The sequence below is a fragment of the Crotalus tigris genome, unplaced genomic scaffold (genome assembly GCF_016545835.1).
Source record: "Crotalus tigris isolate CLP2741 ecotype Arizona unplaced genomic scaffold, ASM1654583v1 scf7180000018073.2002930, whole genome shotgun sequence".
Lineage (NCBI taxonomy): Eukaryota > Metazoa > Chordata > Lepidosauria > Squamata > Viperidae > Crotalus > Crotalus tigris.
Genome location: NW_024096808.1, coordinates 1,557,095 through 1,701,273, shown reverse-complemented (window position 1 = coordinate 1,701,273; position 144,179 = coordinate 1,557,095). Strand labels below are relative to the sequence as shown.

The 144,179-nt window shown below is 37.3% G+C and overlaps 2 protein-coding genes across 2 annotated transcripts; both read right to left on the bottom strand.

Moving 5' to 3' along the window:
• Positions 1–39,249: 39,249 nt before the first annotated feature.
• CPE (carboxypeptidase E) lies at positions 39,250–101,262 on the bottom strand. Its single transcript, XM_039347444.1, has 9 exons — positions 100,617–101,262; positions 64,896–65,092; positions 62,919–63,086; positions 55,577–55,694; positions 54,561–54,743; positions 51,547–51,686; positions 44,671–44,770; positions 43,468–43,586; positions 39,250–41,123 (listed from the first exon to the last, which is right to left on the bottom strand). Exons 1-9 carry the CDS (start codon positions 100,933–100,935, stop codon positions 41,025–41,027), a joined length of 1,443 nt encoding a protein of 480 aa, XP_039203378.1. The 5' UTR covers positions 100,936–101,262; the 3' UTR covers positions 39,250–41,024.
• A 9,465-nt stretch (positions 101,263–110,727) lies between these two features.
• On the bottom strand, positions 110,728–129,890 carry LOC120309830 (methylsterol monooxygenase 1-like). Its single transcript, XM_039347446.1, has 6 exons — positions 129,773–129,890; positions 128,179–128,486; positions 122,950–123,098; positions 122,271–122,397; positions 116,732–116,886; positions 110,728–111,501 (listed from the first exon to the last, which is right to left on the bottom strand). Exons 2-6 carry the CDS (start codon positions 128,431–128,433, stop codon positions 111,294–111,296), a joined length of 894 nt encoding a protein of 297 aa, XP_039203380.1. The 5' UTR covers positions 128,434–128,486; positions 129,773–129,890; the 3' UTR covers positions 110,728–111,293.
• Positions 129,891–144,179: the final 14,289 nt, after the last annotated feature.

Genomic DNA, 144,179 nt, shown 5'->3' with positions numbered 1-144,179 from the left:
TTTTTTCTTCAACCATCTGATGTACTTGTAGCATTCCACGCCCACCTATTTGCCTTGGTAGATAAAGTCTGTCAATGTCACTGCGTGGATGAAGGGCATGCAGTGACATTGACAGACTTTATCTACCAAGGCAAATAGGTGGGTGTGGAATGCTACAAGTACATCAGATGGTTGAAGAAGAAATAATAATAATAATAATAATAATAATAATAATAATAATAATAGTCAAAAACAATTGACTTACTGAATAATATTGTCCACTAAAAACAAAGAATCAATAAATAATTTATTTTCAAACAGGACAGCAATTTATAAAAATATAAACTAGAACTGCAGTGAAAGTTCTTTTAAGCCTCAAAATAATTTTTATAATGTAAGTTTCAATAAGGTAATGATAATGAAACTCATACTAAAATAGAAATTGAATGTGGAAGTGGAATTGGATTCAGTATGAATTATCTGAATGGGGATTGTTATAAAAGGGTCATCAGCACATTTTCAAGGATATTCTTCAACAGCAGAGAAATATTAGATGATTGTTCATCTACATACACATGATATGTATGTTAAATAATCCTTGACAAAGTATTTAATAATTACTTTTGCTCAGGGCTTTTTTTCTCATAGAACACCCAGAACAGAGTTCCGGCAGCTTTTTTGGATAGAACCTTGTAGGGTAGGCAAAGTGGGTTGTATGAAGTGTGTAAGTTCTGGCACTTTTTTTTTTTTTACAAAAAAAGCACTGCTCCTGATCTGTAAAGAATAAAAATTACCATATACAGTACTTTGAAATAAGATGTTCACCACTTGCTTCCTGAGGTAACCATTTCAACAAGGAAAAACTTTGATACTAATAAAGAACATTGTAAATATTAGTAAAAGACAAACGTCTTACCAGAAAAGAAGAGATAAAGCACTGTAGAAAACATCAAAGAACATTTTGCATTTCCAGGATTAAATAGTTTTGTAGAATATGTTTCAAAGCAATATTCCCATGCTTTCTGGTTTTGAAACTGGCCATTGTAAGCCAATTGGAACTAATTGCCTAACCTTGAAGATGGGGAAGGCTAATTTAGATTTTTGTAGATCCATCTCAGTAGATTGCCAGCATGAGACAATATTTATTTGAGCTCTAATATTTTAAAACTCAGATTATAATTTATTTTACTCTATAAAATCTCATTCCTGTGCCAGTACAGTACAATTACATTTTTAGTAAAATGGACGTATTGCTTCCAGCCCTGTACTACATTTAATAATTATGTACTTTATCTCTCTGGTTTTTCTCAGCATGCCATCAACAAGTTGTGTAAGTTAAATTCCACTGCACATAATAAATAACTTTATGCCTATGACCTGCCAAAATCTTTTTGCTTAGCCCTTTGAGTAAAGCTCTGACATAATCATTAAGAATGATTAACTTTTTTCTAAGATGCAAAATGGGAATTAAAACATTTTCAGATATAAAGTTGAAACTGGCTTTTCATTAAATCAGTTTTTAATTCATTGGTAAAGTGGTTTTTTGGATGTTACATACATTTTTTATTTATTTTGTATGGTTGCCTATATTAACATTCATACACAGCTAAGAGAAACTCAAGAGTGCCTTTTAATATTTTATGTGTTTTTGGAAGAAGGCAGAATATGCATAATGTGTATGAAAAGTTATGTACATTGCTAACATATGGTTGATTATAGTTCTATATAATAAATTGGAAGACTTTATCAGTTACATTGGTTTGGCCGTCCACAATATTCCCGTTCTCATGTGGCCCCTTGGGAAAATTAATTGCCCAGCCCTGCCATGGTTCCTCACATTCAGCTAACTCCCCACAGTTATCCTTCTCCTATACTTTTTTTCTTTTTACATTCTTTTTTTCTTTGTTTCATCATTTATTCCTATATTCTGCTTCTAACACTTATGGCTAGATTAAGAAGAGGGTATAAATTAATTTCTTTTCTTGCTACCAATCTTATATTTCTTATAATATCTCTTCAATGTAGTATATATTTTATTCTATTTCTCACACCTCTTGTTCTCAGTTTACATTTAAGGTGACTCTGATTTGAAGAATGTGCTCTGCTTGGAGTTCTCAGATTCTTAGAATTCTCAAGTACGAGTTCTGAATCTTTGTCGTAGTTAAAAGTGATGAAATCCAATCCTTTCTGCCAAAACTTTGGTGTAAAAATATTAACTCGTATTTTCTTGAGTATTTTTCCTCTGGAGTTTTAATATTTTAGTAATCATTGCCCCTTCTAAAGCTGTGTCTTTTAAGGTCTTCATAAAAGTTCATAGCATAACTAATAGTCAAAAGAGTTTAATTGCAAATTAAAAGCTACTATGCAATAGAAAAAATATTGTTTTGTGGCTAAAAGCCACACTCTGTAACAGTGTTTCTCAACCATTGTTACGGGTATCTCTGCTAGTAGGACGCAACTTCTATTCCCAAAACAACATGAGGTAAATCAAAAGTACAGCCAACTTCCAATCATGTGTGCTGAGATCAGAATGCTTTTAGAATGACTGCAAATGCAGCAGCTGAGTACTGTTCTGTACTTCCCATGTGACATTCCCATGTGACTTTCCATGTGACCTAAAACAATGGGTGGAAACCAACCAAAGAGAGAAGCAACCTAGAACTAAGGAGAAATTTCCTAATGGTGAGAGCAATCAACCAATGGAATAGCTTGTCTTTCAGAAATTGTGGGTGCTTCATCACTGGAGGCTTTCAAAAAGAGACGGTCTGAAATGGTATAAAGTCTTCTGTTAGAGCAGGGTGTTTGACTAGAAGACCTCTGAGGTCCCTTCAACTCTATTATTCTATGTTCTTCTAAGAGAGCAATCTGTTCCCTTTTTTTTAATCATCCCTTTTCAATCCCAATACAACTTTTGATTTTAAGTGACATCTTATCTTAGAGAATCCACTGGAGTAATTGCTTCTTCTTTCCTCAGCACCAGAAATGGAAGATGGGCATCATGACTCCTTCAGTCTCCTCCTCTGGATCCAGCATCTTCTCTTTCCTTTTCTTCTAGGAATAGGAAGCGCAGGGTCCCTTACAGTCTCCAATCTCCCTAAAGCTACAGTAACCATCCTCCTTGGATGCCTCTTATATCCTTTGCAAGCCTAATGTTGATAATTTCCAGGGAATTTTCTCATTCAGGCAATATTTGCCATTTCTTGCGCTGTACTTCTGCTTACAAACATATTGCATGCATAATACTAATCAACTAATGTTACCACTGGATAACCTTTAGGGTTAATGTAATCTTTGTTTTACCCACCCAAGTGCTACAGTTACTATGTGAAAACATAACACTATTTTTATATTCACTTCTTTTTTTACTGCCATTCTCCTGAAACTTAGAGCAAGCTGGAGTTTTGCTTTGTCTTTCTTTTCTTTTTTTAATTTTTCTGATAATTCTTTTCCTTTCTCTAGGTTTGAGCAGCTAATAAATATAGCAGATCCAATAAAGCAAATTCAAAATCATGCTTTCATTATACACATGTAATTTTCTTTCCAGAACATATTTCTTACGAAAACCTCAACCTTCAACTAAATTAATGGCCAATCTAATAAACTTGCTGTTTGTCTTCTACAAAAGTGTACATAAGCAGATCAAGCAGCTCTTGTTATAAGGCTCAAAAAGAATAACACCTCCAGATTTGCTTACCTTTCAGAATGCTAGGAACTAAAAATAGCTGAAGTCTTAACCTTCTCAATGTCACAATCTGTATTTTAATTGTAAGCATTTTATTTTTGGCTTTCTGCTGAAACTTGATGTTTCATGGATACCAGGATCACTAACAAGCTTATAGTCATGAAATGTTCTCTCTGTGCATGTGCCCTTTATGATTTGTCATAAAAGTTCATTTAAAATAACTACCAGAAGATTCTATCAAGCATCTACACTTAATCATCCATATGCTGAATGGGTTCCCCCTACACTGGGCTTGCAGAATGCTGATTGAGAAACACCCTAAGAAAGCAACGGAGATGCAGCCAGAATTTTTGCCAGTTGGGAAAAATTAAGAAAAACTTCTATTAGATTTTTTACAACTTGTAACATTTAGTACAGTTACTTCATAAAAGAAAACTCATCTCTTTATTATAGACAATAAAACTTTGGAATATTTTTTTCTCTCAAATCTGAGCAATTACAAAGCGTGGTCCATCCCAAATAACGTGTGTCCTTTGAAACGTCAACACCCCTCCCTCCCACCCGAGATTAGATTAACCCTGAATTTCTTATGCCAATGGACATAAAGGTTGGACTATGTGGCAGAGCCCATGAGTTGGTTGTGATGGTTTACCTTGACTACCAATTTGTATTTATTGTGATATTATTGCTATTTTACGTTTTTAACTGTTGTTTACCATCCAGAGCCCCAAGGCTGAGATGGATGTTATAAACTAAAATAAATAAATTAAATAGCCTTTGTTCAGAGGCATCCGTAGCTGAGGGAAATAATTCAAGACAGCGGATGTGGTTGTGTGATTGAAGACTGTTTCCCCTTTTTACAGGCCTCGCCTGTGTCTCCACAGGCAAAAAAGTAGCGTGTCACTTGGGATCACAGGATCACATCCATTAGCTTGACTTTTATTTACTCTCTCCTGTGGATACTTCACCTTCATTATAAATATAGTATTTATTATCCATAACATGTTTTGCCAATATGCCATCTATTCATATGTATTATTATTTATTCATTTCATTCATTAGATTGGAGGCCATCCAACTCCATGATGTCTCTGGAAACTTTACTATTTAAAACAGAAAAACAATAAAGAATCTAAAATGTGTGGACAATATCCCCATAAAAAAAGAACACCAACAGGGCTCCACAGCCCCCCTACACCAATACCTGGGAGAACAGCCAGGTTTTTAAAGACTTCCAGAACATTTTTAGGGTGGGATTCACAGACATTTCTGGCGGATATCATTCCGGGCTATGAGTTAGGTCTTGGCTAAACCACCCACCAAAACCTCAGGGAAATCCCTAAACTCCCTCAGGGTCCATAAATTTCCAATATCTGATTTATACAAGTACAGTACTGTGTAAAAATGCTGTAAATTAAAATACTTTCCAAAATAGAAGTGTTAATAGATTATTTTATCAATGGAAAGTAAATGAACAGAAAAGAAACCCAAATCAAATCAATACTTGGTGTGACCACCCGTTGCCTTCAAAACAGCATCAATTTTTCCAGGTACAATTTGCACTCAGTTTTTGAAAGAACTTGGCAAGGCTCCTTCAAGGTTGTTCCAACATCTTGGAGAACTGACCATAGATTTTCTATGGATGTAGGCTGCCTCAAATCTTTCTGTTCCTTTATGTAATTCCAAACAGACCTGTTGATGTTGAAATCAGAGCTCTGTGGGGGCCAAACCATCACTTCCAAGACTTCTTGTTCTTCTTTACCCAGAAGATAGTTCTGAATGGCATCTGCTGTATGTTTGGGGTCATTGGCCTGCTACAGAATAAATTTGGGGCCAGTCACATACCTCCCTGATGGTATGGCATTATGGATAAGTTTCTGCTTGTACTTCTCAGCATTGAGGACACCATCAATCCTGATCAAATTTCCAACTCCATTTGCAGAAAAGCAGCCCCAAACTTGAAAGGAACTTCCACCTTGCTTCACTGCTGCCTGCAAACACCCATTATTGTATTGTTCTCCAGCCTTTCAGTGAACAAACTGCCTTCTGCTGCAGCCAAATACTTCAGATTTTGACTCATCAGGCCAGAACACCTGCTTTCATTTTTCTGCACCCAAGTTCCTATGCTTTCTGCAAAGTTGAATCGCTTAGCCTTGTTTCCATGTTGAGGTCCAGCTTTTGGGCTGTAATTCTTCTATGAAGACTACTTCTGGCCAGACTTCTCCAGACAGTAGATGGGTATACCTGACTCCCTCTGGTTTCTGCCTGTTTTATGCTGATGGCACTGCTAGACTTCTTCCAATGTCAAAGGGAAGTAAGCATGATGTGTCTTTCATCTGCTGCATTAAGTTTCCTTGGCCAACAATTGCATCAGCAGTTCTCAACATTGCCCATTTCTTTGTGCTTCTTCAAAAGAACTTGAACAGGACAACTGTTCAAGCGACTGCGGTTGTGCGAAGAGATTTGTCTCTTCACTGGCTGATTTTCCTTCACTGGTAGACCCGGAAGGGGGTTGAAAGTCGCCTTGGAAGGGTGACACCAATGAGGAGGCTTTCTGGTGACTTTCTGGTGACTCTCCCATGGCCCCAGCTGACTCCTTAGGGCTGGTGGAGCAAAGATCGTCCTGCAAGATGGCCAATCATTTAGCTGCACCAGCTGAAGTCACAAGAACATCTAAGTGTTTTTTTTTTATTATTATTAAAAGTTTTATAAATTTTACAAAAAAGAAAAAAGAGTACAAAACAAGAGACAACATATACAAAAAAAATAAAACTAAACAATACATATATATAAAAAAAAAAAACCCCACCCCTCCCCCCCCCCAAAAAAAACCCCTCCCTTCCCCCCCCCTGAGCTTCCCAGAGCAGAATATAGGCTTAAGAAGTAAAAATAAAAATTAAATTAAGAACTTTATATTTATATATATGAAAAGATTATCTATAATATATATGAAAATAAAACTTATGAAAAAACTATATAATATTTTTGTATACCCAATCTAAATTGTATAAATTTTATCCATTTATCCCAAACAGCAAGAAACTTCTCTTGCGTTTGTTGCTTTAAGAAAGCCGAAATCTTTGCCATTTCCGCCAGATAAGCTACTTTAAGAAACCATTCCTGCAATGTAGGCAAAGATTCCTTCTTCCAATATTGTCCTACTAACAGCCTAGCGGCTGTAATCAAATTTAACATCAAAACAACCTCCTTTGTATCACAATCTGTAACAATACCTAACAAAAATAATTGCGGAGTAAATTTTACCCTCCTTCTAAAAATTCTCTGGATATTCCACCATATTTTTGATCCAAAATGCTTTTATCTCTCTGCATGACCACCAAATATGATAATAAGAAGCCTCCTTATAACCACATCTCCAACATTTGGGTTGCACGTCAGGGTACATATAAGACATTTTTTGTGGATCAAGGTGCCATCTATAAAACATTTTATAAAAATTCTCCCTTAAGTTCTGTGCTTGTGTAAATTTGACATTTCTCACCCAAATATTTTCCCAGGTGTCCAATGAGACTGGCTCACCAAAATTCTGCGCCCATCTTATCATACAATCTTTAATTAGTTCCGTTTCTGAATCCAATTCAACTAAAACCGCATAAATTCTCTTAATGTGGGTTTGTCTTGAATCCTTTACTTGCTTGATAAGATTTTCATCTTCTCTAAGAAAACCCACCTTACAATCCATCTTCCATCTGTCTAGTAATTGCCTATATTGGAACCAAGAATAAATAAAGTTTTCTTGTGCTAACTCTTCCCGTAATTTTAATTGCCAGTTTTGTCCATCCCATTTAAGTAACTGTCTGTAAGACACCATATCCATTTTAACCCCTCTTTTTATTGCTTCTATCGCATGCCAAGGTATAGCCCATAATGGTACTTTGAAATCACTTTTATAATATTTTCTCCAAATCCTAAGTAAAGAAATTCTTAAGATATGAGATTTAAAAGCCCAATCCATTTTTTTATTGAATATTAAATAGGCATGCCACCCATAAAGTAAATCCCATCCCTCTAGATAAAGTATCTCAGAATTTGTCAAATTTACCCAATCACTGATTAGTGTTAAAACCACCGCGTCATAATATAATTTCAAATTTGGTACCTTAAGTCCACCCCTCTCACGGAAGTCTTGCATAATTTTAAACTTAACCCTTGGCTTTTTCCCTGCCCAGATAAATTTATTAAGACCCTTCTGCCACTCATTTAAATTAATCTCATTTTTCAAAATTGGTAACATTTGAAACAGAAAAAGAAACTTGGGTAAAATATTCATTTTTATCACTGCAATTCTTCCCATGAGGGATAATTGCAACTTTTCCCAGTTCTTCAAGTCCTTCTGTACCCTGACCCACAACCTTTCATAATTATTTTTAAATAATTTTACATTAGAAACAGACAACATCACCCCCAAATATTTTACCTTATTAACAATCTCAAAACCCGTCAGGTTAGTCAAAATCTGCTTCTCCTGACTAGACATATTTTTAGATAAAATTTTGGTCTTATTTACATTAATCTTAAAACCCGAGACCAAGCCATAATGATGAATCAACTGTAATAAGTTTACTACAGAATAATCAGGTTGCGACAAAGTAACAACCAAGTCATCCGCAAAAGCTCTTAACTTATATTCTTTTTTATTAACATATATTCCTTTAATTTCCTGAGACTCTCGAATTTTGATCAATAATATTTCCAATGTTAAAACAAACAACAATGGCGATAAAGGACACCCCTGTCTAGTACCTTTCTCTATTGTGAAAACCTCCGAAAGACCTCCATTAACAATAAGTTGTGCTGTTTGTTTTTGATATATTACCTTAAGGGCTTGTAATATGTTTTCACCAAAATTCATTTCTTCCATTACTCTTAGCATAAAATGCCAATTCAATTGGTCAAATGCTTTTTCAGCATCTAAAAATATGAGCCCTGCAGGAACTTGGTTGTTCTTATCTAAGTATTCTAATAGATTAATAATTTGTCTAACATTGTTTTTCATATACCTTCCTGTTATAAACCCTGATTGATCTTTATGCACAAGATGATGCACCACCCTCATAAGCCTATTTACCAAAATTTTTACAAATATCTTATAATCCACGTTTAAAAGAGATATAGGCCTATAATTTTTTGGTAAAGTAAGATCTTGATCCTCCTTTGGAATCAATGATATAAAGGCACTACGCCATGAAGGAGGAATCTCTAAACCCTGTAAGATACCATTAAAAAGATCATTTAATGGTTGGATCATCTCCTCCATTAAAGCTTTATAATAAACAGCTGTTAACCCATCCGTACCCGGTGCTTTCCCTAATTTCAATTGTTGAATTGCTGAGGCAATTTCCTCCTTAGTAATTAAACCATTAATTTCATATTTCTGATCCTCAGTCAGTTTAGGAAAACTTGCCTCAGCTAAATATTTATTTATATCTAACAATTGTACATTAGTAGATTTATATAAGTTTTGATAATAATCCAAAAAAGATTTTTTAATTAATTCCTTCTGAGAAACTAGTTTACCCTTGTAATTTATTTTCTCTATTGTTCTCTGTCTCTGTTTCTTTCTTAATTGATAAGCCAACCATCTCCCCGGCTTATTAGCATTACAAAATGTATTTTGTTTCATAAATAATAAGTTGGTTGCAGCTTGATCTGCTATCAACATATTAAATTGTGACCTTAAAACTTTACAGATTCTTTAGTACTTTCATCAGAAGGATTTAGAATCAAAGCCCTTTCTTTTAATTTAATTTCATCTTCAAGTTCTCTACGTTTCTGAATCTGATTTCGCTTATAAAAATTATTCATTTTTATCAAAACACCGCGCATAAATGCTTTACCTGCATCCCATACCATTGACATTGAAGTCCCCTTGTACATATTCAAAGCAAAATAGTCCTTTAAACACTCCTTTAATTTTTGAACATTCTTCTCTTGTCTAAACAAATTTTCATTAACTCTCCAGGATCTTCTTTCCTCTTTCTCTTGAATCAGCTCCATCCAAACTGGACTATGATCCGTCAGTGATCTAGGAAAAATCTTAACATTCTTTACTTTATTATACAAGTCCGTGGTAATCAAGAAAAAGTCAATTCTTGAAAAAGATTGGTGTCTATCAGAAAAAAAAGTAAAGTCTCTCTCCTCTTGGTTACGTTCCCGCCAATAATCCCTTAATTCCCAGTCTTCTTTCATATCAAAAAAGGCTTTAGGTAGCCTTGCTTGTTTAAGAAAAGGAGAGGAACCTTTCTTGTCCCTTTGTGTATCTAAGACACCATTCCAATCACCCATTAATACCACTGATCTATAATCAAGCAATGTTATTTTTTGATGTAACTGCTTATAAAATTGTTCCTGTTGTTGATTTGGAGCGTAAAGTCCAACTATAAGTATTTTCTTACCATAAATACCAAGTTCAATCATCACATATCTCCCCTGGGGATCTGATTCTACCAGACAAGCTGGTAGGTTTTGTTTAACATATATAACAACTCCCCCTTTCTTCCCAGGAGCAGAAGATATAAAATGAGATCCCAAACGAGCATTAACTAAATATTTCTGATCTTTAAGTAAAATATGAGTTTCCTGTAAGCAAATAACATCATTAGTATGTTGCTTCAAATAATAAAAGATTTTTTTGCGTTTCTGAGGAGAATTCAATCCATTAACATTCCAGGTCAAAAACTTTGCCATCTCCCTTGGCACGCAGCCTGGAGAAGACACCATCAAACTCTGAAAGAGCTGCGTGTGTTGCATAACTCTTGGGTCTTGCTCCTCCCACCGGCGGTGATGCACTTCCAGGAGAACTCTCTTTAGGCTCTTTTTTACGTTGCTCCTTCTCTTTACGCTTATAGGCTGCACGGGTCATCCTCTGCTCTTTAACCTCCGTCTGGCGTTGCTTTACAGCTTCTATCATCCCAGCGGAAACCAAATCTAATGCCTCAGATTGCTGCTCAACTTCCTTGCCACTCAGAGATTTCCGACCAGATGAGGTTGAGCCTGCACCCAGGACCGAAGTATAAAAGGGAGCTTCCGGTGTGAGGCGACGGCGATGGCGGCTAGCTTTTAGCCGTCCAGCTGGGGAAGTGTCAGAGCCGCGGAGCGCAGCGTGCATCAGCTGGCCCGCGGCTCGGAAATCCCTTCCCGGGCAAAGGGAAGGGACAGAGAGTGCAGGGATAGAGGTAGAACCCCTGAACCCCCTCTGGATTTGTTTCTAGAGGGGGTGAAAGGAGTGTTCCCTCGGAGCTCCTGCTGATCTCCGCCTCCCAGCTGTTTTTGCTTCCTAGGAAGCAAAAGAAACCGCCGCTTCTATCTCCGTGTTTATAGCATTCTGGTGAGTAATTTTTAAACGGACGGAGCAGTTTAAAGGATTTTTTGTTATAATTTAGGTGTTTATTTTTTTTACTTTTTGATTTTTACTATTATTCCTCCTTTTTTTGTTATATTAGTGAAAGGATTTAAGATGGCGCTCTGAAAGTGTCGGAGTTTTTTTTTCCTTTCTCTTTTGTTTTACTTTCCCTTTTTAAGGACTGGTTTTTGCTTTTACTTTTGCTTTTGGCTTAGAATTTTTTCTTTTGAATTGTTTGCTCTTTTATTTTTTATTCTTTGGATTTACTCTGGACTTTCAAGGACTATAGTTTGTCTCTTTTTAAAAAAATTTTTCTTTTTTTTTCCCTCCTCCCTTCCTGGCTGGAGGGGAAAGGGAAGTGACAATTGTGCTTTTTAAAATGGCTTCAAAGAGGCAGCAGCCTTCCTCAATACCCAAGGTTATTTCTTCTCCTATAACTTCCACTGCACAGCTACAACAACAATCTAAACATGTACCACCGGCTCAGCCACCACCCTCCCCTCCTCTATCTGGACTTTCAGCACAAGAGGTTAGAGGCATAATGGGAGAGATTGTAGTTCAAATGAGAGAGGAAATGAATCAATTTGTCTCACAGATTAAATCAGAAATTAAATCTGATCTCAAAGAAGAGATAACGGGGATAAAGACTAAATTGCAAGAAAACAATAATGAATTACGACAAGATATACTGGCAGCTGTTTCAGGTTTGGCTACTGTGGTGGTTAAGCTCGATGCAAGGCTTGAGGAAGTGGAAGACAAAGTTGACTCTTTGGATGATAAAATTCAAGATGTGGAAAGGAAGGTGGACTCCTCACAAGAAGATATTTTGATGTTTCAGTACAGACAAATGGAGTATGCCTTGAGGATCAGAGGCCTCAAGGAAGATGTGAATCAAGATCTGGTGGAGGTGGTCCTTACTGATCTGGCGCTGGCCTTGGATATGGATAAAGGAGAATTACAGAGAGAAGTGGAAAAAATTTATAGGCTCAACTCCTGGATTGCTAAGCAGAAGAACTTGCCTAGAGATGTGGTGATTTATTTTACAAAGAAGTCCCTGCGGAATGAGATTATACAAGCTTTTTACAATAAAAGATTTCAGATTGCTGCCCAAGATGTCATCATTCTAAAGGAAATCCCATCCAAAATTTTAAGAAGCAGGAAAGACTTTGCTTTTTTAACCAATGAGCTTAAAGCTAGATCGATGCCATTTAGATGGGAAATTCCGATGGGTATTGTTTTGAGCCATGCTGGGACACGCTACAGATTGAACACAGTTGACACAGCTAGAGACTTTTAAGAACATCTAAGTGTTAAGAACCACCGTGGATGATCTGGGTGTGATCCTTCCTTTTCCTCTCTTCATCCTATTTTTCTCTTTGCCTGTAAAAAGCCCTCTTGGAATTATTTCCCTGCCCTAAGAGAGCGGCGTTTGTCTGCCTGGGAAGAAAAGCGCTGAATAAAAGGACAGAATAATTAACTTTAATGCCTATATTCTATTTCTAACTGGGGCCCTGAAAAAACCCTTTTATAGAGCCTTTTTTATATATGAAAAAAAGGAAAATTCATTTTATTGATGTTTGGGAGAGAGTCTGTAACCCACTGAGGACATCTTGTGGTGAAATTTAATACTGAAATTGCCTGCATCTGTTTGAAGATGAAGTTAGTCTGACCTTCAAACTATTGTAAAAGGAAAAATATTAAGAAGTTTGCAGCTGTAAAAAACTGTGAGGGTGGACATTGGTTAACCCTGATTGAATATAGCCTCCACTAAAAGATAAAAGGACTGCTTCTAACTATTATTGAAATGGAGAAACCCTATTTACAACTAAACTGTAAACTTATATTGGAAAAAATCCATGAAGCCACTGAGCAAGTATGCGCTTAACTAAAAGAGACTACTACAGAAATAAGAGTCTAAAATAGAGGATTGACCCAAATGACATCACAAGGAATAAAGGGAGATCTATTTGCTGAAATAGAGTCTCTGTTATAGAAACCGGCTTGGCACAAAAAGAAAGCCAGAATAAGACTGAAAAAAGAGACTTAAAACTATATGTAATAGTAGTAGTAGTAGTAGTAGTAGTAGTAGTAGTAGTAGTAGTAGTAGTAAAGTTGGAAGGCACCTTGGAGGTCATCTAGTCCAACCCCCCACTCAGGCAGGAAACTCTATATCATTTCAGACAAATGGCTATCCAGTCTCTTCTTGAAAACTTCCAGTGTTGGAGCATTTACTGCTTCTGGAGGCAGGTTGTTCCACTGATTAATTGTTCTCACTGTCAGGAAGTTTCTCCTTAGTTCTAGGTTGCTTCTCTCCTTGATTAGTTTCCACCCGTTGCTTCTTGTCCTGCCTTCCGGTGCTTTGGAAAATAGCTTGATTCCCTCTTCTTTATGGCAGCCCCTGCGATATTGGAATACTGCTATCATGTCCCTCCTTGTCCTTCTCTTCGTTAAACTAGACATACCCAATTCTAGCAACCGTTCCTTATATGTTTTAGCTTCCAGTCCCCTAATCATCTTTGTTGCTCTTCTCTGTACTCTTTCTAGAGTCTCAACATCTTTTTTACATTGTGGTGACCAAAACTGGATGCAGTATTCCAAGTGTGGCCTTACCAAGGCATTGTAGAGTGGTATTAATTGGTCAAAAAGGTTTTGTAGAGACATGGATTGATTTAAGGTTTAAGATTTAGAATTAGAAGCGAGAGGAAAATTTGTGATTGGTAGAATATATATCTGAAATAGAATAAGAATGGACTTTCTGAAATAAGATGTTTATTTTATCTATGAAAACTATTTTGTAATGGAACAAGAACAAGAAAATGGAAAAGGTTTAGAGATTTGGACTGATTTAACAATTAATTGATTTAAATTCTACCCAATGGACTGAAAGGATTTTGTGTTTTGTTTTGTTTTGTTATAGAAATAGATTGACTGAGAGACTATATATACATAGAGTAGAGTAATGTTTTTATCTTAACTAGGATAATTATTATGTAGTGGAAGAAGAAATAAGAGAGATTTGTGATAAAATTAATGATTTATTAGATTAAGAATTAGAATATATCTGGAAATATTTGAATGTTATTGCTAGAATATTATGTGTATTTTAGAAGGGGTACCCGAAGTGCTAATAATATGTTTATTTAAGATTAAATTGGATTATGGTAGTTAATAATGATAATAATAGTAAAGTTGGAAGGGATCTTGGAGGCCATCTAGTCCAACCCCCTGCTTAGGCAGGAAACCCTATACCATCTCAGACAAATGGCTGTCCAGTTGTAAATTAGTAAAGCTTAAAAACAGGATTTGGATTTATATAAATGTAATCTAGAAATGGACCATTTTAAATATGTTATACTATTTGAGGGAAACAGAGAGGGAATGTCTAATGTATTAATTTGAGTTATATATATATATATATATATATGACTTTGTTTTTTGATGATTGATTACCCCATCACCACGGTGTTTCTAGAGCACCTCGTTGTAAAAGTTAAAAAAACCAATAAAACTTGTTTTAATGAAAAAAAAAAGAACTTGAACAGCATATCTTGAAACCCCAGTCTGCTTTGAAATCTTTACCTGGGAGAGACATTGCTGATGCAGTACAACTACCTTTATCTTGTTCCTGTGCTCAGTTTTGCCATGGTGTGTGACATGAAACTATCTTCCATAACTTCACCTTTATTGGCAGAGATTGGGTGTTCCTCACCCAGTTTTAAGCCTCCTACACAGCTGTTTTTGTTTCAGTTAATGACTGTGTTTCAACCTACATATGAAACAGATGATCATTAGCACCTGCTTATATAACTGGTTAATCATACATCTGACTCTAATCCTACAAAATCCCTGAGTTTGTGCACGTGTACAAGGGTAAGAACTGATGCTGTTTTGAAGGTAAAAGGGTGCTCACACCAGATATGGATTTGATTTCGATTTCTCTTCTGTTCATTTATTTTCCATTTTGTCAACTGATAAAAATAAACTATTAACACTTTTATTTCTGAAAGCATTCTTAATGTACAGCATTTTTGCTAGCACTTTTGCACAGTACTATATATGAAGAATTTCCAAACTTCACTTATTCAATTTATATAACTGCCCATATGACTATAGGTGTCTCACAAAGTTAAAACACAAACAATACAAAAATAACCATAATAATAATAATAAACATATTAAAACAGTAAAGGCTACTTAAAAAGATAAAAACAACTTACTGCTACGTCACCCTGTTAATCTTTATAAAGTACCAGGAAATGTACATTAATATACTTTTTATATAGTTCAATATATAATGTGACCTCAAAGTCTGCATGTAAGAAGTAGATAACTACTCCTGTGTATCATTATCAGATTCACTCTAAGATATCTTGAAGGAGGGCCACACAGCAGTTTCTGGAGCAAATATTTAACATCTCCAGATCTTTCATCTGCCCCATAATTCATTCTGCTGAATTTGGTGGCAAAAATACAGATTTTTAGTGGCACACATTTTTTTCCTCTCTCTCCTCTCGCTCTTTTTCTCCCACATCCACTTGCACACAAGCACACAATTTAAAGTAATGTGTCCAAAGGGTGCGGTAAATTGTGCTTCTGTCAGATTCGATACACCCATTTTTATCTTAACTTCTCTCTCTCTCTCTTGCACCACAGAAATCAAGGGTTTTTGTCCCATTCATTCTAGGAATATAAACTGGCCAAGTCCTTCATAGCAAAAAAGAAAAAGAAAATGAAAACATGGACCTAACCACAAAAACATTGCCTACTGCAGGACTCCAGCTCAGAGTTAAAATAGACAAAACATACATTACTTGTTTTCCTACTCTGTTTTTGTATGGTATTTACTTCAATCTAAACATGTGATACTACATCTGGAGCCAGAATTCTAATCCATTCAGTTAGCTGTTGCTTTTAGAAACTTTCATGAAAGAAATTGTGTTTCTGAGCCTGTCTGTTTACAAACTAGAGCTCTTTCATACTTCTTAAAGTAAGATAAAAGTTTTTCAAAGAGGAAATTCTGAATTATCAGTTATTTGGTTTGATGATATCCTAAAGAAATACTATGCTTCCATGTCAGAAGCACTGAAGTGTTTCTGCGGTGAAAAGATTTGCTATGACATTACCATTGCCCAGAGAATACCCAGTTGGGGGCTCCTTTCATGTCCCTGTCAAGTTGCCCATTGAAGTGGTACCCATTTATCTACTTGCACCTGCTTGCTTTCAAACTGCTGGGTCAGGAGGAGCTGGAGCATGTGACCAGAGCTCACCCCACCCTGGGTCTTGAACATGAAGCTGACAATCATCAGCATCAGCATTCTAACTTTGTAAGCTACCGTGCTCCTGTTTCTAAAGAAATTAGGAATGGTAAGAAAGTACATAATACCAACTTCTGTTCTATGGCCTGTTTTCAGAAAGAAAGAAAATTGTCTATTAAAATGGAAGGGGTCAGTTTCACTGGGGTGCCAAGGTTCATTTTATGACAGTAAAAGGACAGAAGCTCCCAAGTCAGGGTCATTTCCTGATGGTATCATGAAAAGGTATATAAAAATTTGGATGGATTATATTCAGAATAAATATGAGACTAAAAAGTATTATCTATCTTATGAGTAAATTTTAGATTATTATTAATAGTTTAAAATGGTAGAATTTATATTAGTTTTAGTTTTATGGTTTAATTATATTATTATTTTCGTATTTAATTTGTTAATATTTATTTTGAAAAGGAGTTAAAGTATGTTATGGATTTTGTTGTTTGTATAGTTGGGTAATGTTAGTTAGATTATGATTGTTTATTTGTAACCCTGCAATCAGCTCTGGGAAGTGGGGGAGGAGTGGAGGGGTGGGAGGGATTTGGGATATATATTGTATAAAATCTTTAAAACTTTTAATAAAAAAAAAGAAAAGGTATACAAAAATTTTAGTGCAGCAGTACAGAACTGAGTAGTTAATTCCTTGTTCTGGGAAGTTTTTCCAAATTTCCAGCTAGCTCACTATTTGATATTCCCTGGAGGAATCCCACCAAAGTACTGGACTAGCAAATCTCAGCTGGAAAAATCCATACAGCCAATAGATAGCATTTGTACATTTCTTTCCTGCTATCTAGTAATCATCTGGATTTTTGCAACCAAGAACTGATAGCCCTACCTAGATAGGCTCAATTCTGTTAGCTTTGAAGCCTAGGCATGGTTAGCCACTGTCTAAGGTCCCATGACAGTAAGCAAATTTAAAGAAAGAAAAGGCCACATGAAACAGATGCAAAATATGACCTTGCTGACATAATATTTGGGTGAAAAGAACATGCATTGCGCACAATTTTAGATAAGAGTCACGAGGGACAGAGGAATGATGGGTGAGGCTTCTTTAGCATCTGGTAACTGAAACAAATTGGCCTGAATTCCATTCTAAAACAAAGATATGTTTTTATAGTTCAACCTCCCAAAGCACATTTATATTCAAAGGATTACAATTCCACAGGAGCAAAAATATTTTTGCTTTTATTCAGAATTTCATATTAGTTGTTTTCTTGAACATATTGCTAAGAGCACTCTTGTGGGTTTTTTTCTGCAGTCTGCCCCAAATGCTTCTTTGAAATAGAAGGAATCTTTCTTAAACTGAAATAGTCCATGTTAGGGAGCATGTAAATGAAGGAGCTGAATTCCAAAATCTACCAGAGGTAAAATGAAATGCCATGCATTTCTTCTTAAGAAGCATTTATTTTTACTCCAGCCAATTGTCTGAACTAGTACCTATAGTTTTCTTCTTCTTTTTCAGAAATAGCTGAGAGAGGTCACTAAACTGGCTTCATGCCTAAAGCAGAACTAAAATTCATGGTCTTCTGGTTTTTAGCCTGATGCCTTAACCGTTACAACCGAACTAACTCTCAACAAGCGATCAACATTTGTAAAAATTATACTTATTTAAAGGACATAAACCCTGAATTTAAGATGATCTCTATCCTAGGTTAGCGATATTTTCCACTTTTGGTAAGATTACTTTGGATCCAAGTAATATTTTGAGTTGTCCTTTGATTCAGATTTCTGAGTAAGCCATAACTTAAATTTATGACTCCTAGTTGACAATTTCACACAACTACTGCCTTTCCTGTAAAAGTTTGCCCCAAAATCAATTCTGATAGGTCTATAATTCCACATTTTCTAGGAGAAGTGGGGAAAAATCAACAAAGGAAAACTGATTTTTTTCATCAAGTTTATGGTAGTTTTCAGTCACACAACTCTTCATCTAGTTCACAGTGGGAGACACAGAGAAAATGTACAATAGAGAAGAGATCAAAACAACTATACCTGATAAATATGCTATAAATCAGTTTCATAATTAATTCAAAACCATAACAAATACTTCAAATCCGTAACTATAAAAAGAGAGAAAAGATAAAGTTGGATCTTATTTTGCAGTTTAACATTCCAAACATTTATAAATAAAAAATGTGTTCTATAAATTTATCATTGCTTGAGTTATGTAAGCAGATTTGTAAGGATTCTGGCTTAATCAGAAACAAGTGAGGTGCTCACTCAATCATTCCAGCTTTGCTTCCCCCCCCCCCAATAGAATTAGAAAAACATGTTTTTCCTTTCATGGCTCGTTTACCGTGATATCTGAACCCAGATCCAACTGTCCAGAGTTGTGGACAAATGGTCCAACTAGAATCTGTCATCTATACTCTTGTATATATTGCATTGTGTAGGTAAACTTTTGGGTTAAAAAAAGACATGCTATTGTATCCTTCATCTGTGGGTACAGAGATAGCTCTGCAGTCACAGTCTGGAAATTAATGCATAGCAATATTGGGGCACATGGCAAAAGCTGCTTGCCAGCTTAGGATAAAGGAATACTGTGAGAACTTAAATAATGTTAAATGAATTCAGACTAGTGTCATATCCAAAAATGCCAAAATTTATTGATCTGTTGAGCAAAGATATTAAGTCCAGATATAATTGACTGAATGAATATTCTCAGCTATCCTAAATTAAACCTCATGTTTAATTCATACAAATATTCAAATTAATATTAAAAAGTAATTTCAAATCAAGGACCAAGCTTTGCTGAGGAAACTACAAGTGTCACAGGCAGACTTCAAGGAAGGAAATAGACCTTTCCTCTAGTGTTTTCCAAAGCTAGAACAAATCCATAAAAAAGAAATGAATTAAATACACTTGCCTGCATTCTTATACTGTACAAACAAAGCTGAAATGTAAACCGATGACCTTGGAGATTTCCATGCAGAAGCCAGAAAAGAGGAAGGAATGAGAAGCTAAAATAAGCAGATGGGCTGATGAAATGGAAATAATAACCATTGAAACAATTTTTTTTCATGATAAAGATACTGAAACATTCAGTTGAAGACAAAATGTATTAGAACAACATCCGGATTATTAAGATAAACCAAGCAACCATTTAGTATTCAAAATGAGATCACACAATACATTAAACCTTAAAATACAAATTAACAAAATATATCTGCTGTATTTACCTAGCATGTTATTTCTAAATAAATATACTTTGTTATCCCAAAGTTGCTTTTTCAAAAGTCAACTGGACTCTGTTTTTCCTTGAAGACCTTTCACTTCTCATCCAAGAAGCTTTTTCAGTACTTTGTTATATTTTAATGTAATGAAATGACCTGATTCATACAATATGCTTATGACTGGGTTCCACAGCAGACTGAAGTACAAATATCATATTAAAGTACCACATTTAGCCTAATTGTGTGTTCAGTGACCCCAGTTCCGGTGTGTTAATGGCAATGATAAATGTTTATTTAACTTCAAATTAAATTAAATTTAAAGCTTTAATCCATCTGTCCCAAACTAACACCTACATATAGTAAAAAAATTAACTGAATGTCTATGTGTACTTATCACTTCAGAACAGTACATAAATATAGGGAACTCCACCAGTGCAAACTGGAGATTGAATGTGATTACTATGACAATAAAAGGGATAATTTGTTCTTTGCATTCATATAAAGATAACCATGCCAAACCTGACCTTCCCAGCGTGCTCTCAGAGAGAAATAGACAGATGCAGTGGAAAGGAATCATAAATAAGTAAGTAAGTAAATAAATAAATATATTTATATATATACATACATACATACATTCTAAGGCTCAGAGGCATTACAGTGAAGAGTGCAGCAAAGAGAACACAAATACTTTGTGTGGTATCCTTTGTGCGAACAGAATGTTCCCCAAGACAGCACAAGCCAATCAAATAATTTTTAGTGTTGGCTGCAAAGTTGTAATCAGGATTGTAAGACAAGATACTATAAAGACTTTCACTAAATCAATCACCAAGATTCTTCTAGCCATGAATCTTAACCATGACCTAGCTCTACTTGTTTCAACTTACAAAGACCTGCATTACTTCACACCAGGAGGTTTGCAGTAGGGTGACAATTTTTCATGCTAGCTATACATATATACATACATTGAGTAATACAATATATGTTACTCTTTGGTAAATATATGGTAAAAGCTATATAAAAGCTTGCAATGTATGGATGTGAAAGTTGGACCATAAGAAAGGCTGAGTGCCAAAGAATTGAGGCCTTTGAACTATGGTGCTGGAGAAGACTCCTGCGAGTCTCTTAGACTGCAAGGCAATCAAACTGGTCAGTCCTAGAAAAGATCAACTCCAACTGCTCTTTAAAAGAACAGATCCTGAAGTTGAAACTCAAATACTCTGGCCACCTAATGAGAAGGAAGGACTCACTGGAGAAGGGCCTAATGCTGGGAAAGATTGAGGGCAATAGAAGAAGGGGATGACATGAGGTGGCTGGATGGAGTCACTGAAGCAGTAGGTGTGAGCTTAAATGGACTCCAGAAGATGGTAGAGGACAGGAAGATCTGGAGGAACATTGTCCATGGGGTCACGATGGGTCGGACACGACTTCGCAATTAACAACAACAACAATGGTAAAAGCATATAACTGATGGAATCATTCAAATTTCAGATGGAGGATGTTCTGTTCACAATCCATGGCATTATTCTTTATGTCATTTCATCCCTTTAATCAATTTTCCCATACCCAGCACTTAGAAATCCTATTCATGTTAATAGCTGTAACAATGCTCTTCACAGCTGCTTAAATCCTAAAATCCCTTGGCAACTAGCCAACTTGCATTCAAAGAACTCCCAGGATTCTCTGCAGGGACTATCCAATCTGCAGTACCAGAAATATTATAACTAAACAGCTGGAACAAGTGAGATGGAAGAAGACTTACAAGGCTTGGAAAATGCAACCCAGATGGTGACAACCAGTGACATTGCCGCAATCCCAACCACATCGCTGACAGTACCGGCTTTGCACCAGCAGCCCTCATGAGAAGTGGATAGAAAGTAAATGAGTGGAAGAAATAGGTCAATAGTATAAAACTTAGCAATAGAAACAGATTTCTGGAAAAAATCGAGCAGTAATAAGAATGTAGAAAATAATAAAGGAATGGAATAAGAAGCTACAACAAACAATTGAAGTGACAGAAGATAAAGTCCTGAGAAAATCTTGGGATAAAAGCTAGAAACTTGGAGATAAGGACTCATATTCACTTTTGTTTATTTAGAATATCACTGTATATTTCCATAGAGTACCATTATTTTAATTAAAAAAAAACTTTGAGGAAATAAATGGCTGTCTTCTTTGAGTTTTTCGCCATCCCTGGATCTATGACGCTTATCCTGGACATTAAGAAAATGTTGGAAGACAATGAGTAGGATTTTTGTCTGAAAATGAGATTTCCAATCCCTGTCTCTAGAAAATAGAATACCATTTGTGTCTCATCTCTCAAGTAGTTTCACCTAGGCAGATACATTCCTAATCTGCAAGTAATCCCAATTTCCAAGCATGCCAATATTAATGGCTTCATATGGATATCTCACAGTACTGGAATATAAACTGTCCTCAGCTGATTTATCTCCTCATTGCTGTCACCTTTTTCTATGTGAAAATATAGCAGTATGGCAGAAGGTAGGTTTTTCATTCAAAACACAGAGGAGAGAAACATTGGGAGTAACTGTATACTACTCCCAAAGAGAGGCATAGGGTGGAGATTTATCTCCTTCCTAAAGATTTTTGAGTAGCCAGAGTATTTGACTGCTTGTGATGTGCTATCAGCGGATCATAGCTACCATCATGAAAATAGAAGGGACATGTTTTGCCTTAGACATGCAGCTTTCTCTATGTGTAATCAGTACAACTATACTTATTTTTGTTGTTTATAGGCACAAGTTGCTGACAATAAATTATTAAGACTGGGTCACAGAACAGGCAGTGTACTTCAGGCTTCCTTCAGCCTAAGAGACAAAATGTGTGTGTATGTGTGTACCTTTTGTCTCTTTGTTTTAAAAAACTGGTGCTGGTTGCACTAGTTTAAAAGGTTCCACTGGCTAAAAAGCATTTCAGTGTAGGGTACAAAGTGCCTGGGAGAAATATTAAGCATCCATCATCCTGTATGGTGCTTCTTCTTGTGCTAATATTAAAAAAACAGATAAGAAGAATACCTTGCCACCATGCAATTATTGAAGAATGGAGTTCCATGTGTTGACTTTGTCCTGAGCATTCTCATGCCTGTCACCCAATTCTTCCAATTCATCAGTATTGAATGGGGAGATCTGCAAAAATCTTTTTTTTAATTTACTCAAACAAAAGTAGAATGAAACCACCACCTTGTTGTATCAGAATAATTGATCATCCCCATGATTTCAATGAAATATCTATTGAAATCTATTGCAGATGTCTCACTGAACATTGATAAGCTAGAGATGTATAGAGCTAGCATGCATAAGGATGCTACGTGCATAGCCAGCAGATGTGTCTCCATTCCACTTTGTTCTTATTAATACAAAGCCTGAAGAAGGCTATAATGATGAAGACTACAATCCATTGCCATTATTAAGTGGATTTCTTAATTGAAATTCTTCAGTTAAGTCTTCAAAAATGTGCCTAACTCCATGGCAAAATAAAATGCTGCAAAGTACACATATTATAGCATAGTCATTTTTTTCTATTTTTTGTAGAGAGAAAAAAGGTTATGTGTGCAGCTGCCCCAAGTGTTGAAAGGGGCATTTCCTCTAAGCACTCTTGTAACACAGCCAAGGGACACTAACTCAGGAAGGAAGCCAGAACATTGTAGATAGAAGCTGAAACTGACTCCTTTATCATCCTGGAGATTGCAGTTTGCACTCTTTTTCTGCTCTCCTTTAAGGGATCAACAGAGAAATACTTACGAACCAAAAGTTGGAGTATAAGTCCACTATAAAATGCATGCTAGCAAAGAAAATGAAAGGCTAGAATTTCTTAACTGTTTTTAGTGAGAAAAAAAAAAACATTAGCCTTCTTGTACTAGAATGATTTGTATGTAAATTGAAAGAATTAGTCAGTGTGGACGTTCGATATAAATTATCTTTGCAAATGGATTATTATTTTACTATTAATATTATTCAATTATTTAATATTTAATATTCAGGAGGATGTACAGGATGACTTTTCCTTCAGAGGTAAAAAAACAGATTTTGCTGTGTGTGTGTGTGTGTGTGTGTGTGTAGAACTTGTTTTTGAATATGTAAGAACCAGTTTTCACTTCTCAGGATATTTGAACTATATTACCATATCAACTATATGTAATTTAGATAAAGATTGTCCCTGTTGTGGTCACAATTTTGGAAAATAGACATTTCTAAGTTGATTAAAAGCTGTTTAATAGATTTCTCACTCTGATTCTGGGATAGTTATTGCCCTATTTGGTTTTGGTGAACAATGATTTCTCCAGTTCTTAAAATTAATCAACAAATCTGTGAAAAGCTCCATACATTTTAGAATGCTATAATATAGTCCCATTTCCATTATTCTTAGCAAGCCTACACATTCTGGTAATTAGGTTTGTGGTAAAAGTGAAGAAAAACTAGTTGAACTAGTTGATAGAGATTAAACAAAGCAAGAGGCAAAGAGCTGATACTTTTCTCCTCTCCTTTTATTAAACAGAGCCTTCCTCACTTAATGCCTCATATAATATAATATGAACTCTGTGTGTTTCTTACCTACTCCCCTCCCACTATTAATAACCAATGATGTAAAATAAAAGGCAAACGCCAGTGAAAATGATTGTCATCCACCAGAATTGGAAGGAGCTCTGAGTAGTTTGCCCTTGAATAGAATTATGCATTAACTCAGCTTTTTACACAGTGCCTTCCTTCCCAAGGAGAATGTCTAAAACATAAAAAAACAACCACAAAGGAATAGAGTAAAACAGGATTCATCTGATTTTTAAAAAATAAAAGATACATGTAAACTTAGGAACTATGATGCCCTGAAGCTGCAGGTTGAGGTTCAACCTTCCAGCACTATTCATACTGCATCATACAGATCCCATCATAGTGCAGGATAAAAAAAGGAAGATATTTAATAGCAGCAGTTCCAGTTTGACACAAGTCAATAGGGAAATAGTTAAATCTGTATAAAAGAACATAGAATAAACAATAAAACAAGTAAATGGATGCAAAATCCACATACTATTGAAACTCTACTGTTATACCCTCCAGTTAGCCCAAATACTTCATTATGCCTGAAGAACCTCAAATCCACTAAATTAAAGAAAGTGTAAAAAATCTGGGATCCATTATTCCTGTGGAAATAAAATTTCCACAATGTTCAGACCAGGTTTTTCACAAAAATTATTATGACTGTAGCATCCCTGCAGTCATGCGACCATAATTTCTGATGCTCCTTGCCAGCTTCTCACAAGTAAAATCAATGGGGAAGTTTCTCCTGCTCCCAGTATATTATACCACATCAATTTTTGAACCCAGGTACTGTAGGAGATGACCAGACTGGGCCTGAGAGTGGGGTCAAATGCATCATCAGTCAGCAATCCCTACGCTCCCAAAAGAGACTTGAAGTTCATTGACTCTTACCTGCCGTCAATTTGCCTTGAACATTAATAGGTCAGATTCTTTAAAAATACAGAGCTATTGTGTCTATTATTTTGTGGAGAAAGAATTTGTTCCTCTATATTAAGTTCTTAAGTTAGAAAAAGCAAACAGCACTCATCTGAAAATATAAGGAAAAGGAACAAAAGTTCCATTTAAATGAAACTGGAGATATTTGTAAGCAATTCTAAATTGATTGGAGACAGTTTAAACAGAAGATTGCTGGGTCTGATCCTGAAGCAGTTATTATTTTACAAAAGCTTGATCAACAAACACCTCTTCATCTGTTGAAACTTTCATGCAGTTTCAGTATAATCTAGTTCAGCTGTCTCCAACTCGGCATCTCTAGCTATACTGTTGATTAGACATCAATATGGTGTTAATATGTGAAATTGCTTGGATATGATGTTGATCTATAATACAGTTCCCTTGTAATAAGAATTTCACAGATAATGACTTCAAGTTAACACACACATTCCTATTGTACTGTGTAAACTCGTTTTGTGAACCAGAAGACAAAGCCTTGCTTTATGCAACGGTACTCTTCCATATCATCTATCTTTCCAATTCTTTATTTTAAATGTTTCTGCCATCATTGTTGTTTCAATGTCCATGAAAGTTACAATTAAGATTACAATATCATAGCCAGTTTTTAGATACATGAGTACTTAATAAAACTCTGTAAGCCTGTTCTTCTAGTTCTTAAGACTATATAACCTAGAGCCTCTATGTATAAAAACCAGCAAGATCTTCTTATAAATGAACATGCTATGTGAAAGTCTTCAATTTTGTAAAATAGGATATGCTGTTTTAGTTCTGATTTAGTAGTACTCAAGGAAGAGGTACTTCCATGTGCAATAACTCAGTTGAGTGTTCATTCGACTTTTAATATTTATACATACAGCATTGGTTGAAAAACAGACAGTTATTCACTTTAAATTGTAACTGTGCTTCCTAAAACATAAGAAATACACTAAAATGATTAAATGAACTTCAGTTTTCAAGACAATATGTTTGATCTCACATCCGCTTCCGGATCACGGCAGGCTCAGCCACATGAAGAGCTGTTGCTCTTCGTTGGCTGTTTTCTCTCCACCGGTAGACTCTTATGCAGGTCTTAAATCGCCCTGGAGAGGCGACCACCGTCAAGGAGGCTTTTGCTCAGCTGATGTGGAGCAGCGGCTCCCCCTACAGTTCGAGCTAACTCCATAGGGCCGATGGAGAAGAAGATCAGTCAGTAAAATGGCCGATCACTTCACTGTGCCAGCTGAAGTCAGAAAATCATCTAAGCATAAAGAACCACCGTGGTGAATCTGGGTGAGACCTTTCCTCCCTCTCTCCATCCTGACTATTTGCTTGAACTATTTTTCCTGAAAAGAGCTTGCTTTTTGGATGACTTCCCTGTTCTAAGAAAGCGGTGTCTGTCTGTTTGGGGGGAAAAATACTTTAAACAAAACTACAGAATAGTACTTATTATATTTTGAACCTTTTGGATATTGGGCATCCCTGGGAAGATTTGTAATATAGAGCATTATTTTACTTACTATACTGAAGATATTTGCTTTTTTCTGTCTCTTTCTTTGTCATTCTTAATAAGATAAAGGGTTTTAACGTGCAAAGAAAAAACTTTCTATAGCTTACTGAGGACATTTTGTGGCGAAAATATTTACTGCAATTCTAATGTCTTTGCTTTGGTGTTTGAAGATGGTTTTGACCTTCGGGAATTAACAAGAAGAAAATATAAAGGCTTGGAAACAGCTGTGGGTTGTGTTTATGATTTAAAAATTGTGGAGGCGGATGTATATGGACTCTTAATAAATATAGTTTCCACAAAAAGATTAAAAGACTCTTTTACTATGGAAATAGAAGACTTTTACCCATAGCTTGACTATGAGCTGATATTGGAAAAAATACTGGAAATGACAGAGGAGATGAAGTTATGGAGAAAAACTAAAGATTATTTTGCAGAACCACAAGCTGAGCCTCGGACTTTAAAAGATCAACCTATAGGCCAAGAAGAAGCCTATATGCAATAGTATACACAATCTGAGATGGAAGAAGAATTTACTGATCAATTGAATTCTGGACTGGATTATGAGCTGATATTGGAAAAAATATTGGAAATGACAGAGGAGATGAAGTCATGGAGAAAAACTAAACCATCTTCTAGAATCACAAGCTGAGCCCCAAATTTTAAAAGACCAATCTACAGGCCAAGAAGAAGCTTATATGCAACAGTGTACACAATTTGAGATGGAAGAATTCACAGATCAATTGAACTTTAGAAAAATTCTGGACTCAAAATCCCAGATTGAGATCTTAAATGACTACTCTATAAATCAACTAACCACTACAGAGGATATTTCACAAGTCTATGTACAAATGGTGGAGAACCTTGAAGATCAAAAATGACTATAAGTGAAGTACTCCTGTTGCTAAAATTAACAGGAATTGACAGCCAGATGTGATCGATTGAAAGTTATGACAACCTTGATAATCAAGCTGAAATTATAATATGGAATAAAAAGAACTATATTGCTTACATGATACTGGAAGAAGGGGAAGAGAATTTTGACCAAATCGATTTGTTGATAAACACTAGTACTCAAATACTGAGATTTGATGACATAGATGCGACATTATGGAAACCAGCTTGGTATAGAAAAAAAGCCAGAGTTAGATTTAAAAATGTGATTTAAAATCTTAATTATTGGGTCAAAAAGGCTTTAGAGATTTGTACTGATTTGACAATCTAATTGAGTAAATGAAAGCAGTAAGATAATAATTGGTGTAATAATATGTTTGTCTTAGATACGATAGTTAATTTGGTTGAAAGTTAAATTTTACTTAACAGGTCAAAATGATTCTTTTTTTGTTTTTTTACTCTCTTTATATAGAAAACTATCTTGTAATAGCAGAAGAATTAGAGAAATCTATGATAAGAGAAGAAAGGGTATTAATTAATGATGTATTAAATTAAGAGATGTAATATATGTGAAAATATTAGAATGTTATTCTTGGAATATTATGTGTGTTGTAGAAGGGATACCCAAAATTTTATTAATATATTTGTTTAAGATTAATTGGAATATCTTAACTGAAATTAGTGGAGCTTAAAAGCAGGAGTGATTTATGTAGATGTAATAGTAGGGATGATTCTGTGGATTGATTGAATTTTAAGAAGAAATAGATTAAACTAAATGTGTTATATCATGTGAGGGAAATAGAGGGGGGAATTTTTAAGGTATTAATTTTAGTTATATATGTATGACTTGTTTTGCTATGATTGATTACCCTTTCACCATAGTGTTTTCCTGAGCACTTTGATGTTAAAATTAAAAAAAAAAACAATAAAATGTGTATATAAAAAAAGACAATATGTTTGATCTAAGCAGAGAGAAATTCAGAATTGAGCAATGGCTTTTCAAAGTTCTGTAACTGAATGGACTATTAAAATTGGTCAATAAACTTTAGTGAGGTAGTATTAAAGATAACTCCATAATAGCTGGAGAGTCACTTAGGACTTTACAGGACAGATTAAACCACATACATATCTAATCCCTCAAAGACAATGGACAAATTCATGAATATTCATTTCTATGGACTTTAGAGAAAGTCTGCAATTTAATCATGCTAGACCAGGGGTAGGCAATTCCTGGGAGTTGAAGTCCACGAGTCATAAAAGAGTCAAAGTTGCCTACCCCTGTGCTAGACCCTGAGATGATCTAACCATCAGGTGATTCTTGAGAATGAATGCTGACTTGGATTTGTAATACTGTGCTATTGCTGAATAGTTGGCTATGTCATACTGTTTGTTCACTGTCCTCTGGCAGAAATGGATGGGTTTCATGTGGCTAGAATGTGGACTGTGAATGTGATCATTTGGAATGGCAATATAGTAATGGAAATTAGTATGAGTCACAGTTGATGCTTTAAAACTTGGTTCATTCTTATCATTCAGATCCAGATGACAAAATAGGAAAGCTATAGGGAAATGAAAGAATGCTGAGAAATATTCTAGAAGGTTATATTTGTTTACTTATGTTTTAGGTGCTGGCATGGTACCCTGATATGATGGACTGACAATCAAATTGTCCTTTTTCCAAACACTCGTTGTCAAAGTAAAACATTTGTAGATTGCAGGGACAGAATACATGCAGATGGGTATATTGTGCACATAATTGTGTAGAAAGCACAATCTACTGTATACTCAAGGAGAGATTACCATGAGCCTAAGATTATTATTATTTTGTATTTTCTTCAGACTCATCTTCAACCTATCCCAGGTTTCTTGTAGATGTCTGGTTCTGCCTATATATACCAATATGGCTTGCAAAATACATACATTGCTTACATTGCTACTGCAATTTCATTAATGCTTTCTTGGGTGGAGGCTGGGGATAGTTTTATTGGATGCATCAGAGAAGTATCATTGAGGTACCAGGTTTTTGTTTTACTGTCCCTGTTTTAGTTTCTTTGTTTTTATTGTTGTTGTGAGCCATCCAAAGTTGTATTTCTTAAGATAAACAGCCATATAAATCTAAATAAATACCCTACATTCTCCCAGAACTTTCTGCTAATGTATATCATAGCATAGGCATCATTCATTATCAGGTAGATATATTCTGCCATGTCTAACGATTGTGGAAACTCACACCCTGATCACTATGTTGTTGGACCACCGTAATGAACTGCATGCCTTTGGAGATTATCAGAAAGATGCAATTGGTCCAGAAAGTGGCAGCTAAACTGCTGGCAAGTCAAACCTGCCCTTGCAGGTTACACTTATTTTGAAGTTACTCTGCTGGTTACCAGCAAACTTCCAGATCCAAATTTAAAGTCCTAGTCAGTACCTGTAAGAATGAAATGGCCCAACACTGATTATAGCCGGCACATCATTTCCAGAATCAAGAACACCTTGTGGGAATCTACTGAAAGTCCCTCCTCCCCATGAAATTCACATGGCCTAGAGATGATGAAAGGCCTTTTCCGTCATAGACCTCATGTTATGGAATACCCGTGTATCACTATCCCACTGGCATTTCATAAAGCATGCTGGTTAACCCCATCTTTTATCTCAAATCATTATTAATACATAACATATATAGCCCATTTAAGGCTAGAGTTGAACTTGGACAATAATATCATTTTATCTCTTTAAAAATCAGGGTGGGTATTAATAATCATGTACTAATTTCTTGCACTAATAACCATAGATGGAAATGTGCATAGTATCTAATTAAGGGCCCCATTTATGAATTTAAGCGCTATTCTTAAGTTCCTAAGGCTGAGAACTGGCTTGTCCTCACTTACTGCAACTTAATGGAGGTTGGTTTATTTTTTCTTCAATTAAGCATCATCTGCCAATGGGAAAATAGGCCACTAATCACTTTCTGTAATGTGATATTGGGGGAAATTCTGTTGACTTAATGCTTAAAACAGAGGGGTTAGCTGCTTGTCAACTAATAGGTGCCTGACTAATATATGACGAACTAAAGTAGGAAGCATATAGTGAAATGGGATCATTCCTTGCCATCCCTTTACCTATCAGTTGGCTATCTCTGGGCACAGGTATGGTGCCTTTTTGAAAATGTTTAAAGCCAGGCTCAGAAATAGCCAATCATCATGAAACACGTTAATCAAGTGCCATGTGGAAAGAAGCTTCTGCAACAATCAGGTATTAAAAGTTCCCTGCAATCCAAGTCAAAATGGCCATGGAGGACCATGCCAATGACCAGAAAAGAGGGCTATGCTTGTGACAGTCTGACATCATACAAAATAACTTTTATTCTCTCATTGACAACAATTTCCAGCAACTCCCTCTTTAGCAGCTGGCCTAGCATAATTCAGATGCATTATAATGACAACTTGCAGAATTCCTTGTCAGCAAATGTCACCTGCACAAGTATCAAGTCTAAAGCACATAAAAATGGCAGGTTCAGATAGGGAGGAATACAAGAATGAAGGCCAATTATATCAAAATTGCTTGTGTGCCCTGTCCTAATAGGAAGGCTCCAAAGTTTATTACACATTTAATCCTCAGTTTCCATAAAAACTAAAAAAAACCTGGATTCCATTAACCTCTACGTACATTCACTGAGGATGCTGGCAAGTGAATGTAACCTTGTATATTAAAAATAGTTTGAAATCATACTAGAAAGCAGTTGCTATACTGGATACATGGAAGTATATTGCCCCTTAGTGGTCAGTGAGCATAACAGAACCTACAGGAGGAGAGGTGATTTGTTATATTACGTTAATCTTAAAAAGTGCTGCCACATTCTTTCTGATTTATAATGCAACCTAACACTCCAGTGAGAAAATCTAGACATCTGAGATAAATGCCTGGGATACCTGAATATCTAAATACTCTTGCTTTGGGTTGAGCCTGAAGCTTGTTTCCTGTAAATAGCAGCTGAAGTAGTAAAACCATTCCCAGATAATTCCATTTTAGAGAAAGTTAAAATGGTCCTTTTCTCTCTGACATCTCATTTTAGACAACTGTTTTTAAATATTGTGAGGGTTGGTCAAAGGGTAGTGTTATGCTTAGATTGTTTTAAATCAGTGGTTTTCAACCTGTGGGTCGGGACCCCATTTGGGGTCGAACGACCATTTCATGGGGGTCGCCAAACAAGGCTGTCCACCATTTTTTCCCCCTTTTCTTTGGCCACGCCCCTAGCACCCAGTGATGTATAAGTGGTTGGGGGTCACCACAACATGGGGAACTGTATTAGGGGGTCGCGGCATTAGAAAGGTTGAGAACCACTGTTTTAAATTATGGACTTAATGACTATGGCTAAGGAACTTTCTTGTGTGTATATATATGTGTGTGTGTGTGTGTGTGTGTGTGTATGTTGTTCATAGTATCTTTAGGGATGTGTCATGTATGTGTTTCACTTTCAGAGCGGGCAACTAAATTTCATTTTTGATGTGTGCCGTTGTGCCCACAGTAAAAAAAATGACAATAAAGGTTATCTTATCTCTTATCTTGTATGGTGATATGTATTTCATGGTTTTCAGACGGTAAACCTGCCCTTGGAGCCTTTTCACTTTCTTGCTAGTAGGAACTCTGCCCCCAGATTTCTGAAGATAATCCTGTCCAGAGAAGAAACCTACTTATTTAAGGGAAAGAAAAACAATAAGAGACAAAAGTCTAATGCCTAAAGCACTAAAAGGCATAAGGGAAGCTAAGGTGATAAGTAACCTTAGGACTGTCTCAACATTTTCTTTCTTTCTGTCTTTTTCAACAATTTATTACAATTAAACACACATTATAAACATTAGTTGAGTTTAAATTAATTATTTGAAATGTAGCTCAATTCCCCAAAGACTCATAATAAACAGGAGGGTAAATGTTTTTTTATGTTGAAGAATGGTTACTAGACAATGAAGAATATCCTACATATATAAACAGTACATGTAGAATAATCCTGTAGCCTAAATATTGGCACTTTCTACAAATGAAATGAAAGGTCACAAGCAGACTAATCTGGAATGTGTTGCCTTTTGTTGGTTTTGTTGGTTGAAAGGGCGAAATTATCATTTTTCATTATCAGATGTAATGCCATGGTTATTCTTTTCTTCTCTTGGTTTAAATAGGAAGAAAAAGAAACTGTTCCAGACTTTTTTGACTATCTGATTCTGAGGCAATTATATTTTTAAAAAATATTATCTTTTTTATTTCTTAGTTTTCTTGTATTGATATAATTACAGAAATAATGTGACTATAACATTATTCTAGCTTTATTTACAAAATTGATATGCCAACATTTCTTATATGGTGAAGAAAGCTTGTTTTTCTTTTTAAAAATTTATTCAAGGAGTTGACCTCCTTATCTAGGCCATATTTGGCTCTATCTCAACTAGAGCTTTCCAGAACTATTACCTTCATTGTTATACTGCTTCAGCATGATTACCATATCCAAATTTAATGTTTACAGATAGTCTCCAGCTGACCTCATGCTACTAATTACATACTAGGGCTTACAAAGCCTTTGACAGGCAGATTACATAAGCCCAGGAGGAACACATATAAAACATAATGTTTTGAATAATTAAAGCAATTGCATCATTCACAAAATTCATAAGACTAGTTTGGAATCTGCTCCTGGTTGGGCTGAGCTTATCAAATCATCTGTATTAATATTCCTGATCATGTGCTAGCCCAAACAAGAATGGTTTTCCTTCACTTTTCTCTAGTCTTGGTTTTTAGTTCTACAACTACAGCATCTCACTGCTAGCAATTTGTTTACCTCATCTATTATGATAGGTTAGAGCATGGGTGTCCAATCTTTTAGCTTACTTGGGCCATACTGAGTAAAGAGGAATTTTCTTGGGCTGCATATAAAATATATAATATAATTAAAGGAGCCATAGTTGCCCAATGGTTAGAATGCAGCATTGCTGGCAAACTCTGTCCAGAATCTGCAGTTTGATCCTGACAAGGCTGAAATTCAATTCAGCCTTCCATCTTTCTGATGTTGGTAAAATGAGGACCCAGATTGTTGGGGGCAATATGCTGACATTGTAAGCCATCCAGAGAGTGTGGTAAAGCACTATGGGGCGATATATGTCAAAGTGCTATTGCTATTACTAAAGTATATAAATCACATAATGTTAAAATTGTATGACTTTGTGGGGCTGCATTGCTGACTATCCAGGGCCGCATGCAGCCCATGGCCATGGGTTGGACACACCTGGCTTAGAGCAACTTCACATTTCAAGCCAAATTGAAATTAATGTAAAGTAATGAATTAATGTAATTCATCCTATTTTTCATCTTTCCTTATTATCTATTTGCCCACAGAAAATCCACAATAGCAATAACACTTATATACTACTTTGTAGTGCTTTACAGCACTCTCTGAGCAGTTTACAGCGTCAGCATATTGTCCCCAATAATCTGGGTACCCGCTTTACTGACTTTAGAAGCATGGGAGGCTGAGTCAACTTAGAGCCCATCAGGATCAAACTCCAGGTTGTGGGCACAGTTTGCCTGCAATGCTGCATTCTAACCACTGCACTAACAGGTCTGATTTTTAGTCTTGACAGTTCAAATAATACAGGATTCTACAGACGCAGAGATAAAAGTTCTTTCCATTTACACATAGACCTGTTCTTGTCTCCTTCTCCTAAAACTGAACTAAAATGAAATAAACAAAGCTAATAGTTTAAAACTGAGCAAACTGTTCTCAAAGGCTACATTTCCAAAGCTTAGTAATGCTATGATCATTCCATTTTTTTATCCATGATGATGATGATGATGATGATGATGATGATAATAATAATAATAATAATAATAATAATAATAATAATAATAATAATAATACAGTTGGAAGGGACCTTGGAGGTCATCTAGTCCAACCCCCTGCTCAGGCAGGAAACTCTATACCATTTCAGACAAATGGCTGTCCAGTCTCTTCTTAAAAACTTCCAGTGTTGGAGCATTCACCACTTCTGGAGGCAGGTTGTTCCACTGGTTAATTGTTCTAACTGTCAGGAAGTTTCTCCTTAGTTCTAGGTTGCTTCTCTCCTTGATTAGTTTGCTTCTTGTCCTGCCTTCAAGCGCCTTGGAAAATAGCTTGACTCCCTCTTCTTTGTGGCAGCCCCTGAGATATTGGAACACTGCTACAATGTCCCCCGTCGTCCTTCTCTTCGTTAAACTAGACATACCCAATTCCAGCAGCCTTTCCTTACATGCTTTAGCCTCCAGTCCCCTAATCATCTTTGTTGCTCTTCTCTGTACTCTTTCTAGAGTCTCAACATCTTTTTTACATCGTGGTGACCAAAACTGGATGTGTATTCCAAGTGTGGCCTTACCAAGGCATTGCAAAGTGGTATTAATACTTCACGTGATCTTGATTCTATCCCTCTGTTAACGCAGCCCAGCACTGTGTTGGCCTTTCCAGTATAGCTCTAGATCAAGCTCAATAGGAAATGTAACCATTTAAAGGTACTTTTCCATCTTTCAGGAAGTTTTCTATCTCCAAATTGGAGTTCCCCAGACTCTCCTTAGAACAGTGGCTCCTAATCTTTTCTATACTCCGCACCCCTAAAACACTTCTGATATATTCTCGTACCCCTTACAAAAGTTAAAAATAACAGCAACGAATTATGCATATACACTATAATTTTGAAAACCCAAGTTTTCACACCCCTTGGAATATCATCTCGCACCCGCAGGGGCTGCGAGCACCCCTGGTTGGGAACCCCTGCCTTAGAATATGTATGTGTTCTTGTATGTTTCCATCTTGACTCTGAATTTTTTGTTTCTTTTTTTATAATATTTTATTAATTTTCCAATTTTACATTTAAGTATTTAAAAAGCAACGTGGTGGCTAGGTTAATCAATAATTCGATAACAAAATCTTTAGTACAAATCTCAAGTTACAACATCAAATATTTCCTCTCTTTTTCTCTTAACATTTACTGTCTCGTATTTAAGCTAATACAGTTCTTATTATATCAACTCAGTAAAAACATCATTATTACATTTATCAATAAATTTTTAGCTTATACATATCTTAATTATTTTTTACATTCATTCTTCATAAACAATCCATATCCTGCTATTAATTTTTTTCCCAATTTTTAGTTTTCTATCAATATTCCAATTTAATCTTTGATATTTATAATTTTCAGGTTTTAGGTAACCAAGATTTCCCTTATCTCAATTCATAACAGAATCTGATGTCCAAAATACACATTTTATCTATTTGAATATAATCTTGTTTTATTTCTTACAAGTTATCTATTTCCCACCATATTAAATCATCTACTTAATAATACAATATCCCCTTTAATAAATCAAAACCATTGTATATATTACCTGGGTTAATCAATGAATCAAACATATTCATAATAATTATTTTTTTCTTTTAGGTCTAATTTTTAAATATTAAACAGATAAAATCCTTATTTTCAACTACTTTCCAAATATTTTAAACCAAATGACCAGAATTCCCCTTATCCTAACTTCTCCCTTTAACCTTCTAATTAATAATATGAAATCCCCTCTAATAAATCAATACCCCAATTTTCTTCAATCTTATTCTGGCTTTCTTCCTTTGCCAACTAGGCTTCCAAATTAGTGCTTTTAGATCATCAAATAGATCTTCCTCTATTATTATATATGTTATTTGAAATAAAGGAGACCATTTAATTACCATTTTTTGGAAGGACTAGCCATTTGTATTCATATTTTCTCCCTATTATTCCAATTCCCCATAATTGCCCTGATATGTTTATCTTCCATTCAATCTGTTCTTCTTCTTTCTCAAATTTCTTCTGATTTATATAGAAAGTCTTTTCCATTTTCAGTGTTGTCAGACCCTTTTCTGGCTTTTCCATTGACTGTATTTGTTGGTCAATTGAGTCCTCTGTCTTAATATTTGATTGTTCCACTTCTTCTGTTATTTTCTGTGTTATTAGTTCTTTGGTTGTAGTCAAAGTTTGGGTTTGTGTATCTAAGCTGGCATCTTGATCTTTTGTTAGGTCTTATTTTATCACAAGCTGAAAGAATGGTTTCATGTATTGCTTTCAACATGGAAAGGATCTTTTCCTGTCATCCATCTCTTTCACGTGTTTATAAATAGTATCTATAGTAGAAGTCATTTGTCAAGCAAGATTGTATAGTCCAAGGTATTTCATCGTCTCATATAGTAACTAATATTTCTCAAATAAAGAGATAGGAAGGCAATTCCCCACATACAACTCTGAAAGTCAGTAAGGGTTTACATTCACAGTTCAAGTAGGCCAGTTATGCCACCCATCTGTTCTCTTACAGCTGAGTTTCTCACAGATGGTGCCAAAGTCAGAAGAGTCTTATCTAAGGTCTGGGCTTCTAGGCAAGTCTCTGTTAGGAAATAACAAGTTGTAACACCAAACTTCGCTACAAGATGTCACCAATGTTGTTTAAGGTTTTTTAAGTCCAAAATTTTTATAATGCTTTTTCCAATTTTATTTCTTTTTTGTAGATAAAAGCAACAGTCTCTAATAAAAACAGGAAAAATTTTGGTTCCCAAGTTTCAGGAACATATAAATCCAATTAAATTAAAGTTGTTCTTTTAATGCTTTAATTCCCCTGGGTAGTCAGTTGCCGTTATTCTTAGAGGGTGGGATTGTGTTTTTTGTTTCTTGATAAATACTGCCCATATCAGAAAACTCTTCTTTCCACACCCTTTCCATTGCTTTAGCATAGGTCTCAAACCTCCTCCTCCTTTGCCTAAAGATTCCCTCTCTCAAGCCAGCCCTATTCCCATTCTTGATGAACACAGCGAAATACTCAAAAGCCTGACATATTCAACACCATTTAAAACTGCCAAGTCTTTCACTTCAATCAAGCCTGTTTTTTTTCCTTCTGTACACTTGAGAGATGGAACTACCGGAGGCAGCTGCAGCTCCGCTGAGTGCCAGAGTGGAGTAGAGTGCAGTTCAGAAAATAAAACAAAAAACACCACATCAGGCAAAGAAATTCTTCCACTTAGTATCATCATTACCACAAAGTTAATTTGCAAAAGTATTGCACTAGGCCAGTGGTTCTCAACCTTTCTAATGCCGCGACCCCATAATACAGTTCCTCATGTTGTGGTGACCCCCAACCACTTATACATCACCGGGTGCCAGGGGCGTGGCCAAAGAAAAGGGGAAAAAAATGGCGGACAGCCTTGTTTGGCGACCCCCGTGAAATGGTCGTTCGACCCCAAATGGGGTCCCGACCCACAGGTTGAGAACCACTGCACTAGGCAGTCTAAGAGAGAGATTCAAAGGCATAAGAGAGGAGACAAAACCATTGCCTTTTGAAGTTTCATTTGTGTAGATCTGAAGATTGCAGACAATGGATTTTAAAAACTATTGAGAGTGATTGGAGCCTGGAAATGCACTGCTGTAGCTTGTCAAACCTTTATGGAGCCTACCTTTCCCAAAATGGCAACTTGTGAGGAACAAGGAGGCTTCAAATATGGAAGGACTTGTTCATGGATGTTGTCTTTTCATGAGAGGATTATAGCTGGAGCTATCATGTCCAATATCCAATTCTATGATGTTCATAGAAAAGTAGTCAAAATATTATTTGTGTTGGAATTATCACAACAACTTTACTAGGAAAATGTCAGAGTAAATTAAATACTGTAGATTATAGATTTAACTCTTGATAATTACTATTAAATAGTGTTTTTAAATTGCTTTGTTAAAGCTATAAATTTATCTCAGCAATCATCAAATTCCTATTAAAATGAATATGGTTACTCCCATTCTACATTTGGCAAACTGAAGCAGAAAGATAACTTGTTAAAATCAGGGAGTGTATGTACATCTCTCCATCCACTTACTTATATTAATTGGGAGAGTACAGATAATGTGTATTGCTATTGTGATTAATTCCAGAACTCTGTTTTATAATTGGTTTGCAAAACGTTTTTGACCCACAATCGTACAATGAAAAGGCCAGAATTATGATCTTTTTCTTGGCAGTGGCTTCTTGAGTTGATATTCAACATGAAGAACACAGATAAAAAGCATTCTAACATTCCTTTCCTGAGAACGGGTAACCTGAAATAACTTCCCTGTTTGGCAAGAAAGGGTCTTTTGAAAGGTTTTATTTATAACAAACTTCAATTTCTGGTATTGCTTTTTTCTTTGATAAATTATTTATAACCAGTGATGTTTGCAGAAGTGGTTTGCTTTGGTTATATATTTCATTACAATTACTCAGTTTTAGGTTATTGTTTAGAGCAGTGGTTCTCAACCTGTGGGTCGGGACCCCATTTGGGGTTGAACGACCATTTCACGGGGTCGCCAAACAAGGCTGTCCGCCATTTTTTCCCCTTTTCTTTGGCCATGCCCCTGGCACCCGGTGATGTATAAGTGGTTGGGGGTCACCACAACATGGGGAACTGTATTATGGGGTCGCGGCATTAGAAAGGTTGAGAACCACTGGTTTAGAGTTTAGCTTATTCAGTCCCAGAGGCCTAAATGTGTTACACAGATAGGCTAATGTATGCATTCCTATAGCTTCAAGATACTTAATACTTCAGTGTTTAAGAATGCCAAATGATGCTTAGGCCTCAGGGAGAAAATAATTCCTTCTGAGCATTTAACAAGCCCCTATATTTTCATTTGTGTAAAATAGATGTCATGTGAAGATGGCATCAGCAAGAAAATATTGAGTACTGACCTTAAGCACTGTCCCAAGAGAAAAAAAAAAAAGAAGGGACACAAAACTTTTTGATAAAAAAATCTCAAGGCACCTGATAAATTGAAAGCAAAGGTCTCAGGTATTCTTTCAATCTTTTGTTTTTCAGATTAAATAGACTTTTTAATTGTAAGATCATTTGTACCTTTTAAAAACCAAACACTGAATTCCTTACATCATAAACTGTTTTGCAGCCTTGCATATTTTAGCAATTCAATAAACCTTTTACAAATAATCCAGAAAGTCCAGTTGATGTCACTCTTGATCATTTGCACTGGGTAGCTCTTCCAGAGACCCTTTCACTATTATGCTATCTAAAATCCTGGAGACACCAGAGACTGAACTAAGAATACTCAGTATGCAAAGAAATAACTTTTATTCTCTTCACCTTTCGTCTAGGGATGTTTCATGTATGAAGCGCATATGGTAAAAATGTGCCTTCAAATTCAGCTGCTGCTCACTGGTAGTATGTATGTAACTTAAAACAAGGACAAGAGTCATCTACCAACAGTATAAGTGTGGGAGGAGCCACCAACAAGCTACTAAAATATGTGATATTGAAATTAGGGCTGGGATTGCTTCAGAGCAGAGGAGAACACAAACCCAGACCCTCTTTGGAGCATCTTAAAGCAGCTATGCTACAAAATCCCCACATAAGACATAGCTACTTAAAGTGTTGCAGTAAATTTGAGCTTCCACACATCCTGAAACACTTCTGAGGCACCAAATCTAAAGTACTGCACAGCCCTAAAAAGAAACATCAAAATAGAAATTCATTTATTTTGTTCTCTGTGAGCTAGTTTACACTGAAAAGCTGGTTGCTCCCCTAAATGCTAGTGCCAATTTAAACTACCATGGTTCATCTGGAAATTTCTCTGTTTCAGAAGAAGTACCCTTACAATCCAAATGATTGTCTTTAGCAGTGGTTGAATTCAAGATGTGTGACCAGGAAATAAACTCCACGGAAACTAGAGAAATTGCTTCTTCTAGAAAACATGTTTACATTTTTGACTTTTAAGGGTATATCTTGGATTTCCAATCCATATTAAAGGAAGCAGCTGGTGGATCAATTATGGGAGGAACTTTCTGTTCTTCATACAAAGAATATGGAAACTTTCTTATGGAAACCATACATACTTAGTGCATACAATTACTGGAAAACAGGATAACACAAATAATAGATTGCAAGCACAAGAAACCAGTAATATACACTTACTATATGTTAACTGTTTTAGCCATCCAGAATTTTTAATCTGATTACCACGTTACTTAAAAACATTAATAAACACAACAAGAGAAAAATGTACTATTTTTTTTCTTAAGAATAATGGAAGCCATTTCCATATGAGTATTATATGTAAAACCCAAGTACTTGGATTCTTATTTTATATGGCTCTTCCACAGAACAAAAAATAATTGTTATGTACAATACTAAATTATTATCACATATATTTTCAGTATCATTATGAGGTTTGCTTGTTTTTTTTTAAAAAAAAATCTAAATAGGTTTACCTGTAGGGACAAATATTTGTGGCAGTTGTTGCAAGTGACTGCTAATTATTATAGCTTTTTAATGTACTTAACCTGCATATTTAGGATAGTAAAACACTCAAATTCACAGTCACATTAGAGAAAGGACATATTCTTGTGAGCATTTGCCCTTCAAGTTGAATATGCAGGACAGCAAATATGACATAAAAGGTTCCAGTAATATACTTTTATGGAGAATAGGTTATTAAAAAAATTACTCAGCCGACCCCAAAAGTTACATATTATGAGCTACACAAAATCTAAAATGTTGGGACTTTTCACAGTACATTACACTAAATCAACATATAGTAGATTAAAAGGTGTGAATTCAGAACGTCTGCTTAAAAATTTAAAGTTTCTGACATCATCTTCCACCATTCCATTAGCTCTTCCTTTTCCTCTTCTTTTCTTTCAGACAATGACTCCAAGTCAAAATCAACCTAGGAAGAGGAATCAAACGTGAATTCTAATATTCTTATTTTGTAAGTGAAAAAAATGGGTTTATTAGCTAAAACTGTACATATTCTAGACTAGAGGTCCCCAACCTTTTGGGGACCAGGGACCGTTTCTGTGCAGCCCGGTTGCTGGCATGCCGCAGCCCGGTACTGGTCCATGGACTGGAGGTTGTGGATCCCTGTTCTAGACTTAGTCCATTTACCCACTAGAGACTTATAACATTGTCTCAAATCACCCAGCCATCACTGAAAAGATGTATGGATGGATGTATGGATGGATGGACAGATAGATACAGTGATGATGATTTTAGAAAATCTGCCTTAGAATAGATGAACTAAAATCAGTGAGAATGATAAGTAACTTATTTTAATAACTCTGCATTAAGTCTACATCTCCCTGAATCCTGGTCATTGGAAGAGGACTCCAATGAAATACTTAAGTCTGCAATCATATACATTTTGCTAAAAAATAGTGGGTAATGCTTCTGAGCAAATGTATAAGGTTCTTGTAAGCATATTTTTTCATGATATCAATTCTTTTTTTTAAAAAAAAAAAATTCTCCTACCTCCACCACCTTCCTATTAAATCTTACTGAATTTGACCTCTCTTGAAAATCTTACACTAAAGTAGGAATAGCTTTGGGATAAGGGCTGTAGGCTCTTCTTTTTGTATCTAGGATTTATTTTAGCAGAATAGAGAATTAGAGAAAGGTTCCAATGCTTTTAGCTAACAACCTTTAAAAATAGGAATGAACTAAGGACCTTCTATAATGAAAATACCAAGCTAAGTAAAATCCAGGTTCTTCTAGTTTTCCATCCATGCTTAAAAGTTAGTGAACTCTTGATTTTTCATATTTCTGCATAAATATAACTTAAAAAATGAACTGTTCTCCCGCCAAATCCTAAAACTAGATAAAGTGAACACATTTAAAGAAATGAGCGAAAAACACTAGTTCATTTATTCGTTGAGGAAAAGCTACATATGGATGCATGGCAAAAGTATGTGAACCTTTGCTTAGATCATGTAAAGTGATAGTACTGCTTTACACTGCACTGGTAAGACCACACTTGGAATACTGCATCCAGTTTTGGTCACTACAATACAAAAAAGATGTTGAGACCCTAGGAAGACTGCAGAGAAGAGGAACAAAGATGATAAAGGGTCTGGAGGCTAAACCATATGATGAACAATTGAAGGAACTAAGTATGTTTGGTCTAGTGAAGAGAAGGTCTAGCGATGATATGATAGCAGTCTTCCAGTACTTAAGGGGCTATCATGAAGAAGAAGGGGTCAACCTATTCACCAAAGCACATGAGGGCAGGAGAAGAAGTAATAGGTGGAAGATCATTAAAAGGAGATCCAACCTTGAACTAAGGAGAAATTTTCTGATTTGGGAATAATTAATCAGTTCTTGCCTTCAGAAGTTGTGGTTGCTCCATTACTGGAACTTTTCAAGAAAGACTGGACAGCCATTTGTCTGGAATGGTATAGTGCAGGGGTCTTCAAACTTGGCCCTGGCTGAGGAACTCTGGGAGTTGAAGTCCACAAATCATAAAAGAGCCAAGTTTGAAGACCTCTGGTATAGGGTCTTTGGCTTGAGCAGGGCATTGGACTAGAAGATTTCCAAAGTCCCTTCCAACTTTATTATTCTATATTCTATTATTCTGCCCCCCAATAGATGAATAATAGCTGCAACTCGACCTGTCTGTTGTATGTTCACTTGGAGAAATTTTAACCCATTTATCTTTATAGAAGACTTTCAACTCAGGGATGTTGGTGGTTTCCTTGCATAATCTGCCCACTTCGGGTTCTTGCACAACATTTCTATGGTATTAAAATCATTATCATATTTAGTTTTAGGATTTGTGTGAAGAACAAATCATGTTTTAGGACATGCTTATGCAGAAAATTTTAAAATTCATATGAGTTCACAAATTTTTAAGCACCACTGTACATGGTCTAGATTTGAAGGACTGAGATAGTTTTATATTGCTATCTATGGGTATTATATGGATCTTTCTTTCTCTCTTTTAATTAGAATTTTTCTTCTTTTGTCATGTTTGCTTTACCTTAATCACCATAGTATAAAAGCCTGTTTTCTTTTGTTCACTGTAAAAGCACTATTGATTTTTTTCTTATGTTGTATTATATTTTGTTTGCTTCCATTCTGCTCTATCCCTTTCTGACTCTGACTTTATCTTCTACATAAGCAACAATAAAAATGTTTCACAGAGTTTGTGAGACTTGATGTACAAGATAAAACATTAAAAAACAACATTAAGATATGAATGGGCATTATAAGTTAAATGCAAAAATGGTACCGCTTACCCTAATAGCAGGACTGAAGGGAACAGCCACTTTTTTTGTGATTGCTAGATAGCCAGATGCTGAGGCTGTCACTTTATAATTTCCAGGTACCAACAGCCTCCAGTAATCACCATCCTTTGCTAAGGAAACAGAAAGATGCCACTATTTTTTTAAAAAAAGTTTAGGTACATGCTTAAGTGCTACTGAAACATGTTTGATTTAGTTTGTTTTCTAATTAAAATCTCAAGATCCATTAACTGGGGCCAAGTGCAAAATACAAGAGTGACTTTGGAAAGGGGAAGAAAAAGCCTGGAACATAGTATATTTTTGTTCTTTCCATCCTAAAGCATGAAAACATAAAACTTTGCATTATTTTAAGATATTCATAAGCATTAGTAATTTTGCTCATGAATGTCTTAAAATAATAAAAGGTTTTATGCTCCTTTTTTCTCTAAATAGGAAACTGGATTAACAAGCAGCTGATAAGAGAAAGGGGTGCAATTTTGCAAATGTCAATTTTAATGTGGCAGATCTGACTGACTGAGAGGAAGCAATTTTATCTGAATTCATCCAGTTCTGAAATAAAATTTAATTTTAATTTTCTTTTATATAGGAGTTCAGCACAAAATTTTCTCCCCTCATTGGCCAACATTTGACAGATATCATCTATTTTCATAAGAGGCCGCTAATCCTGAACATTTTGTCCATTAAAGGTAATTGTGAGTTTCCAATTATAGTTAAAGGAAGGCGTAAAGATTTGAATTTCTGAACTTTCAGATTTCGTCCTGAATGAAACAGGAAAATGGGCTCATTCTAGATAAGTCTAATGATGCTATTTTTTAGTTCCAATGTTTATTTTAAAAACCTGAACACACACATGTTACAAGTGGAAACATTGCTTTTCTTTTTGGCAATGCCTATCCATTCACAAAGGAACATTTTGGCCATTAGAAGGTTTCCTCAGTGGCAAAAAAAGCTAAGATTGCTTTTGCAATTATTCTTCTATTGATATCCTCTTTGCTTTCCAAAATCATATGCAAGGAATACAGGACCATCAAGGATAGCATGGAAAGTTGCACAAGACAAGCAGTGAAAATCACTTCTTCCATCCTTCAGTAGTAGAGAACACTAACACCCCACCCACAGAAAATATAAAAGGATACTGCTATATTTATCCATGTATCAACATTCATCATCTGTCTCAATATACATATTAATACTTACCTGATGTAATGTCATGGTTTATCCCCTCTATAGAAATTGTGGCATTAGCAATGGGATTACCCTGAAGATCTCTAATAAATCCTTTTATTCCTCGATGTATCTTAAAAATAAAGCACAAAAAGTCTTGATGTATCTCTAAATAATATACTTACAAAAGAGAAGAGAAGAAAGAACCTAGAACGTTTCACCACAATTAGCTTCCTGTTAAAGTTAGTAGATTCAATCTCAGAGAAAATGTTTGTACAGGATAATTACATTTCAGATCATTGTCAGTACAAACAGTGTTGCTGGTAGCCTAAATATAGAGCCTCTTCAAGCAATATTTTGCAAATTGTTGAATACTTATTTCATTTTTAAAATCTCTATTACTTCCAGGAAGGAAGCAGGGGCAAACCACTTCTGAAATCTTGTAAAGAAAACCACAAGGACTGCTTCAAGTAGTTGTTAGGAGTCAACAGTGACTTAAGGCAGAGGTCCCTAATCTTTTGGGCACCAGGGACCAGTTTCGTAGAGAAAGGCTTTTCCACGGACCAGAAGGTGAGTGGTTTTGTGTGCTGCCTGCATCCCGCGGATGGGGCTTTGCTTATTTGTGCGGACCGGTTGCTGGCATGCCGCGGCCCGGTACTGGTCCACGGACCGGAGGTTGGGGACCCCTGACTTAAGGTACACCACCTCCTCCCTGTTTCAAATTTTACTCAAACTGATGAACTGTTTACCAGATTCAGAACAAACCACAAAATTAAAGAAACCTTAACTTGTGATTTTTTAAAAACCATGGCCGAATTTGAAAGTGAGTTGATAAAACAAGAAGCTATCATTAAATAGAGACTTCCTCATTTAACTGCATTTTGTGCAAAGGGGATGTGTGTAGAAGCATAAAAGGTATTTTTCAATTTAGAACGTAAAATATAATTGTGTAAATATGGCCATTAACACGAATAAATCCATTCTGTGGTTTAGTGGTTGGGGTGAGTTTTTAGTCAATGGGTTCATTTGTCAAGCTTTGGACTCAACTGCTGAATGTCTGATTTCAAGAAACAGTCCTTCCTTATTCACAGAATTGGGAATTAGGTTCTCAAAGGGTTACTCTAATCTCATTTCAGAAGTCAATATATTTGCTTAGTTCTGATAAAGCTGTTATCCCAATCAATGGAATGATATAATTTTTAGCATTTATAAAACAACAAAGGACTTACTTTTAGACCCTTTATCAATGTTTTATATAGTGGACGTGTTGGTTTTCTTTTCTGGAATTTGTGCATCTCTGAATGTGTTTGTGTTTTTGCAGATGTTCCATATGCCTATATGTGTGCACTTGGAAGCCTGATATGGGCTACATATGACAATTCTGGATCATGTGACTAGAACAAGGCTTTAGAATACATCAGTAACTAGTTTCAAGTTGCTCCCAGCTGCCTGTTCTATCAGAATGCACTGGGAAATTATCTTTTTCATCATCTTCAGCATGAGGCCTATTTTTAATCTCCACCTTTCTTTGGGCAGTTTCTCCTTCCATACCAAATCTATTCCTGTTCAATTTTCCGAAAGATATCATGCTGAGAAACAAAAATTGAAGAATAAAAATTTTAGGTATGAGTTAAATACAAGTTGGCACAATGAATCTTAATATAAATATAAAACTACAAGGTAGATAGTTTGTCTACTGAAAGAATATGTTTTCTGTGCTGATTAGTCCCTCATGAGGTTGTCTTAATCTATCTGCTCCAATCAGACTAAGTCTGAATAGTAGTACCGCCCTTGCTGTGCCATTTGCACCCCAGTTTAGACTAAGGCGATACTCAGACTTTAGTCCAACACGTCTGTTTGATATCGGAACCAGGGCCAACTGACCTTAATGGGAGGGAGTGGATTCTCCATCATCATGCTGATAAAAGGCGTTCAGGTAAGACAACGCCCCTTCTCCAACATGATTGGATGGAGAATCCACGGATGGGACATACCAGAGCATTCCAGCTGTAGAACAATGAAGAAAGCAAGTACATTATAAGAAATGTACAATGATTCTTGAGAGCTGGTTATTAGGTGCCATGAACTAAGAGGGCATGTTCCCAGAAGGGTCATCTTTGGGTTACAGAATGCATCTGGTTACTAAGACAAATTTAGGAGGAAGAACATGGTGACTTTCTATAAGAGCCAGATGGTTCTTACAGCTAGGTAAAGTGAAATCATATGTGATTTATACATGTAGGAAGTGCAACCTGTGTCATCAGAATATAATATTAGGCACATGAATATCTCTATACTGTATATTCAGTGTTTGTCTTCATAAGATTCCTGCTTGACCACAAGTCAGGTGCTATCAGGCACAAAGACCATACATTCAAAGCTTTAATACTTAAGCTTATACAAAAAATTTAGTCAACTAAAGTTCAATGTTGAATTGGCACCACATAAGAGTCAATGGAATTCAAAAGGGGTTGGACTTGGACCATTTGTGGTAATGTAACAATTCTAAGCTGTTGACATACTTAACTCCATCACCCAGCTCTACCTGCTCCTTTCCTACAGGTGCTCCGTACAGTCCAAAACAATATCTGGTGAAAGCTACTAGAATTTGAAATAGGCTGCAGTGGGATAACGTTACCAATTATAGCTTGATACACAATATTGGGGTTCAATATTAGGGTTAATATTAACTTTATTTGTATGTTCCTCAGATTATTGATAATATTAATACTTAATATTTTATCTTTGTGAAGCACAATTTTGGCATGCACTTGTGAAAACTGAAGGCAAGGTTTAAATGAAAAATATGGTAATGGAGGATTCAATCTGGGTCAGTCACGAAGACCAGAGGTTTAGTCTTCCGAGCTTTCTGACTTGTGCCGGAGCCCCCATCCTCAGGGAATTTCTCTCTCATCAGAATGTAGTGAGTAAAATAGTAGTTTCATAGGGGCATGATTACTCTGTTAGACATAGGAAGCATTCTGTCTTTCCACAACTCACCAGAATTACATGTTATTTGTTTCTACTGCAAGAGATGGAATAGCCCGGTTGAGAATAGCCCATAAGCCCTGGTGATGCAGTAGTTAAAATGCATTTTTGCAGGCTACGTCTGTCCACAGGCTGGATCTTGATCCTAACAAGGCTCAAGATTGATTCAGTCTTCCATCCTTCAAAATTTGCTAAAATAATGACCTAGACTCAGTGATGGGATTCAAATATCTGAACGACTGGTTCTCTGCATGGATGCAGGCCTGGGCCTCCAAGGCCTAGAATGGACTTCCAGAAGTGACATCCACACACTTCCTGTGGGCCGTTCTAGGCCTGGGAGGCCTCCTCCAGGCCTCCGAGGCCTAGAATGGACTTCCAGAAGCAACGTGGGTTCAGCCAGTTCTCCAAACTCAACATTTAGCTACCGGTTCTCCCAAACCAGTGCAAACTGGCTGAATCCCACCACTGCCTAGACTGTAGGAAGTAATATGCAAATAATGCTTACATTGTAGATTATCCAGAGAGTATTGTAAATTGCTATGGGATGATATATAAATCTAAATGCTATTCCTATTGCTATTGCTAATATTAAACCCATACTGGCAGTGTTTAGATGTAGCAGGACACAAGTTCTTGCTAAACGACTTAAGGTTCCTCTTCCTGTTTCATTCTGAGTTACAGAATAACTCAGCACAAGTAAAGGTAGCTTGGTCCCAGCTTGTCACCAACCACAGCCTCCATTATGTCTGTAGTAGACAATTGGTATATACAGGGAATCTCAGAAGGAAAATATTTTTAATAGCTAAAAATATACCCACTACAGAAAGTCCTATGAATGCATGCAAGTCTGCAAAATATATGTAAGTAGATGGCAACATTTAAGAATTTTAAAAAGCTCTTCAATTCAATCTGTTCTACTTCTTTCTCAAATTTCTTCTGATTTATATAGAAAGTTATTTCCATTTTCAATGTTGTCACTTCCTTTTCTGGATTTTCCACCAGGTGTATTTGATGGTCAATTGTGTCCTCTGTCTTCATATTTTCTTGTCCCGCTTCTTCTGTTATCTTCTGCATTGTTGGTTCTTTAGTTGTAGTCAAAATTTGGCTTTGTGCATCTAAGCTGGCATCTTGATCTTTTATTTTAGGTCTTATTTTATCACAAGCTACAAGAATGCTTTCATGTATTGCTTTCAACATAGAAAGGATCTTTTCCTGGTTTTCATCCATCTCTTTCACTTATTTATAAATAGTCTTTCTAGTAAAAGTTATTTGTTAAGTAAAAGTCAGTAAAGGTTTACAGTCACAGTTCAAGTGGGCCAATTTTGCTGCCCAGCTGTTCTCTTACAGCTAAATCTTCTCACAAATGGTTCCAAGCTCAGAAAAGTCTTTTTTGGGTCTTGCTAGGTCTGGGCTTTGAGCCAAGTCTCTTTTTAGGAAATAACAAATTGCAATACCAAGCTTCACCACATGATGTCACTAATGCCATTTAGAGTTCTTTAAATCCCAAATTTTTTTAATTCTTTTTCCAATTTTATTTCTTTTTTGTAGATAAAAACAAAAGTTTCCAATAGAAATAGGAAAATTTTTAGTCCCCAAGTTTCAGGAAAATATAAATCCAATTAGATTAAAGTTGTTCTTTTCAATGCTTTGATTCCCCTGGGTAGTCAGATGCCGCTATTCTTAGAGGGTGGGATAGAAATTCCCTTCCCTCTCTCCTCACAGGCGGAAGATACTTCAAACAGCCTTTACAGGAAAAGAAGGTACTTGGGGTAAAGAGAAGATCAGATCTCACCCAGTTATATATGCGTTGCTTTCAAAGTGCTTGATAGTAGATTTGACTTCGGCTGTCTGCAGCCTAGTGACGAGCCATATTGCTATGGCTGGTCTTTTCTCCGCCAGTTTGGAGGGCTGCCACGGATCGAGCGGGAGGGCTACCACCCTCCTGTGATCAAGCAGGGGCCCCCTCCTTGCTCAGTGCCCTTACAGGGCAACTTTTGACCCTTTCCAGGGTCCCCTAGTGAAGGAAAATCAGAAGTGGAAGACGGAGCTGCCTTCCAAGCATCCACAGCAAACATGGGGAACTGGAATAACAGGGAGACAATTTAACGAATACAAATGGGCTAGTCCTTACAGAAAACTGGCAATCAAATGGTCTCCTTTAATTCAAACAACATATGTAAGAATAGAGGGAGATCTATTTGATGATTTAAAGGCGCTGATATGGAAGCCTAGTTGGCAAAGGAAGAAAGCTAGAATAAGGTTGAAAAAACTGGGATTTTGACTCATTAGAGGGGATTTTATATTGCCAATTAGAGGGTTAAAGGGAGATGTTGAGATGAGGGGAATTCTGGTTATTAGATTTATAATATTTGGAAACTAGTTGAAAATAAGGATTTTATCGGCTTAATATTTAAAAATTGGACTTAAAAGGGAAAAGAAAGTTAAATATTATGAATACGTTTGATTTATTGATTAACCCAGGCAATATATATAATGGTTTTGATTTATTAAAGGGGATATTGTGTTATTAAGTAGATGATTTAATATGATGGGAAATAGATAACTCTTAGGAAATAGAACAAGATTGTATTCAAATAGATAAAATATGTATTTTGGATATTATAGTTTGTTATGAAGTGAGATAAAGGAAATTTTGGTCTGAAAATTATAAATATCAAAGATTAAATTGGAATATTGATAAAAAAATTAAAAATTGAGTAAAAATTAATAACAGAATATGGATTATTTATGAAGATTGAATGTAATTAAGATACGTATAAGCTAAAAATCTATTGATAAATATAATAATGATGTTTTTACTGAGTTGATATAATTAGAAATGTACTAATCTGAATATGAGACAGTAAATGTTAAGGAAAAAAGAGAAAAAATACTTGATGTTGTAACCTGAGATTTGCATTAAGATTTTGTTATCGAACTATTGTAACTCAGTCACCACAAATGTAAAATTGGAAAATTAATAAAATATTATATAAAAAAGAATTTTAAAAAGCTAACCATTCGTGATATATCAAACTCTTCATACTTAAGTTTAATCTCTTGCAGCAAAAGTGAAATCTCTTTATGTTTCCAATGTACATAAACGTATTCTTCATTAGTCACTGGGAATATTTTATTTGGCAAAGTGGCAGTTTTTCCAATTGCATCATGGTACCTCACAATAAGCTGCCTTGAAGAATTCTCCTAGGTTTGGGATTAAACTGCATAATGTAATAAATCTTTTAATTTGAACTATTTTTCCAAAGTAGAAACTGAAGTCAGATATAAATAAAAAGTTCAAAATGATGTCTGTGAATCCTGATTTCAACCTTTAATTGATGTCTACTTCAAATCATCCCTAATTATGTATAATTATAGCCATATAAGGAAATGCTAACACTTGTTTCTCTCCTACCATATATATTTCAAAAACAAATTCGTTGAGCTTAATGGGATCTAGCTTATGTGTAAATATGTATCATCCTGAGCTGTTCACTATGCTTTCCAGCAGTTCATTAAATCTCAACATGAGGGATACAATTGTAATATTTGGTCTTCAAATGCAACACTGAGTACCTGCCCTTTGCCACCGAGAAACTCTGACCTTTGGACTGAGTAAAGAACTTGGCTTGACTCCCTGAACCTCTGAACTCTCTTCTGCATTTTCTTGTTTAAAAAGCAAAACTAGTTAGACAAGCTTTATTTCCAGATGTTTATGTTCATTTGCTTATCTGTACCATCTTAAGTAAATTGCTACCATCACCTAGCAACTGCATGTTTGTGTGTTTGAAACAGGACACATTTGAAGGAATGAAGCTGTAGTTCAAGTGATGAAGCAATGAGCCATATGATCACCCAAAACTAAGTATAATACTTGACCGTCAACAAATGTTCTAACCTTATTCTCCAGGAAAAAATTACCTGCTCAATGTAGCTGATAAGTGAATTCTTGTTGTCCTCCCAATAGCTTTTCAGAGTTTCTTCTGGAGGGAATTTTTCACAGCTAAGCTCCACGGTGATTTCAAAGCAATTGCTGCTGAGATAGTTGAAGTCCTGCATACCTGTGTAATAGCGCATACAAAAGTTGATGTTTAATAGGCAGTGTGTTCTAAAGCGTATCAAATTAAAGTTAAGTGGAAATAGTTAGCTGGAATCAGTTGGAATAAATAGATGTGTACTGTAGAAAATTCAAAACTAATATTATAATAGGTAAGGTATACATATAATGGTCTATTTACAAGACCTTGAGGGTAGGTAAAGTTCTTGGACCAAACTCTGAAGTGTAATATAATGACTGATTTGCAATCACAGCTGTATGTAATTTTCACATTTAATATTTCATTTGGTCTATATATTTTGCTGATACATTTGGCTTCAAAAGTCTTACTTAGGAGTCAAAGAATTTCCAGATATAATTCAATTGTTTCCAGGTTATTAAATGAGTTAATAACAGATAATAACATCATGACTGATGAAACCCTGAAAACCAAGGATTTTGAAATGGACTTTTTTTTAAGTAGTGCAATTTCAAGAAACACAGTATATCAGTGCTAATTATGAGATGGAGACTTACCCATGATAAAGTCATTGCTTAGTATATTTGACAATATAATAGTTGTTCATCAGTCAAAATCAATCAAGAATATTCCAACAAGTTTAAACAAAAAAGAGGGTAGCATAATGAATCAATAATAAAAGACTTTTCTTGATCCTTTTCTGGATGGCTGCTAATTGTATGTGTACAAAATACCCTCTGTGTGTTGTAGTTTCCAGAGACTTAGACTGTCTATCATAGTCTTTGATGAGTCCCTGATTATTATGGTATAAGCACATATATAAAGATAGCTGTATATCATCATGCTAGAAATCAGGGAAGGAAGGAAAATGGGCTGGAATGTATTCCCCACCTACCAAGAATAATGATGACGAAACTAACAGATATATAAAATCTCTTAATTTCACTTGTAACATTTCTGAAATAATAAATCTTTGTATCTTCTTTTTTCCTGAATATAAATCGTTTCAGCGGGTGGAAACAATTATTGTAATATGTTTTTTTGCTTCACATACAGAACAAACTAACATGAGTTCTGATTTATTTCCTATATATTACATTGCTTACACCAGTCAATGTGTCAAGAAGCATGAATTTATAGAACAAGGAACCATTTTGTAACATTGGAACAATATGTTAAAGGAAGAGGGAAAAACACACAGATTTATCCATTCCTTTTTTTTCTTATAAGTCAAATCCATGGAATTGTAAAAAACAAATGCTGTATTTAATGAATTAGATCATAACATTTATCAAATGATAATTTGTTGCTTTATAATATGAAAAAGGTTGCATTTACAATAAATATTTTAAATAAAATATCAAACAAGGAATTAGTGTTATTATTTTTCCTTTTTAAATAGCCAAGAACATGAGAATCTTGCAGTACAAACATAGTTTCTATCAATATTGGTATGTCTCTTGTCTATTAACTGATTTGATAAATGTACCACATTGTTATATGCTAATCTCTTTATTTTACAGAATGTGTATTCTTAATGCTGGTTAAGGGCCAAATGTTATTTACTAAATTAAAATGAATTTTAATATGAATTAGAAACTTTCACAGTTTTAAAGTTTTCAGTTCATATTAAAATCTCTCATCTCATTGGCTATCTAATTCCGTCTGACTTTAATAGGATTTAATCAGACAATCATCCTGGATAAACAAATTGATTCTTCAAAATGCTGTTTGTATACTACAAGAAGATAAGAGTCTTTCAACTCTGTGTATAGAACACCAGAATAGAAATATTATTTATATTCAATGGAATACATAATTATCTAGTCTAGACAACTTATTCATCATAATGCAATTTAACTAAGCATAAATCAGCCTGTTTTCCTATGTCTGGTTAAGTAAAAGGATCAGCATATATAAACAAAATGGCTGCCCCTCCTGAATGTTGTTCTTCTGTTTAACTATTTTAGGATACAGACAACCAGCCTTTAGTCATATTTAGCCCACTCTTTCCAAATTTATATTTTCCAATTTTATGTATTTATATTTTATATATTTGCCACACTGCTCCCTTTTTCTGTAATTTGCCTTAGCTCCCTTCCATATTTGCCCTACATTTATACTAACTTTATATTGTAGCAGGAATGATCTCATCGCTTAGGCTACTTTAATGGAAGAAATAGCAATGCAGCCAACAGATAGAAGTAGACAATATAATTGAAGTAGACAGTATAATTTCCACGGATTGCTAGTGCACTTATCACTTCATCATTTCATTTTTAAAAAATATGCCATTCAGAAAACATCATACTGAGCTGTGGGAACTATAGGAACAATAATGCTAACAGAATGTAAAGTTACCTCAGTCAGCATTATATGCTCCTTGTTAATTTTCATTGTTTCCATAGTTCTCATTTTGTAAGCTACCCAGAGTTGCTTTAATAGTGAGATGGGCTGCATATAAATTTAATAAATAAATACTAAGCAGATAGAGCTTATGGAGATTTCTATCTTTCCATACAAAAACACAGAATATGAGTTTATTTAAGAATAACAAACATTGGTGACTAGCTAATAGGTCCCTGTCAATGCTAATCAACAATGTATATGCACGCTAAGGCCTCCACTTAGTTACTAGCTGTTTATATATTACTGAAACACGACCTGGGGAAGCTCATTATGAAGGGCAAGTTTTGCCTAGATCATCCTGGAACAGAAAAGGGAACAATGTCACTAATAGCCTGTAAATCCTTCTGGCAAGAACTATATGAGTTCTATGATATTTGCAAGATTTAATTCATTATTTGCTCTACAAACATGTGGATTAATAAGTCATATTTGATTTAGATTTCTACTTTCAGCCCTACTCTGGCATACTATAAAAATAAGATTAAAATATTGCATTTCAGCAACACAAACCTCCTGGAACGCTATACCAAGCACCACCATTAGTTGTCCCATCAATGAAACTGCTGTCATCATCATTCTTGCGACATGGTGGTCGATTTGGGTTTGACATGGCTGGATGAAAAGATGAATAGCTTCGGGCTAAGCTTTGGAAAATAGCGTCATCTGGGCAGGAGCTGTATTCATGTGCACTTCCTGGGGGAACAGTAGTAAAATACATAATAGAGGGTGGAAAGAAAAACAGAGAATGTAGGCCTACTTTAATTATCTGGATCTGGATAATTTAATATTCAGGATTATGCATGATAAGAGCTTCATACGAAGACCACTGGTGTTTATTTAGAGCAGACATATCAGGATACATATTCTTCTTAATAAGTTGTTTCAGAAACATGAAAAAAACTAAAACAAAATTAAATTAACATATAATTTGTGAAAATAGTACTAAACTAAGTAAGAAGAATGGTATCTCATCCTCATTATTATGCCCGTAAAACAGGAGTAGGCAACCTTGGCTCTTTTATGACTCATGGACTTCAACTCCCAGAATTCCTGAGCCACCCATGCTGAGGGGAAAGGGAGAGGTTTCCAAGCTGAGCCATGCTGGCTCAGGAATTCTGTGAGTTGAAGTCCATGAGTCATAAAAGAGCCAAGGTTGCCTACCCCTGCCCTAAAACTTACTCCAGAGTTCTGTTCCTCTCCTCTTCTATGGGCTCTTCCAGCCTTAAAAAGGGGAAAAATTGTTTTGTCAGTTTAGAAAACTATAACATACCATAAAAGAAAAAAAAAACCTGCTTCTCTACTGATTAAAAAGAAAAAAAATAGTTTATTCTGGGAAGTCTGCAGTAACAGACAAAGAGAGAGGAAATTAAAACTTATAAATAGTACAAAAGATAAATTAATTACAATAATGGAAAGTAAAATGTAATCTGTCCAGGTTGGGAATGTGGTTCTCAGCATGCTATTCAGAATCCAGCACAGCCATCAAGCTGACCAAGGCTATTTGGCCTTAGATTTATAGTACATACCAGTTCGAGTTTCGTCATACGGGTAATTTGCCACAAGGTCTCCACCGTGAAGATTGGCGGACAGTACAAAGGGAATATCCATTATCCAGTGAATCACACCTTTTGTTTCTGGTGCAAGCTATGACAGAAATTTATAAAAATTATAATTCATTAGACTATTGCAATAAGCACTGCACATTTTTTGTAGAACAAATTAAACAACTTCATCTGTTTCCAGAATTTTGCCCTGGGAGGCAAAATGGAACAAAATGGACTTGTTTCATATAGTATGTATTCAATATGTACTTTTACTGTATAATGTTTCAACAGAGTATCTGAATTAATTATTACTGAATGCAAATGTAGGTGTTATTTTTGTAATATGCATTTGCTATATGTCATGGTTCCGACAGATGAATCTCTTCAAAAGAACTTCAAAGCATTGTTTTCCTCAAAGAATCTTTTATTTGAGAAACAAAGTATTGGCATTACATAATTGAAGCCAAAAACTGAATTCCCCTCCCCTGGCACAAAGTAGCAAAGCACAGTTCCCTCCTCCAATTAGCAGTCATAAATCACATTCCCCAATTAACTTGAATTGCAGGCATTCTTCCTATCTTTCCTGCCTGCCAAATTTCTATCAACTCTGGACTTAATAACCTTGGGTTCCCATAGCTGAGTTATTATTGTCATGACTAACTGGACTCTCATCCGCATTCCCTTCCCAGCGTCAACAAACTCTAAAAGCGACAGAGAAAAGATGGCTACATTTCCATCTGTTGTCAAAGCAAGAACATCCAATGTTAGCAGTGTTGACACTATAATCATATTCTGCTCTCACACATACACACACAGTTTCTGTATCTTGGCAAAATCTGATAGTTGCCAGATATCCAGATTTCCAATAAATATTTAAGTACTAGCAAAAAAGAAGGACTTATACATTTTGGAGAAGAATCCTAGGGCTGAAGTGAGTCAGAAACCAGAAATTCAGTGTGATGTCCAAAAAGTAGATTCGGAGGGAGGGAGGGAAGGCACAAATTATAAGGTCCACCAAGCCACCAAAATATCAGAAACCATCTTCTTTCTTAACAAAGTCACCCTAATGAAAGAAGGTGTCACTATGGAAGGTTCTTTATTCAGATGTTGTTGTGATCCATCTCATCTCATCACATGGCATAATGGTCAATCTTCTCTACTGTCACATAACAAGCTGCAGTCAAATGGTTCACAACATTTGTGAACATCTCGAAGATCATTCTTCCCTTTCTCATTTGTCTCCCATCCTGACATTTCTTACCATTTATGGTAAATTCCCATTTTGACTCTATTTGGTACAAAGGTAATAAAGGGAAGAAGAAGGGAGCAGAGGAATAATAAGACACTCAACTCTTTTTCCTCTCTTACAAAATGCCTCACTCCCTGCACTTGCTGGTGGCAGCTGGAGTCCGAATATATTTGAATAGCACCAAGATGTGAAATGGGCAACACTGATCAACTAAGTTAGTTGTTTCAAATCCCATTTTGTATTAAATAAGAGAAGTAAGGGCAAGTAAGGGCAAATGAGTCATATTCCAGCTTTTTCTGGTTGACTTCACAGACGATGTCTTGCTCTACATGTGATCATTGTAAGCTCAGACAGAGACTTCTGTGGAACACATCCTTTCTGTAAATGGGATTTCTATGGCACGTATTTCATCAGGTGGCCCAGGGGTTATAATTATGGGAAGACTTAAGTGGTTTTATGTTGCTTAATATTTCATATTGCTTTCTTCTGTAGCTCTTCCTGCCTAGTTTTTTCTTGTTTGCTTATAATGCCTATTTATTGCAAGGTATTCTCATAACAATTTTTTTTTTCCTTCTGTTCAATTGTACCTGATTCTGGGGGACTGCCTGGACATGTCTCTGTAGTTTTCTTGTCAAGGTTTGTCAAAGGTGTTTGCCATTGCCACCTTCCTAAGGCTGAAAGAAAGTGAGTAGCCCAAAATCACCCATCTAGCTTTGTGCCTAAAGTGGGATAAGAACTCACAGTCTCCTAGTTCCTAGCCTGATGCTTTAACCAGTGGCACTCCATAGTAAAGTACTCTATAATAATTCTTTTTATAGAATTCTGTCAAAGCTGCAAGAGTTAGAAGTAAGACTTTGTTGTTTGCAATGATGGGGCAAGCAAGCAGAGTTTGATTAATACGCTCAAATGTTTAGCTCTTCGCATAGTCATTTTCCTATTTTTTTCTATTATTATTGCTGTTTTAATATTGACTGTTGTGTTTAGCTATAGGTTTTTTTTATTTAACAGTACAAAATTATTTTTAAAAGCTATTATAGTCTTCTACCACAATATTATTGTACCCCAAAAATTCATTTAGTTTTTCTATGGAAAAGAGAAGGGAGCCTAGTATATATACTATAGGGCAAGGGTCCCCAACTTCTTTGCCACTTGGAGGCCTGGTTGGGGGGGGAGGGGCAGAAGGAAACTGGGCCATATAAGTGGTGGGCCAGAGCTCATGCACCCAGCTCAGTTTGCATGAGCAGTGGGCTGGTGGGCAATCACACGCATACACACTGATCCACTAATGCAAGTCAAGTTGCACGAATGTATGCTGGCCCAGTTCCCCTCTGCCCCCACAATTGGGCCACCAAGTTGCAAGTGTTGGGGACTGCTGCTATAGGGAAAAACTTGACTTGCCTACTTGCCAGTCTCTCCTTCATCTAAGTGACTAGTGGGACCTAATCCAGTAATAAAATGTTTCCTGCTTTCTAAATATAGTTATTCAAGAAAAGAACTCAAGTTGCAAATCTTTGTGTTGCTTCTTCCTGCAAATTTTTATCCAGTTTTGTTCAAGCTTTAGTTTTCATCTTGCTTTTGATGTTATTAAAAACAGGTCTGGCCATTTGCCCAGAGCACCTTATGATCAGATTTGATGACAGATATTTGTAACAACAGCACTACTTTTATTACCATAATAAGAGGTTTATTGTTACCCACCCATTACAGCATTTCCATCTTTAAAATCTGTTCCAGAAAAGAAGAGAAGCAACTTGGCAAAGAAACACTACTTCTGGAAAAAATATACTGTGAAATATTACCCTGATGGATTAGTAACTCCACAATTGAGTTATTAACATTTTCAGATACCCATGAACTGATTTTTTAAAAAACACTATTTGCCTACTAGAGAGGCCATATAGAATTTTCCAAAAATGACTGATTAAAAAAAATGAAAGTGGAAATAAAAATTATGAGATAATATATTTAGGCGCCTCCCGTCGCCCTATTAATATTAATAAGAGGTTAATAATAAAGATGGGGGGGCTTCCGATGGTGTAGCAATGCCGATGGCGGCTATTCTTTAGCCGTCCTTCTGAGATAGCGTTAAAACCGCCGAGAACAGCAGACATCAGCTGTTCCGCTGTTTAAAACCTCCTTCCTGGGCTAAAGGAAGGAGGGGAGTCCTACCCTGAATAGTGGTAGAGCCTCTGAAACCCCCAAAAAGTTTTTTGGGGGGGCAAAAAGAGTGCTCCCACGGAGTTCAGGGTATCTCCGCTTCTCAGCTGTCTTTGTTCCTTGTCGTTCGGGACAAAGCAAGACGCCGCTCCCACCTCCGCGATTAAAGAGAACTGGTGAGTTATTTTAAAAAAAAGCGGACAAAGCTGATCGGGGAATTTTACTTTTTGGATTTATTTGGACTTTAATTTTAAAGATTTATTTTTATTTTTTATTTTTATTTTTGTTGAGAGGGAAAGTAAAATGGCGGTGCGAGGTTTTTTTTTTTTTTTTGAGTGCCTGAAAGGAAACGGAACGTTTGGTTACTTTGTTACTTTTTCTTTTTTCATTTTTTGCTTTTTATTATTAGGTTTTCTGAAAGAGATTTGTATTTAGTTATTTTCCCTCTCTTTTGTTTATTTTTTCATTTCTTCTTGGGATTTTTTTGTACTTTTTTTTTTTTTAAGAAGGAGGAAAGAAGAAAATTTTTTTTTTGTTTAAAATGGCTTCAAAGCGTCAAGTAATTTCCACAGTACCTAAGGTGGCTTCTTCTCCGCGATACTACCAGAGCAACAACCTAAATCTAAATCACCACCACCTTCTTCTCCTATACAACCACTCACGGTAAAAGATTTGCAAGATGTTATGGGAAATGTTATATCTCAAATTAGAGGAGAAGTGAAGGAGATCTTAGTAGAGAATAATAATATTCTGAGGCAAGATATAGTTCTGGCCTTAAAAGGACTTGCTTCTGTTGTTGAAAAGTTGGATTTTCGTGTTGAAGAAGTAGCGGATAAAGTGGATTTATTGGAGGAAAAATTTGAAGGAATGGAAAAAAAGATGGAAACTTCACAAGATGAAATTGTTATGTTTCAATATAGAGAGATGGAGTTTGCTTTAAGAATCAGAGGCTTGAGGGAAGATATGCAAGAAAACTTGAGAGATATGGTGGCAAATGACTTTGCTGTGATTTTGGATAGAGAAAAGGAGGAAATACTTGGAGAAATTGAAAAAATATTTAGAGTTAATTCTTGGGTGGCAAAATAGAGAAATTTGCCAAGAGATGTGGTAATTTATTTTGGGAAAAGATCTTTACGCAATGAAATTATACAAGCTTTTTATAATAAGAGATTTCAGATTGCTGCACAAGATGTAATAATTTTAAAGGAGATCCCATCCAAAATTCTAAGAAGAAGAAAAGAGTTTGCTTTTTTAGCAGATGAACTTAAAAAGAGGCAGATGCCATTTAGATGGGATATTCCGACAGGAATTGTGGTGAGTCACGCAGGGACACGTTATAGACTTAATACTGTTTTCAAAGCAAGAGAGTTTTATACTTCGGTCCTGGGAGCGCGCTCATCACCACCTATAATGTTGAAAGTTTTGGAAGAAAAGGAGGTAGAACAGCAGTCTGAAGAAGTTGTATTGATGAAAGCTGGAAAAATACAGTCTGAGTGGTACCAACAAGCTGAGATGAAGGAGCAGAGAATGACTCGAGTAGCACATAAACGTAAGGAAAAGGAACAACAGAAGAAGGAGGTTAAAGAAGTTCCACAAGAATTTGTTTCTGAGCCTGTGGGAGGAGCAAGACCTAAGAGATTTTTGGTGCAATCTTCGATGGTAGATCTCCAAGCAGTCTTCTCTAGGCTAATGGATGGAGGAGATGGCAAAGCTCCTGACCTGGAATGTTAATGGCCTTAATTCTTCACAGAAAAGGAAGAAAATATTTCATTATTTGAAGCAACATAATAATGATATTATCTGTTTGCAGGAAACCCATATTATTTTTAAAGATCAAAAATATTTAGTTAATGCTCGATTGGGATATCATTTTGTATCCTTTGCTTCTGGGAAAAAAGGGGGTGTAGTCATTTATGTTAAGCAAAAATTATCAGCTTTTTCACTAGATTCTGACCCTCAAGGGAGATATGTAATGATTGAAGTGGGAATGGATGGTAGGAAAATACTTATAGTGGGTTTGTATGCTCCAAATTAACAACAAGAACAATCTTACAGGCTTTTACATCAAAAATTGACTTTATTGGATTTTTTTTTTTATCACAACGGATTTATATTTTAGGGTAAAGAATATAAAGATTTTTCCAAGGACATTGACAGATCATAGTCCTGTGTGGACGGAGTTAGCCATGGAAAAAGAGGAGAGAAGATCTTGGAGGCTGAATGAGAATTTATTTAGACAAGAAATGAATGTTCAGAAACTTAAAGAGTATTTAAAGGAATATTTTATTTTAAATATGCATAAGGTGGTCATGTAAAAGTATAAAAGCTTTTTGGATAAAGATATTGTGGAATATTCAAAAATTTTTTAAGAGAAGGATAAAATTCATTCCACAATTGTTTTTGTTAGGTATTATTGTTGATTGTGATGACAAAGAAATTATTTTAATGTTAAATTTAATTACAGCGGCAAGGTTGTTTACAGGACAATATTGGAAGAAGGAATTTTTGCCTACTTTGGAGGAATGGTTTTTTAAAGTTTCTTATTTATCTGAAATGGCAAAAATTTTGGCTTATTTGAAAGATCAATCGCAAGAGAAATATCTCTTGGTATGGAAAAGATGGATAAACTTTATACAGTATAAGTATGATATTAAAAGATATTATTTAGCTTTTGAATAATTTATGTTTAAAGTTTAAAGTTTAAGATAATAAGTATTTTTTATTACATATATACATTGGACTTTTTATTATATATATATATTGGATTTTTTTAAATGTAACTTTTGTTTGAGGTTTATTTAAGTTTAAATGTTTTGTATTCTTAGTTCTAGTTAACCCTGTATTCAGCTCTGGGAAGAGGGGGAGGGTTTTTGGGAGGGTAGGGAGGTAGTGGGAGAGGGATTTTATTGTAAAATTGTAAAAACTTTTAATAAAAAAAAAGATAATATATTTAGGCTACAGTATGTACTTTTCAAACACTTGCATGGAAAAGAGACAAAATTGGTAAAGAAATAAAAAAGGATTGTGGGCTTTAGTATGTAGTACTTATTGTACTGTTATTATATAAAGTACTCAAAAGGAATCTTTCTTCTAAAGATTAGGATAACAGTTGAAAAATTTCCCTCAAAGGAATGTGGCAAAAACCAGCATTCCCATAGCTTCCCAAACTATCAATGAGAGGACTCCAGGTTTTTCCAAACTAGGCACTCCAAACAGAAGAAATTTATTCTAAAATGAATCTCTGTTAATGTTTTTTTGTAAAGTCTTGGACAGATCTACTATTTATCATTTTATAGTCTAAAGGACACTTCCATGTGACTATCATGCACAGTACAAGTTTTCCAGTTATGGGGTAAAGTGCAACCAAACCTCCTTTATCACATTTCATCAAATCATCACAATTCTCAAAATTTGAAAAGGAGTTCTTCTCATTTATTTGCATGAAGAACTTTGCAAAAAGTTAAAGTGTGTTCAGCACATTATTATAATTATTGTTGTTGTTAGCCAGTCACTCCAAAATACAGATCGAGCAACTTACAACATCTAATTATGCAATGAAAACAATCAAAATCATAAAACTAAAAACAACCAATTAATAAAAACATGACCGAACCCCCACAAACACATTAACCCCAGCTTTGGGAACAAAGCCAGGCCTTAAGGCAGGGGTTCTCAACCTTGGCAACTTTAAGACTTGTGGACTTCAACTCCTAGAATTCCTCAGCCAGCTTTGCTGGCTGAGGAATTCTGGGAGTTGAAGTCCACAAGTCTTAAAGTTGCCAAGGTTGAGAACCCCTGCAAGGACTTCCAGAACCTCAAGGGAGTTGGTGCCAGATGTATTTCTGGGGGATGCTGTTCTTGAAGGTGAAGGCAGCAATCCCTCAAAGTATGAGATATTTTGAATGAAATATTTTATACCTTTAGATTTTGGTCCACAGCTTTTTTCATATTTTTCAGCAAATGATTATTTGGACCACCTTCTCTCTCGTTGACATAGACAATTCTATCCAGATCAGGGAAATTTCGATTTAGATCTATTCCCTGTGCATTACTTCGACCAACAAACCAATCTTTGAGTTCACCTGGCTAAAAAGAAGAAGAAAATATTATAAAACAACATGACATTTTATTATGAACTGTCAAGATGAATTTAGAGAAATGGCCCACTTAGTTCAATCATGTATGCTCAGGAGAAGTTCAAATACTAGAAACGTATGCCAGTTATTTTCAATCCTCATACCGGGTCCTTACTGATATACCAATTCTGAAGGCTGAATAATACAAACATACTCAATTCTCATTCTGCCATGCTTAGAAAAGACACACTGAAATAAATGGAATTAAGTTAATAATGACTTACTGGCATCTCACTAATTTTAGTGGCTCTACTGTATATACGATCAAATGTAAATACCATCCTACGTATTAATTATGTTTCAACATGGAAGATAAGTTTAACGTTTTTAATGCCAGCATCATTGGATATGAGTTGGGTGGCAAATAAATTTCAAATAAATAAGAAAATAGATAAAATAAATAAGTTCAATATGGCTACCTTTAAATTTAAATGTTTCTGCTTCTAAATAGGAGAGAGAGGGAGGGAGGGAGGGAGGGAGGGAGGGGGAGAGGGGGAGAGGGAGGGAGGGAGGGAGGGAGGGGGAGAGGGAGAGGGAGAGGAGGGAGGGGGAGAGAGAGAGGGAGGGAGGGGGAGAGGGAGAGAGAGAGGGAGAGGGAGAGAGAGAGAGTAGTCCAAGGTTACTCAGCTTGTTTTATGCCTAGGGCAGAAACAGAACTCCCAGTCTCTCCGGTTCTAGCCTGGTGCCTTAATCACTACGCTGAATTGACTGACCCTATAAAAGAGTGCCTGAAATTTAGAAATAATGACTCAGCACAAGGCAAATAAAACAATCAAGTATCAGTTGATCAAATGAAACAATACTGAGCTCCAAAATAAAAACTTCAGAGCAAATACAAAAATTTATTATTTGGGGGCAAAGCTATTTAAATGTACAAATTTATTCATAGCCACCTGGGGGAGCTCTGATACTGAACATTTCTAATCAACATGTTAAATTTTGTTTTAGTATATAAAATGAAAGCTGAGATTCATTAATCTAAAGTAATTTTAGATTAATGTGGATTATTAGCATAATGTATTTGGAACAGAAAGAGTGCTGGCTAGTATACAAGCATTCCATTGGCTACATTACATATAGAATGTCAAGGGTCACACAGGGAGCGTAGATCAAAAGCACAATATGGATTACAAATCAGTTACAATCATGTAAACTCAATATATATGTCACGCAACAAATCCAGAAGTTTACAACCATTTGTTTAATGATTGTTCAATGTTACAAAAACTGAATTAATACCAGTCCTTCCACTTTTGATCATTGCACCATCTCTGAGTCAATGGAATATTTGGAACATTTGATGAAAGTTCCAATCCTTTTTGTGGCCATAAGCCAAGGGCCTATCTGTACAATATCCAAATGCTGGATTTAAACTACCATCTATTCCAGCTAGCATGACCAACAGATATGGATGATGGGAACTTATAGTCTATTTCTGGAAGACTATGATTTTTTGCCTCTGATACACATTACATTTGCACTGCAAAAGCCACCAAAAAGTAATGTTGGGTAAGCAATTTTCCATCAAAGAACATTCCAAGTGCATATGGTACTGTTACACAGGTGGAATGAAGAGGATAGATTTCTGAGAGAAGGTTATTCTTTTTCTTTGCATTCATGCTGAAGAAATTCAGATCAAAACACCATGCCCTAGTCCTGCCTCAAAGGCTTCTTTCATTAAAATGTAATCATGTGTCAGTCTTTTTAAAGTAAGTCATACAAATGCAAATATTTGCTTTTGGAGTTATGACGCACATACCTGTGACGCTGCCTTCTCAAAGCCATCTGGATTCAGAGACGGCATGATGTGGATACGTGTACTATGGATCAAATTAATGATAGTCTCATTTCCCTTCTGATATTCATTGCACAAGTATTGAGCCAAGAAGATAAGAAGTTCTCTTCCAACAGCTTCATTTCCATGCATGTTGCCAACATATTTAAATTCTGGCTCTCCTAAAACATAAAAGAAATGCAGGATCTCAAATGTGTAGAGATTTAATAGACGCACGAAACGCAAATACATGTCAAATCACAAACATTCTGCAGTATAATTCCTTCATTCAATAACACAGAACCTAACTCATTTCCCCATTTATATTAGGGAGGACAAAATTTAGATTAACTTCCCTCTCCATTTTCAGACCCCTGTGATGTATTTTGCACCATTCCTAAACATTCTGCAAGTCAAGGAATCATATTGTACAGCAAGGGGAACAACAGGCTTCCATAGCTTGGTTACAACCATACAAGATAGAAAAGATTTTTTACTTCTGATATAATTCCATCAATTTTCTTTAAAGCAAACTACATGTAACTGGACTACTTATCTAGTTACATAGGAAGGTTTGCTAGAAATAAATTCCAGAAAGTTTCAAAATAATCTCAGGGTTATTCCTGTTTATGTTAATGAGACATCAAAGTGAATGCTTTCTGAATTCAACTCTCAACGGTTTTGTATTAGAAAGTATAAGGTTAGTTTTATTGATAAGATTCAGTAAAACTAGGTGAAGTGAATGGACTTATTGATACCCAGAAACTGGGAGGTGAATTAAACAAAAGCTCAGGCAATAAAGAAACAGAATGTCCACAAGCCAGAGAAGGAGCTTTTCAGCTTTGGTTCTATTCCTGGTAAAACAGCCCTCAGATTGGGCTGACATCATTGGAATTTGTAGGTCTGGAACCAACTTGGGAGGAACAAAATAACCTCCACTAAGGTTTGTTTGTCTTGATGGCAATTAGCATCGTCAGTAGATCTCACTGAAATGAAGAGCAGTTGGATACTGTAACCACTCTGTAACAAACTGAGAAGAAATGCTGTGATTTTTCTCTGTAGTTTCACAGAGAAGAATTAAAAGACAGAAGAATTAAAAATAATTTTAGCGACTTGGAAATCAGAGGGCAAAAGATATTCATAACTGCATCAACAAACCTAAGAATTTAATCACTTAGCATCTTATGAAATACCAGATTCTTTTCAAATAGTGAGGTGGCTATGTTTATACCCTGACTTTGTGCTGGGCTGATTTAAGTCATCCTATAGCTCTCCAAATGTTTTGCGTGAAACTTTAAATTGTTGGTCTTCAAAATCAAGATCACTAGAGATCTTTCTGGAGCCATGAATATTGGCATGAATATTATCACTAAATTCTCAAGACTGACTTTATATTTCACAAATGATATGCCTCTTTGCTTGCAAGCACTGAAGAATCCTTCTAATGCAGCGGTTCTCAACATATGGGTCACGACCCCATTTAGGGTCAAACGACCATTTCATGGGGGTCACCAAACAACGCAGTCTGCCATTTTCCCCCCTTTTCCTTAGCTGTGCTACTCCCTCTTATTCTACAGTATTGGCTTTTGAAAGCCAATAGAATAGACTCTATTCAAGAGACTCTATTCTATTGGCGTTCGAAAGCCAATAGAATCTATTGGCTTTCGAAAGCCAATAGAATAGACTCTTTTGAATAGAGTCTAATTCTATTGGCTTTCGAAAGCCAATAGGAATTGTCCAAGCTGTCTCTGCCCTGCTGAGCCCGCCAAAAGTCCCAGTCTGCAAACAGTGCTGCAAATTGTCTGCAGCTAAGGCAAGCTTTCTGGACGTTTCCACCCCTCCCTGCTGAGCAACTACTAAATGTAAGTAAAAGAGGGGCAGGGGTGGGAGTTGGGAGGCCGGCGGGCACAGGAGGGTTGCTGGCATGTGTGGGGCCCGGCAGGTGGCTTACCTCCCTTGGGCTGGGCCAGCTGGTGGCCCAGCCAGTGGTCGCCCTGCGCCCTCGCTGCCGCGTGCCATGGTCGCCCAGGAGCGCCTGGGCCTGCCTGCTGCCTCACCGAATGTGCGATGGCCAAGGTAAGGCTAGTGGGGCAGCGGCGGGCGCAGGGAGGGTTGCTGGCGTGTGTGGGGCCCGGCGGGTGCCTTACCTCCCTTGGGCTGGGCCAGCTGGTGGCCCAGCCGGTGGTCGGCCTGCGCTGTTACTGCTGCTTGCCAGCTAAGCCAGCACAGGGGGCGGCACCACACATGCGCAGCACTCCCGGGCCGAAGCGGTTGCTGGGCGACGGCCTACGTGCACCCTTGGTCTGCCCAGCATGTGCTCCAGCTGCAAGAGAGGAGGCGGAGCGTGCGTGCCTCCTCCTGCCCCACCCACAGGGAAATACAGGTAGTCCTCGACTTACGACCACATGGTTGGGGGTCGCGGCATTAGGAAGATTGAGAACCACTGTTCTAATGACTCTAAAGGACCTTGATGGAATACTGTCATTCTGTGAGCAGCTACTGGAGACAAAATGTAACTTCCTGTCTCCAAAAATGCGACAAAAGGATGGACTTAAGAAATAGAAGTCTTTGTTTTGGGAGAAAGCTATTAGGCTTCCTGGTTGATCAGGATGTCCTTTCTGAAATAGGCTGGTTTATTTTAGAATAAGCAACCCTTTGGGACTTAGGAACTCTAACATTTTAGCTAATTGCTTATTCATAAAATGGCTGCCATAATGTGTCTGGCCATTCACAAAATGCCCAATTCTCAGAGGATAATTTGCTGAGGTTTCTGCCTATTATTCATCTATCTTCCATCCACCCCCCCCCCTTTTTTTTTTCCCCTCGGCATTGCTCATATGATGCAAATACCCATAATTTTTTTTCTAGTGATGTTTAAGATAATAAAAAGATAATACCCTTGTTTTGCTTTCTCATTCCTGTTATTTAATAAATGTTTATTGAAGTACAAAAGCAATATGGCATGCATCTAAGGACATGTCTGAAGGCTTAATAATGTTTGCTGGGTTTATGCTATATTCCCTGCTCTATTATGACACCAGCATGATTTAACTGAATCCCTCTGATATTTATTGTTAGTACAAACAAATATAAATTCTGATCATTTGAAGAATCATAGAAATGTAAGCTGATAAAGAGGAAGTTAGATATACTGACAACAGATTAATTACCGGTTTGTAAGGTGGTACCTTAAGAAGGTAACATTACATTTTAATGACTTCTGCAGACTCTAGGGAACCAATCATTTCATTTCTGTCATGCATTCATCAGTTCAGTACAGCTAGTCTAGATGTGTTCCTTTCATTGCTTATTCAGAGATATGAATAAATGGAAAATTACTATTCTAACTAGAAGCACAGAGAGGCTGACAGTGCAAGTGCTCCCAAGAGGAAAGCAACATTTTCTAGTTAGTAAACATTCTACTGAACTGATGGAATCTTATTACTATTCAAAGCTTCCCAGTTCAGTGTATTGTGGAGATAGTGAAAAGATTACTTGTACTGACACAATGGAAACTGCATTAAAAATCAAGAAAATCCTGAAAGTGGGCAATTCAAGAAAACAGCCAAGAAGCTCATAGCTCAACCATTATTTGAGTCTCACTTTGTATTTCATAGGGGTGCTGCAAAACACAATCCAGAAAAAAATATTTTACAGGGATGTGTAATTCTCAATAACTCAGAGATCTATTTATTATATCTGTATTAATTTAAGAGGACTAAATTAACATTATCATTAATAATGAAGTTTTGATATGTTTTAACTCTTCGTATTTTCTTTTAATTAATTAATTTCTCTTTAAACAGTTTGAATTATTGTCTTTGCATCTCATTTTATGTCTTATTTTCGTACCTTTGTCTCTTGCTGTATAATTCTTGTATTATCTGTATTATCCTTCAAATGACATTACGGAAGGGACACTCACTAATTTTCCATGTCTTCCTCCCAAAACACTACTTCTACATTTTCCTGTCTTATTTATATATGACCCAGGTTTTTGGCTTCAACTGAATAATTAATCTTTAAAATCTGCAGTATCAAAGTATGTATTTGAATCCATTTTTTTAGCTTTTTTATATGCCCACTAAGCATGATAAAATGTCCCTTCATATGTTCACATTTTCAATATATATTTGAAGTCCCGTTATACATTCTAGATAGTTTCTCTGCTGTCACACACCAACTTATCTGGATTAGTTTTTATCTTCTTTTAAAAAGTTTTTGTATTTTCTATATAAGATTAGAAAAGTTGTCATAAAGTATTCTGGGCATTCTGAATCCACAGCAAATGGACTTTGGATTATAACACTGCCAATATTTATTAAAATCAAAATTTCATAAACTGGATTATTAAATCCAGGGGGATTCTTCCAGTTTGGGTCAGATGAACCCCACATTTGGCTAGCTTCATATAAGCCAGTGTAACATATGGTTTCAAGCAATTATTATAACTTTAGGCCTTTGATAAAATGTTCCATAAAGAAGAAAGGGCTGCAAATAGTGAAAACTGAGAATTCCCTACTATCTGCCAAAGATATTATGAGCACAGACCTAACAGAAAACATTACATTAAAATGTTCCATTTATTGTTATATACCATTTCTTATGCTTTCTTTTTAAAAACAAGAGTTTTTTCTTTATATACAGTACTTTAGCATATCTGTTTTTGAGATTTATTTTGCCTTTCCTTGCCATAAAATATTAATCATTGACTCTGCTTTCTTTAAAAAACTAGACTCTGAAGAATTATGTCATCTTTTCCCCATTCTGAAGAATTTCAGAGATACTAGAAACCCAAACCTTTTTCTCTTCTCCTTTCATTAAGCACAAGGCTGGTGACACTTTGTGGCCTTCTTCACATCAGTTGTATTATGGTGTCAGTACTTAGCATTTGTACACTTTTATAGGGCTGGGATACTGCCCTGAAGATTGGTGTTAGAATGCTTCAGGCTTCCAATTATTTAACTCAAAATAATACTTGTTGAGCTAATATCTATGTAGGAGAAGAACATGAAAACATATATTTCTAATAATCTCTCCTTTTACTCTGGATTTTGTCCAAGTACTCAGCGCCCGAGAGCAACTTTAATGGGAACTAAGGGATGGAAAATAAAATCATTATCTTTCTCACCAAGTGCTTTCAATGTACACCCATCCTGCAGCTCTTGACTTAAAAAGGAGTTGGATCTAGGGCCCAAAGGATGCAGGTCTCAAATAGACAGGCTAGCAATTATTTTTCAAAAGATGGAGAAGGCATGTATGTTATCAATCCCACTTGTTTCCTACAATTAGTATATCTGCAAGGATTTTTTTTAAAAAATTGCAGCCTTCCAGCATGCAAATAAGCTAGCAGAGAAACTAGCCAAAGCCACAGTGTCCATATTCATCAGCAGACAGGATAATGAAAGATGTGTGTTCAGTTTGAAAGGAAAAGAAATGTATTCAAAAGTTTTGCCTGATAAGCGCCAATCAGTACCATAGAAATAAACCTTCTCCCGCTCCCTTCAGCAGTCAAAATTTCTAGGTTCTCTGGCCCACTGCTTCTAAAATTTTGCATGATCATAACATTTCACTGATAATAACTCATTAAGTCCCACCTTCTCCCCTTCATTATTTCTGTGAGTCTTTTGTTCAATCCATGATGTGTCCTGCAGTGGAAAAGAGGTGCTTTGCTTTATGTGCGAGAGAGAAAACCTTTGGATTCCATGGAGAACAAATACAGAAGAGCGTGGATTCTGAATGTTGGGAATAAATGTTTACTTCTTCACCTATTTATGAGTGCTAAATAAACAAGCAAAGAAGCTATGGCATTTATGTACAGATTGTACATTCTCTCTTTACTTTCCTCAGAGCAGCAACTCTTAAATGGAGATCTGATGTAAGAAGAACATGTGTTGAGAAGTGACTCTATTTAGCTCTGGTACACCAGTTTCTGGGCAAGGAGTTCTGGACAAATAGCATTAACTCCTTTACTTTTCTCTTAGGTCTCTGTGTCTAGTTACCATCATCTCTGTCTCTTTGTTTCACATGCGTTCACAATTTTCCAGTCACTAACTCTTTGCCTTACCTATAGTAAAAGGTTGCTGTAAAGAGAAATGGGCTGAACAATCACTGCCTGAGTTCCATGTTATTCTAAACATTGTTAATCTCCTTCTCTCTCCTGATCCAAAGAGGTCCCTTTATCCTTCACGAGAGCACTTAAGACCTGGTTCTTCCCCCAGGCATGGGGAAAAAGTGAATCAGAGTTGAAAGAGAAAGTACTAAAGTGAATTCTGTGATGATTCTCAGTCATCCAGGTCATGGATGAGAAGTGAACTGTCTTCTTCTTCCTCAAGGAAAAAAAAGCCCAGTTGAAGAAACAAAAAAAGCACCTTTGAGACTACTAAATTGCATCTGAGAAGTTTGTCCATGGCACCAGATTTTTCTGGTTCTGGTTTTATTGTTTGTTTTGTTTCTACTGCGGCATACATTGTTTTATTTTTGGATTGTAAGCCACCCAGCATTTACTTTAAGATGGGCAGCTGTACAAATGTACAAAATAAACTAATTTAAAAAAATCACAATACTGGATTCATACAATATGCTAAAACATAGAACATACAGTAATAGATTTGGAAGGGACCTTGAAGGTCTTTTAGTCCAACCCCCTGATCAAGCAGGAAATCCTATACCATTTCAGACAAATGGCTGTCCAATCTCCCCTTGAAAGCCTTCTTTGATGGAGCACCCGCAACTTCTGAAGGCAAACCATTCCATTGGTTAATCTATAACAAAACCATTGTTATGACTTTGTACAATATAAAAGGTAAACCACTACCATGAGTTCCTTGGAAAGTTAGAAATGCAATAAACAAATAAATCTAGCAGCGACATGAATACTCTAAATGATTCTCCACCAGAGTTATTCTGAAGATGTAGCCAACGGGTAATATGTGCAACAAGGCTTCAGCACTACTAGCATACAATATAGAATGAATAAGATTATGCAATCAAACTTGTTTTGTTGGATAAAGAAGTCTGACATAAACTTGAATAATTACAGAAATGGACAATGGGGATGGTAGCACGGCTCCTTGTATGTACAAAATTAATGGGCCAGAGAAGAAAACTTTTTTTTAAACATACCTATCTTTGGATACTATGTTTGAACTGATGTAGCGTGTTTTCTGCAACTAATACCATCCAGAAAAAAGTGAAATCACATGACTCTGTAAATCATAAACTGGTTTTACCATTTCTCAAATAGAATCTTTGAATCTTTCCTTGCAGAGCTATCAACACACTGGATTTTCCTGCAGTGTAAGCTTCCATATTTTTTCCATGAAAAAATAATGCTAGCTCAGGGATCCAGACAGAAGGGGAAAAAAGAAAATAAAGAAAAGACTGTTCTCTTCCTTCCACATATCTCCTCCATGTTGCCAGCACTTGTATTTCTTAATCAAGTCCAAATAATAGCAGCATTTCTATCTGGCAATCTAGAAACTGAAATAAAATATGATCAGAAGGAGCCTTTTAGGAATGTAAGAACTAAATCCTCTGGAGAAATACTGTATGTTTTCATGATACTATCAAGATAAAAGGAAGTTACTTGGGAACAATAGTTACAGCCACAGCTAGATTATGAGCTACACTTGCAAAATGATGGGAGAAGTTCAAACTTTAAACCTGGTTAACAAAATGGCATATTGGAAAATGGTTGGTTGTCTTCCACCTCTCCTCACCCTGCCCCTTCCTGGCTTATTAGAACAACTATTCACAAGTTAAAAATTAAACTTGGCTGTTCATCACACTCATCAATAAATGACAGTACCCTTGGCATGTAAGAACATCCAACTTACGTATTAAAGGAACAACATTTCTCTTATACATTAGAGATGTAACAGGTGATATTCTGTGGAATTTCTACTCTCTTTTCCCCATTTTTTAAAATTACAAAATGCAAACTCAAAGATTCGTACTAATGATCAGAACGGATACTTATAAAGTGAAGGTTCCTGAAAAGACACAATGTGCTTTTTGACTCATTCTAGACTTATTCTATCATTTTCAATTTTGTTCTCTCCCGAAAGGCACTCAGGAAAGATTTTTAACAAATCCATAAATAATCTAAATAAAATAAATTATGAATATTAGCAAAGCACTGCAAAAGTCATGCAGTCTACAATATATATCCTGTCTTCATATGAAAAAAATCATTTTTTAAAAAAAATCTTCAATAATTTTAAAAGATTCTAAGTACAATCAATCAAAACAATTTAGTCTATTTAGGGAAATACAATCAATCAAAACAATTTAGTCTATTTAGGAAAATAATGTTTCAAGAAAAGTGCCCATTTGAGGAACACTAGCAAAAACACTAGAAAAAACAAACAAACAAATAAAAAAACCATAAGGATATAAGGAATATAATTCATTATATTCTGACTCATAATTCAGCTTCCTTCAACTCAGTACGGCTTCCTTATTAAAATCCTATTTGCACACTTACTTTATACTATACACTATATGGTGATTGAGGAGACTTGGTTTGACACATACTTTATTTTTATTGCTGTTTTTTTGCGTGGAGGGGTTCTCCCATTATTAAGTCCAATTTCCTCAAAATTGATCTGAAGTCATGCAGTCTCCAAATGTAATAAATAAACATCTATTAATGAAACATCTACAGAAAAACCATCAGTTCACAGAACACTAAGAACCCAATTTTGGTGAAGTCCCATTTATCTCAATGAGCCTTATTTTATCTCTGCATAATTAGAAATGTTAAGCATCGGCCAGTATGAGAATAAAAACCAACTAGAATCCATAGAATAAAAAATAAAAGTGACATTAAAACAGCAACAAAAATAAAGGAAACTAAATCAAGGCAATATTATAGATTTTTTTAAAAAAAACAAGGCACTTTCCATGTGGTATATAAACAATATCACTAATTCATTTTTAATAGAAATGATTAGAAAGTGCAATATGCTTAAGGAGAGCAATTACACAAGAAGAATGAATTAAAATTCTGTAATAATGTTTCTGAACATATATTTTGTAAAAAATAATAATTGTACTTTAGCAAATAATACATCAGAGAGCTAATCTGTATGATTCATCTCTGAAACTTTTATAGGTGTAAAATGTTCGATGGGAACTGGATTGTAACAGTACTAAGTGTAAATTTGAGCGCATAGAAAATAAATGTATGTGCCATGTCAGCTAATGTATGGAGCCATGTGGAATATATATGCTGCGTGTTTAAATATTCCTTTGTAATGTTGTAGTACAGTTAAAAACATGTTGAAAAGGATCTGAACTATGAAACATACACAGGAATTTTTTAAAAAGAAGTTATCTGGTATTAGATATTTTTCACAATCTTCTGTCACATTATTTTATCATATGACAAGAAACAATCATTTTAAGACAATGATTCCATATAAAACAGGGGTGTCAAACTGCCGGCCCACAGGCCGGTTTCATCATACTGGAGCCGCGCCCACCCCATTGCCGGCAATAGCGAAAAAGCTCCGATACATTGCGCAACGTCACGTGATGTGGCGACTTTGACATGTCCGATATAAAGTATTTGATAAAACAGAATTAACTCCTTTTTTTACATCAGATGATTTTATTGCAATTACAATATTTTATCAAATAATTTGCAGGGAAAATTTTAAATTATTTATCAAAATAATAAATTATCACTACAATACATTGAATATTTTTAGACCAATAGAAGATGCTTCCTCAAAGCTCTTTGCTTTTCTATTGTCCTTTTCTTACAATAATTGCAGCAGATGGCTCTATCTAGCTGACTCTGACTGAAAAACTAAGCAGACTCCAGTGCTGTAGTCTGGAGTGGAAAATTGAAAACACAGTATAGATAGTGGCAAATTGATTCTATTGTTTTTTTTTTTTTTTTTTTAATTTTTTTTTTAATTTTTATTCATTAATACAATTAAAACAACAATGGACAAACATGACATTCCAGAGTGAATTTTTCTATCAGTTCCTATCATAGTACAAAAATTTTATAATTTTATAATTTTTTGTTCTTAACCTCTATATAAACCTCATCTTTTATACAATACAATTATATATACAATTATATGTACAGTTATGTATATCTTTTAGTTCTACCATTAGTTTGAAGTCCGAGCAGTTCTTAATTCATACCAGCGGTAAAATTTGCCCCAGATTTCGAAGTATTCGTGTTCCGTTTTGTCTTTCATAATCATTGTAAGCCTGTCCATCTCAGCACATATTAAAATTTTATGCAGGATCTCTTCTTCCGTTGGGGTTTCCTTGTTCCTCCAATTTTGAGCAAAAACCAGCCTGGAGGCCGTTAAAATGTGTAGCATTAAATAAAATACGCCTTTGTCATGTTTTTGCGTAGTTAAACCTAATAGAAAGAGTTCTGGTTTTGGTTCTACCGCTTGCTCTAATATTTCTTCCAACCAAATTTTAATCCTGTTCCAAAAATCACGAGCTCGCGTGCATTCCCACCACATATGATAGTAAGTTCCACTTTTCAAATTGCATTTCCAACATTTAGGGGAGACATTGGTATACATTTTAGACAATCTTGTGGGTGGGAGATGCCATCTATAAAACATTTTGTAAAGGTTCTCTTTGTAAGAGGTGGCCAAAGTAAGCTTCTTGTTTCTTGCCCATAGTTCTTGCCATATATGCAGATCAAAATTAAGACCAAAATCCTTACTCCAATTCAACATAGTCACTTTTACTTGTTCCTCGTACGTTGCCTGATCTAGCAAATAATAGTATAGTTTTTTAATCATTTTATCCTCCGACCCCAAAATTATTTTATCCAATTCTATTGGTTCTAATTTAATACCTAACTCTTTTTTGTCTTTCCGATATCTTGCCTGCAGTTGCAGGTATGCCCACCATTCTAATTCTATCCCTTCATCGTGGATGGTTTTCCTGGATTTCAATTCCCCTCTTTCATCTAAAATATTTTTATATGTTATGATCTTGTCTAATTGAGTAAATTTTGGGTGTACATATATTTCTAACGGTGAGATCCAACTAGGTACTTGGGTATAATTTGGTTGCCAAATTTTTGTCCATACATCAATAAGAGCTTGCCTAATATAGTGACTTCGAAAATATTTATGTACTTTATATTTATGATCCCATAATATGGCATGCCATCCTATTTGTAGGTCATGGCCCTCCAGACACAATAGTCTCCTATTTTTTAGTAATATCCAATCTCTTACCCATACTAATGCTGCGGCCTGGTAATATTTCTCCAAGTCTGGAAGACCAAATCCCCCCCTTTCCTTTGAGTCCTGTAGTAATTTTAATTTAATCCTTGCTCTTTTTCCTTGCCAGATGAATTTACACATCATTTTGTTCAAATTTTGAAAAAATTTCTTGTCTAATTTTATAGGTATACATTGGAACAAAAATAAAATTTTTGGCAACACATTCATTTTAATCACCGCGATTCTGCCCGTAAGAGAGAGCTGTAGGTTAGTCCAAATATCAAAGTCTTTTTGAATCTGTTCTATTAACTTATCATAGTTATCCCTTTTAAGCGTAGCGCATTTGGCAGTCAGTTGTATCCCTAAATGTCTAATTTTATTTGTAATTTGAACACCAATTCTATCAACCAATTCACTTTTCTGTATTTTAGTCATATTTTTGACAAGCATTTTAGTTTTTTCTTTATTTATTTTTAAACCTGCTATTTCCCCGTATCTATTCAATGTTTCCATCAGCCTAATCCCTGATTGTAGTGGTTCTTCAATAATAAAAACTAAATCATCTGCAAAGGCTTGTATTTTAAATGTCTCTTTCTTGATTTCTAGACCTTGGATCTGTTCATCTTGCCGGATTGCTCTAGTTAATACCTCGAGAGATAATATAAATAACAATGGTGATAGTGGGCAGCCTTGCCTTGTGCCTTTTTGCATTTGGAAACTCTCAGTCAGTTCTCCATTGATTATTACTTTGGCCACCTGCTTAGAGTAAACTGATTTAAACATATTTAAGAAATTTTCCCCAAAGTCCATATACAATAATTGATTAAACATAAAATCCCATTTTACATTGTCGAATGCTTTTTGGGCATCAAGAAAAATTAAACACATTTGCTTTTCATTATGTACTTCATAATATTCCAATATGTCCAAAACAGTCCTAATATTGTTTCTTATATATCTTTTAGATAGAAAGCCGTTTTGATCAATATGTATAAAATCCACTAAGAACCTTTCCAATCTTTGTGCCATTATTGCCATGAAGATTTTGTAATCTGAATTCAAAAGAGAAATGGGTCTATAGTTCTTAATTTGTGTCAGGTTGGTGTTTTCTTTAGGAATCAACGTGAGGAAGGCTTCTTCCCATGAAGCTGGTATTTTAGCTTGGGTTAAAACCTCGTTAAATAAGTCCAACAGCATTGGGCTTAAAGATTCTTGTGCAATTTTATACATTTCTGCAGGTATACCATCTGGTCCAGGTGTTTTATTATTTTTCTGTTTCTTAATTGCAACCGAGAGCTCTAAATGTGTTATCTCTTTATTTAGGAGAGTTTTAAATTCTTCTGGCACCTTGGGTAAATCGACTAGTTGTAAATACTGTACTATGTCATGGTTATTTCTCTTTTCGTCGTCCTTATATAAATTCTTGTAAAACTCATATGCCACTAGCTTTTTTCCTTCGTTCTGGCACACCATATCACCTTTGGCGTTATAAAGGTTGGTAACTCTCTGCTTATTATTGTGTTTTTTGATTTTATAAGCCAACCATCTCCCTGGTTTATTAGCATTTTCAAAGAAATTTTGTTTAGTACGTTTTATCTGCTGTCCTAGATCTTCCTTCGTAATAATATCCATCTTATGTTTAATTAAATCAATCTGTTGTTTCAAATCACATCTTTGTGGTTCATTTTGCAGGTTATCCTCAACTTTACGTAGTTCTTCTTCCAGTTGTCTTTGGCGTTGTGTTTTGATTTTGTGTTGCCTAGCCATATAAGAAATTACAACGCCTCTCATGTAGGCTTTGGTTGTATCCCATAAATTTTGGCAGTTTGTATCCTCCTTTTTGTTTGACTTAAAAAACAGATCCAATTGTTCTTCTAATTTTGATTTGAATTCTTTATGATTTAAGATTGCCCTTTTTAGAGTCCATCTCCTCGTGTTTTTTTGCCCCTTCCATTTAATTCTAATCGGATTGTGATCAGCCCAGGTATTTGTATCAATCATAATCTCCTCTACTTCTAAATTTAAGTCAGCTGACATCCACACCATATCAATTCTGGACCAAGATTGATGACGTCCAGAATAAAAAGTAAACTGTTTTTTCCCAGGATTCCTTTCTCTCCAAATATCCTGTATATTAAACTCATCTACCATTTTAAAGAAAATATCAGATATTGTTCCTCTAATTCTTTTTCTATTCTTTCCACATTTATAATCTAGATTATTATCCACAATTGCATTATAGTCACCCATTATACAAATGCTATCATGTTCCAATTGGCTAATAATGTTGTAGAGTTTTTTATAGAAATGTTTTTGCCCCTCATTCGGGGCATAAATTCCAACCAAAAGAATTTTGGTTTTATTCAAAATTACTTCCACAATTAGAATTCTGCCATCTTCGTCCTTATAAATTTGCTTAGCCACAATTTCTTGTTTAATATATACTACCACACCTCCTTTCTTATATTGCGAAAGTGCTGCGAACATATTCCCCAATTTGGGACAATTTAATAAGTATTGATGTTGTTTTTTAATGTGGACTTCTTGTAACATTATTATATCTAAATTCATCTTATTGAGCCTATTGAAAAACTTCTTCCTTTTTGTTGGAGAGTTGAGGCCATTAACGTTGATAGATATAGATTCAACACATTTCTTCCCCTCCTTATCTATGTTTAGATCTAGTTACTATTGCTGGTCTAGACTCTTGAGTTTGTAAATCCTTCCCTCTTTCCACTGTTGATCTTATCGGTCTAGCCTCTTTAATTTCCTTAAACCTACTCTCCTCCTGCTTTTCTTCATTTTTCCCTTCATCAATGTCCTCTCGAAGCTCAACTCTTTTACCTCTAGCTTCAATGGTTTGCACCAGTGTCTCTCCTTCCTCTCTTGCTTCTCTTTCAACTAAATCTTCCTTACTACCAAAGTTTTCCCTGTAGAATTCCTCTGCTTTTTCTATTGAGTCTAGGCGAAACTTTTTCTCCTGCCATGTTACCAGAATTCCTTCCGGAGTTAGCCATCTAAAATTGATATTTTTCCTTATCAGTTTGGAAGTTATGTATTGGTAAGGCCTTCGCAGGTCTCTCACTCTTTTGGGCACTTGTTTAAGTACAATCAGCTGTTTACCTCGATATTCCAGTGTATCATCTCTGAATCTGAAAAGAATTTCATCCCTAACTGATTTCTTAATAAACCTAATGTGCACTTCTCTGGGAAGATTGTGTCGTCTTGCGTAATTTGTGTGTATTCTATAGGTTTCATCTATCTCATTGGCCATCTCCTCTCTTGTAGACCCCAACGCTCCTGCTAGAATATCTGACATTATTACTGGGAGATCTTCACCTTTCATCTCTCCTACATTTTGAAACCGTAGATAATGTGCAGCCTTCTCAAGTTCCAAAGAAATAACTGTGGTTTCTAATTCTTTATTGGCTTGAACTAGCCTTTCATTCATTTCATCCACTCTCTGCTCTTCTTTATCAATCCTTTCCTCCATTTCTACTAGTTTTTGTTCATTTTTCATAAGTTGGTGGTGGAAGGATTCAAATTTCCCATCCATAGATTTAATTTTATCTTTAAGTTCACCTGTATCATTCCTTATTTCACCTATTTCTTTTTTCAGATCTTCATGGTTTTTACACATTAACTCTTGCATTGATTGCAGCATTTGTTGCAAGTCTTTAAGTGGGTTTGCCCTATCTTTTTGAGCCATTTCTTCTAGTGATCTTTGCCTAACAGAACCTGGTTCCAGCAATGTAGTTTGAAGTGTCTGCTTTCTCCCTATTCCAGCCCTTGTAAGATTTGGAGTGCTAGACATTTTTTTCAATTTTCCAAACCAACCTCCCCACTTATTTACAATTGTTAAAATGTTTTCCAGAGTATCAAAGTTGTTACTAAGAATCAAGAAGTTCTTAACATTACAAGGAAAGGGCAAATTTGCTACACAGTCTCTTTCCCTAGTAGTTTTTCCCTTCCCACTCTTACAGCAATTCTCGATTTAACCAGCAGGTGTCACTCTAATATTGTCTCTGGTATTAAACTTGTCTATTCATTCCAAAATGTCTACCTCCGTTTTTTTCCTTCCAGACGATCTCTCTTGTGCCTTAGAGTAGCTAGCCTTCCAGGGCTAAATTTCAGTCTCTGGAGTAAGGGAAGAAGGAGGACGCCCCCTTTCTCTTCTCTACAAATCCAGCCAACGTAGCAAGTAAGCAGGCAAGCCTTTTTAGCCAAACCTTCCTTTTCGCCGCTTTTCCAGGAGTGAGGGAAATCCCTCCTCCCCTCTTGTAGGCTACTAAAGTCGGTAAGTTTCAAGTGAAATCCTCCAGTACGATCTCACACCGGATCCCTTCTAGCCAGAATCTCTGCTCAGATGAATTTGACTGGAACTGTCATGTCACCGTCCAGCTTTTCCACCGCTAAGCTTCGGCCAGCTGACTGCTGTCATTTCTTCACTGCCGCCATTGTCGGCCGTTTCCCCTTCTCCGCTTGACTTGTCAAAGCTTCTCCTGGGTTCGTGGCTCCTGGCTGCCGCCTGAATCCACTCCCCAGGGCGCCTTGTTGTTCCCAGTCCCCCTCCAGGGAACTAGGGATCACAAAGGATCTGTCAAACAGTCGGGAACGGGGTTAGATGCTTCAGAGAATCATCCAACACACCCGTTCTTCCTGGCAGCTGGCCCCGCCCCCCGCAAATTGATTCTATTGTTAACAAGATTATATAATAATAATAATAATAATAGTAGTAGTAGTAGTAGTAGTAGTAGTAGTAAAGTTGGAAGGGACCTTGGGGATCTGGAGGCAGGTTGTTCCACTGGTTAATTGTTCTAACTGCCAGGAAGGTTCTCCTTAGTTCTAGGTTCATTTGACAAAAACAGTAATTGTGAGAGGGGACTTTGCAGTCCTATGGAAGATCACTTGACTATGAACCAGCAATGTGCAGCAGCAGCCAAAAAAGCTAATACAATCCTGGGTTGTAAAAACAGAGGCATAGAATCAAGATCACACAAAGTATTAGTACCGCTTTATAAAACCCTAGTAAGACCACACCTGGAATACTGCAACCAGTTTTGGCTACCATATTACAAAAAAGATGTTGAGACTTTGAAAAAAAAATCAGAAAAGAGCAAGTAAGATGATCAAAGGCCTGGAGACTAAAACATATGAAGAACGGCTGCAGGACTTGGGTTTGGCTTGTCTAAAGAAAAGAAGAAATAGGGGTGACATGATAGCAGCATTCCAGGATTTGAGGGGCTGCCACAAAGAAGAGGGGGTCAAATTATTCTCCAAAGCACCAGAAGGAAGGACAAGAAACAATAATTGGAAATTAATCAAAGAAAGGAACAACCTGGCATTAAGGAGAAACTTCCTAACAGTGAGAGCAATTAACCAGTGGAACAGCTTGCTTTCGGAAATTGTGGATGCTCCATCACTGGAGATTTTAAAGAAAAGACTAGACATTCATCAGTTTGAAATGATATAGGTTCTCCTGCTTGAGCAGGGGCTGGACTAGAAGACCTCCATGGTCTCTTCCAGCTCTATTCTATTCTATTTAGTCCCAAAGTGTATAACATACCTTAAGAGAATCTACATTTCCCTTTCCTGAAATAAGTCATTAATCTCTTATTCATTCCATCTATCCACAGACTTCTGCAGAGGGTAAGAAGAGGCCTATGATGACTTGTGCATCGTGATGTAAATGATGCAATTTATTTAATTGTGTTAGACATTGTGATGTAAGGACAAAGTTTTCTCCTTTGTGCACAGATGTGTCATAATTTTGAGAACACAACAGATGTCTCTGCACTTATTCATTTTTGTTAGGAGCTACTGAGGGAAGTTAGCTCAGAGAAGGCAGAAAAATATATTTTTCCTCAAAAGGACTTTTTAAAACCAAACCTGGCCCCAAATCTATCTCTCTGCCCCAAGCAAGACTTTAGCCCCATACAAATGCAGATGTAAAACCATCAGAAAGTTGGATCCAGAGCAATCAAGAAGACAAAAGAGAAGATCTGCATACCCCACCCAAACTCTAGGAGTCAGCCCCATCACCTGGGAAGCAGGATATGATAACAGAATTAAACCACAGATATCAAGGCCTAGACAAACACTCAGAAACAGCCTCAAGGTTCATGCCACAGGAACAGGAAACTATTTCAAACAAAAGGTTAGAGGGGGTATAAAAGCCTACTACACCATGTGCTCTTTCTCTCTTCTCTCCTCTGCACTTTCCTGAAGAACCATCTTCCTGTAATAAACTGTAACCTTCTTCCCAAAGCAGTCGCCATGTTTGCTTATTTATTCCCGGCTTGGATGAACCAGGATGAAGACTTTACTTCTAACACTACCAAGGAGCATTCCTTTACTTTTCCTCCAAATTTCAATTAATCTACGACAATATTTAGATCTACATCCACACTTATCTTCTGTTACTATCTTGGGAACAGTGAATGGTTCCAATAACAGCCATAATAACTGGAGCAGTATGGCATTTTCTAACATCTTCCTGCTAATAAATATGAGTATTTGAGTAGTGAGATAGCTGAATCAAGTTACATATGGAACAGAAAATGTAAACATTTGAGCAAATACAATTGCTATACAATTGAGCTATACAATTGAGCAAACACTGGAAGGAAAAAATCCAGACTCTTTCCCCTGTTGCTGGCTTCAGTTCATAAATAACTTTTGGCAGAGGACCTAAATTTGGTGTTTTGCTACTCTAAATACCTGGATTCAATCTGACAGGGACTTTAAAAAGTTATAAAACAACAAAGCTGCAGGTTGTGTTATGGTCTGCCATAGGCCTTTATAAGAGGCAAAAGGAATACTCCTTCACACAGCATACAAGTAATATGTTAAATTAATTTCCACAAGTTGCAGAAGATATAACTCTCTTGGTGTCATAGGGCAGGGGTCCCCAACCCCTGTGCGCATATTTGCCAGTCCGCTACTTGTGCAAGGGCTATGTGTGCAATTGTGCATGCTGGCCCTCCACTCATGCAGCCCAGTTCCCCTCTTCCCCTCCCCAAGCCGGGCTGCCAAGACCCAAAGATTGGGGAATGCTGTCATAGGGTATTGGATAAATGAAAGGGACGAGTCTATAAGGACTCAATATTATGTCCTGGTTGGCAGCAGCTTTCTTCCAAGTATTAGTGGCATGGAAATAGTCCGTAGAGTCAGGTTATGTCTCCCATTTGTGCTTGCAAGACCTTAGGGAAATTTGGTTGGCCACTATAAGAAACACAATCCTTGACTAAATTGGTCTTGGCATGATCTAGCAGGGCAAGTCTTATGTCATGCATTGCTTGATTTATAATTTAAATCCAAAACTGCTTTTTAAAACAAAGAACAATACAAAAAGTCCCAACATCAATGAGGTTCTCAATCTTTGCCAGATAGAACAAAATGAATGAGATATAAAATAAATATATTCAATATATATAATGAATATTCATATAAAATGAATAAGTTAAAGATGAAACATCAACATTTCCCATTTTGAAAACAAATGTCTCACATCTAAGAAAGGCAGTAACTGAATACATATGACCCAAAAGCTAGCTTGTATTCAAAAGCAATAAAAGCAATGGCCATGACCTTATTAGCTACAGCAGGAGTCTTCAAACTTGATTTTAAGACTTGTGGACTTCAAATCCCAGAATTCTCCAGCCAACATTCTAAGTATGGAGATCCCTGAGCTACAATATATGCTTGTATGTGCCTGGGTGTTGGTGGTAGGCAGCATACTTGCATAGGCAACTGTCTCCATTATCACATCTTCATGGATACGCATATGGAAGTAGCATATGCTGAAAGAACTACACAAAAGGGAGTTTTTTCTAGAAGTTTGGTGGACGTTTATTGTAAATCCAGAAGTTGAACAACTATGAATGATTTCCAGTAATGAGATATAAACAAGCCTCGCCTATGCATCAGGTTTTATTCCAAAGTAAATGTGATTCAATTGGAATAAAACCTTAAATTCTTAAATTGCTATTTAAAACCTTAAATTCAGTTTAAAATGCTATTTTAACCAACTGAATCAGTTGGCTAGAATAGCTTTTTAAACTGAATTTAAACAGGTTTTACTCCAACTGAATCATGTTTATTTTGGAGTAAAACCTGTTTATATAAGCTAGGCTTGTTTATGTCCCATTACTGGAAGTCATTCATAGTTGTTCAACTTCTTAATGATGAAAATATGCTTGATTTTGGCTCCTCTTGATAAGTAGGTCTATGGAGTCAAAACTGCTTTATAAAAACCCCAGTTAGCATGGGTTGGTACTAATTTGTAATAAACTGCAAAAATCAATGATTTGCCTAATAAAACCATCTATGTACTAATATCCAGGAAAGTTTCACGTATGCAGCACATTCTTAGCAGGATAAAGTGGTAAACAGACACGTCCTCAGCTGGCTAGAAATTAAAATTACAATAAACAGAAGCAATCAGTCTATTACATTTTAGGCCAGATCCTAAAAGCTGGGATGCAGTAGAATTGGTCTTAGGACAATATTCCATGTAATCTGTTTCTTCTGGACTCAATCCCTATAATTCTTTGGTGCTGTTGCTTGTGAACAGGAGTTCACAAACAACAGCACCAGAGATTTCCTGGAATCTCCAAGTAATTTTGCAAAGCTGCAATGGTCAAAGTGTTATTGCAGGAAACAGTCCTGTTGAAGACGATGCTTAGATGACGAGATGTTGGGTTATTGTAATAAAACAAGGTTACTGTGTTTTGGTTTGTTTCCTTGTTTTCCTGCCTCTCACAAAGTTGAGAGGTCACACAGAAGCCACATTTTTATTCTTCTTTTCTTTAACACACGGATGTCCTTTGTGATAAAACATCAGAGCTCATTTGTGTGTTTTCTCCTTTATGTTAGTTAGAATTTATTGGGATTGAAATGGCATAGAAGTTTCCTAATCAATCAATTTTATGTTTTTTTAAATTTTATTGATTTTTTCCATACATTCAATAGTATTTGTTCAACAAACATGCTGTCTGAGTTAACATTGGCTAATACATATTTAGTTCCTAACCCTTTATTCTTTCCTCTAACCATCGACAAAAAAAGTCCCAAGTTTAATAATATTCCATTTCTTCTTTTTCTTTCAGTCTCAGAGTCAATCTATATTCATCTCCGCTCATTCTAATATTTTTTTTATTATTTCTTCATCTGATGGTGTTCCTTCATTTCCTAATGTTCATAATCTAGTATTTGGGGGGAAAACACTGCTACATTCAGGTATGATATAATAAAATAAAATGACAACTTCAGTTATAGTTTGAAAAAGTACATTCTGCACCACATATTGCAAAAATGTAAAGCTGAGTTGTTTAAATCACAAAGGAGAGTCTCAGTTTTATTGCCATTGCCAGCCTGCTTCCTCAATATCCAGTCTTTGAACTGAAAAACAAATAAAAGAAAAGGAATTACAAGACTGGTTTTGCTAGTTTTTGTTATATGCAGAACAATGTTTTTAAATCTTTTTTATAGTTTAGAAATAAGCTTAGAATTGATCAGATTGTGGCATAGTTATTTTTTTTAAGTTTTTTATTTATAATACAGTTAAAACAAAAATGGACATAGCGTGACATTCCAGAATAAATATTCCTAACAATTTGTTCCTCTTAACACTGTTAGAAGTAAGTCTTCATCCTGGTTTATAAGCAAACATGGCGACTGCTTTGGGAAGAAGGTTACAGTTTATTGCAGAAAGATGGTTCTTCAGGAAAGAGCAGAGGAGAGAAGGCTGAGCACATGGTGTAGTAGGTTTTTATACCCCCTCTAGCCTTTTGTTTGGAATAGTTTCCTGTTCCTGTGGCATGAACCTTGAGGCTGTTTCTGAGTGTTTGTCTAGGCCTTGATATCTGTGGTTTAATCCTATTATCATATCCTGCTTCCCAGGTGATGGGGCTAATGACTCCTAGAGTTTGGATGGGGTATGCAGATCTTTTCTTGTCTTCTTGATTGTTCTGGCTTCAATTCTCTGATGGTTTTACATCTGCATTTGTAAGGGGCTAAAGTCTTGCTTGGGGCAGAGAGATAGATTTGGGGCCAGGTTTGGTTTTAAAAAGTCCTTTTGAGGAAAAATATATTTTTCTGCCTTTTTAATATTTCTTTCTCTGGGCTAACTTCCCTCAACACATATATTTAATACATCATTCTTAATCTCTAAATAAAATTATTCTTCTATACAATACAATTATATATACAGTTATATGTATTTCTGTCTTAACACTAGCTTGAAGCCATAGTAGTTCTCCTTAATTCATACCAGTAATAAAATTTGTCCCAGATTTCAAAGTAATCTGATTCTGTCTTTTCCATTGTGAGCCTATCCATTTCAGCACACGATAAAATTTTATATAAAATCTCTTCTTCTGTTGGAATTCCTTTATTCCTCCAGTTTTGAGCGTATACCAATCTAGCAGCCATGAGAATGTGTAACATCAAATAGTGTACCCCTTTGTCATATTTCTGCGTGGTTATGCCTAGTAAAAGAGTTCTGTTTTTAACTCTACCACTAGCATTAAAATTTCTTCCAGCCATTTTTTAACCTTATTCCAAAAATCACAGGCTCGTGGGCACTCCCACCACATATGATAGTATATCCCTATTGCCAATTTACATTTCTAGCATTTGGAAGAAACATTTGGACCCATTCTAGCTATCTTATGGGTGGGAGATGCCATCTATAGAACATTTTGTAGAGATTTTCTTTGTAGGAGGTGGCCAGAGTGAGCTTCCTGTTTCTTGCCCATAATTCTTGCCAGATGTGCAGATCAAAGTTGAGATCAAAATCCCTACTCCACTTTGTCTCTTTTACCTGGTCCTCATACATTGAGATTGTGGCATAGTTTTGAAAAGGTAGCAGTACACACCATTCTTTGAAATTGTTGGCATAAATCTTTTATCATTTAAGATGACAATTGATATACAGTGGGCCCTCAGTACTCATCATTAATTGGTTCCAGGAGCACAATGAGTACCAAAAATGATGAGTACCAAACAATTTTTTCCCATGAGGAATAACCTAGTGCAGGGGTCTGCAACCTTGAAAACTTTAAAACTTGTGGACTTCAGCTCCCAGAATTCCTCAGCCAGCATAGTATAGCTGGCTGAGGAATTCTAGGAGCTGAAGTCCACAAGTCTTAAAATTGTCAAGGTTGCAGACCTCTGACATAGTGAGTCACAAGGCAGCCAACACCAATAGGTTCTAGTTTGTACATTGAGTACTAAACAAACAATGAGCACTGGGACAAACTTTTGCATCAAAATGCATTGAGTACCAAATTTGATGAGTTTCAAAGCAGTCGAGTACCAAGGTACCACTGTAATAAGATATAAATGTTTCCTCTGAAATTTTGTAATTCAGATAAATGTCAAAGAGGCAATATGTTAAAAATACAGTAGAAATAGCTCTGCAATATCCCAATTATTTATAAATTGTTCAATGACAATCAGATCAGGAAACCAGAACAGAAAATGGCTATTTCCTCATTCTTGAAGGACATAGGAAGCTAGTTCAAAAAAAAAAAAAAAATCAAATGTGAAATCTCTTTCAATCTCTAAAATTAATGTCATAGTTGGAATCTTGATCTCTTTTAAAATGGACGTCCAAGTAGCTTTCTTGGCAAATATCTTCTTCCAGGGTATTTTTCAACTTCCCAGTGTATCCTACAACCGTGAGATTTCCTGATGTTCTCCCATCTATCCATTAATTATGTCTATGTAGCTTTTGGGGGACTGTCAAAATTACTATGTGCTGTCACCTGTGGACTGTTCCCAAATTCACTTATTTGCATTTTTTTAAAAAAAATACAATATAAAGATTGTAATATATCATCTTTAAAGGAATATCTATGGTTGGAAACCTCAGAAGGAAACTGATTTTTTTTTTGCATCAGAACTACTGCTGTTACCTATATGCAAATCAATGACCAAATTAACTAAATTGCCTAAATTAATTAATTATACCGTTAAATAATTAGTTTACTGAAACCTCAGGCTTAACTTAAAATCCTCTTTGATCATGTGCTTTCTATATATAATTTATTTAGCTCAATGTTATCAGGCTAAATACTGCAGAAGTTTCAGACCTGAGCTTCTTACAGTCTTATTAGAAATATGAAAATATCTGGCTTTATAAATAAGGTGATTTTTATTTATAGTAGTATTTTGTGGTGGTGGTGGTGGTGGTGATTGTTTTTAAACATATGCTCTAATTAACAGGAATCTGTGTCTTCAACTTTATACCACCTGATAACACCTAAGATTTATTGAGCTTTCCTGATTGCATACTACTTTAACAGAATGTTGTTAAAGGCATCATGAACAACCCCAATCACTACTTAATCTGTGGTTGACAAGTATTGAGAAGACAGTTTTTCTCAGCCCAATCAATCTCACAACTTGGTTGTTGGGGGGGGGGGAGAATGAAATGAAGAGGGAACCCAATCTAAGCCACTTTAAGCTCCTCTGGGCTTAAGTAAAATCTACAGTATATGATTTATAGGTACTAATTATAGGTGCACAATCTGTTTGGTCTTATAGGGATGGCTCTATTTTTTTTTAGAAGCCAACATTCCTAGAACTGTTATGTGTTTGTCCTCTTCCATGTCCATTCTTTAACATGGGCTTTTCTGTCCTTCTAAACATTTTGATGCAAAATTATCTTTTTCTGTCCTTGCTATAAACTTTGATAAGTCCAGAATTTCTTGAGGCTTCTCTTAAAAACAAAACATTCGGTAAGTTAAAATGATGATGAATGATTGAAATGATAGGAAATTCCCTCTTGCAAAGAGATGATTATTTTCTAGTACAAAGGCAATGGTGTCTTGGTGGATAAAGAACAGAAAAAGCAAATCATAACACGTAGCAAAAGATCACAGTCTCATTTATTCCACAGACTATGTTTCCCCTAAGCTACACACTATACAGATGAATCTGGCACCAAAAGCCAAGGATCATTTAGTATTTCCTGAATGGTAGCTAGAATAGCTCTTGGGAAGGTAAATATATGGCTTTCCTCTTTGTTTACAGAAGATCCCTAAGCTCTGTTCTCCAGGCAACACACTTGTGTTGTGTTGTGACCCAAGTGGTTTCACAAAACAGGGACATATTAAGAAAAACTACCTCCCAAGTCTGTAGGATTTTTTTATACATACATACATATATATCACATTGACAAATAAGTTTCTTGTATCTTTTAACTTCTAGTGTTTATATTTTTTATCACCCATTTAATACGTGTCTCCTGGAAACAAGCAGCGGGCTATAACTGCACAATAATATAGTAATATTGAAATTAATTTGTAATAGTTTCTGAAGATAAACATAGCTATCACTATTAGAGAAGTATTAGTCAGCTATTTGTCATGTTGCATAATAATTTGTGTGGCACTAACAGTGAAGCTTTAATTGGGTGGTTCCAAAATCTTTGGGTTAGTGAATTAAATAAAAGTTTCATTAGATATATCACACAAAAGTTTCCAATTTCATTAATTAAATTGACCTGTTAACATATAAAACAATATGACTTCCTCTATTGAAAATACATGAACAACAAAGGGCAAAATCTGTAGCATAAATGTAAAACATAGTAATAAAATAAGAAGAGGAGGCATTCCTATTATACTACATAATCAAGAACTGAATTTAAATTGGCTTCGATTCAGTTCAATGGCTGAATTCTCTGTTGTTTTACACTCGTGGTAACCTCATGGAAATCACCTAATATAAGATTTTTGTCATAGTATTTGGCTTTAAAAGTACATTTCTTTCCATAATCTGATGGGATCTGGTTTTGCTTAGAATGGGCTTTTGCTGGAACTATTTCCCTCATTCTACATTCTTGAGAATAATGAAATACTATAGCATAAATTGTAATAGGGAAAACCACAATGGAAATTGAAAAATGTAGGTGTAAATCAAAACTAAAGACTAATAGAATCCATACAGATAAAAGAATAACTACTCCCATATTAGAATGCAAAAACATCTAGCAAAATAATCTTCTGAATGCTCAGTGGAACATTTCATCTCTGTATACATTTTGAAACAAAGGGTTCTCTAGAAAATACTTTCAAAAAAAAAGAATGCACATATGTAAGAAAAATATTATAGCAGCTGTCTTGGTTCATGAAAAAAGGCAAATACTCGTGGTACAATTATACCTTAATTAACATCAATAAAAATGACCAGATTACTGCAAGGAATATAAATCCTTCCATTCACCATCATTCAGTCAGAACTGGAGAAGCTTTTTGGATGAGAAGTGAAATGTATTCAAGGAAAAACAAGAAAGTCCAGTTGCCTTTTCAAAAAGCACCTTTGGGACAACCATGATCTGGATGAATGAGAATCCCCATAGACATAAACAAAAATAGGTGCAGAAGTTTGGTGGCAGTCTTTCTCAATCTTTTTTTGTCTGGAGGAACCCTTGAAATAATTTGCGGGTCCCAGGGAACCCTTTGCAACTTCTTGCAGAACCCTAGAATGTTGCAGAACCTCAGTTGAGAAAGAATGGCTTAATGTATCATTCCTTTCTTTAAAAAATGATTAATTAGGTCAACATAATTGATAATAAAAAGGAACAAGCTGCTCAGTTCTCTTTAGAACAGAGCTGTACCTTTAAATACTGCCTATGCCAGATGGTCTTGGCATATAAAAGCAGCAGGAGGACAGCATTCTAATGTTAGTCAAACAAGCAATTTGTGCTAGTTGCAGACCAACAGAAGCCACTTCAGCCTGCTAATTCTGTAACCATAGTAACTTCTATGTCAAACAGTTCTTCAGTTTTCAATTTGTCATCTCCAACCTGGGGTGAGGGCAGAATAGAAAGATTCAAGAAATCGGAACTGTCCATGAAAACCACATGTGCTCATTTCTCTCTGAAAAAATATCAGCCAATTCTATTCAAGGTATATTCTTACATTTAGTCAATACAAGCAAAAAAGCAATAGTACTAAAATCTGTACCATGTCTATGATGCCTCATCAAAGCATTCTAGCCGTTTCATCCAAATAATCGTAAGTTATTTATTCACAACCCAAGATTGTTCAAGTTAAGCCTTCAATAGGAGCATACTAGAACTGTGAATGCTTTAAAAATGATTGAAAGGTGCTCTGAAGCATGTATGAAACAGCATCTCTTCAAAGCAGCTATGTGAAAAAAGATGTGATTTTTTTAATGAGTCACTTAAGGAGCCTCCAAAAATACTTGAAAGTTGGCAACATGCAGTGAAACTTGAGCATACATATAGATTTTTTTTTTGTTTCATCTCCAAGTACACAGCCAAAATTTAAGTTGATTTTTTTAGATTGAACAGGCCAGAATTTTTTTTTATCCAAGTATGGGATTGTTCAATTTTATGTTAAGTGGGCCCCTGAATCAAAGGGGATAATTTTATCCCTGGTGGGGAAACTGTCAATGACAGGTTGTTTTCATAGTCCAAGAAATGTTACTTTGTTCCCAGACTGAATCTAATATCTTATTTTGAAATAGAATATTTTTTTTAGAGGCCATCCTATTGCATACACCCTCTGCTCCTTAGGATTCTTTTCAGCTTTATAAATTTAGACTGATCTTATGAATTTTGCCAGAAGTAGTATGACTTTCTTTTTTCCTCTGCTCTCTCTCTCTCTCTTTTGAAATAAGTTCCTTTTATTTCCAGACAACTGACAGTGTTGTTTGTTTTAAATCACTTCTTACTAAAATTGTGCACACAGAGCTAAGATTTTTACAATTTCCAAAGGATGTATGTATTCCGATTATCAAAGTTTTGGGAAGAAAATACAAATGCTTTCCTTCTTATTCCAGAGCTAAAGGAAGGGAAGAGTCGTTAATAATATATTATAAATGGCTTCAATATGTTATGGTTTTCTAGGAAGCTCAATTTGATTACAATGATCCTTGTTAAGGAGGAACACATACTGTATATAAAGGACTTTTTCCTCCTTTCTAAATATCTTTGAATCCATGTTGCTATACCAGGAATAACAGCCATTATATGGTATGACATTCACAGCAAAAATCAAGACAAAAAGAAATGCCCACTGGTTGATTGTCTTTACTGTCAGGAAGTTTCTCCTTAATGCCAGGTTGCTTCCCTCTTTGATCAGTTTCCAACTATTGTTTCTTGTCCTACCCTCTGGTGCTTTGAACAACCTGGCTCCCTCTGCCTTGTGGCAGCCCCTCAGATACTGGAATATTGCTATCATGTCTCCCCTATTTCTTCTTTTCTTTAGACTAGCCAAACTCAAGTCCCATAGCCATTCTTGTATGTTTTAGTCTCCAGGCCTTTTATCACGTTAGTTGCTCTTCTCTGATTTTTTTCCAAACTCTCAACATCTTTTTTGTGATATGGTGACCAAAATTGGCTGCAGTATTCCAGGTGTGGTCTTACTAGGGTTTTATAAAGCAGTACTAATACTTCATGTGTTCTTGATTCTATGCCTCTGTTTAATACAATCCAGGATTGTATTAGCTTTTTTTGATTGCTGGTGAACACTGCTGGCTCATAGTTAAGTGATCGTCCACTAGGATTCCAAGGTCCCTCTCACAGTTACTGCTTTTGAGCCAGGTCTCGCCCAATCTGTATTTGTTCCTTTGGTTTTTCCTACCTAAGTGTAAGACTTTGCTTTTCTCCATATTGAAACTCATTTTGTTGGATACGGCCCATTGCTCAAGTTTGTCAAAATCTTTTTGGTGAGTTTGTCTTCTGGGGTGTTGGCTACTTCTGTCAGTTTGGTGTCATCTGCAAATTTGATGAGTTCTCCTTCAATTCCCTCATCTAGGTCATTTATGAAGATATTGAAGAGTACTGGGCATAAGATGGAACCTTGTGGTACCCCACTGCTTACTTCTCTCCATGTGGATGTAGTGCCATTGAGGACTATTTGTTGAATACTGTTTATCAGCCAGCTACAGATCAATCTGGTGGTGATGTTATCTATTCCACCTTTTCCTAGCTTACCAAGGAGTAGGTTGTGGTCTACTTTGTGAAATCTTTGTGTGACTACTTACTGAAATCTAAGTATACTACATCCACTGCATTTCACTGTTCTACTAATTTAGTCACTTTATCAAAGAATGAAATGAGATTGGTTTGACATGATCTGTTTTTAACAAACCCGTGCTGGCTACTAGTTATGACTTTGTTTGCTAGTTGTTCTCAGATATGTTTTTTTATTATAGTTTCTAGGATCTTCCCAGGTATTAATGTTAAACTAGTTGGTCTGTAGTTTCCTGGGTCCGTTTTTGTTTTCCTTTCTTGAAGAAGGGGACCACATCAGCCCTTTTCCAATCCTCAGGTACTTCCCTGGTACATCAGAATTTATGAAAGATGTGGTGCAACAGTTCTGAGATAACATCTGCCAGCTCTTTCAGAACTCTGGGATGTAATCTGTCGGTTCTCGGTGATTTATATTTGTCAAGGTTGGATAGGTGTTCTCTTACCATTTTCTTGCTTATTTTAATTTTTTGTTTCTAGTATGTCTTTTGCAGTGTTTTTTTTTTTTTTTTTTTTTTGCTTTGTTGGGCTATAGTTTCTTTTTGTGAAGACTGACACGAAGTATGAGTTAAGCAGCTCTGCTTTCTCCCTGTTGCCTGTAATTTCCTTGCCCTCTTCTCTCTTTAGTGGACCTAGTTTCCTTGATTTTTTTTCTTGTTGTTAATATGTTGGAACAAACTTTTTTATTGTCCTTGATTTCTGTTGCAAGTCTTTGTTCGTTCTGAACCTTTGCTTTCCTGACTTCATCTTTGCATGTTCTGGCTGTCTGCTGATAACTGGCCTTAGTTATATTTCTGTAGATATATAGTGTTCTCTTATATATAGTGCAACTCCCCCTACTCTTTTTGTAGACCTCTTTCTTTTGAACAATTTGGATCCATCCATCAGTCCATTCCAGTCATGGGTTTCATCCCACCAGGTTTCTGTTATGCCAACGATGTCATACCCTCCCTCATGTAGTGTTTATTGTCCAAGCTTTGAGAGTTTATATATAAGCATTTAAGACTTTTATGCCTGTCCATGGGTGTGTTTCCTGTATCTTCTGATTGTTGTTTGAGTTTTTCTTTTTTTTTCATCACTGCCTACCTCTTTGTTTGATTTGTTTTCTTGGGATTTGTGATTGGTTTTGGGTTCTAGAGATTCTAGAGATTGTCACCCTCCATCCCTCAGTTTTAGTTTAAAGCAGACATGTCAAACACAAGGCCCGGGGGCTGGATGCAGCCCACGAAGTGGTTTCATGTGGCCCGCGAAGCCATCCTGGAAACAGTGAGGGAACGGCCTCCGCTGCCTTGGCCCTGGCCCAGGCCAGCCAGGAGCCAATGTACAATTTTGTGGTGGCCATCTATGCTGAAATGCATTCAGTCTTAGCTCCACAAGGCCGTCTGGAAGTAGCGAGGAACCAGCCCCTGCCGCATCAACCCCACCCCCTGGGTGCATGCTGGGGAGGTGTCACCCTTTATGAGGAATGAAGAAATGCACCATTGCCTGGAAGTGGCCAGTAAATGGCCTCGCCTACTTCACATATCCGGCTTGATGGGCTCTGCCCTGGTCCCACCCCTTTCTTCCAGAGACCCTCAGATCTGTCCCATTCCTGCCCAGGCCCCACACGGACCCTTGACGCAAATGATGTAGAGCTGGCCACGCCCACCCAGTAGGCCACACCCACTCCATCCACGCCCACCCAGTAGGCCGCCCCCCTACCCCCACTCCCGAGGGCAACCGCAATGCTGATGCAGCCCTCAGTGAAATTGAGTTTGACACCTCTGGTTTAAAGCCCTCCTGATGAGTTGGGCCCGTCTTTTTCCAAGTACATTTTTTCCTGTTAAATGAGACCCATCCCTTGCCAAGAGTCCTTCATGTAGGAAATGCAGTTCATGATCCAGGAAACCAAAGTTTTCTTGGCAACACAAACCATTTAGCCAATAGATTATTTCTAAAATTCTTTTTCCCCACAATGGATGTTGGCCTTTTGTTGGGAGTATTGATAAGAACACTACTTGTGCTCCTAGCTTCTTTACTTTATTTCTTTGCTAGGTGTCTGCATGTCTTTTGGGGGGGTTGTGGGTCTGCGTGTTTCCATCTAAAGCAGTGGTTCTCAACCTTTTTAATGCCGCGACCCCCAACCGGTCGTAAGTCGAGGACTACTCAACCGGTCGTAAGTCGAGGACACTCAACTGGTGCAGCACCGTTTGCAGAATGGGACTTTTGGCGGGCTCAGCAGGGCAGAGACAGCCTGGACAATTCCTATTGGCTTTGGAAAGCCAATAGAATTAAGACTCTATTCAAGAAAGTCTATTCTATTGGCTTTCAAAAGCCAATAGAATAAAAGGGAGGAGCACAGCTAAGGAAAAGGGGGAAAAATGGCGGACTGCGTTGTTTGGCGACCCCCGTGAAATGGTCGTTCGACCCCAAATGGGGTCCCGACCCACAGGTTGAGAACCACTGATCTAAAGGGAGAAATCAATTGCTCAGTATTAACGGGGCTGTTTCTGGTTGTGTAGGATTGGGCAGAAGAGGTTTGTTTGTTGTATGCTGTTTCTTTCTTTGGGTATTGTGTTTCCTTCTGTGTGTGACATACCTCCATTTGTCTTCCTCCAAGGGTTTATCGGTAGGGTCAAGTCCTCTGGGAGTTATCTGTTCGTTATTTGGTTCGATTTGGGTGGAGCTTTCTTCTGTACGTTGGGGTTTGGCTAGAGTTCCCTCTAAGTTCCTAACCTTTTCCTTTTCAGCCATTTCTACTCCTATACTGGATACATATATCAATCTTTTTTTTAAAAAAGCGAACCCCACAAAATTCAAGTTAGTGTATTATATTTAAAGTGAGTTTCCACATCATTCTTCACAAGATAGAATGGGCATTCATGTGACATTGAAACTTTTATACTTTTAGTAGAAAAATTTAATCTTTCCCAAGCTTGCAAATTCGTCAGTAGGATACAATATTTTAGGTACAGCATTCAGTGAAATGGAATCAATGAAAGAGAAGAGCCAGGCCAGTATCTATTTATGATTACTAAGCTTTCAGGATTGTTAAGTACATAAATCAGTTTGCTGAAAAATCTAGTTTCCTGAAATAAACCCAAGAATGGAATACATTTGTATTATATATAACTTGAATAGCTGACTCAGTCTGTTATCACTCAGTGTTATCCGTGTCTTGCAAAGTGCTCACTTATTGAACAGCTTAAACATATAGCTTTATGACAGGATATCATTATTGTGATAACAAGATGTTACAAAAGCTTAGCCAGAACAAACAGAAAATATCTACAGTTAACCAAACTAACTAAATCAGTTCTAGAGAAACTAAGCTCTCCAAACTGACCTTAACCTCCTTTAGATTAATTGAATAAGAACCAGATGTAAGAAGGGATTATTCCAGGCAGTAGTATATATAGTTCAACATTCTCTGGTCAACGACAACAAGATCCATTTATTTATGCATTTATATGTTGCCATTCAAAAAAAAATAGGTAAATTTTACAATTTTAAAACCAAAAAGTAATATTAAAGCTACTGTATATGCTAAAAAATTTAAATCTCTATTTTTATTAAAATTTCAACCTTCAACACAAATATTTTTTTCAAATCAGAAAACAAATAAATAAACAAATCAAATAAATTCTAAATAAAGTTTTAAATATATGGAGACATAAGTTCCATGATAAACACCATTTTGTAATGGCTGGAATTTTCATGTGTCACAATTCAGCTGCTGGCCTGGAGTGTTGCTATTGTTGTAAACACTGTAAAACATGGGTTACATGTGTAGGGTAGAATAGGTTGTATTGTAAAGTTTTTATATTTTTTTAATGATTATTCTGCAGAGGTTCCCTAAAAATCATATCAAGAACTCCTCTGGGATAAAAAAGTTGAGAAAGGCTGCTCTAAAATATGCTGAATTATCCTGGAATGTAATATTTTTCTTAAAACTATAACATGTGAATCCTCGTTCATACATGAATTGCTTCAGGCATCAGAGGTTGTATCAAAAGTATTCTGCTTTGTTGCATGATGATAATTTATTAATTTGTTGCTCTTAATTTCAACCCAGTAGTAGTTTACACATAGTCTGCAACTTACAACCCTTCATTTAGTAACCGTTCAAAGACACATCAACGTGAAAAACATAATGATCATGTTCACCCAACCATTGTAGCATCCCCATGGTCATGGGATCAAAATTCAAGCTCTTGGCAATTGGCATATATTTATGGCAGTTTTACTGTTCCAGGATCATGGGATCTCCATTTATAACCCTCCCACCTTTTGATAAGCAAAAGGGAGAAGCCAGATTTGCTTAATGACCACATGATCCACTTAACCATTGCAGTGATTTGCTTAACAACACTGGCAAAAAAGTTGTAAAATGAGGCACAACTCACTTAACAACTGCTTTACTTAGCAACAGAAACTTTGGGCTCAATTGTGATTGTAAGTGATGGGCTACTTGCATTATGTGATGTGAAGAGAAGGCAATTATGCATGGATCTAATCCTTGGGAACTCCCATCATGTAAGTCCAAGAAGGTCCTATCTCAGAGTTTCGAAGAAGTGTGATAACTAAATGTAATGTAAAATCCTAAATGTAAAATCCCCTACTTTTCTCACATTACCCAAATAATTTTAAGAATTTATGGTAGGAATCTTTATCTTTTAAACAAAATGGAGAGAGACAAGGATAACAACTTCGTTATTTATCTAATTCCTACTCAAAGTGCAGAACTTTATCACCCATCTGGATGTCTTCAGTATCCAACAATGGATCTCCTAGCAGAATGTTGTGTTACTTTTAACTACCCTTTAATTCTGGGCAAATTATAGGGACAAATTAAGGCAGCTTTAAGAACTATCAAAAACATTCAAAAGGTAAAAAAAATTAAGTTCTACTGGCAGCTAAAAACTAGTTGGCTCAAAAATGCACATTCTTGAAAATCACAATGAATCAGGGATTTCTAAAGAAAGGAAATTGAAACTTGACAGCGTGATTATACATATTATTTAGTAACTTAAAGTCAATTGGGTTGATTCCCAAGAAAATAAGTATCAGACTTTTTAAATAGCCAACATTGGGAAGAGGTATCCTGGGTATAGTTGTTTGAGAGAGAGAAAGATTCCAGTTCTGCATCTTATTCAGAGTTATGCTGATTAAATTTTATTATTATGCTGTATTCATTATAATCATTTTCTGCAAAGCATTTGGCAGTATCAAAAGATGAGATAATTCATCTCTTGCAATGTTTATTTACAATTTGGGACACAATGTATATTTAAATCAAGCAAATATTTAGGATCATGGCAAAACAATGAGGAATCAATTTTCAGTTTTCTCTCGGGGCGTGCAAACCCTCTCTGTTCTAATTCTGGATTTCCAGAATTAGGAGCTCCAGTCCCATTCAATTTATCAGAAGCTCTCATGCCCTCAATGAATCTAATCCAGCTGCAATATTGATTCTCAGTTTCATGTGCTACTTTTGTAACTTATCAATTATTTAACAAGAATAAAAGGAGATTGCTGGAAGTGTCCTATTTCCATTACCCCAGACCTACCACATATTTAGGCTAGACATTTATCCATGCTTAGTGGGAAATAAGTTCCACTGAAGTTAATTGCCATATTGAAAAAGGCTTATATAGCTCAATATCATTCACTTTAAACATATATAATATGAATTTAAGCATTTACTAGCTCAGAAAGGCCCTTCCTTCTCCTTCATAAAAATGCTCCTTAGCCAAAAGTAGACGTAGCCAGTAGTCATCTTAAAAGCTAGTACAAGGCATAATACATATGAAATCAAGAGGACCAAGATAGTATATTTTAATCACATCAGAATCCCAACAGATTCTAAGCAATCTGCTATTTAAAAACTCATAAAGTTGAAGGAGAAGGAGAAATATTTTAGTCTTGCTTGTAAAGTAGATTTTATTTAATGGGCCTGCTTATCTGTTTGTTTGTTCCCTTTGTTTTGTAGATGTATTTCTACTGGATTAACTTTATGTTTTCATGTTTTACTTGAAGCTGTTAATGTTCATAAGCATTATTTGCTATCCTATGAACAAATCTAGGCTAGACTCATCTAAAGGCCAGCAAACAAAGAGACATTCCTGAAATTAACTACTGCCAACACCACATGCATAATGTACTATGTGTACCTTTAGACAAGGTTTTGCATGAACAAGCTGCCTTATGAAGGATCCAAATAATGACCTGTATTCATAATCTGCCATCTTTGTTTAACATTTCCACTATCTAGACTGCAGCCTCATTCAAACTGAGTCAAGACTACAATTCCCACAATTCCCTTTGGCCATTTTGATTGAGAATCTTGAAAGTGGCAACCAAGTCAAATAGACTCCTCCAGGTTGGGGAAGGGCATGCGTTCTACCTCTTGAAAGGTATCCCACCTTTATTTTTTTCCTTCTGAAAAGAAAAAAGGCTACCTTATCCATTCCATTCATACGATTTGGTAAGTGAATCAAGCTATTTTAAATTAAAACTTCATCTATAAACACCCTCTATGTCAGGGGTCTTCAAACTTGGCCCTTTTATGACTTGTGAACTTCAACTCCCAGAATTCCTCAGACAGCATACTTGGCTGAGGAATTCTGGGAATTGAAGTCCAAAGTCATAAAAGGGCCAAGGTTGAAGACCCCTGATCTATGTTGTCAGCAAGATATATATATATATATATATATATATATATATATATATATATATATATATATACACACAGGTAGTCCTCGACTTACAACAGTTCATTTAATGACTGTTTGAAGTTACAATGGCACTGAAAAAAGTGACCTATAATCATTTTTCTTATAACTTATGACCGTTGCAGCATCCCCACGGTCACATGATCAAAATTCAGATACTTGGCAACTGACTCATATTTATGACGGTTACAATGTTACAGGATCACATGATCACCTTTTGCATCCTTCTGGCAAGCAAAGTCCATGGGGGAATCCAGATTCACTTAACAAGTGTGTTACTACCTTAACAATTGCAGTGAATCACTTAACAACTGGGGCAAGAAAGGTGGGGAAATGGAGCAAAACTCACTTAACAAATGGCTCACTTAACAACAGAAATTCTGGCCTCAATTCAGGTCGTAAGTCGAGGACTACCTGGTATGCGGTCAGAGTATAAAAATATATTCTTGCAGCCAATGTTAGGATGATGACCGCCGTGGGCATCCTGCGACAGCTGAACGAATTCTTCCTACTTAAGTTCCCAGCGCAGAAAACAGACCCTTAAATCAGGGAAATGTAAAACCTGCCTCGAGAACGCTCCTCTCTTGCGATGATACGAGGAGGAGAAAGAACGGAAGAAGTCCCAATCCCCCTCGCCACCCCACTCCATCTTTCCCTCTTAAAAGAAGGAGCTGCGGGGATTACAGCATCAGTCTCGCTGCTGCCCAGGTCCTTGCTATCCGGGCACGGCAGCGGCTCGGTCCGAGATGCCCTCCCACCTTACCAGGTTCGTGCTCGCCAGGGTTGTCCGAGACCTCGATGACCAGCAACTCCCTGCCCTCGAAGCTGCGGCCCACAGTGTAGATCCTACTGATGGACGGACACTGCAGCCACACCGACACCAGCGCTTCCCGCAGCTCCGGGTAGCGGTGATACTCGAAGGAGATGCCGTCCTCCTGGCTCAGGCGCCGCCGCCTATTCGCCCCTCCGCCCAGAGCCGCCGGCGTTTCAGGCTCAGTCGCTTCGGTCTCCTGCAGACAGAGGCTGCCCGGCAAGGCGCAGAGCGCCAGCGCCAGCGCCCAAACCCGACCTCGCCCAGCCATGGCTCTACCGCAGCCTCCTCGGCGTGGAAAGGGAGGACGGCGGCGATTCCTGCTGCCAGATCAGCCAGCCGCCTCTCCTCTCCTCCTCTCCTCTCCGGCGCTCACTGTAGCGACGCCAGCCGAAGTCGGGCACGCCGCTCCGTTAAACCTGCTCCATTCAGGAAGGGGAGGCAGAGTCAGATGCGCTTAGCCCTGCAGCCTGCACCACTCGCTCCGGAGATCAGGGGACGGCCGGATGTACCACTTTCTACGTAGGGGATGCTGGGTGACGTTCTGCCACGCAAGTGTCGATCTAGGAGCTGCGGGGGAGTGCTGAGCGTTCTTCTCGCCAAGCGCATCCCTTTACTAGGCGCGCTTCAGGCTTGAACGAGGCCAGCTCAAGATACGGCGTCGTGCCGCATCATCTCTTTCGCATGCCAATTATGGTGCCGCCGAGAAACACATTACATAGGAATGGAGGCTTGTTTAACGTTTGCAGGACATAAGGAAGCCGGCCTGGCAGAGCCCTTTAATCCAAATGCCTTTAAATTGGATAGCAGTGACAGGGCATCTTAACGCATGCCCAAGATGGCTCTTGTCTGCCCAAACCCATGCCCTAACTAGAGCTGTGTTAGTTATGACAGGGCTTTTCAACCTTTTCACCCATTGTACCACTTTTAGGATAAGGCAACATCCGAGTAACATCACTCGCCCAGCAACGTGTCAAAAACCTGACCCCCCCCCAAAGGAAAAAAAATGATAAAGTACAGGTAGTCCTCGACTTACAACAATTCGCTTAGTGACTCTTTGAAGTTACAATGGCATTGAAAAAAGTGACTTATGACCATTTTTCACACTTATGATTGTTGCAGCATCCTCGGTCATGTGATTTACATTCGGATACTTGGCAACTGATTCATACTTATGACATTCACAGTGTCCCAGGGTCATGTGATCACCTTTTCCAACTTTTTGACATAGTCAATGGGGGAGGGGCATGGCCAGCTCATCACTCAGGTTGCAGGGTGCCTGTGTGGGGGGAATCCATGGGTCTCTGGTGGAGGGGGATGGGGGGTGCCCTCCTTCCCTCCCTCTCTCCCATTGTCCCTTTCTTCATTCTTTCCTTCCTCTCTTCCCTCCTTCTTTGTTCCTTCCTCCTTCCCTCCCTCCCTTCCATTGTCCCTTTCTTCCTTCCCTTCCATTGTCCATCCCTCCCTCCCTCAGGTTGCAGGGTGCCTATGGGAGGAGGAAACCATGGGTTTCTGGTGGAGGGGAGTGGGACTGGGGTGGGTGCCTTCCCTCCCTCTCTCCCTCTCTCCTATTGTCCCTTCCTTCCTTCCCTCCCTCCCTCCCTCCCTCTGTCCATCCCTCCCTTAGGTTGCAGGGTGCCTATGGGAGAGGGAAACCATGGGTTTCTGGTGGAGGGGAGTGGGACTGGGGTGGGTGCCTTCCCTCCCTCTCTCCCATTGTCCCTTCCTTTCTTCCCTCCCTCCCTCTCATTGTCCATTCCTCCCTCCCTCAGGTTGCAGGGTGCCTTTGGGGGGGGGAAACCATGGGTCTCTGGTGGAGGGGAGTGGGACTGGGGTGGGTGCCTTCCCTCCCTCTCTCCCATTGTCCCTTCCTTCCTTCCTTCCTTCCTTCCTTCCTTCCTTCCTTCCTTCCTTCCTTCCTTCCTTCCTTCCCTCCTTCCCTCCCTCCCTTCCATTGTCCCTCTCTCCCTCTCATTGTCCTTCCCTCCCTCCCTCAGTTTTAATTTCTTCAATGGTGGTTCCTTTGCTGAATCGCTTTCCTTTTGCAGTTGCTGCAGCTGGGAGCCCAGCACAGCCGCCATTCTTCCACAGGGGGAGGAGAGCGCAGGCAGTGGAGGAGCGCACGGGGGCGGGGAAAGAGCTGTGGCTGCCAGACTCCCTCTGGTGCGTTGCGCACAGCCGCAGCCGGAGAAAAGCAGCGAGCAGGGAAGCGGCTCATTCATTGCTGCAGCCAGCCCCGAGGAAGAGCCGGCGCGACCCCCAGGTGAATCCCGCCTGGCTACATTCTCTGTGGCCGAAAGAAGGGCTTTGATCCCGCTTGCCCTTCGCTCCAGCCAGGTCCATGAATGCCAGATTCAAGAAGATGGAGGAAGGCTCACATCTCCACCCCAAAACCCCACCCAGCCTGCTGGCCTTTCAAACCACCCTGGGGTTAGATCTGGCATTCACGGACCCGGCCGGAGCGAAAGGGAAGTGGGATCAAAGCCCTTCTTTCAGCTGCAAAGAAGGCTGGCTGGGGGTTTTGCGGTGGAGATATGTGAGCCGGCAATAGAAGAAGGGGACGACAGAGAATGAGATGGCTGGATGGAGTCACTGAAGCAGTAGGTGTGAATTTAAATGGACTCCAGAAGATGGTAGAGGACAGGAAGACCTGGAGGAACGTTGTCCATGGGGTCACGATGGGTCGGACATGACTTCGCAATTAACAACAACAACAATATGTGAGCTTTCCTCCGTCTTCTTGATTGTGGCATGGACCTGGCCAGAGCGAAGGGCAAGCGGGATCAAAGCCAGATTCCAGAAGATGGAGGAAGGCTCACATGTCTCCACCCCAAAACCCCCAGCCAGCCTGCTGGCCTTTCAACCCGCCCTGGGGTTAGATCTGGCATTCCTCTTCGCTCCGGCCGGGTCCGTGAATGCCAGAAGAAGCAAAAAAGTGCCGATCAGCTGGAAAGCGGGCTGATCCTGGCGCTTCCCCTGAGCCCTCACAGCCCCGAAGCGCTGATCAGCTGGAAAGCGGGCTGATCCTGGCACTTCCCCTGAGCCCTCACTGCCCTGGAGAAGCGCCGGTCAGCTGGAAAGCGGCTCTGATCCTGGCACTTCCCCTGAGCCCTCACAGCCGCAGAGAAGCACCGATCAGCTGGAAAGGGGCGCTGATCTTGACGCTTCCCCTGAGCCCTGGCCTCTCCCAAGCATTTTTTTTACTCACATGCTTTCAGCTGCACTCCCTTTCTCCTTTTACTTCTCTGCCTTCTTTGCTTCTCTGCCTCACCACGTGTTTGTGGGTAAAAAAAAAAAGTTCCATGAGACTTTCTAACTTCTCTCGAGAAGTTAGAAAGTCTGTTGAAATTTTTTTTTTTGTCTCACAAACACATGAAGGCCGAGAAGAACAGGAGAAAGAGAGTGCTTGTGAAAGCAGGTGAGTAAAAAAACACTTGGGGGAGGCCAGGGCATCTGTGTGGTGGCGGGGGGGGGGGAGGACCCAGGCAATGCGTGGTGTAGCTCCAACGGAATCTCCACTGAAGACTGCATGAGGCTGCCTGCTGCCAATCAGCTGGAGCTGTGCACTTTGATCCTGGGCTCTCAGTACGACTCAGGCAACTGCAGTTCCAGCTGACTTTGCCACAAGCCTTTTTTTACATTTTTTTCAACCTGTCCTACGCGTACCAGCCAGGTGCTCGTGTAACACCGGTTGAAAAGCCCTGGTTTAATATATAAAATAGTGGTACTTGTACCTTGTTCATTTAAAATTTTACTTTGAAGATCCACTCCACACTAAATAAAGGCAAGTACTTGCCAAATTGGAAATATAGAATTTTTTCTGAGAAACCACCAGTTCTTTGTCACTAGCAACATTCCACAATGTCTTCATTTTGCTAATCATGTGCAAAGGATTGGTTTTCTTCTGACCAGTTTGTATGTCAGCCACTTAAATTATTGGTGATATTAAAAGAAATATATCTTCAGATATGTCAACACAAGCATAATATCTCTGCTGCCTTAATGTCTTCACAATTCACTAGGAAGAAACAGATTATTTAGGAACAGGTGTAACATTAAATATACATTCAAGAATGAGCATGATCAAAATAGCCATACATTACATTAAGCTGTTTGTATTCCAAGTGCTGTTTCTCTAAGAGCAATTATAGTATTTTCCTACACTTTCATGTATTGAGTTCTGCATTTATTTATGTGGGAATGGCATTTGCACAGTATACTAAAAATTTAATTTTAATATTGTTCAATATTAATAAAATGTGTACTTGGAAATAAAGGTTTCAAAAAATAGTATATAATATAAACTATAATATTTTCCCATTCCTTAATTCTTGATAATTTGTTTAAGCCAAATACAGATCTCAAATTTGTCAAAACTATTAAAACCCAAAGAACAAAACTATAGTGTCTCTGAGCATAGTTTGTAATTACAATTAAGGAATTTATTTTTAAAAACAGAATTTAACCGGGCTCATGCTTATTATTTTACAAAATGTTATCGCTCTAATTTTAGATTTAAAAAAGTTTAACACTTGGTACTGCCAAACAATTGGGATTTGAAAATTCTGTCACAAATCACTCAGATATATGCCTCACATCCATGTTAGTTTCTTGCTAATTTAAGTTAGGAACATCCAATCTGCACATCTTTTCTTCAGTAGCTTCCCCAGTGACACGCAGGATCATTCCACAGTGATTCAGTGGCATATTCCAAATAGTGGCAACATAATTTCTTACCGGTTTGACATAGGAAACAATACAGAATAGGATGGATTAGGCTTTTGAATAGAATTCATATACTAAAAATGCCCCCTCCCCCCAAAAGTACCTAATGAAACCACCCCTAATTATACTGTCTCATTAAAACAGTATAATTACATTGTACATGTACTGTAGCACCTGGGAACCAAAAAGGATTTTTTTTAAGGTTTGGTAATTTTTTTTTTTTTTAACCAAAGGTTTGTTTAATTTAAAAGTTTTAAAAAGTAATAAATCCCCAACTAATTTAAAATTATTTTGGAGTTTCAAACTATAATCTAAAGTTTTCTCTTCTTGAATATTTAAAGTACCTGCTTTACTTCATAATATTCATTATTATTGGTCTATGAAGTGTATCCAAGTTCTGACAACAATCAAATTATAGTTCTTTTTTATGCAATAGCAAGCAAAAATACTGCCTAACAATGTTGGTCACCTTTATCTATACTTTAAATCAATTCTATCATCCTCCAAAATTCTAGGGAGAACTCATTGCTAAAGGAGATCCACAGTAAACATACCATGTTTCAGTCAAGCAGAATGCTACGATCCTTTCACACTGTTCCTGCCTTTTAAAATTCATTATAAGCAACACGTGATTTACAGAGGACTATTTTGCATTAGAAAAGCACACTATATTCCTGTGTCTGGAGAACATACACTCCATTTTATATGTATCTGGGCAGCATTACATGCATACTACTTAGTCACATGTTTTGAAGCACGCAGAGCTGAGCACCTAATTTCGGTCTTATGATAGTAGTTTCCTCAGATCATTGACATTTATTCCATCAGGTAGTGGCAATTAGTGGTTCAATACATCTGAACCACTAACGAGGCAGATCATTACACACCATTCTAATTGCAGATTAAAAGTCATCCCAAATGCTAAGTCAGCTTTTAAGAACCCTCGGGCTAAGTTTAACTCACACCAGAGTGGAGATCTGAAAAAAAATAGATGGGAGGTATTGGATCATTTCCCATTTATATGACTCAGGAATAGCTGATTAGGTATGAACCAATTGTTGCCAGAACCATCACTTTTTTCTAAGGCCCAAATTCTTGTACTGATCCATTTTTAAACAGACATGCATAAAATATAAACAAAGCCTACCACAAATGACTGTCTCATATCTTTAGATTTAGGTGACTGACTATATACGTCTGCCAGCACTTGTCAAGGAAATTCCTGCAGCAAGTAGCAGTGGAAGTCTGCAGCACGATAAATACTATATATCAGTGACATCAACCAATAAGCACAATACTCTCATTGACTATACAGTATGCTATGCTGCCATCTCTGCACTACAGAAATCCTTCAGCTCGCTGGTGTTTTGCAGCCTTCTCTGCTCTTATCAGCACGGCATGCTTGTGTTTACTTTTAAACTCTTGCCATATTTATGTGCCCAAAGCCAAGACAATCACGTACAGGTAGTCTTCAACTTAGAACTATTCATTTAAGACCATTTGAAGTTACAACTGCACTGAAAAATATGACTTATGACCATTTTTCACCTAGTCATGTGATGCAGATTTGGATACCTGGCAACTGACTCACATTTGTGAAGGTTGCAATGTCCCAAGGTCATGTGATCACTTTTTGCAAGCAAAATGTCTTTGGAGATTCTCAAGTCATCCAGGTCATGGTTGTCCCAAAGGTGCTTTTTCAGGAGGCAACTGGCCTTTTTTGTTTTTCTTTGAAGATATTTCGCTTCTCATCCAAGAAGCTTCTTCAGCTCTGACTAGATGGTGGGGAATGGAAGGATTTATATTCCTTGCAGATAGCTGATTATTGACTTTGGGACTTTTGACAAGCAAAGTACATGGGGAAGCTAGATTCACTTAATAACCATGTTATTAAATAACTGCAGTGATTCACTTAACAACTGTGACAAGAAAGGTCTTAAAATGGGACAACATTCACTTAACTGTCTTTCTTAGCAATGCAAATTTTGGGCTCAATTGTGGATGTAAGTCGAGGATTACCTGTATAGGGTTGCTATTAGTATACAGTAGGGAAAAAAAAGAAGTATCTTAGTTAGATTAACCTTCTGTTTCAATGTAAAAATGCAAATCCACCAACTAGAGCAATACTATAAAGCATCAAAAAATCAGAAATGTTAGGAACAAGATAGAATTTGTTAGGGCAGTATACACAATCTGCAAGCATATCCATTTATTCCACCTTTGAAGATTAACACCAGCACTATTAATTTTTAACCAATTTTGAGAAATGGATTGGTGACTAAATTTTTCCACATTTTAAGACTGCAGTCCTTAACAACGAAAGAAAAGGCTACGGACATATGCAGTTAAAATCTACATCATGAACAGCGTTCTCAATACTCATATGAGCTTATTCTATGAAAGCAGATACTGCTATTCATTTGAAATTCAACCCTGACCATTTCCAGCAGCTATTAATATTCTGCCTGCATCCTAAGTGCAGCTTTAGAAAGGAGGGTAAAATCACTCAGTGATTTAGTAGGAAACAGAATATCCAAGCAAGCTAATCCTATTCCCAAGGCATACCACACACTGAACAGAAAATGAAAGAAACTGAATTTTATTTAACTGAATTTGTCTGAATCAAAATTCAGTTAGCATTTCTTTCAGTATTGGGGATGTAACCTTATTTCTGTGCATTTCATACTGGCCTACTAAACAATGTGGCTTTGTACAATTGTATTAAAATCTGACGCCAAATAACGAGCTTGTTTTAACTTGGCCCTGAATTCTTCAAAGACTCAGGCTTCACTGTGACTTAGGTCTAACATTGCAGTTGGTGATAGAAGCCATGATTTCATTTCATTTTAAGGGTGCCCAATTCCAAATGGCTCTGGGAGCTTACATTTTAAAAAGTGAAGGATTATAACATAAAGATCAGACACTCTGAAAAAACAAACACAATGCACTAAAGGAAAAAAACTAATAGGGCTCAACAACCACCCGCTTCCTGAATTATCTCCTTTCCCCTGATTTTCAGAATATCATCAGGGTGGGAGACATCCAGGTTGCTGGGGGCGTGCTGTTATCAATGTCTTTAATCTGATGCCTCAATACAAGTATTGCATGTTTCTCCTTTAAATAGGCAGCTTTGGATTTATGGTTGTAAGATGTAGTGGCTCAGAGGATTCATCTCAGTGGAGTAAAATGGGCTGTTTCTCCTATCTATTTGACTAAATAGAAACAAAATAAAAAATACTATATAAATTAAACAGCCTAAAAGGTATGGTAGGGTGAGGAAAACAAGATAAGGATGCTTGCAGTGGCCTCCTGTCATCTTGGGAGGAAAGACTTCTGTAAAAATAAACATTTAGTTTAAACCATAGGGCAACTCTTGCAAGAAAATGCAGTTACCCCAGCCAATCATTTTGTATTCAAGATATTCTGATTTAGATTTCTTTTTCCAGCAGCTTTTTCCATATGTATACTGTTTTAAACTATTAATCACTTTTATTACACTCAAGTAAAAAAAGGAGAGTAAGCATTGTTTTTTGAGGGGACATCAGAAGTAGAAAAAGTTGGCACAAAAACACTGTCCACTGCCCCAGAATTATACAGCTATACCCCACCCAATCTCGTGTCTTTAAGAAAACAAACGTATGGCTTTCTAAAAGATAGAATCCCGGTTAAGCAGGTTATACAAGTTAGTGTTTTCCATAGTAGTCAGGAAGGCCAAGAAGTAATCAATATAATCTAAGAAAAGTCCCTATAGTTCCTGCATGTATATATAGTGCCACCCCCATAAGGACTGCTTAACTCCAGGCCCTCCCGACCTCCCCTCCAAGTGGCCACCAGGTCAAAGAGGTCTCTCACGTTGGCACCTCTGCCTAACAGAGCACATCACACGGTGGTATTCAGTCATGATCAGCAGCCATGCACATGGTCTCTCTCTCTTGACGGTGACTCACTTGGGATGATGGTGGTTGATCTCAAGCAATAAGAACTTATAGGGAAGATGGTAGTCAATCTCTAATAACAACAACTTGCCCAGAACGATGTTAATCAGCCTCTGGTGATGGCAATTTGCCTAGAACAATGGAGGTCAGTCTCTGGTGACAGCAACTTGCCCAGAGCAATGGCAGTTAGTCTCTGGTGACAGCAACCTTGCCTAAAACAATGTCAGCCTGTCTCTGGTGACAGCAACTTGCCTAAAGCAATGGTAGCCAGTCTCTGGTGGCAACAACTTGCCCAGAACGATGGCGGTTAGTCTCTGGTGACAGCAACTTGCCTAAAACAATGGCAGCCAGTCTCTGGTGGCAACAACTTGCCCAGGACGATGTTAATCCATCTTTGATGACAACAACTTGCCAAGAACAATGGCTACCAATCTCTGGCGCTGGCAGAGGGCTCCCTTGTCTGCTCTTCTCGCCCCTCTCTGACCTCATTCCATGTAATCCTTTTATCTCCCCCAACTGATCCTACAAAGGAAAAAAACCCTTACCTCCCACTAAAAGATGTATGTCAAACTCTTCTCTAACTCTCCCTTTGCCTAACTTATTCCGAGGGAATTAAAACTCCCCAAACTACCCTCTCTCCCTCTGGCCTGCCCGCAACGAAAGAGAAAGAAACAATAAAACTTCACCTTTCCCCATCCCTCACTCTCTCTCTCTCTGCCTGGCCTGCTTCAAGCAAACATCTCCAACCAGCCACTCTCACCCTCTCTCTCTGCCTGGCCTGCTTCCAGTAAACGGCTCCAGCAACGACTCTCACTCTATCACTCCCCCTTTCGTCCAACTTGCCTGTAATGAAGCAAAAAAAGCAAACACGAAAACCCCAGCTTCTTACTCTCTCTTCGATCAGCTGGCTCAGAATGGCAAGCTCCACCAAGCCTTCTCTCTTCCTCCCTTCTATCGGCTTCCTCCTCCTTTTTCTTCCCTCCTCCGAGCCACGCCCCACCGTTGCTGGAGCTCCTCATCTTCCTGCTTAATCGGCAGGGCTCCTGCAAAGCTGGACCCATTCTCACCCCAGCTCCGCTACATATAGTTTTGACTGTACGTAATAGATGGGAAGTTATCTAATGTCTCCACTATCAGATTTCAGTGGGCATATTCTGTTCTAATTATCAATAGCTGTCATTGTGTATTAAAAATAAAATCATTGCTACAAACATAGCACTTTTTCAATCCATGACACTTTTAAGAAGGCTTGTATATTTACATCTATAGGTGATCAAAGTTCAGGAATAAACACCTGCAAAAATTAGTAAGATTTTTGTATTTGTTTGATAGGAACAAATCTAAATGAACCAGGGAATTCCTTTTGTAAAGAGTGGAACCTTTTATAATAAGGAACCAGGGAATAATAGCCTGAACCACAATATTATTTTATTTGCTGTACAGAAAAATGACAAAAATATCAACCACAGCTACTGTAAGACAAATTACGTTAATAATCAAATCAGCAATTTACAGTTATGTATAATACAGATTACAATAACATTCATTAAAAACTAAGTAAAAAAGATTCTTTGTAAGAAAGATGCTTTCTTAAATATACTTTTTTTATACCTACTTGGGAAAGAGGAATTCCACAAAGCTTTTACTTGGTGAACTCAGTGTAGCTGTTCTTTCTAAACTTTAGGCTTTACATTAATGCAAAATCCCCCCCTCATTTTAATTTTAATGTATATCTTTTTTACATAATTTCAATCATTTGGTCATATTTAAAATTTTCTTAAATATATACTGTACAGTATTTGTTTAATTTATCTATAGGATAGAAAAAGCACAATCATTTGGAAAATGAATCAATGAATGTTTTTCCTGCTGCAAACCTAAGCTTGGTTTGTTTTGAATTGCAATAATTGTTAAGTTTTCTAGTTTTAAGCCTCTTTGATGCTGCCACTGAGTGTTGCAAATGGGAAATTTATTCCATCTTCTTTCCCATTGTGTCTTTCTCTTTCTTCATTTTCCCTTTGTAAGAATTGTACTGTGAATCAGTACCAAAGAGTTTATCCCACCAGGTGAAAGTTGAAGAGTAATTGCCATTGAAGTTCATATGATGGAAGTCATGAAAGCGGGATCCAGCATAAAAGGGCAGCAAATGTAAAAGATTCAGAGGAATATCATAGCCACTAAAAAGAAACATAATTGAATGCACATTTTAATAATATGAAGCCATTTCTCACATTTTATGTACAAATTGTTTAGTCCTAAAGGTCTGAAATAGGATCTTGTATCTATTTGGAAATAAGTCCCATTGAGTTCAATGGGTAAATGAATATATGACTGGGGCTTTAGATATTTATTCAGTTTTAGTATCAACATAGCTGTGATGATCCAGGGCACAGCAAAGAAGCAATGCACTCAGCTGGCAATTCAAACAGTTCTTTAATTGCTCCAAATTTTCCCCAAATGCTCCGTTTGCTGGCAAGCCTCCAACAAAAGAATCACGCACACCCCTTCAGCCAACTGTGGCTGAAAGTAGGTTCAAATTCAGTCTGATTAGCATAAGATACTCAAGGCCATAGAGATAACAAGGAAGAAAACATAAACTTAACGAGTCTGTTTGAATCCTAGCTTGCCTGAGCAGTTTTCAAAAGAGAGGATCCGAAATACAGTCCAAAGTCTTTAAACATTCAAGTAACGTGGTCAGTCAATCCAATAGTTTGAGTTTCCAGGTTTCCAAACAGAAGTCACAGAACAAGAGATCAGCAACAATACACAACACTCCAAGAATCAGCATTTGTTCCTGACAAATGCCCTTCCCCAGTGTCTCCTTAAATCTCAATCTCCAGATGTTCCTTGTGTAGAAGGGCCGGATGCTCTCCTCCTGAGTAATTAAGCCTGCCTGCGTTGTTCCCTCCTTCTCTCCACTCTCTGTGCTCTAGGATCAGGTGGGGGTGGCCCTTGCTCATCGCCTGAACTCTGCCTCTCCTGTTCCTCCTGTTCCAATCCTGAAGGGCCCTGGCCTGCCTCAGCCTGCTCTTCCCTACATTCCTCTGACACCTCTCCCTTGGCCTCCATAGGGTCCCGTTCCAGTTCATTTTCTTTCACAGATTCAGACTCAGATGGAGGCATGACACTGGCTTTGAATCTTCTAAAATTCATTTTTTGGAAAGTCTTAAAGAATATTTCTTACATCTGTACTAGTCCATTAAATAACTTTCATAGATATATATATATATTCCAGAAAAAGTATGTGCCTATTCAAACTGTTGGGATTAAATGCAGAAAAATAAAATAAAACTTCTCAGCTCTGAGAAGAGATAAGTAACATATCATTACAAGTTTCTACATGGTGATTATATTTCGTACACATACAAACCTAGTCCAGCATGAGTTGTTCATATTCTCCCATAGTATATGCTAGCCAATCTGATCTGGCAGGGTTGGTGCACTTTTGAGTTCCATATTATTCCAACAATAATATCTATCAGGACCCCAGAAGAGCGTCTTTCTCTGTACCAGCAACTGCCCTCTAGAAAGTGGTTCCCCACAAGATTTGAATGGCCCACCAAGTGGTGTTTTGAAGGGCCCTGAAAACCTGGCTCTTTGCCCAGGCCCTTTTCTGACTCAAGTACTCAAGCCCCATCCAGATGGTTGGGTAGTTAACTCTGCCACCTTTGCTCTTTTTGCTCTGTTTTTTATTTGTTTTAAATGTTTTTAACACTTTTTAAACTGCCTAGATTTGCTGGGAGTCAATGGCATATAAATTTAATATATTATTATTATGGATCATCGCACAATCAGCCAGATGTTCAGACTGGATTTGGCATTTTGTCTATCTATCGAGTCCTTACCCAGGACCTGGGATAGGCAGATGTGGATGTTTGATGGTATTACAGATATCGTCGCAGGACGGAACCAGTTCCTAGTAAGGCCGCCTTTTGCAATTGACTAATAGCGAATTTGTCAATGCCAATGGTGTTCAACTGGTGCTCCAGTTGTTTTGGGATTCCACCCAAGGAGCCTATTACTATTGGTACTACCCTTGCTTGCTTTTGCCACAGTCTTTCTATTTCTATTTGTAGGTCTTTGTATTTTGTTATCTTCTCCAGTTCTTTCTCATCTATTCTGCTGTCTCCAGGCACTGCCACGTCCACTATCCAGACTTTTTTGTCTTTCTTATCGACAATTGTTAAGTCTGGGGTGTTATGTTGCAGGTGCTTGTCTGTTTGAATTCTGAAATCCCAGAGCAGTTTAATTTTATCATTTTCTATGACTTTCTCTATTTTATGATCCCACCACTTTTTGCTTACAGGCAAATGATATTTTTTGCAGATCTTCCAATGCATCATTGTTGCTACTTTGTCATGCCGCTGCTTGTAGTCAGTCTGTGCAATCTTCTTGCAACAGCTTACTAGGTGCTCCACTGGTTCTTCAGCTTCTTTGCATATTATTATTATTATGGCTCTTTACACAGTCAACCAGTCATTTAGACTAGATTTAGCATTTTTATCTGCCTATTGAGTCCTTCTCAAGGACCTGGGATGGGCAAATTTGTTTAATGATGTTAAAGATATAATCTTTACAGAGTGTAAGCTGTTCTAAACCAAAATTGCCTTTTGCAATTGGTTAGTTTGGTCATGCCAAACCATAGTGCTCAGATGTTTTGGGTTTGCACCCAAGGAGCCTATTTTGGGTACACCTTTGCTTTATTTTGCCACAATCCTTCTACTTCTATTCTGATGTCTCCAGGTACTGCCACATCCACTATTGAAACTTTATCTTTCTTATCAACAATTGTTAAATTTGGTGTATTATGTGGTAGGTGCCCATCTGTTTAAATTCTAAAGTTCCAGAGCAATTTAGCTTCTTCATTTTCTGTTATGTTTTCTATTTTGTGGTGCCACCAGTTCTTAATTGCAAGCAAATTCTATTTTTTGCAGATCTTCCAATTCACTATTGTTGCTATTTTATAATGCCATTACTTGTGATCAGTTTGTGCAATCTTTTGTAGCAGCAAACTAGATGATCCACTGTCTCTACAGCTTCTTCGCCGAGGCAGCATTTGCTATCTGTTGGTGTCTTCTTATTTCCAGCTTTCTATGCATTTGTTCTTAAGGTTTGGTCTTCTGCAGTCAGAATTGGTCCCTCTGTCTTTTTCTTTGACCTTCCTGATCTTAACTTTTGTCAGGTCTTGTTATTATCTGCTATTTTTTTTAATGTACTGGCTATATAATATTTTTCCTTGCTATGTCTCTTTTCTATTCGACATGTGGTCTTTCTTGTAGGCCAGTATGGTCTCCCCAATAGTTAGTAAGCTTTCATGGTATATTACCTTCAATGCATCTTCTTCATTTACCAGATATCTTTCAATGCTCTTTTTTTCTTTTTCAACTCTCTTGCAACATTCCACATCAACCTATTTTTCTTGGTAAGTAAAGACTGTCAACATTGCTGTTTGGATGAAGGGTATGACTCATTGTCATTGTTTTTCTGATGTTTTTATTCAGGACTTTTAGTTCTGCTTGAGTCCAGTCCACTATTCCAGCTGTGTATCTAATAACTGGAACTGACGTGTTATTAACTGCTGTTATTAACTGTTATTTCCTCCACTAAGTTTGGACTTTAAAATCGTCTTCACTCTCATGATATATTCACTTCTAATCTTTTTCTTGACATCAAAACTCTTGATTTTGTCAGCTTGAAGGATGTCCAGGCATCTATAGTGATAATCTTCATCCAGACTTCTGATGTTATTTCCATAGGGCATCTTGATTCCTTCAGTTTTCATTATTTTTTTCCCTGTTGACAATGAGGCCAGGATACATATCCAGATTAAACTCCATTGCAGTATCTTGACTGTATACATGGGCAGTCTGGAGAAGTGATTCTATGGGCTGTTGATTTGAGCTCCAAGCTTGGCAATTTGGTTGCATACATTTCATCACCATTCGAGGAGACATCATCAGTGCGCTTTGAATTGTGCTGATCTGGCAGAATACTGGCCTTTAAATACCATTTTATGTGATGCAAATTGGTATGAATGTTATTTGTTCGGATATTTCTGAATCATGGTCTGATTTTGGGCTGTTTGATTGGATGGTTGTTGTTGCTGGGCTGCAGTGTTTGGTGTTAAGTACCGTCTGTGTGATGAAAATTAGTGTTAGTGTTGTTTGTGATTCTATTTTAGATGGTATTTTCCCATGCAATTTCAGATCGTCTATGTAAAGTAGATAGCATAGCCTAGCAGATGTTTTTGAAGTTTGATAGCCATGGACTGAGTTAATCAGTACTATCGACAATGATAAGCAGTAGTGGTAGTAGTGAATCTCCTTGAAAGTTCCTCTTTTGGTATTAATTTCTCCCAGTCTATCACCACTGACCAGCAACTATGTCTTCCATTGTGCATCTTTGCACAAAACCTCTGATTGTATTTCTAGGCACTTGATTCTCTGATTGTGTGGCAGAGAGTCCTTCATGTAATATATTCAAGCTATGTTCAAATTGGTCTTTCTATTACAATTTTCCAAAATCATCTTGCCAAATTTGGACCTGCTGCTCATCTGCTTTTAGAAGAGGTCCTCTGTTATTTGCACAGTTTCCCTTCTGCCCAGGTAGAAAGAACTGGATGCTACTGGACTGCATCATCTACCACACCAATTAGCAATTTGAAAATTGTTAGTAACTAGGAAATTGGCCTGCAGTTGCCTGATGCTGCTCCTTTTGTTGGAGCTTTCATTATCAGGGAGATTTTGACAGACATTAACCAATCTTCAATTTTACCTTATTGGTGGGCAGTAAGTGGGTAGAGACTAGTCAGATGCTTCAACCACAACTCTTGACTTTTCTTGTCCTATTCTCCACCATTTCTATTTTTATTATGGGTTCTTTCAATTCAGGTTGTTTTATACTAATCCACCTCCTTTATCTAGACGCATTCATGTATTTCTTTATGTTGTCCCATAGCTGCACCCAGAACTGCACTGTTTCTTTATCAGGTATTGATCAGTTCACTACAGTCTCTCTATTGATGGATTGTAGAAACATTTCTGATTTGACTGAAATTGGAGATTCTGCCTACAGTGCGCAATTTGAGGTCCATATTTGTAGATCTTCTTGGCTATAGCCATTATTTGACGCTTTATTATTTCCAATGCTTCCTTAATCTTCCTTGTTTCTAGATGGTATCTCCTGATCAGAAATTCTTTGGTTTTCTTGTTCTGCAGATATTTTTCTTTCATCTGTTCAATATTCTATTTAAATAGTGAAAATCTTTTTTGCCCAAACAATATCGGAAGAATTTAGAAGCTTGTCACTGAGTAGTTAGTGACAACTTTTTCCAATAGTTATGTTTAAATAATTTTAAAATTTCTGAATCTGAACCCAAACAATCATTGATAAATAACAAAAAATTACCTGTGAACATCAATGGTCTCTATCAAACGACAAAATAACCATGCCCACAGCAAAATTATGTGATTACAGAAGACCATTATCCCAATGAAGAATCCAGTTCCAAGGATTAGAGTTTCTAAAGGATGTGCATATTCAGCTTGCATCCCAAATGGTGCCTGAAGAAAAATATACAGAGAAAGTTTATGTACATGTAACCATACTGAACATTTCATATATATGTTTCAATATGACAGTATTGTTTCAGGAGATTTTCTTCCCTCACATACTAACCTTCAACTCAAATGTAGAACTGAATAAATTGAATACATTTCTAACTGTAAGAATATTTGCTACTGCTAATTCCAGACAGCCCCTTAAAACAGTAGGTGCTATGTAACTGTGGATACTTTGTGATTTAAAGGCACACAAAGAAGATTCTATAGATCAGTAAACTTATATCTATTCAGTGACGTTTTCCCCAATGTTTTCAAAAGATCATGTTAAAGAGGTTGCTTGAAACTAAGTTTCTTATTATTTTAGAAACAGAAAGTAGTTATTCAAAAAGTGCAAATGTTTCGTGCTGTATTTTTTTAAAAAGTTCAAATGTAAGCTGGAACTTGGAGAAAAGATTTATCCTAACAGAATAACAGAGTTGGAAGGGACCTTGGAGGTCCTCTAGCCCAACACCTGGCTCAGGCAGGAAACCCTAGACAAATGGTTGTCCAATCTCTTCTTAAAAACTTCCACTATTGGAGCATCCACAACTTCTGGAGGCAACTCATTCCACTGATTCATTGTTCTGTCAGGAAATTTTTCCTTAGTTCTAGGTTGCTTCTCTCCTTGATTAGTTTCCATCCATTGCTTCTTGTCCTGCCTTCAGGCGTTTTGGAGAATAGCTTGACTCCCTTTTCTTTATAGCAACCCCTTAGATATTGGAACACTGCTATCATGTCACCGCTAGTCCTTCTTTTCATAGCAGGAAATCTCTTTGCATTTCTTTTTAAATATCTAAGGTATCAAATGATGGGAAAGGTTGTTCTTGAATTCCTGAAGAGTTGTTGATAGTCAGTATTGTAAAAATTAGTCTGATCTTTTAGGTCAGCTAAAATGCAGGTCACAAATATATATATATATATATATATATATATATATATATATATATATATATATATATATATATATATGTAGGTCTTTGGTTGTTCGGGTGTTCTCCCACGTAAAATTGGAAGTGTCTTGGCGACGTTTCGACGAAGTCCCATTCGTCATCTTCAGGCTGGTGCTTTCAGCTTCGTGCCTCGAGCAGCAGTGTGTGGTCTTGGCTGTTTCTTCCTTTTAACTGCCAGTGGAGGTATGAACTGATTGGGTGGGAGCTTGGCTGTGTTATGATTGGGTGGAGGTGTGTTCTGATTGGTTAGGGGCTTGGCTGTGCTCTGATTGGCTGGGGGGTTGGCTGTGCTCTGATTGGCTGGGGGGTTGGCTGTGCTCTGATTGGCTGGGGGAGTGTTCTGTTTGGTTGTGCTCAGCTTAGTCTGAGTTGCAGAGGGATTCAAGATTTTGGGCTGCCCTGCCATTCCTTGGCTTCGCGTTCGTGGTCGTGCTTCCTCTTCATGGAGGGTGTCAGTTTGCTTCATGTATGGATTGGGGGGGGTTAAAGTGGCTAATGATGCAGCTGTGGTCTGGCTTCTGGTTTGTGGTCGTGCCTCATAGTCAGTGTGGCTTTGGGTTTGTTTTTTGCGTGGATGTTTGGTGGTGACATCCTGTGTGGTTTTTGTGAGTGTGGGCCTGGTATCATTTTTTGTGTTAGGGAGTCGTTTGTCAATGAGGGCGGGTTTCCAAATGGCTGGTAGGCGGGAGGTATCATCTCGCTTGTTCATGCTGTGTGGGCGTTTTTCTATCTCAATGGCTTCTCTGATTATTCTGTTATTAAAATGGTCACTTTTGGCAATGGTTCTGGTATTTTTAAAGTCAATTTCATGTCCTGTAGCTTTAAGGTGTTGGACCAGGGAAGATGTTGGTTCCTCTTTTTTGACTGAGTTCTTATGTTCTTCAATGCGTGCACTTATTCTTCTGTTGGTTTGTCCGATGTATGTGGTGGGACAAGTGGTGCATGGGATTTCGTATACTCCTTGATTTTCTAATTCAATTTTATCTTTGGGGTTTCTAAGGATGGTGGATATTCTTCTGTTTGTGCAGAATGCTGTTTTGATGTTGTGTTTATGGAGGATCTTACTGATTCTGTCTGTGATGCCTTTTATGTATGGGAGGATGGCTTTGCCGTTTTCTTGTTCTTTGTCTTGGATTTTAGTGGGGGTTTCTTTTTGGATTAGGTTTGTAATCTTATTTCTATGGAATCCAAGACAAAGAACAAGAAAACGGCAAAGCCATCCTCCCATACATAAAAGGCATCACAGACAGAATCAGTAAGATCCTCCATAAACACAACATCAAAACAGCATTCTGCACAAACAGAAAAATATCCAACCGTGTGGGCCCATATTTGGGAGTGACAGTCTCTCCTTCTCACTGCCAATTCGTGCTCATGCCGATCTTTCGAAAGATCGGCAGCCGTCTATAGGATTGACTGCATGGACTGCCAATGCAATTATATTGGGGAGACTGCTAAACGCATTAAGACCAGGGTCCATGAGCACGAATTGGCAGTGAGAAGGAGAGACTGTCACTCCCAAATATGGGCCCACACGGTGGATCTGGGCCATAAGTTTAACTTTAGTGGCGTCAGTGTATTGGCAAATGATAGTACTAAAGGGGGCTGCCTTCTTAGAGAGGCATGGCTCTCGGACAGTAAGTCCATTAACAGGCATATTGACCTATGTCCGTCCTATTTGGCCTTAAGATCATGGAGTGCCAATAATCAGCGGCAACACCCCCGATGGCCCAATAACAACTTGGGCAGTACCCGAACTACCCCACAAACCATGTGCAATTCAGAGGAAGAAAAGCAATCGCGAGATACCTCGACCACCCCCGTGAGACTGCTGCAATCCCAGAGGATTAGGGGGGGTGATAAGAACCAAGGTCTGGACCCCTGACAGCAAAGAAGAGACGAGGGAAGATACGGCAGGTGGAAGTGCGGGCGAACCGCCAAACGTAACGGCCTGCCTACACATCAAAAGAAACATCACGGCTGGTCCGGAAAGGAGGAGAAGACCCCCTAATGCAGCCGGAACGATCAGCTCCAATGAGGACAAACCACAGGAGGTGGTTGATGATGAACTCTCGCACACCGTTATAGAGGAGGAGGGAAGATCGGAGAGCGGCAGGGTGCGGGAGATCGAGCCGTCACACCCCCTACCCGACGATCCTGAGGACTCCCATGGAACACATGCGAACGCTTTTAACAACGTAAAAAAGGGGAGAATTGAGGAAGAGCGCTGCAACCAGGAGGGGCGCGGCTTGATTGCTGTACACACACCCCCTGGACTGAGTACTCGGAGTAGGACATGCGCAAGACAGCTGGGCATGACAACGAATAAGAGACGACCCCTCCACCTTGCGGAATACCCCTCCACGCTGCACCGGACCCATAGTAACTTACGAGATCATCAGGATGACGGACACATTAAAAACGAAAGTATTGAGACCGGAAATGAATGCGATTCTATAAGTAACAACCGGACAAGATACGGTGGAGAAAGGAATGTGGAATGTGCACTACCTGAGCCTGAGGGGAGGTCAGAACATAAAGGCAACCGAAATAACTGGAATTGCCATCTAGCTAATTCGGAGTTGGGAGAATTGGAAATGGATGAGGATAAAAATGCAACCAAAAAGAGAAAAGAAGTACAGGTTAATTGCACACGGCTGAACCAATTAGGCCCGATAACAAGATCAAGGAGCCGGGCGCAAATCTTGACACGCCTATAAAAGACCTTCTCATTCTCTGGCGCGCCAGCCCTGAGGATGCTGGCAGGTGACGGCGAAAGCTTGGCGCTTTTTAAAACTTTTATAGTTTTAATTTATTAAAAACTTTTACAGTTTTTATTACCCTGGTGTTCATTTTATATTTTCACCATATATATATATATATATATATATATATATATATATATATATATATATATATATATATATATATGTATATATATATATTATATATATATATATATGTTTTCTGAGGTTTTCGCGGGTATTTGTATGTAGGTCTTTGGTTGTTCGGGTTTTCTCCCACGTAAAATTGGAAGTGTCTTGGCGACGTTTCGACGAAGTCCCATTCGTCATCTTCAGGCTGGTGCTTTCAGCTTCGTGCCTCGAGCTGCAGTGTGTGGAAACAGCCAAGACCACACACTGCAGCTCGAGGCACGAAGCTGAAAGCACCAGCCTGAAGATGACGAATGGGACTTCGTCGAAACGTCGCCAAGACACTTCCAATTTTACGTGGGAGAAAACCCGAACAACCAAAGACCTACATATATATATATATATATATATATATATATATATATATATATATATATATATATATATAAATAAAATAGAATAGACCATATGTAAAATATAAAATATAGTGTGGCTTATTATTATTTGCAATTTACACAACACTTACTGTGTAACCCAGGTAAAACTTTCTAAATTTAACATAAATCCTCTCAAATTGGAATTTGCTTAATTTGAAACTACTATCACTATATAAGAAAAGATATGCCCATTGCGAGAAATGTATCTGACATTCAACTATATTACAATACATTACAATACATACCATACAATATTCTTTATTGGCCAAGTGTGACTGGACAGTCAAAAGGAATTTGTGAATTATATTATAATGTATAATTAATCAAGACTGGCTAAAATAAATCACTGCAATTACAAAGACTGAGCAACTGAACACTTACCAATATAGCCCAAATTGTGGAAGTAGTGTCAGAGAGGCTAACATTCATTATGAGCGATGATTGGGAAAGGATGCTAAGAATAAAATAGGCTTCTATGTTCTAGATCAAAGTTCCGCAATCTTTCTGGCTTTGCGGACTGGTGGGGGGAGGGGGGATGGTTCTGCACAAGCAGCGGGCAGACTGCTTGCACAAATGGAGCACATGCGCTTTCCTGCTGCTCGTGCAAGTAGGGATGTATACGTGCACACACCACTTCAGGTGGCCAGTTCTGAACAGCTCATGGCCCAGTAGTGGGCTGCAGCACCCCTCAACAGGGGATTGGGGACCCTGTTCTAGATAACAGAATAACAAAAACACAATACACTTCTTTCTTAACAACACGTTAGCTACGAAAAATGCTAAGAGGAACAAAAATATATTCTTGGTTTACTGCAATGTTTAAGTTAAAACTCTTCAACTTTTGTAAACCATTCTGGCCTCATATGATAGGAAGAACAGTACAGAAATCATATAGCTAAATAATAAACCTGCTAGTTTCTTCTCCCTATTTCTAAAAAATATTAACTAATACATGCCCATTGAATGAAATGTTAAGCCTGCAATCATATACAGAAACAGGTCCCAATGATTTGTATGGAATTTTCTTATTGGTAAGTGCATATACAGCTTAACTATATAATAAAAAAAATTAAGAAATTACATACAAGAAATTCATGATGTACTTTGTGAATGTATTTATATATTCTCTTATGATGAAGTAGTCGATGCAAGAAGTAATGCCAGGTATCTTCAATCACAGCACATCCAAAGCACTGGGCAACTATCACAAACCTTTAAAATAAAATTGGTTTTTGAGATGGTTATATATTTGTACAATCTATCCAATGACCAGTGGTAGAAACCTGACATATTTAACATACACAGAACTTTTAATAAGATATTTTTCCCTCTTGGAGCAACAAGCACAGCAAATAAGTCATTGCCTACGGAAGATAAGAAACATAGGAGTTAATTATAATGTAGTTTATATTATATTTAAAATAACTCTTAGGCTTCCATTTTCGTCTTGCGTAAAGATATCCAGATATTACTTATTAAATTTGTATTTGTTTTATAGAATGAATAAATGAGAAAATGTTGCTGAATGTTGCTGGAGTTTAACAATTATGAATAGCAGACACTGTCTCCCTGCAACTAGTCTATTTAAATTAAGGTTTCATTCTCTTCTCATTTTTAATCAATAAACCATAGAGTCAAAAGCATTTTGGCTCAGAACTTCTAGAAATTTCTCCCAAACCCAATCATTTATCAGCATTATACTAACATTTTTAATGTGTGGAAATATGTATTTTTAACAACAAAAAATAATTGAATATTACTTACCATCTTGGCATGCTTTCCCAGTCATAAGGAATATTAAAATATTCTGTGAAATAATAGGTGCCACATATGAGAGGCAGTTGAATAAAAAAGTGATTGAATATAACCTGTTTGAAACATTTCCATTGTCCTGTCCATGTTTCTGGTCTATCCTATAACAGCAGCAAATAAACAAAAAATAATTAAATAGTGCATATTGGAAACAGATTAATCTTTCTCATATGTATCTTTTCCCAACTACAGTGATGTCAACATCACAAAACATATTATCATAACATGTTTTCGACTTCTGAACTTCTGTTACAATGTCTCCTACATGTAAAGGGGTGAGGTTACATAATTGTCTCCTTGTCCTCTGCCCATGTGTCTATGGGTAATAGGTAATAGGAAAATTACTGTGCATTCATAGCAATTCTCTTAATTAAAAATCCAATCTTAGGCAAGTTTACTTACAAATATAACTTTGTGTTCAATAGTATTTTTCCTCCATAAGTATGAGTAGGTCTGAAGCAAAATAAACTGCTTAACTTGGATTCAAATATTACACTGCAAATTTACATTCTTAAAATGAATTGGTTTGAATATGATTTTTTTAAATTAAGGAAGTGTTCTCTAATTACTTTTCTTTGATTTTATTTGTCCTGCATGGAGATATTGGTTAATAATTTTAGGTATGATTTCTTGTAATGCACTTTAGTCAATACAAATATTAGTGAGATTCAATAAATAACTCACACTATATATTCCACCAACTAGTATAAATTTGGTTAAAGCTCTGCTTTCAATAAAGTTTTCTGTCAGCAAGAGCAATGTATGTGGCTGCCAGTTAAAGGACTACCCATAATTTCAAGGTGTACTGTAAAGACTTTAATGTTCTTGCATCTGTAGGAAGAAAAATCAGGTCCGGTTCCAAGCTGGGAGAAAGCCGCTGAAACTAAAATAGAGGCTACTAGGCAAGAAGGTATCTATTTATTTGGTAGCCAGAAACTAAAATGGCAGCAGCATGTTTCTGGGGTGGCTGACAAAATGGAATTGAGAGTAGGTGGGTTTTTATACCTTCTTTGGGGCTTTGTGATTGACATGCCTGTTCCTGTGTAAGAATATGTCCTTCAATATTTTAATGGCCATTGCCAGATTCTTAATGGGATCATGGCTAGCTCTACAGGCAAGAAGGGAAATGCAAATCCTAGGTGTTTGTCTGAGCTAATCTTAGTTGGGCCTTGCCTATTGTGCTGCTTATTCAAGGTTTCTGGCTGTTCTTTCTTTATGAATAGTGTGGCCCAGTCTTACTGAATAGATTACAAAATCCCCATTCCTAAAGACTAACCTCCTCAGGTTTCTGCTTTTGGCTGCTGCTTTTAAGAAGGTGTCTCTCCTTTTCTCCTTCAGGAGAAATATTCTATTCTGCCTCTTTTTTAATATTAAGAATAAAGAATAGTTCATTTTGGGGAGGGAGGCCCTCCTATACATCAAATATTGTCTTAATTTGTAGATGCATTAACAACAGGTTTTTCAACAGTGACTAGTTCTAAGCCTGATTTTTAAAAAATCATGAGAACAAAGAACTTTTCTAAGTTATATTTTGCCCATTCTTTCAGTGTAACCACTGAAGCTTAGCATTTATTGCATGGAATGATTTGACTTTCACACATTATTTGTGTTTTATTGTTACATTTTATCTCAAACACATCTTTGAACAGATTTTTGTAGTTAAGAGTCAGTAAAAATAATATGTCAGTAGGTAAATTTAATCAGCAGAGTTTCAAGTCCTTTTTATTAATTTCTTTCAATACTACCAGACAGAATGGAGATTTGATACCAATTTTGCAAAAGAACCACTGGGCACAAATTTGACATTAGGACACCCCACAATAAGGACAAAGTAGTGTCTGAGCATTTTAACCTCCCTGGACGCTCTCTGGCAGCCCTCAAAGTTTCTGAGTAACGTACATCTAAAGGTTTCAGGCAATTACAGAAAATCTCAACACATACAAATGATTTTAACAGGCTATAAATGTAATTATATGTAATTTTTAATTTGTATTTATTTTATATATAATTTGCATCCGTATAACAATAGCTTTCCTCTCCCTTCACCCTACCGCACTCCAATTTAAATCCTAAATTTAGTCACTCTATGCATTTAAGGAAATGAGCTTCAATGACATTTGAAATTTAATGACACAAAAACAGCTACTAGAAAGCTTCTGATATTTCACTAACAGAGGTTAACACGGCTCTCCTCCTGAATGTTTACAACAAGAATACACAGTTTCAATCAGGTGGACTGATTGAAACTGGCACAGAAACAGACATTTTTTTCTAACTCAATGCAAACAACAAGTCATCATTTCTAAAGGAATGAAAGAACCTCTACAGTCAGAATAACAGAGTTGGAAGGACCTTGGAGATCCTCTAGTCCAGTGATGGCGAACCTTTTAGAGACCAAGTACCCAAACTGCAACCCAAAACCCCCTTATGTATCATTGGGTGCCGGGTGGGTGTGGCCCATTGGGTAGGTGTGGCCCATTAGGTAGATGTGGCCCATTGGGTGGGCATAGCTTCAGTGGTAACGGCAGACTGGCTGGAACTAAAAAGTTCAATCAATAATTCCAACTTTGCGAGATCTTTTTTTTTCCTAGTCCAGGGGTTATTGTTGTTGTTAATTGCGAAGTCGTGTCCGACCCATCGCGACCCCATGGACAACGTTCCTCCAGGTCTTCCTGTCCTCTACCATCTTCTGGAGTCCATTTAAGTTCACACCTACTGCTTCAGTGACTCCATCCAGCCATCTCATTCTCTGTCGTCCCCTTCTTCTATTGCCCTCAATCTTTCCCAGCATTAGGCCCTTCTCCAGTGAGTCCTTCCTTCTCATTAGGTGGCCAAAGTATAGTCCAGGGGTAGGCAACCCAAAACATTCAAACAGCCACTTGAACCTGTTTCCCACCAAAAACAAAACACTGGGAGCCGCAAAACCCTTTTGATATCTAAAATGAAGATAACACTTCACATATCCTTTTTTATCTTTATTAAGCCGCATGCGGGTCCGGAGCCGCAGACTGCCGGCCTGTGACCTAGTCACTTACATCTCAAAGTTCAAACTACTGAAACACATTATTAGTAAGCTACAGCCCATACTAGTCAAAGATACATTATCTCAAGCACTTGGATGGCAGGCCCACTTTTGCATACCGCTACCCAATTATCCAACCTAAACAAATTCTCCAAATAACAGAGACAATAACAAAAAAATGCTAATATGGAACCAAATCTTACAATAAATTTATCTATCTATTTTTGCTTCAACATCATCATCACAGGCCACAAGAAATATGCACACACGATTGGAGGTGCCTTCATGTGGTCTTTCTCTAATGTTATTCATGCCATCATCTACCAGGAATGCCCCTCTGAATTTTACATAGGACAAATGGGACAAACTTTGTACAAAAGAATCAATGTATACCAAATTTGACACCAAATTTTCTTCAGTCAAAATAAGAAAAAAATGATATTTGATTTCAACCTTGTTGGACATTCTATGGCATATCTCAAAGTGCCAGTTTTGGAAAAACAGAACTTTAACTCCATCAATGAATGAGACATTGCCCATATTAAAAGAATTTATAATGAGTTAATAAAATTGGATTCAGAAACATAGTTAAAGATTGTATGATTAAATGGGCTCAGAATATTCAAGAACTGATCTCGTTGGACTTATGGGAGGTAATTTGGACTAGAAATGTTAAATTTACGCAGGCCCAGAATTTGAGGGAATTTTTACAAAATGTTTTATAGATGGCATTTGGATCCTAAAAAGTTGTCCTGTATGTACCCGAACCTGCAACCTAAATGTTGGAGATGTGGTTGCTTGGATGCAACCTATTTTCATGTTTGGTGGACTTGTAAAGTTATTAAAGCCTTCTGGATTATGATTTGGTGGAACATTCAAAAGGTTTTTAAAAGGAAAATTAAGTTTACTCCCCAACTGTTTCTTTTGGGAATTTTCGTGGACTTTAATGTTAAAGAAACTATCTTAATGCTGAATTTAATAACAGCAGCAAGATTACTGGTGGGTCAATATTGGAAGAAGGATACTCTGCCTTCTTTAGAAGAATGGGTATTTAAGGTTTCTAATTTAGCAGAAATGGCTAAAATTTCTGCTTATTTAAAGGACCATTCACAAGAGAGATATTTTAATGTATGGAGAAGATGGATAGAATATGTTCAGAAGAAATATGGAACTACAAAGTTTCACTTATTCTATGAGTAATGATTTTGTTTATAAACTTATGATGTTAAAGTTTGAAGAGAGTTAAGGGTTTTTATGATTTTGTTCATTGTATAATTAGTAAACTTAAATAGATTAGGTTTAATGGGGGGTGGATGGGTTGAAGTTTAAGTAGTTCAGATAAAGTAGAAATAGTCTTATTATATATAATATTAATGTTTTAATTTTGAGAGAGGAACTGCTTGGGCATTTCCCCTGAACCGCATCAAGACGGAGGAGAAGAAGGTGAGAAGTAAGTAGGAAGGTTGAGGTGAAGGAGGAGAGGGGGTGAGTGAAGAAAAAGAGGGAAAGAAGTAAGTTGGTTTGAGGTGGGATGCGGTTTGGGGGGAAATGGGCGGGCAAGACCGAATGTGGTGTGTATCAATTTGTTTTATTTTTTATCTGAAGTATTTGTAAGGTTGTTATGTATTGTAAAGTTGAAAATAAAAATTTTTACAAAAAAAAAATGAATGAGCCATTGCTGAACTTACATGTTTTTTATTTATTTTTATCCCGTTTTTTATAAGCTCAAGGCAACAAACATACTAAAACTCCTTCCTTCTATTCTCCCCACAGCCCTGTGAGTGGTCGGGTTGAAAGAGAGTGACAGGTCCAAAATAACACAGATGGATGGATAGACACACATACCTCTCAAAAGTTTTAACAATCTCAGAACGTCTAAACAAACGCTATGTTTTTAACATAATACAAATTCTAACCACTACAATAGGAATCTATTTTACATATAAACTGTATTTGCCTAACCAATGATCCTGCCCTTACTCCCACCATCTCACTCCAATTTAAATCCTACATTAGTCTGATGAAGTGAGTTGCAGATCATGAACATTTATATATTTTAAGAACAAGTCTTAGCTATATAAAGTGCTATCAAACTCCTAATGTTTTAACACTCTAGATTAACATAGCTCTCTTCTTACAACGTTAAAATTCCATCTTACCTGTTGTATTTTATATTTTTGCATATAAGGTATAAACTGAAATACAAATCCGGGTAAGCATATTAAAAAATAGAGAAGTTCGTGAGCGAGAAGTGAACCCCAAGTTGCAATCTGGAATTTAGTGTAGTTGTTTAGCATATAGGTCCAAGCATTTTTAAGTGGTTGCTGTAGTGGATTTTCAGGCAGCAAAGAGTCAATGTATTCTACAGCAAGGTAGGCGGAATGCAGTATCTCAGAACTATTGTTATTCATCATCGTTCAGTTCTGGCACATCACACTGATAGTTTCTTAACAAAATTTCTATGAATCTGTAAAATGTCAATTATTGAGAGAACTCAATACATGATAAGAAAAAGAAATAGCAGTACAATATTAATATCTTTATTCTATATAATAACTGTTCAAGCAGCACACACGACACAAACAGATTTGTGATTGCTAGAACTTATATTTGCAGAAAGATATGTTTTGACAGTGGTTCCATCTAGATCCCATGTAAAAATTACAAAAAGAATGAGATTCATAATTATTCTCATCCTGAGCATATGGATATGATTTGCATTTTGACTATGGTCTCATATCAGGTGCCTGTAAAAACACACATGTAGGAGCTAAAAAGTTTTAGATGAGCAATTGTAATGGCTCTCTAGATGCAGATGGATGTAGTTTAGTGGTGGCTTCATATGAATCCATGATAAAAGTAATTGGCTGTCTCACGATTATGTAATTATTTAATATAGTTACCAGCAAAGGCATGTGAGATAAAGTGGTACAACTGACTTATTCTACCTGTTGCTTTCCAGAAGCCTTGTGATACAATTCTAATTACTAACTGCTACAACTAAAGAAGAACATCAGGCTGGGCAATGCTTGTCTACAGTATTTGATTTGAATGCAAACTGTAATCTCCAGTAAACAATTTTAAGCCATTCACTGACACTGATCTGCACTAGAGCTTTGGTAAGATAACATGGGAGGCGGATACATTACCTTGAATGCGCTTCCAGGGGTGTCAAATTGCCGGCCCCGTGGGCCGGTTTTATCATACTGAAACCGGGCCCACCCCATAGCCGGCAATGCAAAGAGTCACGATACATCGCGTCACGTCACGTCACGTCGCGAGTTTGACACCGGTGGCTCAGGGAAAAGCCCAGGACCAAGTTAAGCATATTCAGCTATTTCCTTATTTTGTCACAACAGGCAACAATTATGAATAAACCTATCATCTGTTGGGAAAGTACTTTTCAGTGATCACCTCATCTGTAAGAAACAAACCTCCCCTCATTCATAAATCTGTTTTGTTTCTGACGGAGATGCATAAGGAATAGTAAAGAGATATAAACGATAATACCTTGTAGCTCAATAAAAAAAACAGGCACAAATAGAAATGCGGAGGACAGAATGTTATTCTTTGGAGATGTTGACATAATGATGTTGACATAATGAAATGCAATGAGTTCACTTCGAAAGTGCCTATTCCTGCATTTCCAACCTCCGTATTATGAAACCGGTTAATTACGTTACAAAAAACTCGGAAAGGCACAGATCCACACAGCCATAGATCACACTAAAGCGATGTCTCTGGTTCGCTTACCTCGCAAAGCGCAGCTCTCTCCGCAAAACTCCAGGCGAAAATGCAAATTCCTCCTCAGGACGAGCTCTAGAAAGATTGTTCCGTCCTTAATTTGTAAGGCTGTGCTTCTCTGATTGGCTAAAGCGCGAGATGTCGTCATGATCAGGCGTGCGCTCGCTCGACAACAACGGAAGTCCGCGAATTACTATTGGAGGAAGGAATGGAGTGAGGATGGGTAGGTTTCTGGGAGCAGCCAGTGAACATCACTTCACCGATGAGGATAGGTGAGATACTCTAAATGGGTCGTTACTATGGAAATCGCAAGAGTTTCCTACTTTGTCTTGTTTTGTTTAAATGAAATTGATATTTGATAGACGCAGGTTAAGGAATGCAGGCATTCAAGCCAATCCTGTCATGCAATCTTTCATTGACAAATTGAATACAATAAAATACATAGCTTAAACTATCTGGGCAAGCGAAACAGTTCTCTTGTCTATCTTAGTACTCCCAATCTGGGCTGCCAGACTGGCACTAAAGACATACAATTCTCCGGAGTTTTGCAGATGCTGTCAATCAGCTATGGAGTCTTACTGGCCAAGTTCTAATCTTTTTGCTACTTGAAGTGTGTTTTATTTAACTAACTAATTTTTCTTTTATCATAATTTTAAGGACATTTTTATGGTGTGTAAAGGCTCATCACCTGTCTGTTTTACTATCTGTTTTAATTGACTGTAGTTAAATGACACTTCTCAGAATGTAAACCTGAAATTTGTACCATTTTAAAGATGTTCATTTAATTGAAGCCTCTTATCCAAAATTGATTAGCACCTAACTTCTCACCAAATTTTTCAATCTTAAGGAGTACAGTCCTTCAGTGTAGACCAAAGCTTCAAACACCATAGTACCAAATCATGTAGTAGAAATAAAATCAACATACTGTATGTATTGTACATGTGTTTCTCTTTTTTTTTAAATTAAAGTTTTATTGAATATACAGTTAAAAAAACATATTGGACATGATACAACTTCCCTGGTTTAAACAATACTATTGGTATTACCTCGTGAAAAATAAAAAAGAATTTTTTTACATTATAACAGAGTGAACATTCTTTCAATAATATATATTATGTTTAAATAACTTTTAAATCTATCTATTATAAAAAATACTAGTATAAAGATTTCTGAGTTATGAACTTATTCATCAACATTCATCCCAGCATGCCTCTTTAAATCTAACCATTTATACATTTCATTCCAAACTTCGAAATAGTCTGTTTCAGTTTTATTTTTGAGCTCTAATGTTAACCTATCCATTTCAACACAGGATAGGATTTTATTTAATACTTCTTCGTTAGGGGTTTCTTTTCCCTTCCATTTCTGAGCATAGGCTAGTCTCGCTGCAGTTAGAATGTGCACTACTAAACATAAAAATCCTTTGCTGAATTTATCCTTGGTAATCCCTAATAGAAAGGTTTCTGGTTTTAATTCAGTTTTTAATGATAATATCTCTTCCAACCAATTTTTAATCAGATGCCAAAATTCTTGAGCTTTTGGGCATTCCCACCACATGCGGTAGTAAATCCCTGGTGGTCTTCTATATTTCCAACATAACGATGAGGATTTTTTGTCCATTTTTGCTAATCTTGTGGGAAGAAGATGCCATATGTAAAACATCTTATATAGTTTTTTATAGGTGGTAGCTAATGTTAACCTCCTATTCCTGTCCCATAATAGTTGCCAATTATCTAAATCGATACTATAGCCAAAGTTTTTGCTCCAAATTAGCATTGTAACTTTTACTTGTTCTTCTAACATTTCTTGTTCTAGTAGATATTGATATATCTTTTTTATCATTTTATCTTCAGTTCCTAGTAGAATTTTATCTAATTCTGTGTGTTCTAATTTTATCCCGGGTTCTTTTTTATCTTTTCTGTATCGTGATAGTATTTGCAGATATGCCCACCATTCCAGCTCTATGCCATCTTCTAGTAGTTTCCCCCTTATTTTCAACTCTCCGTTCTCATCTAGAATATCTTTATATGTAATTACCCTTCCTAAGTTCATAAATGTTGGGTGCAGAAATATCTCCAATGTCAAAATCCAATTGGGGATTTTCTTGTAGTTAGATTTTTTAATTTTAATCTACACATATAATAGTGCTTGTCTAATATAGTGTTTCTGAAAATACTGATGTGCTTTGTGTTTCCCATCCCATAGTATCATGTGCCACCCTGTCTGCATGTCATGGCCTTCTAGTGCTAACAATCTCCTATTCCTTAAGTGTATCCCTTCCTTTAACCAAGCAGATGTTGCCACCTGATAGTATTTTTCCCAATTTGGGAGGCCGAATCCTCCTCTTTCCTTTACATCTTGTAATAACTTAAATTTAATTCTCTGTTTTCTCCCTTGCCAAATAAAGTTGGATATAATTTTGTTTAAATTTTCAAAAAAGTCTTTGCCTAATTTAATCGTTATGCATTGGAATAGAAAGAGTAGTTTAGGAAGCACATTCATTTTAATTGTCGTGGTTCTCCCCATAAAGGAGAGCTGTAGGTTTTTCCATCTATCTAAATCCACAGTAACTTGATCTATTAGTTTATCATAATTTTCTCTTTTAAATGTGATTCATCTTGCTGTCAGTTGAATCCCCAAGTACCTTACTTTTTTTTAGCTATTTGAATGCTAATTTTTTCTGCTAGCTCGTTTCTTGTAATTTGGTCAAATTCTTAACTAACATTTTTAATGCCTTTTCAAACTCTGCCTGCAAGCTAACCCCCCAACTACTTCTCTTTTTTCTTATCCTCTGTTCACCATGCCTTTTGTCTTCCTCTCCTGTCTTTCAGTCCTGCATAGATGACCCCCAACCTTTGGAAGCAGAGCACACTGACCCAGACACTGCCTCCATCCATTTAAGCCATGGAATTGGGTTTTGAATCCAGCCGTCCACTAAAAAGCCACCATGCAATCTGAGTGGAACATCTTCCCAAGTCCTACCATTCCCCCAGATGCCTGTGAAAGCTGCAGAAGAAGAAAGGACTGTATAGCTCTATGTAACCTTGTATAGCTCTATCTAACTTGTTAATGGGTCAGTGGGAGGAGTCTCTAAAGGGCATTGGGAGACTTTCTGGACAGAAGGCAGTTTGGAATGTCTTTGTCTGAAAGAAGCATGGGCCATCAGATGTCACCCGATGAGCCTGAGCCATTATAAAGATGGTATGGAAGAGAGCATCATCCTTTTACTTATAGGAATGGACAAAAGGATGTATTTTCCAAAAGTATCAACCACAGCATGATTGCAAGTAATCTTTCTGATTAAAAATATATTTTTTATTATGAAATCATTTCTATTGAGTTGTCTATCTGACTTGATTTAAAAGAAGGTGTTTTTAACTCAGAATAATAAAAGGATGCTCAAAGTTCATATCAACTTTGTAAAGGCAAATAGTAAATTGATAGGATTAATTTTCCTCTGATATGCAGCAGTTTAAAGAAGCAAAGTAAAGATTCTCCAGCTTTAAAAAGGAAAAGTAGCTGGATGTGGCTAGATTCCTTCAATCACCTGCAACAGTAATTGATGGGGCTAGTCTCCCACTAAATGCCTGCAAAGCAAAGTCAGTGTGTGTGTTTGGCAGACAGCGTTTCAAAGAAGGTGTGATTCAATGCATTGTTTTGTTAATTAGCTGTTAACTCTGCCAGTAGCCACTGTATGACAAAGTTTATCTGCATATTGACAAGCCTTTGCTGGCAAGGATTCATTAATAGTCAAACTCAGCATGCTAGCCAACTGTTTAAAGAAAAGTAAAAGTTATACAATGCCTTGTGCTTGTTTGGATGCTTCTGCTAAAATTACCTTTGGATCTATTTACAAGCCAACGTTTAAAGCAAAGAAATATTGTAATGCCTATCTCACTAAGTAGAAGAGAGAAATCTGCATTCTCATTGTAGGATTTACTGGCATGTAAAGTTTGTATTTCTAACACCAAAAGAGAGCAGCAAGGGGCCCCTTCGAGGGCTATAAAAGGTCAATTAATCTCAACCGAATGCTGTTTTCTTAATCCACTTGCCCTAGCAACAGGTCACTAAGGAAAGCAATTAAGGCAATTAACCTCTTCTCCCAGCCACAGCACTGGTGAAAGAAGCTAAACTCCCCCGTCCCTTAGGAATGCTTGGAATTTCACCCATCCCAATTGGGAAGCCGGTGTTCAGAGATCCCAATAGCATCGCAGTGGCACCTCCTGGTGGCCAATCTTCACATGACACCTGCTAAATTTGATCATGTTAGATTGCAACAACTTCATAATTAATTCTGCACATAGCAGGCTTACACCAAGCCAATCTAAGAGAACCCCATAGAGGGAAAGATGGTACTTCACTGCACGCTTCACTAACTATGCAGAGTAAATCTGATAGTTAAAGAGCAAGTTACTTAAATTTATCCCAAGCTACCAACACCCCCTAGAGGGCACAGAGTGAACTTCGCCAAAGTATTCACTCATTCAAGCTGAAGACCAAGTTGTTCCAGTTTGAGATAAATTAAGGAGAAGAAAGCAAAGCCAATTGTCGTTGCTTATTATCACAAGCTGATGACCAAGGGGTTCCAGCCTGCAACTTAACGGCCAGGTGGGAGTTTTGTAGCTCTACATTCTCTCACTGGCCACTAGCAGTAACGTGGTAATAGGAAGAATTTGGCTGGCCTTTCTTTAGACGCCCCCTAGTGGTTAAAGGAGGAACTACACGGAAGCCTTTAATCACTCCCAGAGTCAGCCCTCTAGTGGACAAAGGGTGAACCTCGAAGGGAGAGCACCCTGGTAACTGACCCACAGCAAGCGACCCCTAGTGGTGAAGGGGTGAACTGCACTGAAGTACCCACAAACGCAGGAGAACGCACCCAGTGGCATCTCCACCCACAGACAGCACCCCTGAAGCTGATCTACAAGCAGCAACCCCTAGTGGTCAAAAATAAAAGTTCATCTAATTTGCTTTAAAATAGCTAGGAAGTGTACTGAACCTGTCCTAGCCAGGGCAGAGTGTCTTATTGATTTAGATGAAGGGGTTCAACCAACCAGCCTAGTTGAGACACCCCAATCAGCCGGTCAAGGAGAGATGCTGCAAACAGCCAACCTTGACCTGTATACAGAGGCTGTAGTTCAAGCCTCAACAAAGCCAAAAACATCTCAGGGTCACTATGGTCTGAGACAACAAAGAAAGCCCACAGAAGCCGTGCACTCACATCTGATGGAGAAATGGGACACCATCCACAAGTGCCATGAAAGATGCTGGGAAAGATTATACAAACTCTACCAAGAACAGAAGGAGGAACTCTCCTCAGAACGTGCGCACGCAGTGGAAGGAGATAAGGAAGATGCCTGTGCACAATGGATGGACTCTGAACGGCAACTCAAGGATGTTCAGGAACAATTAAGAGACTCAAGAGTCAATAGCGAGATGCAAAGCCTCAAGCTACTAAATGAGGAACGTAACAAGCTTCTAGAGAGCTCACAGGGTTCCCCACAGCCCAAGCCTCACCAGAGAGGCAGACCGGTCGACAGGGCCGAGTCTGAAGTTTCCCGCTCCTCACATGCACCATCACAATGGGCACATGTGGCTCCATCTCACGTGTCTGAAAAGGCCTCATCCTTTTGCCATATCTCCAAGGCACATTCCAGCGTGTCACAACAATCTCATGTCACAGGCGCCTCCCGCCTTTCAAAAGCATCTTCCCATCATAGCCGAACATCCAGAATTTCACATGCAGAGCAAGTAATCATCGATGCGGAAGCTGCCGAAGCAGTCTTTCAAGTGGCACAAGAGGAGCAACTGAAGAAGAAGGAATTAGAGGTGATGGAAATAGAAAAAGCTTGAATGAAGGCCAAAAGAAAGGCTGAAGCAGCTAGAAGGAAGACTGCAGAAGCTGAAGCAGAGACGGACGCAGAAGCTGAAGCAGATATAAGGAAAGCCAAAATGAAGACTGCTCAAGATGAGCTTGAGTTCATACAAAGCTAACGAGATGTGGCAGACAAAGTGGCAAGAGCAAAAGACCTTCAGAAAATACTCCAGCACACCAACTTCTCGCCAAAGCAGGAACAACAGGAGAATTAAGAATGGCGCAGTCACATACAGGCCTACGTAGACAACCGTGTTTCAGCATGACCAGGTGAGAACGCCACAGCCAGCCACAAGCCCCCCAAGACCGAGTAGACAAACTGAACAATCTGAACTACCAGATGCACCAGTCAGCCACAGAGTTGATGTTGCAACACCTAGGTCACGAGATCTTTCCACCGTTGCTGCCCCATTGAACCCATTGAACCACACCCTTCATGGCAACCGGATGGGTCCAGCAGCAACGGCAACAGCTACGCGGAGGACAGTGCCACAAGATCTTTCCACCGTTGTTGCCCCATGGAACCTGCTGAACCATACCACTGATGCCAATCGGATGGGTCCACCTGCAGTGCCAACGGCCCTACAGCAGAACCAGCCATCGCTTGGGGACAAGATTGAAAGAGCTCGAGCCACACTAGAATCCCTGCTGCGCCAACAGGAGGCAGCTTTCTAAGGAACCACCATCAGACCTGACCACAGAGGAGAGTCTCGAACACCAGCCGTGCCAACCTACCAGGGAGCTAGCTACACTCTACCAGAAAGACAGACCCTCCAACAAGTAAGTTAGAAGGAACCTGGGTTCCCTCAGCTCAACACCAGAGCAGAGGAGTTCAGACCAAGCCTACAAGGTCCCTTGCACATGACATGGCAAAATACCCTCAGCCAACAATACGCTGAAGGAAGTTACCAGCCAGCCATGGCACACGCCCCTGCTCCTGGAAGGGATGCACCACCTCCACCAAGCTACAGCACACACATGGGATCGATGTATCCCCCAATGTACGTTGGAAGAAGGTTGGACTTGGCAGCCAGAGGCGTACGAAGATTCTCCAACAAACCTGGAAAAGACTACTTATTGTGGAAGCACATCTTCAAGCACGCCATCAACGAAGAAAGGACTGGACCAGATGAGGAACTCGTCCAGCTGATAGCCTGGCTAGGCCCAAAATCCGTAATCACTGTGAACAACATCTTCGCATCCCATTTGGGCGACCCTGACATCAGCCTTGCAAAGACTTGGGCCACACTTGACAAGGACTACGGTGAACCCATAGTGACAGAGTCCTCACTTCTGGACCACGTTCTCAGTTTCCCCAACATAAGAATCTACGAACGTCAACAGCTGAAGATTTTCTCGTCGCTCATTATTCAACTACAGACAGCAAAACAGGATCCTACCTTGCCGGGATTAGCTTGCCTTGACCTGTTTAGGACACAAAATCTTATCATCCAAAAACTACCATGGTTGATATGTGAACAATGGATCGAGCTTTCTCGAGCTTACAGGAAAAACAACCAAAACAAAATTCCCCCCTTTGCTGTTTTCGCTGAATTTATCAGTGACCAGGCTGACCTCTACAACAACCCCCTGTACCTCTCCATCAGAGAAGCATACTTCCCAACGACCAAGTGAAGCAGTCAAAACCCTGATGTGGTCAAGGGTCCTGTCCAAGCTACAAAGGACAGAACCACCTTTTCAGTGTACAAAACAGACATCATGCCTCACCCAAAGAAGTCTCCAGACAAACAAATACTGAAAAGTGTTCATTCGAACCCTCGTCCAACTAAAAAAGGCCTGATTTGTCCAATTCACCTCACACTCTCTAAACAATTGCAGAAAATTTAGGAAAAAATCCCTAGATGACCGAAAAAACCTACTAAAGAGAATAGGATATGTTTCAAATGCTGTGACTCTATGGATCACATGACCAAAGACTGCACAGCTAGGGTGAAATGCCACCTGTGTGACAGTAACAAGCACCCAGCAGACTTAACATCTAGAAACTAAGAAGCCCTCTGAGGGGACACAACAAGCAACTTCAACGACGTAGACTCAAACTGACTCCGAAGAGCAGCCAAAACAATACGGGATGTACTACACAGATATATGCGGTGACTCACCATGCCCTCCTTCATGCTCACCCATCTGTCTTGCAAAAGTCTACCCCGACGGGCGACCTGAAAGGGCCGTAAAGAGGTACACCATATTAGACCTACACAGCAAAGCTACTATAGTTAAGCCCGCCTTTTTCGACCTCTTTGACCTCCCGAGTGAACTGAAGCATTTTGCAATAAATACGTGCACAGTACCAATGCGCATGGCGGGGAAGAAAATCAATGGTCTATGCATAGAAGCGATAGATGGAAGTTCACATTTCCGGTTACCATCAGTGTTAGAATGGGAGACCTTACCAGATGTTCACAGCGAAATCTCAACACCAGAGGCAGAAAGAAAAATACCTCACTTAGCACACATAGCCGATTTAATCCCTCCTCTAGATCCTGAAGCTGAAATCCTACTCATGGTGGGAAGAGATGCCCCAGAGTCCATTGGCTCTGATGAAAGAATCAAAGGTTCACCAGGAACCCCAGTAGCCATTAAGACGGAACTCGGATGGGCCATAGGAGGGATGGTTTGTGTTGACCAATCGCAAACCCCAACCCAGGTGAGCATCTCAAAAATCTCCATTCCCAGTAATGGAACAGCACCTCACCTAAAACCACACCTAGAACACTGCATGCTTGTGACAACCAAACCTGTTTTGAAAGCAACAGTGTTCCAGACAAGCAAGAATTACAACAATTTAGCTTTGTCCATAGAGGACAAACAAGACAAACAACGTCTCCAAGACTGGGAGTCATGGAGCATACTCCCAAGATGTCTCCAAAGCATGCAAGTGCAGCGCACGTATGTCTCCAGCTCACCCGCCACAGTGCAGAAGAAAGAATTGTACACTTCTTTAGATGTATCTACGAAGGTAAATGCAGCCTCAAGATGCATCACAGTCCACAGCGAGGAGAGCCACACTTATGTCATCTTATTTGCAACCATAAGATACATCAGAGTCTACAGCAGGGAGTGCTGCAGTCTCGGTGTCTTCTTTGGAAAAGTGAGACTAACAATGCAAGAAGGCCACACCGTACCAAAGTTAGAGTGATGTGGTACCACTTTGGCTGTAAAGCTCACCAACTTTACAGCGAAGACGTTATGCCTTGAACTATAGTCTACCAACTTCTACGCAGACAGCAAGATGATGTCAAGCTACATCTGCAAACAAAGCAGACATTTCTACGTCTATGTAGGTGACAGAGTGAAAAGGATTGAAACATTTTAAGCCCTGAACAATGGCAACATGTGCGAACAAATAAGAACTTTGTTAACCAAGTGAAGTGGCCCAATCTTGCCACACAGTTAACAGAATTGATCTGGCTAGAAAGTCTTGAGTTCTTGGCCTGTCCAAACAGACAGATGCCACAGAGACCAAAACGTTATGCACTTCCAGCTTCAGATCAAAGTGCCAACCTTCAATCTCAGACACCCAGTAAACGTCAACCAATCCACTTCAAAACCCTGTCTAAACGGAGACACCTGAAATTAGGCATAGTTTTGATCGGCTTGATCACTTGTCTCAGCACCCCAAGAATTAGCCTTGTAGGAGCCTGCCAGGACCTACAGACTATTGGAGACATTTGCCATGACACAACGATTGACAAATGTCTGAAGGCCAAAAATTGCCTTACCCATACATCTCACATGGGAGAAGCGTGCATAGGCAAAGCATGGGAGCACATGATTGGTGCACCCTGCGAAACCATGGATTTTGTGTCATTAAAGACACCCACACCTACACATGACGTCCTCACTACCCTGATGACAACAGTAGCAGCCCTTTTCAATACTCCATCGGTAGTTCCAGACCGGTCGGTTCTTGAGTATCCTGAGTTTCTTCCAGCTGTTCCTGATTTTTCAGTTCCAGCGGTTGTTCCTGATTCTTCAGTTCCAGCTGTTGTTCCTAAGCCTGATTTTTCAGCCCCAGCTGTTCCTGTGTTTCCAGATCTAGCTGTTCCTGTGTTTCCAGGTTCTTCAGTTCCTGAGTATCCTGTGAATCCAGTTCCCTTTGTTCCTGAGAAGTTTTGGGTTCCAGTTTTCCAGTTCCAGATTTGGTTCCAGTTTCCTTCACAGGAAGAAGACCTTGTCTTGCTGGGAGACAAGAACGCATACCAGAACTATTGGCCCATGGGATTTATGCACCAGGCCCACCCACTTGATGAACTAGTTTGCCCAGCCGAGGTCCAGATCATGAAGTCACGTGAGTCAAGTCATGACTCAAAGACACTTGTACCAGGCTGATCACCGATTTGGTCCCATTGCTGATGAAGACTGAACCAGAAGATCAAACCTCAAATTATGTATTGTCTTTATGCATTGTTTGATGTAACACTTGCTTGTTGTTTTTTTGCATAATTGTGCATGTTTTATATTTACTTTATAGTTATGCATGTTTGATACCAAGTTTTTACTTATTTAGTCACAAGTTAGTTAACAATTAGTATTGCATGCCTTAATGCTATTTTTTTTTTGCTATTTCAGTTAGTTAGTAGTGGAAATATAAATTTCCAAGTGGGGAGTATTCTGACCGTATAGCTCTATGTAACCTTGTATAGCTCTATGTAACTTGTTAATGGGTCAGTGGGAGGAGTCTCTAAAGGGCATTGGGAGACTTTCTGGACACAAGCCAGTTTGGAATGTCTTTGTCTGAAAGAAGCATGGGCCATCAGATGTCACCCGATGAGCCTGAGCCGTTATAAAGATGGTATGGAAGAGAGCATCATCCTTTTACCTATAGGAATGGACAAAAAGATGTATTTTCCAGAAGTATCAACCACAGCATGATTGCAAGTAATCTTTCTGATTAAAAATATATTTTTTGTTATGAAATCATTTCTATTGAGTTGTCTATCTGACTTGATTTAAAAGAAGGTGTTTTTAACTCAGAGTCAGAATAGGAGTCATGGAGCCATTGGTCCCCACATGAAGCCTCAGAAGAAAATTAGGAAGACAATGGGGGTGGGGTGGGCAGAAAGTTTTCTTTCTTGCCCCATTTGTTTTGTAACAAGCCAGTTGAATGTATTTATGGAGTGATGGCATTTGGGAATAGTTGGCACAGCAAGTACTGAACACCTTGGACTTCTGTCTGGTAGGAGAGAAAATTTATCCAGAATGTTTGTATTGCCTGTTTTGTAGAAGCAGCTGCACACACACATGCACACACACCATTCAGAATCAGATTGAGTCTTCTCTTTCATTTACTTTCAGTAAAGCTCCAGCCTGATTCTTGCCCTGTGTCATTAAAACTTTGTAGGAACAATTTCCTGCAAATTCCAAGGGGGAGAAAATCAGGCCCCGTCAGGTGATTTGCAATCCATATGCCCTGATTAGGGAAGTAGCAGAAAAGAGATCTCCAAACCTAAGCCCTGAATATCTTGCACTGGTGGACTCAGATTGGGAGTCCTAGGGCTCACTATGTGCAATTCAAGAAAATGTAATAGCCTGGCTTGCATACTGGTGATAAATATGATCAATATGATAAATCTTCAGAGTCAGTTAAACCTACAATACAATGGAAACTAACTGAATAGAAGAATAAGTACAATTGGTGGGATATATATATTCAATAATGATGGTGAAAATGCGACTCCCGGGCATAATTATAAATGGAATGAATAAAGCGCGTTCACCAGGAGAGTTTAAAGTTAAAATACTTTAATTAAAGTATTTTACTATATTAAAAGGTTGCCAAGCTTTCGTTGGGAAAACTCCCCAACATCTTCAGGGCTGAGAGACTGTTTCTAACAAGGTGGTTTTTTTTTTTTTAATTGAAAATTTTTAAAAGTTTTACAAATAAACAACAAAAACAAAGCAACCCTCACCCAATCCCTCCCAAACCCACCCCTCCCTCCCCCCTCCCCAAGCTTCCCAGAACTGAATACAGGCTTATTTAAAAATTTTTAAAAAACCTAAACAAATTTTTACAACTTATAAAATAATTAATAATAAAATATTTATGACATAAGCATTAAGAAAAAAAAATACTTAAAAAAAGAGAAAAAAGAGAGGAAAGAGAGAGAAAAAGAAAAAGAAAAAGAAAGAAAGATAAAAGAAAAAAAAAGAAGAAAGAAAAAAGACGGGAAAAGAAAAGAAAAAACAATCTATAAAATATCAAAAATTTTTATACAAGTTATAAAAAATCTAAATGATATTTTTTCATATCCAAATTATATTGTATAAAATTTATCCATTTTTCCCATACAACAAAAAATTTCTCTTGAGATTGCTCCTTTAAGAAAGCCGAAATCTTTGCCATTTCCGCCAAGTAAGAAACTTTATAAAACCACTCTTGTAAGGTAGGCAAAGATTCCTTCTTCCAATATTGTCCTACTAACAGCCTTGCGGCTGTAATCAAATTTAGCATCAATATAACTTCCTTAGCATCACAATCAGTAACAATACCTAATAAAAATAATTGCGGGGTAAATTTTACCCTCCTTCTAAAGATTCTTTGAATATTCCACCATATCTTAATCCAGAAAGCTTTTATATTTTTACACGACCACCAAATATGATAATAGGTAGCATCCAAACATCCACATCTCCAACATTTAGGCTGTAGATCAGGGTACATAATAGACATTTTTTGTGGATCAAGGTGCCATCTATAAAACATTTTATAAAAATTCTCTCTTAAGTTCTGCGCTTGTGTGAATTTAACATTCCTCACCCAAATAAGTTCCCAAGTATCCAGTGGGATTGGTTCACCAATATTTTGTGCCCATTTAATCATACAATCTTTGATTAACTCAGATTCTGAATCCATTTCCACTAAGACCCCATAAACCCTCTTAATATGAGTTTGTCTTTGATCCCTTACTTGTTTAAAAAGATTTTCATCTTCTCTGAGCCAACCCATATTACGATCCATCTTCCATCTATCCACTATTTGTCTATATTGAAACCATGAATAAGTAATATTTTCATGTACTAAATCTTCCAAAAATTTTAACTGCCAATTTTGACCATCCCATCTAAGTAGTTGTATATAGGAAACCGTATCCATCTTAACTCCTCTCTTTATCCCCTCTATCGCATGCCAAGGTATAGCCCATAATGGTATTTTAAAATCACTTTTATAATATTTCCTCCACACCCTAAGTAAAGAAATCCTTATAATATGAGATTTAAAAACCCGATCCACTTTTTTATTAAAAATTAAATAGGCATGCCATCCAAAAAGTAAATCCTAACCCTCCAAATGGAGTATTTCTACATTTGTTAAATTCACCCAATCACTAATCAATGTTAAAACCACAGCATCATAGTATAATTTCAAATTTGGTACCTTGAGTCCACCTCTCTCACGGAAATCTTGCATAATTTTAAGTTTTACCTTGGTTTTTTCCCTGCCCAAATAAATTTGTTAATACCTTTCTGCCATTCATTTAAATTAAGTTCATTCTTTAAGATAGGTAACATTTGAAACAGAAAAAGAAATTTTGGTAGAACATTCATTTTGATAACTGCAATTCTACCCATAAGAGATAACTGTAAGTTATCCCAATTCTTTAAATCCTTCTGTACCCCAATCCACAACTTTTCATAATTGTTTTTATACAATTTTACATTAGAAGCAGATAATATGACCCCCAAATATTTTACCTTATCAACAACTTCAAAATCTGTTAAATTAACCAAGGTCTGTTTATCACAATTAGTCATATTTTTAGATAATATTTTAGTCTTATTATTATTAATTTTAAAACCCGAAACACACCCATATTGGTGAATCAATTGTAATAATTTTACTACCGAGTAAATAGGTTGAGACAAAGTAACAACCAAGTCGTCTGCAAAAGCTCTTAACTTATATTCTTTTTTATTAACTTCTATTCCTTTTATTTCTTGCGATTCCCGAATTTTAATCAATAAAATTTCCAATCTAACAAGGTGGTTTAAACGGGTTCCAAGGATGTCTGCGCTTGGTTCCTAGACCGTGCCAGCATTCCCCGCTGAACAGCTGATAGGTGGGAGGGGGAATCGGAGTAAAGATTTCTTCCGTCGTTCTCTCGAGCACTTGTGTTCACATCTCCATTTGAATCATCCTCCTCCATCATGGTGTCCTCCATGCTCATCTTCCCTCGTAGGTCAATATTCAAGTTAAATCCCCCCCATTTCTGTGAGCAAAAGTCTGTTGGTATTTGGGCAGATTCCCCGCTCATGTTACTTTCCCTTTTATCAAGCGAACGGGTCGTCATCACATGTTTTTTCTCCCCTCTCTGTATGGGATATTCACTTTTATTATTATTATGGGTAGTGCTAAATTTAGTGGTTCTATCCTCAAATTTCTTAAGCGCTCCAATGTCATTATTGTTGTTTTCTCCAATTAAAGGGGGTGTGGTTTCCCTTGATGTTGTTGGGAGGTTTCTGGGTAGTCTATATCAGATTGTTTCTGGTAGGGGGGAGGTGTAGCTCCTGGTTTAGAACGTT

Bases quoted from the DNA above. Each gene is read 5' to 3' on its own strand.
- CPE (XM_039347444.1), bottom strand. From the start codon at position 100,935: ATGGCTGGGCGAGGTCGGGTTTGGGCGCTGGCGCTGGCGCTCTGCGCC. The intron at 65,093-100,616 runs GTAAGGTGGGAG...TTTATGTTTTAG, and splicing joins CCCTGGCGAGCACGAACCTG to GAGAGCCAGAATTTAAATAT. The intron at 51,687-54,560 runs GTTTGTGTTGCT...GCTATTACACAG, and splicing joins TTGGTATAGCGTTCCAGGAG to GTATGCAGGACTTCAACTAT.
- LOC120309830 (XM_039347446.1), bottom strand. From the start codon at position 128,433: ATGATGAATAACAATAGTTCTGAGATACTGCATTCCGCCTACCTTGCT. The intron at 116,887-122,270 runs GTATGTAATTTC...ATTTTTCTTCAG, and splicing joins AAGTACATCATGAATTTCTT to GCACCATTTGGGATGCAAGC. The intron at 111,502-116,731 runs GTAATTTTTTGT...GTTTCTTTTTAG, and splicing joins GAGACCATTGATGTTCACAG to TGGCTATGATATTCCTCTGA.